At 44.5% G+C, this 117,137-nt stretch overlaps 1 protein-coding gene across 8 annotated transcripts; it reads left to right on the top strand.

Annotated features, from left to right (window-relative positions):
* The first annotated feature begins 11,069 nt into the window (after positions 1-11,069).
* LOC105287547 (four and a half LIM domains protein 2) lies at positions 11,070-71,473 on the top strand. Of its 8 annotated transcripts, XM_011353144.3 has the most exons (10): positions 15,099-15,269; positions 18,076-18,482; positions 33,703-33,877; positions 35,112-35,345; positions 35,880-36,089; positions 55,156-55,356; positions 56,284-56,458; positions 68,174-68,343; positions 68,592-68,778; positions 69,064-71,473. In XM_011353144.3, exons 2-10 carry the CDS (start codon positions 18,244-18,246, stop codon positions 69,219-69,221), a joined length of 1,749 nt encoding a protein of 582 aa, XP_011351446.1. In that variant the 5' UTR covers positions 15,099-15,269; positions 18,076-18,243; the 3' UTR covers positions 69,222-71,473. The 8 variants fall into 8 exon arrangements, with proteins under 8 accessions (XP_011351449.1, XP_011351446.1, XP_011351450.1 ...); XM_011353147.3 differs by lacking the exons at positions 15,099-15,269; positions 18,076-18,482 and adding an exon at positions 11,070-11,643; XM_011353148.2 differs by lacking the exons at positions 15,099-15,269; positions 18,076-18,482 and adding an exon at positions 28,545-29,207.
* Positions 71,474-117,137: the final 45,664 nt, after the last annotated feature.

The following is a 117,137-nucleotide window of genomic DNA, read 5'->3' as shown; positions in this document are numbered from 1 at the left end:
ATGTTTCATGAATTTGCTACGTCAAAAAGGATAGTACGTTACTCGCAGTGATCTATAATTAGAAACAATGACTAGAGAAGTTTTGAGTAGAACCACGCTCCTTTCGTATTCCTCACTACGGACTTTCTACGTTTTGCATTGCTAATACATACTTTGTACCCCCGGATGCATATTAAAATCGCGTCTCCGTAGCGACGATATAACCGATAGACATTTTGCATGTTACGAAGAGTTCGGGGCTAGCACGCGAACGATGACTCTCGATCTGTTCTTGGAGCAACAAAATCTTCGCGTCATAGTTCTATTTTTTATCTCGATATTTCAGTGACAAGGTAAATCGACGCTTCTCCCGTCTTCCTGATGTTTCTTTTCTTCTTCAGGACAGATCAAGTGTGCACGTGCTTTGAACGTGTCTCTCGCTTATCTCTTTTCGCAATTTAGAGACGCGGGGATACAAGCTGGAAAATCTCCACTCTCCCAGTTTATTTCGAACTTTCTGCGATTGTCGGACGCGACAAACGACTGACAGCGAGATGCGGGGCGAACAGCGATGACGTGAGCCTTTGCAAAGCCGCGAGTAACTGTTTCTCAAAGTGATACGCGCATTACGGCTTTATTTACAACGCGCACCTAAATTTATCCGCGATTCGCCCGGCACCGCGCGGCGAACTGTGATCCATGGAATTACCTCATATCGTTAACAAAAGACAGCTGATGACTCGAAACGAGTAATCAGCTCTCTCATGTGCTGAGTGCATTTTCCTTATTTACGAACCGCAACGTATCGCTCACGCGCCGGCTCATTTATTGACACGCGTGCGTCTTGCTCGGTCATTTTGATACGCGCTTTTCTCTGAGTACGCAATAGCGGAGTCGGATAACAATCCATGCGGTTTAACCAATTATGTATGCACCAAGATGAACGCAATCATCAGGTAATACATCAGACTTGACAAATTAACAGCATTCAAATGACATCTCGCAAAACTTAGAAACATTTTGCCTCGATAGATATTTACACAAGATGACACTTTTACAATGAAACTATATATATGTGTGTGTGTGTTGGATGACTCAATATGCCGCATAAAGAGTTACAAACGACATGAGTGGCGCTCACGACGCTTCTGGAGTAAAGAACTCGGCTATCGCGGGATCTCGCGGTTCCGCGCGTTTTACGTAATAACTCCACCACCCCGTGACCGCGCACGTGTATATTACGACGTGTCTCGCACGCACACTAATACATAGGGCAATCCGTGCGTGTGCGAAACGTGAGGCCTCTGTGAGTCACTCTCTCGCGCGGGGTCGCGCGGCACGCTCGTCGCCCGCTGCATCTCGCAGCTTCCTCTCGGCGATCTCGGCGGGCGCGCACGTGCTCCGACGGCGATATATGCGGTGGCGGCCAGTGCAGGGCCGGTTGGCGACCGCGTCGGCACACGCGACCGCGTCCTGGATTCGCGCACGCTCGACGGTCGCGACGACACGTCTCCTCAACACCTGTCGCCGTCGCGACGCCGACGTTCCGGTCACACTCGCTCCAAATTCCCGGCCGATCCAGTCTGCTCAAGTCGAATCGCCGGCGAAACGTGCGATCGCCGTGAGCGCGAAAGACGCCGTCTACGATAATTCTTGTCTTTGCGTTGGAAGCTAGGCGGTTTTTTAAAGTGAATAATGGGAACTTTTTAAACGGTGCTTTTTTGCCGGATTTAGGTGATCTCGGAGCGAAGGAAGGCTGATACGAAGTCGGTTATCGCGTCTGATAACGTGTGTAATGAGTGTAATGTGCGTGAGTGAGTGAGTGAGTATATTACTACGGTGTGAGTGTGAGACGGATTTATTTAGTTATTTTGGATGGAAGATAAAGAAGAAATGTGAGGAAATATAAAGTGATTAGTTAGAGAGTCTGTGGGAAGAAAAGTAGAGATTTATTATTGGGATGTTTTATTTATTTAAGTGGTGTTTTACAGTAACGGTCTCTAACCTGATTTAATTGTTTTTACTGTCGCAAACAAATTGTATAAAAGTATTCTTTTAGTTTTGGAAAGAAGGCGTGCTTCAAATCTAGGCACTTCGATTTGCTTCATTTTATTATACTTGGAAGTTTTAATTGATCTACGTATCTTTTGGAAAATCGCTCTGCTTTGTTCGTTAATTCCGATTTCCCGAAGCGTGTTGGGCCAATCTCTATTTTATTCAGACGAAAGCGAACACTTGCAATTCGTTCATCTCTCCTCGAAGGTCGCTATAAATATAGTATAATATTATAATATAGTATAATATTATAATATTTGTTTTGTCGCAAGAATATATATTTCTGCAAGTGTTTAAAATGAATCATTAATGCATTTATTTAATTAAGCATAATAATGCGAATAAAAGCAACTTTTGAAGAGACGGAACGAAAGGCACCGCATGAGAACATTGCCGCGTGCGCGGATTCAATTGTGTTGCGCGCAGAGCGCAACAGGTGAGATCAGCTGACGACGCGATTGCCGCTATCGTCTTACATTCGGTGAGCTCCTAATCTGCCAGACGGCAAAAGTTACGCATGTGCGTATGCGTGCGGCTTAGCAGGTGCGTGAGAATGTTCAATTCGTCGTCTGAAATATAATAACATGCTCGCGTCGCACGTATTTTAACGTATTAAAAACAGACGCCAAAAATTTTTGCGGAAATGAAAAGCGATCTGATAAAGTAACGTTCACCGATCAAACAATTAGTAGATATCTTTCAAAAGCAAGATGCAAAAATTGCAAAGGTGTCCACATGCTCTTCTAGCATCAGACTTTGTACAATCAAAATTACACATCAGATGTGTAACTTTGTATAAACTACATGATGCAATTAGAAAGATCTGCTTTACTTATTTATTCACGAGCGATCACTTCGCAGGTCATTATATAACAATTTGATTTACGAGACATTAATTGACTCGTACGATTCGCAAAAATAAATGGATTAAAGATTCAAAAGATAATGTCGTCTTTACTATGAAATTACCACGAAAAGACCGAGCTATCATTCTTTTTGTCTCGGATCCTTTTTGTATGCATCGCTGCGCTCGTGTGTCACTGTAACACGCCTCGCGAGCGATCCCTGAATCCACTATTATCCACGTTAACTCAACCGCGTACCGTTAAGATCCATTTGCCTGCGCGCCGTCCGCTCCGCGTCCGGGAAAAAGTACGGGTTTCAATGCGCTTTTATACCGGCCCGGAGCTTTCATGCCCTCGCGGATTCAAACGAGTTGAATAGAGCTTAACGGCTGTTTTAGCTGACCTTTATTAAGATTTCCTTCTAGAATCTAAATATATGAGTCATCATTAATTCTTGTATCTGTGAACTTGCGTCCTACGAGATACATTCCTTCGCTGCATGCAGAGAAAAAATATTATAAAGTTTTTATTCGTGTATAAAATGTGAGATAGTTTGATACAATCGGGCGAGGCTTCTTTTCTCCCAATATTATAATATAATGTTATAATTTTATCTGAGATTGTAACGTATCGTGATTACCGCTATATTATTCAATATCACTTTGATCGCGATAGTGCAATTATTTGTCTTGCGTTGATCCTATCGATCCGCATCGTCACTAATTGAACGGATCTAGCTACCTCGGGCCTTCGAACGCAACCGCGGTAAGATCGCATCCCATGATATCCAGTAGAGACTGCGAGAGCGCAGGAACTAATTAAACGGTTCTTTCTGCGGCGATCTTTTCTCGCACGAGGCGGAAATGATACCTATCTAACGGGGACTGGATACGGATCGATGGTCGGTCGAGACTCCCGACATCTCAGCGTGATTTGTAACGCACGGTTTTACTCTGCGACACGTCGCTATTCCCATTGCGATAAGAGAGGGACCAGGAAATCTTTTTACATATAATCATGCACATAATTATAATTCTAAGATTCATACTGCGGGTTTTAGCTGTTGTTAGCCTGTTTTGTTAAAAATTATTGACAATGTCAAGAGATTCTAAGTATCACTCATTATTGAGCAAAGACCTCGCTGTTTCGTGCCGCGACCATGAAATGCGAAACCTTGATTGTTATTTTATCTTTGTTGATATGAGAGTATAGTTGAAGGATGGAGCGATAATTTCGATTCTCACATAACATACCACGGTCGCTTCCTCGGTGCGTTTCGCGCGATTTAAGACAGAAGTGCATCTCGCACGGCGCGCATATGTGCGCTCTGCGCGGCTACTCTCTCGTGTATCTTGTGCTATTCTTAAATCCGACCACCTATCGCGTTTTTAAACGCACTAAACGCTGATTTACGATACCCTACCTCCTACCGAAGTCACGATAAAAGACTATTCTCGGTCTCGAAGCAATAACGACGTCTTTGCGCTCTTCGCTGGTGGAACTCGCGGCTAAGTGCCACGAAGGACGCAATTCGCCTTCCCCTGGCGATTCATCTTGCATGCATCTAACGAGTGCGATTTGCGGCTGCAGCGCAATGCAACCGTAACGCAAGGCGCTCAGGAAGTACGTCAATTTGAGTACCGGAAGCGTCTCGAACTTCGAAATAGAACATCTTCGTGACAAGCTATAGCATTATCTCTATTTTACTATAAAGACCGATCATATAAAGACCATTGCAAACCACATGAAAAAGAACACAAAAGACTGCCTTGATAATAATGCAAAAAACCTCATACAATTTATTTGAATTGTGTTTAGGAAAACATTTGTTACATACATAACTCAGTCCGAGTATTTTAATGCACGCAGATAATCGCAAATAATCGTGGATGTAGTACACAATATTTCTCTAGCAGAAAAGTGATTAATACTTCTTTGTTTTTTATAAAAAGATCAAGTCACGTATTTTCTGCTACAACCGATTCAATCATCCTATGACAATCGTATTCCCACGATGTTATCTAACTCTCCGCAAACCGTCACGCGATATGTTAGACGTACGTACACCACCGCGAAATCGTTAGAGCGAGCGCGTGACGCTAACGATGCTTTTCCGATGTAATTAATAGCCTCTATTTCTCTTAATACACGCATCTAAATCAGTATCTGTTTTATTCTGCAAACGCATCCGTAACCATTGTACTTATAATCGAGCGAAAGATTCGCATCACGCCGCGCGTTCATGCCGCAAGTGATCATCATCATCGTTCGCTGGCTTCCCGGTTTCTTCCGCGCGGATCCGCTGAACTTCTCGTTCCGAGGAACGGCGAGCAACGGTGCTCGTGCGTGCAATAATTGCACAGTGGCATTATTACGCACGCAGGTGTGCCGTGTGGGCCTCGGATACCGCTCACCCACGCGACGCACGCAGTGAGATCACCTTTATACTTTAACTCTTTAGTCATGGTCGTGTGCGCGCGAAAAATGTGTAATGCTTTTGCGAAATGGACCCGCAGGACTCACCTGAAAATCTTTCCCGTACACCACACATGTCCTGATGTCACGCTCGTGTCATCATGCGGGTGGTGTCCTCGAGAGCGTCGCCTATCGCGCGCATTATATGACACGCGGCGCTTTTCAGTTTGTGATTTTTTAGTAAAATCGATTTATTGATATTTTAGTAACATGTGCTTTTCATATTTCTGAAATTGAGTCTACTTTATTAATTGGAAAAATGCTTTTGTTCATCGAGGCAGAGTCCAAAGGGGTTAAAGCGCGCCATGCGCGAACATGTCGAGTTGACAAATTACTCCTCGCCTCGGCGTAGTTGGACGTTTTAAATTTGTTAGTCGTTTACGCACGCCGTCATCGCGCGGGATGTTTTAATTTGCGATTCACCGATTCACGCGAGGACAACGGCCCGAGTGGACGTTCTGGACGATCCGGCCACGTGCTGAACGGATCTCTTTGAGAAAGACAAGATCACATTAGCATACATTGATTCGATATTTAGTTATTATTTATTTATTCTATATTTAGTCATTTTCTGTGCGAAATAAATGACAGTTAAATTTCAGCTAAGGCCGTTGCCAATTGAGTTGTTGAAATTTCAAGGAAATTGCGGAGAAATGAAATAATTGCAATGTTAATTCCGTTTATGAGCACCGTGATGATCGTTCACCCGTGTGAAGTTAGCCCCCCAACATGAAAAAAAATTAACTATCTATAGCTTATTCGATTGCTCATCGTTTGCACATGTATGCACATTTCGAATTTTCGTTTGCACATTTCTAGTAAAACAGTTATTAACAAAACAATTTTGGGGGGCCAACTTCACGCTAGCCCCCCACCCACGAGCAAATTAATTAAAAAAACACTTAATTGACAGATTTTCGTTTGCACATTCCGAATCAGGTCGATTTTTCGTTTGCACACTCTTAGTTAAAAAGTTATTAACAATCAAAGTTTCGGGATCGGTCGAATTTGGCAAATAAGCTCGGAACACGGATTCTGCATTCAAAGTGGCATTAATCGACTGAGTTTCGTTTGCACATTCCGAATCAGGTCAATTTTTCGTTTGCACACCCTTAGTTAAAAAGTTATTAACTATCAAAGGTTCGAGATCGGTCGAAAAATTGACCTCATTCGGAATGTGCAAACGAAACTTTGTCGATTAATGCCACTTTGAATGCAGAATCCGTGTTCCGAGCTTATCTGCCAAATTCAACCTATCCTGAAACTTTGATTGTTAATAACTTTTTATTTAAGGGTGTGCAAACGAAAAATCGACCTGATTCGGAATGTGCAAACGAAAATCTGTCAATTAAGTGTTTTTTTAATTAATTTGCTCGTGGGTGGGGGGCTAGCGTGAAGTTGGCCCCCCCAAAATTGTTTTGTTAATAACTGGTTTACTAGAAATGTGCAAACGAAAATTCGAAATGTGCATACATGTGCAAACGATGAGCAATCGAATAAGCTATAGATAGTTAATTTTTTTTAATGTTGGGGGGCTAACTTCACACGGGTTGATCGTTCGCATTAGTCGATGACTTGGATAGGGCGGAATAAGGGCGCAATAAGGGCGACGATAAAAAGCCGTCTTCGTCGTCGGATTTATGAGCGATTTGGGCGCAACCGGTAGTAATCCCACAGGCTCGGTTCTTGGCCCGTGTAATTTGAGAGCTTCAGGGAAAGGGTAGACAGCGACATTTCTGGTAAATATCGCCGCATTACCGGCCGCCATCGCCGCCAAGGACAAGGGGGTGTTAAGTCGTTTAACGGTGAAACCATAAGGCATTGGCCAAACAAACCGAAATCCGAGAGACTTTTCCAAGGATCGTGCGGTATTTTCGCGTCGAGAAATATTTTCTTTCGTCTTTCCTTTTTCTCTCTCTCTTCCCCTCGATGGTTTACGCGCGCGCGCGCGCGCATATGAACAGGGATGTTGAAAGGTTTCTCTCGCTCCTCCCGCTCGCGTTTATAGAAATAAATATCGCGTATCTGAACGTGTGGGTGCCCGCGTCTGAAGAATAGTACGAAGGAAAATATCCGCGCCCGAAACTCGAAGCCCGAAATTCGTTGAATTCGAAATACTTCTGCTAATTCAATTTCCTAATTTAGACGAAACTTTGATACACTACAGATCAATGTACTCGTATTCGAACAAGGACGTAGCCTGACGAATTTAGAATTGATCTTTCTAAGAATGTCGAAACGTCAATGGAGATTTTTGCGAGTTGGACTTCGAGAAAATACTCAATATGCTTTTCATTACCCGATAATCTAATACCAATTTTATTATTAACGCAGCGTCAATCAACGCAAATCACACGTCGCAACGAGGAACGTGCTTTCAAAGAGCCGCGATCGAGGAAAATCATAATTGATGACATGTGTGGCACGATTAACAACAGGAATATAGTCACTTAGTGGAAAAGTCGCCGTTATACCGTTACGGAATCGCACGAGCTGAGCTCGCGAAGTGCGAGCGAGATCACCGTACGTTTATCAACCGCTTGACGATATAATCGGCTGATCTTGCTCGCGCTCCAATACGAGAGAGGACTGTTTCTCCTAAGATCACGACGCGTCGTCCATTTATTGCATCTAAATGCCCCGGCGTTAATAGCTCCGTCACGAATCCCGACTGCGCCGCGAGTAATAGAGACATAATCGACACTACGCTCGAGCTCGCTCGCCTCTTGATATCACGCTTCGAAATAATCGATGCGGATCTTTGATCTCCGCGCGCGCGTTTACAATTTTCCTCACGACCCGTTTCCGCAGGCAAAATTGCATCGCGTATCGAATTTAGATCGACCGCGTAGTGCGCGCGAAATAGTCTCACCGGATGGTCAACTCAACATGTGAAATAAACAGGATAATTCTTAACTTTCAAGCGGTGCGACCGCGACGGATGAATGGATGTTGGACGCATTTTCAGGCACGACAATTTGGCAACGACCTCGCTCTGTTCGGAACATTATCGAAGCTAAAACAAGCTCGAAGGTAGTCCGTGGACGCTCTTTCTATAATAGAAATGAGAAATGCCGAGAAATTAAACACGTGGGATTACCAAAGTGAAAATGAAAATGAAGCTAAATTGAATCATAGAAACGCGAAAAAAATGGGACAACTAAATAAATGAAATTTCTGCGTCGATTATAGACTATAATCAATACAAAAGCAAGAGAATCAATATATTTGTAAAAAGAAAAAAAGAAATTTTAACCAACTTGTTTCAATTTTCCAAGTCGGATAACGTCTCGGCAAAAGATTTCAAGAAATCTCGCGGGATCGATTACTGTGAAGATACGTTGAACTCGTGATTATTTCGAGGCCTCGCCATTATACCCAGCTCGATACAAAGCGCGCACTTTCGCCGTGCCGCGTGTATCTCAACGTGTATAGCATCCGACGCGTAGACACGCGACACGCGTTGCGTAGGTATGCGTGTCTGCCCGGCGAAGTGCACCACGCATAATCACGTCGTCGTTCGTCCCTCGCCAGCCACGTACGTACGCCATCGGTTACGGGAATGCGACGTGTGGGTGTGTAAAGCTGCGAAGGAGTTTAGAATTCCCCGCGAAAAGCGTGTCGTCCTCGGTTTACACGAGCCCGTGCGTGTTCCTCGCGCTCGAGCAGAAGAATGTCGCGAACATCTCTCGCGAACATCATCGTACGACTTCTCTTTTCCTCCTCGCGTGTTTGAGCCGATTATTCACGCGACACATCGTTCCGTCATCTCGATTTCCGAAATGGCGAACGCGGAATCAAAGGAGGCCTTTATGTGAATCGAGCCGAGATATTTCTCTCATCGACATCATGTTCTTGATCGTCATCGAGACATTTACGGTAACATTTGCGGAGCATTCCCGCGCTCGCAAGCGGTTCGTTGTAACGTGAATGCGTCGGAAGCACTGAAATGAACGCTGCACCGCGTTAAATTTCACGGATGTCACATCGCTGCGAGGGGAGGAGCGAAAATTAAGAGTGACGGAAGAAAATGATTGAATCAACCTTGGCGATGCCCAGTGGACCGACGATGACACGGCGTGATCAAATAAGCTTTGTATGTGTGTGTGTGGACATCGCCATTAAAATGAACGCTTTCTGCTGCATTTCAGATTGCAATCTGTAATCTCCTAACGTTACTTGAGTATATTTTGATCTCGGAAGGCCCTGAGCATTCCTTGACTTATTCTGGGATATTCAGCTTGCATGTTCATCGTTTTGATCTCGTTAAGAATTTTAATGAATTTTTCTAATGTAAACGAATCTCTTATAGCGCATTGATCATAATTAATGATAACTCAATTAAATAAAATAGGTACTTTGTCACATAAGCGATTAGTTTGCTACTTTAACATTTCAGTTGTCGAGAGAATTCATATTACTTTTTATTTAAATAAAATATTTGTTTTTATCGAACGCTCGTGATACCTACATGCATTCTTTGCACTTAGTATTTTGTTTTTGTTAAATGAGAAATCATTGAATTGATTGATAAGTTTTTGATTGGAATGTATACTGTTTGCGCTAGTCTCGGCGCGCATATTTTTCTATGTCTAGCTATCAATTGCAATGCCCATCGTAATTCCCTGTCAGTCATATAATTTTAAAGTCCATCGCGAGTAAAATATGATCGGTTTACGAGAATCGCGCAGGAGGCAGAAGTAGAAGCGTCGCGAATATTTAACGGCGCGCTGACGTTAGCGCGCGCGCGTATTCGACAAGTCGGAAATTATCGGGTAACTGATGTTAAGCAATATCCATGACAGACGTCGATAAATCCCTCTTATTATATAAATTGAATGGCAGATATAGACGCGCGCGCGCGTGGGCGCCCATTCATTTGCGACAGGCATCGGGCCGCCGCGGAAATTTGTAATGCGCAATCTATGCTCGAGCCGCGGCAAGAAACACGTTTCGCCTCGTCTCGCGGCCGGTATTTCATCCGACGAGTATTATATTTTCTTTTTACATAATGACGTATCGCGCGACGTGCATCTCAGCTGAGGTTTACATTTTAATCCTCGAATTCCAGCGTGTCCGGCTTCCCGTGACTGGAAACGCGTACGCTTTGCTTCACGTATAACTTAAAATTTACCTTTTCCTTTATACAAACCGTATAAAAACTATTAAATATTTTCTGTTCTTGACAGAAATCATTTCTATAGAAAAACGCCAACATATGTGCAATACGTAACATTATATTGTATAAATAACATCCTTAAAATGAATAATACGATTAGTTTATTATAAGTCATTTATGACGCAAATTACACTTATTCATAGAAGAATTCTGAATCCACTCGACGATAAGACAGCCGGGCACGCGTGATTACCGTTCTCGCATTCGGCTACCTCTCCCCCGCCGATTCCTCGCATGATAATAAATAATCCGGTGCAAACAAGCGTCAAATCAGTGCGCTGGAATTCGCGGAGTGACTAAAGGCGCGATTCGATCGGCCGATCGGTCGGCCGGCAGACGTACATGCTTACGTGTCGGGGTAACAAGGCTATTACCCAGCAAATCGATAAATCATCGGCGCGGAGAGCCCGGCTGTCGGCCCGATCAGCTGACACTGACAGCGCATGGCGAGCATGGCGGCGAATCGTTGCCGCGCGTTCCGAGTCTCCTCTCAGTGCGTGCAATCGCGTCTTCTCTTCCGGACGTATGCGTGCGTTGCGTGCGTGCGTGTATTATTCTTTCTTCTTCGTATCATCATTCCTCGATCCCTCTCCTTCGTCTCTCTCTCTCTCTCTTTCTCTCTCTGTTTCGCGTTCGCGCGCTAAATTTAGAGTATGATCGACCGGTCGTCCGCGCTATCGGGACAAATAGCTCGGCGATAAAGTCATTCGACGAGCGTTCGACGAGAGCCGGTTGCGAGTCGACGAGACTCACGAGAAGAATCGTGCGGGATTGTCGCGATCCTCACGGAGTCTGCCAGAGCGGCGCGTCCTGTCTCCTTCGTGTTTTTAGATCGCTCTCGAATCGCGATCTCGCATCTATTTGTGTTCTTTGATTCAATGATCCTGATTGTTAATCTGGTTGGATTGAGCAGTCGATTCGGTTGTTGCGGCGTGGTCGGTGAACTCTCGTGATTCTCGTCACGACCCTTCCACGTGGTCGCCACGTGTTAGAGCGCTCGATCGCTGCACCCGAGATGGGAGCTAAATGGGAGAACTCGCGGCACGCGTGCGACGTCCTCGAAGACGAGGTGCATCGGGAGGACGAGAACGAAACGTGCCGTGACTCACGGTGAGTGTTGCACGAAAATAAAAACGAACACGTCGCGGGATCTCTTGTGCAGCCACGGTTTTACGGGTTGCGGTTAATAAGGGAACCAGGTTTCCCAAAGAATCGTCCTAAAATGTCCTTCTTTTCATCTCAGAGCACATTTATTTAAATAGAATCTTTTTATCTGAAAGATTTTCAGGCATATTTGAAATTCTTCAAAGCAATCGGATAGCTTTTCCGGACTACATATACTTCAGTTCGAAATCAAAAGAAATCGAGGAAAAGTCTGTTTTGATATTTTTTACAATTTACACACAATATTAATTAAAGTTTAGATGATCTGTGAATTCTGATTCGAAACCATAAATTTCGATGCTTCTCTCTTTTGCATAATCTCAGTATTTTGATTTAGTCGAGATTCGGGATACAGCTGCGAGAAAGCTGAGGGCGGAAAGATGAAACAGATTAAATTACGGCCTTTCGTCAAATTCACGAATTCGAAGAATTTATTATAGCTGCGCGGATATATCTGCTGGATCTGGGACACCCCGGGTGTATAGATAACTCGCACGTGAACTATTCGCTGATCCGCTTATGTATTTTCGTCATACATTTCGTGATACATTTCGCGAATATCGCCCGGCAGTAATTCGTAAGGCGATTTCGCAGCGGTTATTCTCGGACGCTCGATTTCTACACGTGTCATTACAGTCACATTCGGGTGCAAGAGGATTTACGCGTGCATCTGTCAGCGCGTCGCCTTAAGGTACCTTCGCAAACACATAAACGCAGTTATATCGCGACATTATACTCAACGCAGCAGCAACGCAGTAGCAGCTCTGTGTAGCAACAAGTATCTTCTCCTCCAGTAACTTACATGAGAATTTCCTCTTGAACGTGCTGAACACGTTCGATCAAAATATCCGCCTGGACACCGCGATGTCTATAAATAATTTATAAAGAACGCGAAGGCTGCGTATAAAAGGAGACGCGAATAATTCCGGCAACATAAATCTCAAAACGCCACTTACCTAAATAATATTTATCTTATCTCGAGAGAGCAGATAACCGAGCAATTTCTCGCGGTTCCATCTCGACTTCGCGCGAGTCTTCTGGGCTGGGAACGTTTACCTCTGTTGATCGTTTCAGTGAGCCGAAAATTAATTTCCTCGGTCACGCGTTACGCGTTACGCATCACGTTCGAACTCGCGCGGCTCTTGGCAGCGCGCCACGCTCGTGATTTCCTCGCGCGAAGTAGCGCGCTCGCGCCTTTGCGAGCGGGTTAAACAAATGCATCGTTGCTTGTTGTGACAAGCGCACGTCATTGTCTGAAAAAACTGCACTTCGCGCAAAACTCTTCCAAATCCGAAGGCCACGAATATTTTCCATTGCTGCGCAGCAAGCGAAGAGACGTTCGACGCGACGACATGTTTACGCTGTTCCACACGCGATAGATCCTCGATAGATAGCATCTTACGCATAATTATGCACATAATAATTATACTCGCGGCTTAAGTAAGCAGAAGAAGAGAAATGTGACGCAGCTGGATCTTTTTTTTGCGACTTAATTTTTTTACGGCACATCTAAGTCTTTCGAGTCAAGAACATGTTACCTGTGTTGTTGAGTCAACCTTTTTGCGATACCAAAGGTGCCATCTCTTGCACGTGAGAGTCTAGAATTGAGATAGCTTTATCGCATTCCGCAAATAAAATATTTGTACAAATTATCGTACGTTGACTAAAGAAACTACTAAAGTTTATTCAGTACGGATGTAGTAACGAGTTCGGTGCAATGTCTGCACGTACACGACGAAAATGTTCAATGACTCACTGCGGTGGCTCGCGCAATGTGATGAAAGCCACGAAGTAATGACTCTTCGTAGTGACAGATCAGAATGTACTAACTTTATACATAGCTTTGTACATAAATAATCCACGTTAAAAAACATCCGGCTAATTGGCATAACATTGTAATATTGCATTAATATTGATTTTATCAATATTTTATTCTATGTAATTTTCTTAATGTCGATTCTATTAACATCTGCTAACATTATTAATTACATTAATTTATAATTTTTATAAATTATGTTGTAATTACACATGACATCATTTCACTATATTCATATGACGTTTACAAATTAAAAATAATAAATATGACTTAATTTTAATAAATTCATGACACGAACATTGAATGTTTTTCTCGTCGATTTCAACATCGAGATGTCTTTTCTCGAGTTTCGAACGTCGCTGGTTTTTACTCCAGGAAGTTTGTAGGCTGCGGACTCTATAACGTCCAGCGAATGAAACGACAGAGCGCCGAGTTAAGAAATGCTGGCGAGTTCCCTACCTTGCGTAAATCGTCTTAAGTTATTACTCCGAGAGACGGGAAGAGGTCCGCACTAAACGTCTCCCCGTACAGTAAAACGTGATAAGTCAGTTAGCAGACTCGCTGCTAAGGATTCTCAGTCTAGGAAGCCTGCTTGGCGTAGCTTGTCGTCTTGTATGGTAGTTCGAAATGTATTTCGTGCGCAAAGTGGCTGCGACGATATAACGCCCATTATACATGAGATGATCGAAAGATAAGATCTCCGGATCGATCCCGCGGGAAGAATCTTGAAACACGTGACTCTTCGAGCTGCTAAGTATTTTACATATTATACAGAATGGCTTGAATAAATAAGCAATAAGTTTTGATCATCCAGAAGTAAATGCATAAGAAAAAAAAGGAAGTAATTGAACAATTTCAAATTAACATGTGAGAGATGTTGCATAAAATAAACATATTAAATCACGATAAAGAATCTATCTATATATTCCGAGACTAAACAAATTCGGAACCACTTTTAACAACATCATAACTCAACTAGTAATTGAACGCACTGAAAATATCAGGAATATATAGTCCCAAGGCAAAGTATGAAAGAGAAATAATAATCCATCATTTACAAGGATATTCCAAAATATCAAACCGTTCATTACATAATAAAACTGTAAATGAATCTTTCGCGCGAGGAATAAAGTTCTGTCATGGAAATCTCACGGAGCACGCGGCGCGGAAGAAAAAGTCGCAATATTTTCACTGCGAATGACAAGCATCTCTCGCAGCATCAGCAGCAGCAGCAGCAGCTGCATCTCATTGAGAGACACTTCACGGCAATTCACTCTCGTAGATCCAAGTAAACGCGCGCGCAGTCCCGCGCGAGGCAGGAAGGCAGCGTGATGATAAAGGGGGGCCGATAAAACCGCGCGGCAGACAGCTCGCGTTTGCCGGGCTGATTCGTGCGACGTGCGTATCCCGCTTTACAACGTAACGCAGTCGAGCGTCTCGATTGCAGCCGGTGGGGCTCACCCGGCGACGGGTCCGCCCGAGATAACGAGGTCATTCCTTCATGATAATCCTTATCGACTGGGATGCCACTGACTGGAACCACGACAGTCGCGCGCTCAGCGCCGGACCGAGCGCTGAAGTGATCGTCGTCCGCGAGTTCCGGCGCGACCGAGAGAATGCGCGTTGAATTACCGCTCGCTCGCGAATAAACCGCCGGAGCGTGTCACCAAACCGATCTGCGAAACCGAGATTGCGGCCGATTCCAGTTAGGTCCTAATCAGAGTGATTAGTGACGGGGAAACTTCCGGGAAAGTCGGTGCGTCTTGTTTTGTTTCCGGCTGCTTTTTATTGAGACGAATAAAAGGAGCGTATTGCTCGTCTCAATTTTCTTATTTTTGATTCTTGATCTTGATTATTATCGTGCGATTCGCTCTTCAGGAAATCGGAAATCGAAAATGGGACGAATGAAGACATTGTTAGCTTCCGTAACTAATTTTGTTAGATTAGTGGGATCATCATCCCTCTCCGGGAAAAAGAGGAATGATCGAGGCACTGCGGAAATAGAAGGATGACTCCCGTGAGAGACATGTAATTTTCGTTAACCGGAATTGGCCGAGAATTCTCATCGCCATTAAGCCCACGTAAACGCGGGGATAGCGTGCGTAACATTGTAGCTCGATCATCATCGGAGGTAACGACGGTGGGTGTCACGATGAGCTATCACGCGATTTAGGCGGTTCGTGTCATCAGCTTGCTCTTGGTTGGCGATTGTGCTTCTTCGAAATGTGTCCGGCAAGAAACTTCCGCAGGAAGAGTACACACACACACACACACACATCGAAAAAATTAAAAATATTTTCAGCAAATAAAAGTCGAGAATTTTTCACTGGACTTTTGGATGTGAGCGGTTAATAACGAATACGATTCTTCTTTCGGTGCGCGAAATGTCACTCTTGCAAGCTCAATGAGTAGCAATATCGTCGTCTTTGAGTTGCCATCGGTCGTACGGTGTCAAAGTCCGACTCAATGTCGGTTAACAAGGTTTCCCCTTCGCAGTTGCCTAATGGAAAGCCGCCCGGCTTTTGCCCGGAGTGCTATAATCGGTGCACGCACAACAGCTTCGTTCGAAACCGCGATTCATGGAAGGTCACTCACGCAAGCGCCGAGGAAACGCGCGAACAAAGATAAACGCAGACGAGGCTAAGCGGCCATGTAATGCGAAACAGTCGCGAGCGAATGGGGATCCCCGCAAACGATCCGCCGGAGATGGCCCATGAACGACGTGATGAAGACGCGAGAATCGTTCGGCAAATTTCCGTCGAGTTTTCATATTTTCTTGTTGCTTCATGCTCTATCTTCATTCATTTCTTCGGCGCACGGAGCAAATCACAATGGTGTCAAAGTGTTTTAAACGATCGAACTATCATATTTGTCAGAGGTAATTCTTCAAATTGTGCCAAGCACTCGCACGAGAACCAATACCGGGTATAATAGCGTCATACGTAATTTAGTCTCGATATATATTTATTTGCATTTTATATATTTTTTGTACGTGGTTTTTGTATCGGTCTTATACAATCGAGAGATGCAAAGTTCAACGTGACACGTAAACGCGTTTACAGTGAATCGAGGATGGCCGGCGATGTCTGCTCGTCACCGCGCTCGAGAGGCAGCGGACGCTATTGCGCGAAGACGGTGACATAAAACGGACGAGCGCGATCCAGGACAATGGTTCGTAATGCAAACCATCGTCCGAAGGCCGTCGTCGTTGCGCCTTCTGCGAGCAGAACGCCTCGCCTCGCAGAGGACGACGAGTCAGTCGAAACTCGCGCGCGGATCGGCGTGGAAGGCGATTTAGCATAATCGGTTGGAGCTCGCAGGCGGCGATCTGAAAGAGAGGTCCTAACGTCGAGGTCGGGAACGTGTTCATGCGCGATTAAGCGATTACGTCGGCCAGCCGAGATTGCGCGCCGCGATCAGAACTAAATTTGAAAAAAAAATCGATTTATTGGACGAAAATTAGCATTAAGGTAACGAAAACATCTAAGAGAATTGAAAATATGTTATAATACTATTATGAAATCATCAATAAATTCCGCTCAAACAATGATGAAGTTTAAAAAAGAAATATTGGATAACGCAGGATTGAAATACGTATGATTATATTCATGGCAGATATTCGCAAATATTTTACGTCATTTTATACAGAGTGCCAAGCGTCACTTTCTTAATTTGCTGCCTCCTTAATTAAATGCATAATTGAATTGAATGGCAGGTTTTCTCGATATCTAAGAAATTCGCGATGCCACGCAGAAACAGTAAAAATACACATCGGCCATTCTCGTGTGCGTCATGCGATTCGTTTAACAGCCGTGTATGTGTAATGTGTGCGATAATGACCGGTTTTACGGTAAGAGGCGGAAAAATGTCTCGCGAAATTTATTGCGCGGGGTAGTTCTGCATCGCGCAGGATCAAATGTAAGAAGTAAGATTATCGCGCTATGGTTTCTCAAAGTTCACCAGGTGTGAGCGATTAATAACGCAATTATCCTTTCTAACAAATCCCTTATTTGCTGATGCTGACGGTTTATTAGTTGGCGCGGGATCGTAGAAGCGAAAGCGCACTCAACGAGCCGATAATTTATGAGCAAGAGTGACATTTCGTCGACGTTTCCACACTAGCGCGGCTTCATCGATTCATGTTTTATTGCAACTCACGCTTGAGAAATACGTGATTCGCATCGATCGAATTGGCGCGGTAATACATATATCGGACGCGCAGTTGCTTGAATAATCGACGTTATTGACCAACGTGAAAGTCCACCATGCTCCACAATTCGCGCGAAGGTCGATTGCTGCGGTATTTAATGCGTTGAAAGCAGCAAAATTACGAGTGAGACAGCCAATCAAAATTTCCGTCGAGAAGAGATCCGATTAATCTACAGTGCACCCCATTCAACCAATAATTCCCGCGATCGGGCAAATCTGAGCGCTATGACAAACTCAATCGGACGATTCGTAATCGTGTTAGCTTAACTCGATTTATCGAGTCACGTGTGTTTTGACCAAGCACGCGGAATCCGCAGTCTCAAGCAAATACGCTTCGTTTCGTGTGGTTTCAGTTTTATCCGATCGAAGGTCGAGTGATTGCGCATTTCCTCAACCGTCGTCGTTGACTCACTGCGACACGATGAGACGTTGAAAAGTCTCGTCCATCTCGGGATTCGCGCGGGAGAAAGACACGAGAAGAGAAAAAGACACGAGGATCCCTTCCGACCAGATCGCGGAAGATGGTTTGGGACGACAGGCTCTCGGTGAAGGAGGTGACGGAAATGAAGAAGAAAACGCCGCGGTTCCCGTCGCGCGAGCGGAACTTCGCGATGAGGAGACGCGGCCCCCGTAGATCCTCGTCCTTGATCCTTGGCGGAGCATCGCCGATCGGCGCTCCTCCGATCGAGCCGCGGAGCCGGGACGTCGTGCAGCCGGATCGCCACACGTATGAGGATCCATGCAACAGCGATTGCAACGTGTAAGAATTTCTTCTTACTTCTATCGCCCACGCACCGCCACGCGCCTTTGTCTCGTTCATCGCTCGAAATCTCGTATCTGTCGCGGCGTAAAGTGCTAATGAAAACACTGAATCTCGTTGCCAAAACGGAAGAAGTTACAAAGTTGGCAAAGAGAAGCTACTGAAGATTTTCGTGATCGTGTGCATGATCGACATGGCAGTTTCAGATCTGACGAAAGAATTGATTTCCATAGAGCTATTTAATAAAGATAAAAATTTAATATTGATTATAGCAAGCGAGCTTATGAAAAATATCTTCAAATCAATAAGTACTGATTAAATAAAATTAAACTAGTCAGAAGTGTCGAAGATATCAATGCGAGGATAATCTTGCATAAAAATTAATTAACGTAATGATTTCATAAGCTCATTTATAAGAAAAATTTCACAAGGAAATACGTAAAATGAAACACACAAAATGAACGCACAAAATAGACACTACAATTGGAACAGACGGATCGAACTGTTTTCCAGGTTCCTGGTATCCAGATAAGTCGCCGTTGTCAATGAAAAAAATCGAAAAAATGCCGATTTTTCATCCAGATTATTATGGTCAATACAAGGGGGAATGCGGGACGAATCGTATCATATGTGGCGTAACAATTTGCCATTGACAACGGCGACTTATCTGGATGAGTTATCGTCGTTGGAAAACGAAATATCACACGCGCGCGCATAAAGGTCGACAGCCGTCCTTTCGTTGATTTAATGAGGTTATTAACGAAACATCCTCGTTATCCCGGGCGTCGGCAGAAACCCGGAGAATGGTACCCCTCTTTTCATGGTTCATAAGCTCCGCGCGATGATTTATCGACGAGTGGCGACAGCAATGGCAGAAGACAAGCTTCTTCTTCATCTACCGCTTCTTCTTCTTCGTTGCTCATCGGATTTATGCGATCAACCGAGCGACTAATCTCCACGCGGACTCGTGACCGCGAACTCGTGCACGAAACGGCCGTAAATCCGCGCGTGGAATCGTCGCGCGTGTCCTCGTTAAGAAGACGTCGTGAAGGATCGTCTCTTTGATCAGTTGGCCATTGCGCTCGTCGGCACGCGCGGTACTCGAGGTGAATCGCGAACTAGCGAGATCTCAATTAGGAGAGACCACTACGATGAAATGTCTATCTCTTAAACTGTCCAATGTCAAACACAATAAGATGAACAATAAATTTCATGAATATCAGTGCTAAGATATTTATCGCTAAGAATTGCAGAACCATGCGTAACAGCTTTCTACCATATTTCTGTCAGAAGGCTTTTCAAATCAAGAATATTGAAAACATTATTGACACTATTCTTGCAATTATCGTAATGTTTTTCGGAGATGATTTCAGAAAAGTTCAGTCTAAAGGTTGAAAAGAGTGTGCATCGATACTACTGAAAAATATCATGCGTTCGAGTTAACGTTCTGGCGATTTTGAGGACAGCCTCCCTCCGCATTTTTCAGGTTCATCATTCAAGAAACGCTTCGGTCTCTCGAAATCTGATTAACGTATTCACTGTGGGCCTTCTTATGTTCCCATAATTATTTACATGTTAATGAGCTGGCGTTCAGCTTCTTAAATTTTCTTTCACGATGGACCTCGAGAGATATCTTAAACCGGGTCCGCGCCTCGGCGTATATAATCTTCATCTTGGAGCATTCAAGCCTCTCGGGCACATCGCGTATTTACGTAATACGAGTCGGCCGTACGGAGTTTGTGGCCTTATTGGTAGGCACGTTTCGAAGGCGTACAAAATTCGTAAGCGAGCTTCCATGATGTGTGCGCCACGCTATGCCACCGGAATCGATTTATTCGTGGTCGATAACGAGATTGATTGGTGGCCGAAGCCTCCACGGCTCCTATGTACCACGTCGCTTTAAATCGATGAACGCCCATAATTTTCGTTTGTAGTTGCGCAACGTTGCGTGCGTACAGTATTTTACAGTATTTCTACGAGACGCGCGCGCGTCACTCGACGGTCAAAATAAATCAAACAGTGAGGATAAATGTGATGCAATCAGAGGAACTTCAAGATTCAACGTGTGATTGAATGAGAAATTGTGCTCTATGCACAGAAAATATTTATATATTTTTCAGACTTCTTTAATTTGATCCTATTTCTTTTTATCGTAAACTATTAAATTTTGCAAATTCGTATTCATGATAAATAAAACATTAAAACTTGCCGTATATTCGCGCGCGTTTAAATGATACAACACGCACGTCGCACATAAAATTGTAAATACGTTTCCGTTGAGTCACCGGCAAGAATAAGCGAGGACTACAAGTACCGCGGTTACAACGTGGTTCCGCTAAATAGACCGGTTAATTAGTAATTAAGTCGCTATTTGACGGGGGGCCAGCTATAACAAAGTTGCACGCGTGCCGCGTGTTCCAAGTTTTACCAGAGGTAGTCGTTCGTCCACCACGTCGCAGAGCACGACGTCAGAGTCTCGGAAGATAAATCTTACCGCGTTCGCGAACCAGAATAATTTACGGATCCATTGCCAAGGTGATCCGTAAAGTCCTCCCCGTAGATCGAGGACGTGTAGATCACTCGTAGATTCACGATTCTGTCGAACTGCTCGTCATTCCCTCCGCTGTATCCGCGGTACCCTAATCAAGAAAGATAATAAACAGCGGAAAATTTTGAAGGCAGTCTGAACTTCGGATCCTGCGAAACGGAGAAGCTTTCGCGGAATGACTGTGGCGTCAATCAAGCGAAAGTTGGTTATGCGGGTATAACTCAAGTATGCAGTCAGTGCAAATAAATTGTTAAATGACGAGGCATTTTAGGAGATGCATTTTTAAAGAAAACGGAGAACACGTGCATCTCCTTGAGAAACACGTTATCAGAAAGCGAACGTGGCTCTTAAATTTGTAATTTTAACGCATGCTTGCAGCTACATGCAGCTTCCAAAATGCATACCGTCTATACATTTCTATCCTTTTTATTTCGGATCCTAATTAACTATGAGCATTTTATAATCAGAATAATATGCGAGAATAAATGATTGATATAAATAAAATAATAAATACATTTCCACTTATATTTATCAATTATACTTTTTAATTAAATTATTATAATTTATTTGTTAATATTATATTGCTAATACTGCTTGGATTATCAACGCGCTGTGCGTCGTGTAGCTCGTAAATCTCGTGCGTCGCTCGATGGCGTCCAAGTCCAAAAGGAGACGCTGCTCGTGGCCCACCTCGTGAACACACAGGAAGCCTTCGCACCGCCGCACAGGCGGGCCTGCCAAAATCTTGTCAAGTTATGTCACGAGTTCGTGTGCGGAACTACGCAGCTACGTTGAGCACAGTGGAGGCGGCTAATGTGCTCGCATTGCTTTCCTCATCAGAGTTCCCTTACGTAAACTCACACGAATTAAATGCTCGAACGTCCTCCCGGCGAGCGTGACGCAAATTTTTGGTTCGTACCACCGCAATTCGTCACGGAAACCGTGGTCGATGTAGCATATCGTCGTAAAACCGCCGCTTATATGACTCGCTCGATTGGCACCGCGAAATCCGGCGACTTCTGATCGACACGACGGGGAAATGTCAAGTATCGTCTCACTTTGTAGAAAAATATGGATATATTTATCCAGCGTTATGAAAACATTTTTTTGAGGTTTTGAGAAAATTTATCCTTTGCGATAATTATGATCGCGATCATCAGTCTGAGGAATCGAGGACTCGAGAAACTGATTGCCAGGATGCCAAGACTTGAAGCGCGACTCAAGATGCCGATTCTCGCCTCGCTGCGACCGATTATAATCTTAATAATCGCGTCACGGTTTAATTTTGAAATGGGTAATAAGGCGATTCCGATGCTCAAAGTCTCGCGAACGTTTATTTAGCCCACGGACTCTCGGCGCGTATAATTATGCGCGTATAATTACACCTGCCGATTAAGGTGTGTCTCCTGGCTGTCCCTCGCGATCACGCTAGCGTGATCGTTAATCTCCTCGCGCATTTCCTCGTGATTGCGACCCGCGTTCCGGGCAATCCGAGATCACCATCTCCATTCACGTAATTCCATGGAGATCAAGGGAGGTTACGGTGAAAACCCTGCTGAGGATCATGGGGAAAAAAGAAGAGCTATTATATTAAATCACGAAAACTGTTGCCTCAAAAAAGAAAAAGCTGAATAAAGAAGACACGGCATGTAGATGAAGTATGTTAGGAGATTTTTATATTTTACGTCAGTCCTGAAATGATATCCTCAAATTTAGGATCATGTTGAACGCGATATTCAGTGTCACGTCGATTTTAGAAGATGAAGATATTATTTGACATTAAATTTATATCCGCGTTTTTGTTTTTGTAATAACAATAACTTCAAATAAAATCCATCCAATAGTTTTCCTTTTCTTTTTCTTTGAGCTTCGCTCTTGTTTCGTGGAAAGCATGCTCACGCGCAAGAAGAAGCACGTACAAATTTTCTGTAATTATTTCTTGACTGGCCAAGCGTGTCGGTGCGTTCCGTTTCGACGTCAAATGTGCCGGGACTCTTTACACGCTGTTTAAAGACAGTAAAATCCTTTACGATTAAAGTAGAGGCGAGAGCCGTATCATGCGCGCGTGCGTGTGCTTGGCGGTCTTTCTTTTCCCGACACGCGAAGCGTATTCCGCGGCAAGTTAGCGAAACGACGGTAATTAAAGCTACCGCGGACGTTAAGGAGTGATCGACTGCTCGCGCGGAATCGCGCGACTAACGGCAAACACGAGCTGCCGCAATTACGGGCTACGGCCTCCTCGTTCTTGCCGCTTTCTACCATACAGAAAGCAATCGCCACATTTTTCTATGAATGCGAAATTGTAATCGCAAAATACATCCCTCGCGTCCCGCGATTTGCAGTTAAACACCGAGCGCGAAACGCAATTTGCATAGGCGGACGACGCGCAAATTACACATTTCGCGCGCGAGTCGGGTGAGGTAACTTTTCGTTAAATAACGTCTCGTAGACAGGCAGCAGCAAGTACTCGCGCATACTCGCTTGAGAGCATCTTGATGCGCGACGATAACGACGAAGCGCGCAACTAGGACGACAGCGGAGAGCGATTTTTTCGCTAAGAGCCGCAGCGACGTGAAATAAAAAAGGAATAACGCGGAAATGCTCCGTTGACAGTGCTGACTGGTCACGGTAGCCCACTCTCGCGAGCACTCGCAAATCGAACCCGTCCCTAACGAGCAAAGCGAAATGCCACGGTGTCATTTTACGCGGCGGCTTACACGCTATTACGTTACGTTGGTCGAAATCGATGCTAAACGCTCGGCCTTGCAATGCGATCCTTGTGGAGCATAAGTCCCCCGTGCCACCGCGTTCTCTACCTGCTAGATCCCGAAATCGCGATCGACGAAATGTGCAAATTGAGTCATCTAATTAATAATGCACAATCAATTCCCCGATCAATTATTTATAATCAGTTTTTGTCCGAGAAAGAAAAGAACTGAATACGTGACAAACATTCCTTGGAAAGGAAAGATTGATTGAAAGCGTAAGAGAAATTGTTCTTAAGATAAGTTAAGAACAATAATTAGTTCAGTATTGATGATTAATTATTAGTAACTATATTTCCTATCGACATTTATTTGAGTAATTTACAAGTCAGATATTTCCATACAAATAATTATCTCCTGGCGATAATAAAAAGGAGCAGACCGGAATGCTTTTCTTCGTATTGTTCGTCGACAGCTCGTTGAATTATCGGAGCTGAATCGACAAAGAATCTGGACGCCTTCGAATTACAGGAGGAAGAATACAACAATGCAACAAGCGGAGTTGCGTCGTCATCTCGCGAGATTCCCTTTGGTCCTCGTCATTGTCGTTGCACAAGCGAAAGTCCCATTTACGCCGAGTGTCCCGCGAGCGGACACTTGGAGCGGACTCAGGAAGACGCGAGATCGACGAGACTTGCGGGCTACCTTCCTCGACTCGTGCGAGTGCAAGGTGGGAGCTTTGGCCGAGCTTCAGCCACGAGCGGACAGATGCGAGCGGACTCGCGCTTGCGCTATCACGGCCGCACGCTGTTTCTTGCGCGGCCACCCGGTATTAAACCGTACGTACACACCTACCGACGTCCCGTCGTCGTCGTCGAACCGCATGGCGCCAGTTTGAAGCACGCTCCTTGTGCGGATGCACTCTTACGTGGCGCGTGTCGTCGTAATCCCGTTTCGCCTTTTTCGCGCCGAGCTCGCGCGGAGAAATGCGCTTCCCTCGGGAAGAAATTGCACCCTGAGAGCTCGCCGATTTTCGAGGAGCAGTGACAGTGACGTCAAAGAAGAAGGCGTTGTTGATCACCGAAGTTTTACAGTGACAGATAATCGAGAAACCAAAATTGCGAAAAATGTATTATTATCCATTATAGTCGCGCCCTGGAAAATGTCTCAGAGAATATGTGTGAGTGCGTGTACACGTCGATACATTCGGTTATCTTGTATTGTTATTGAAACGTACTGATGTTGATCAAACTTAAATAATTAGACATTCTTAAAGCATGTATATTTTGTTTTCGTAATCTGAAAAGGTGGCGATTCACTTCGAGAAATGTGCTGGAAGAAATCTAACTTTGTTTAGTTCCATTAAAGCAAGAAAAGAATAGATGCAAAATACATTTCTTCTTTTATAATCATTACGCCAAAATTCTCTGTCTATTAATTAAAAACATTCACATGTATGTAAGAAAAGGGAATATGTCACAGTGAGATCATTTATGTTATTTATGGCCAACGATCTGTTTGCAAAATCCAACCGGAAAAACGGATCAAAATATTTGTAATCTCTGGATAGATATAGAACTATAATATTTCATGATGATACGAAGGAACCTTCTCCGCGACTCCAAAAATTATTAGAAATTAGCGCCGCAATTTTTGGCTCGTCCATTCCTCGTATTTGTAGCGCGCATTGTACGATCGGAGTGAAAAAAGACGCGCTTGGTCAGACGCTGGTCACCGGGTCGGCGTTTCCCATCGCTGTTTCGTCTTACGGGAAACATCCGAGAGGTTTGGTGCGAGTGGCTGCGTTGTATCGCGCGTTATTGCGTCTATTTCCGACGGCGACTATTACCGGCGCTCAATATAGCGCATGCATTTATCTAATTAATAGCTATTAGTGGCCGGCGCGCGGCCTCGGCGATTCCCGGCTGGTCGGCTTGTCGGCGGGATGTTGTGGCAAGCCGAAAGCTTCCGGGCGTCCGCTTTCTTCCACGTGACACCTGTCAGCGGTCCAGCCGCTTGGCGATTTACTCGCCGCGCGATCCATACGTCCGTGATTCATCCACGAGTCTGTGATCTATGGGGATCTATCGTGCCGCTCGCGAGGGAGAGCGGTTTTCGTTCCTTCCTATATTTATTTTACTTAATCCCGCGTTCTTTTTCAGACTCGTCTCTCCGCGCGCGGCTAAATGTACTTTGCGCATAACTCTCATCCGCGGAAGGTGAACGATACGAACCCTCATCAAGCGGGTAAGAGAGAGAAAGAGGGGAGGGGAGGGGAGGGGAGGGGAGGGAAAAGCAAATGTGCTGCTTTCGGCACGCTGCATCTTCCCGGCCACGACGAGCACAATGACGATTAATCGCGTCCGCGCGTACGTCAAGATTCACGGTAGCAGAGTCCTAGTTTTAGATTTTGCTCTTGGCAGACCGAATCTGTGACTGAGTAACGGGCGACCGTCCGTTCCTCTTCTCCGCCACGATGATTCACCTGCGGGCGAAATAGCTGCTTTCCAGGTAATGCTGTTTCCGAGATGGAAAGGACGCGCGAACGTCACCGCGCTCGCGATTATAGTAATCCGTTAATTTAATCGCCGCGCGCGTCCCTGCGAAGCTGCCACCGCCACCGCCTTCTCTTACTTACGTCAATTCCCGTTTATACGGCTGTCGACATGGCGTCTCGCGCGTGCGGCGGAGAAATTGCGCAAAAATAGCGATTCGTGTTAATGCATTTCCGTGAATCACGCAGAATGTCAGCGTCGAGGAATCGGCATTCTTTCGGCTGCGTTTCCGCGCGTTCGAGTCGTCCGCGCGATCGTCGATGCACTCATCTTTCTTCTCTCTTGAAAATTGGATTGACTTCTCTCATGACTCGAATTAATTTTGATGAGTGCACGAGCGTTGGGATATTAATACATCATGAACGACTACATGAGAAATTGATTTCAATGTAAAACCGCGGAGCATGAACGACATGCAACGAAAAGATTCCGCTATTGAGATCTAAAACTGTCCCACGTTACTTTCTCGAACGAATCAACGGCGATATGAAACCGACCGCTTTTTTCGTTTCGTTATCTTCCACGTCGTATTTATCGGGATAATCTGTTGGACAGCGAACGGCACTCTGATATTATTCGCTCAACGCATACGTGAAAAAAGATTCGCGCTATCAGAACCGTGTCCACTAAAACTCGCCTTGGCAGGAGACGGAGTTGATCGCGCGTATCGATCGAAAGATTAGCTCCGTAAGCTGACGATATGCACGTTCTTGAGAGATTCGCTTCAAGTCATCTGACGTCAGTGTTCGACACAGTGTTGCATGATAGTACGCATTTTCTGCTGCAGTTTGACATATTGTTTAAATTTCTTAAAGAAAAAAGATATCGTAAATCACTAAGCATATAGAGATGAAGATTGACTAGATTAATCCCCATCTGTCGGTGCATCTGTCGATCGCCTTTTTATCAAATGACAACTGACAAATGATGAATGATGAAATAATGAAATCTAAAAAATTAATTATAAATAAGCATTACAATAGAATTTAAATAATAGATCCGAAAAATTTAAATTAGTCAGGAATTGCGTAACAATATTAGATGCAAAAATGTAGAATATATGTGAAAAAGATAAAAATTCAGGTTTAAATGTACAGATTTTACTCTCTATTTTATATCTTTTGCGCATGATGTGATTCGATGTACTCTGTCGATCGGAAGCGCGCGTTTCAGTGACACGCAAAAAGAGAGGAAAGCAGAGAAAGAGAAAGATAGCGGGAAGATGAAACCGATCAAACGAAGCTACCCTCGAAACGTCAAATAAACGGCTGGTTATTAACTTGGCCAGCAGTCAGCCTCGTGACTGACGATACTCGTCTTTGATGTCGGTCGATTCGATCTCTGCTGCTTCGAATCGTTTTTCGCCGGGCGTGTCCGGGCGGGATGAGGGGCCGACGATCTCTCCGCGTTATAAATAACCGGACGTCTGTGAATCGCCGTGATTTCCGCAATGAAAATAAATTCTACGATATGTACGCGCGCGGGAACGCGTTCCGCTCGTCGCGCACCCTCATCGCGCGACGCGCATTCGCGCGCGCGTTGCAACGATTTTCGCGAAGAAGACGGCTCGGCACCTACTCGCCGACGATCGTAAAATAAACCGCGCGAATATCGATTTGCCGAAATTATAAACTATGCTCGCGATGTACGACGCCGACGCGCGATGTTTGCCGCGATGGTGCTCGCGCGTCTCATTCAGGAGATAAACCAGATTATCCGCGCGAAACATGGTCTGATAGGTACGCCCGACTTGCTCGAACATTGCCACTTCAAGGTGTGCTTCGTATCGAGAGATAACGCGAATACGCTCCGCAATCCCTATCTCGTCTTCGGTTTCCTTCGTATCTATTTGATACCGCTGAATAAATCTTGCAGCATAAAAATGTATCTTATAGGACGCATCGCGTCAAGAGAGGGAGAGAGAGAGAATGTGTGTGTATGTGTGTGTGCAGAGTTCGAGGTGACGGATAGACTCAACTCTTCTCCAACCGCTAGTTTCTCTTCGAATAGGCGATTATTACCGTACTTTTGACAACCGACAAACACTCGTTCAGTGTTATCTCAAGTCATTTATATTCAATTAAGACTTGCATCTTGCAGAGATAACTCCGCGTTAATTTTTTCCTGAAGTTCGATTCGATACTACGAGCGAGCACGATTTTTCGTGCCATCGTGAACCATCTTGCTATTACTCAGTGCGGATCGATTGCTGAATTAAGAACGGACTAATCCATCATTTCGACGGTGCCTGAAGATCCTCAAGAGCGACAACGATAACGGCAACGACGAAGCGCGATGCGAAGCGGAAGCGCGATGCCGGGCACCGAGTCGGCACCCTGAACGAGCGGCTGCGGCGGCGTCACACGACGCCGACCCTGCTGTCGGGTCCGGGCCCGTCGAGGATGAGCCCGAAGGGTCCTGGCAACCAGGAGGGCCCGAAGATGGAGGTGCGGGTGTCTTGCGTGCCGACGCCCGGCGCCGAGCCGCAGGGCGTCCGCGTGCGCATTCCTGAACCGAAGAAGCGGCCGATGAGTCCGCCGATTCACGAGTCCAGCACAATGCGCGTCCGCTGCCCTTCCGTCCCCGAGAAGGATTTCTACCGGAAGACTGCATCTCTGGACCGGCGGGACCGTTATCCGACTCTGTCCGGTGCGGAGATCAAGCGGGGTCTGATCCCCAGTACCACGGAACCGTCGGGCATCCGTCGCCGGAACCCGATGCTCGATCGCAGGAACCGATTCCCGACCATCACCGGCGCGGAGCTGCGACGTAGCATGGCGATCGGCAAGTGTCCTCTCGAGGATGGCCTGGACCTCAGCCTGGCCCCATGGCCCGGCATGAAGTGGGCCTGCGTACGGGTGCTGCACCTCTACTGCAAGGTGTTCGACCAATTCGAGTTGTTCGAGCTGATTGTTAGGTAATTTCACGTGGTCCTGGCGTGGTGTAAGGAGCAAGGGAATAATGTTCATTTTTTGTGAAGCTGAGTTATTTTTTTATGTTCCCGAGACGATCGGTATCTTATGATTTCTCATGATGAATGTTGAATTTTATATTTGTTATACTGGAAACGCGATCTACAGAAGAGACGTTGTGAAATTGAATTTCTCAGAGAGCTCTTGAGCTCTTCCTGTTCTATCTAAGATTGATTACTTTAAGGTGAAGTTATTGATATAAACTAATTCCACTACCTAGCGAAGCGTAATCTAAATTAAATCTAAATTAAAGTATGATATTCACAATCATCAATCTTGCAATATAAAATTAAGACGAAATGTGTATCGTTTGATTGAAAATATTCCAAAGCATTCTACAAATTTATACTTTCTCTTATATCAATATTCATAGAAGGAGAGAAATAGAAATCTTTTTTTGAAAACACTCCAATCAAATTAAGGAATACTTTGATTTCGTTGATTCGGACGATCATTTATGAAATTTGTTTACTGTGATTTCACGTGATTCGATCGACTCTCGGGTTTTCAGAAGCTCACGAACATCCTGACGGCCAGTGAACGTGGCGCGAACGCAATTAGCGACCGTTAGTATCTATTAGGCGAGAAACCTCTAATAGGGTCTCAGTGGTTGCTTTACGATGGAAAAACGGCGAGAAAGCAGAGCCAAGCCAAACCTGACCGAATGATTTACGTCGAGTCGCGTTTGTAGGTTAACGAAGTTGATTCTTCGCGTTGCTCGCGTCTGTTGCTCACCCGTCCGATTTGATCGAACACGCGGTTTCCCTCGTGTTCCCCCCTTATTCTTCGTTACATCGCTCTTCTCTCTGTTACGTAAGATGCATCCGGAATCGCGTCAGCAGGTCTACGTGCGACCGGCCGATATCTCAGAGAGATAATTTTTTTATTTTTTTAAACACAGGTATTAACTTGTCATGACTGTCAGACGGATCTTTTTACGACACGAGAGGCGTTTCTCTCATGTCTCTCCTTTCCTTGCGCTTAGCTGCATTAATGTAGAGATGGCAGTCTCTAGTGGTGTCTCATGTTGCTCTGTTCGTTTTTGCATCGCGAAACGGATCGACTTTCGCGCATTTTCTCCCCCTCGCACCTTTGCGGATCTCAGGGGTCTTGCGTGAAACTTATCATACATCACTTCCTTCTCGTTTATGAAATTCATTTACCATATTGATATCAGACATATGCGATATGCGACTTGGAAGTCAAACCGTGTTTCTTGATATCATTGAATCATAACATAAATTGAATAGACAATACCTATAAGATAGATATTATTATATTACTGGTAAATGATAAATGTTTCTTAGAAGCGCCATCTAACGTAGATTCTTACGATGAACGTTACTACAAAATGATATAATATCTCATATGAAGATTCAAGTTCATTATCAAACTTATAATAAGAATTTTTAAGAATACACAACGTGACAACAGGCAAATGAATTCAATAATAGATTCTCTCATCATTTTAAATTAATTTTTTTTAATTATACATATTTATTTACTCAGCGGTTTTCTCTCCATAATTAGCTGGGATCTGAATCGACAAAAAAGAATTTTGACACTACGTACGCGATGACGATAAGCAGACAGCGATTGTTGACGCAGATTCAAGCGAATTACGATCCAAGCGCGGATATGCATGACGTTACACACGTTCGTCGAATTAACAAGGCGTCAACATTAATTTGCACGCACCATTGCGTAAAACGCCGAAATCTGTCCGACAAGCCGTAAGATTTGTTCAGGCTGTAATGTGGATAGGGAAGAGACGAGGAAGCGACGAGCATGTCCGCCTTGCTGGATCTACGAAGACGTTTTATAACGCAGGACTGTTCCTCGTGAGACCCGAGTTACGGTTCGCTGGCAAACAGAATAATTACGCGACTGACATTATGAACATGACATTAAGGAAATCGCCGATAATACTCCCCCGGGAACGCTTTTCAAAAGAAAAAAGAAGATGCGCCAAGGGAGAATGTAATTATTCTCGGTTTCCTGAATTATGCACCAGAAATCTCATGCCTCATCGATTCGAAATTTTAGATAAGGCATGAGATTTCTGGTGCATAATGTATATCGGATAAGTTTATTACCGTTGCATGTTCATGTATTTTTAAGAATAGTATTTTTAAGAAAATTAAGAATCTATTCCGTTTCCTTTTATCCTCCCTCCTTCTTCTCCTGCATTTCGTCCTTACCTTCGACGAAAGCTTACATTTCGCGTCGAAAAGGATGACCAAATTACCATAAAACCTTAAGTGCTGACTTACAGGGGACCTCGTTTGATTTTCGCGCAAATGGTGATCCTGAAGATAAGGAGGAAGTGCAGGGAGAGAAGGAGGAAGGATAAAAGGAAATAGAATAGATTCTTACTGTCGTGCGACAATCCGAGTCTCCTTATCCGGCCACTATCGCGCCAGCAGAGAAAGCACATGAATATGGCATAGTAGAAGCAAGGGAAAGGGAGATATCCCCTTGTCCGCATTAGCGACTGAGGATCCTCTCTCTCTTTCTCTTTCCCTCTTTCTCGGTATGGCCTTGGGTCCTTCCGCTATCCGGAAGGGTGCGGTAGAGCCGCAATAAATGTCCGCGGCAAATACATCCCCTTGATTATACGATCACCATTCGATACGGTAGCGGCGGCCGGTATCGATCCGGGTGGCCCACCCCCACGGACTAAAGTTTCCTGTCGCACCCACACACATCAAACGTATCGATATCTTTCGCATTTCGTGCCGCAAATATCACGTATGTTACACTCGTGTGCTTAATCGGTCCCGTTCGATGTTTGCATTGATTCACGATTCGACTATTGCGAAAAAACCTACGGCACCGTTAATAAGATGCAAACCGTTACGGAACATAATAAATGTAGGTTTTGTATCTGAAAGAATCTCTTTGTTTCGTATAATGTCACATTGTTATATACAGGCTGAGACACCTAAAACAGGCCACCTGAATATCTCGGCTGTTATTGGTGATAGAAAAAAATGTGTCAGACCAAACTTGCATGGTTTCGAGGGACACATAATTTGTTCCAAATAATTTTTTATTAGGTGGACGCGTAGAGGTCATATGAGGTCAACTTCGTTTTTTTAAATAGTATGATATGTTTTTTTACGTACCATCTAGTAGAGCGTTTGAAGATGCGCACATTGATCTACGGGTCAAACTCATTCAAGGTCACTGAAGGCTAAAATTTCTAAGTACTAGAACTTTTTCATTTCTGAGTTTACGGTATTTTCAATAGCAGAGAACTCTAGGCAATATACAAAATAATGATATCATCAACTCAGAACTTCTCGGAAAAGAAAAAAATTTCTAAGGGCTAGAACTTTTCATTTCTGAATTTACGGTATTTTCAATAACAGAGAACTCTAGGCAATATAAATAATAATGATATCATCAACTCAGAACTTCTCGGAAAAGAAAAAATTTCTAAGGGCTAGAACTTTTTTTAATAGCAGAGAACTCTAGGCAATATAAAGTAAATTATTTTCCCTTGCAGTTGGCCTTCAATAACCTTGAATGATTTTGACCCGTAGATCAATGTGCGCATCTTCAAACGCTCTACTAGATGGTACGTAAAAAAACATCATACCATTTAAAAAAACGAAGTTGACCTTCATATGACCTCTACGCGTCCACCTAATAAAAAATTATTTAGAATAAATTATGTGTCCCTCGAAACCATGCAAGTTTGGTCTGACACATTTTTTTCTATCACCAATAACAGCCGAGATATTCAGGTGGCCTGTTTTAGGTGCCTCACCCTGTACATATAAATATAACATAAGTTCTTCTAGTTTTCGTATTATAATATAACGATTGATCCTTTTCACAGTTTAGTTGATTCTATCTTGTTATTTTCAATCCTCAAACAGTTTCCCTTTCTTGTAATATTCAAAGTTTCTTTGCACCCTTCAATGTTATTATCGTTAACAATCCGCGTAGTCGATGCTCGCCTTAATTAGTTAACGCGACAGCGATATTTTTAACGCAGCTGTGCTACAGGACATTAATTAGCAAATTGCGGTAACCATCGAAGAGTCAAGTTTGAAGTTTGAGGCTGACGGCAGTTATACTGCAAATAAGTTATTATAGGAGCAAGGGAAAAGCGTAACGCGAAAGTGACGAAAAAAAAGACATTAGGCGATTATCGACGCACGAGCGTGACGTATGTATAAAGGTAATAAAAGTTTATTGGGCGCTTCATCACGGCGCGTTGTGTGTCCCGAGTTGATGAACGACGTAAGCAACGTAGCAAATATTTATCGGAGAGCCCCTTTCTTTTCAAACGAGAGAAATTTAATTGAGAAACTCTAATTGAACCGCGATATGCTAACAATCCGCTTTTTCTCTTAATAATAAAATCATGTCGATTATCATGAATGAGGAGACCTTTCCACGCAAACTGACGGTTTGTTTTTCTTTCAGAAAGAACTGTACAAGCTGCAAGTGTCCGCGGGAGGCCCACGATGTCTGTCACGAAGAGTGGGTGTCCGTCAGGTCTCGTTTGGGACTTAAGGGCGACGAATCGAGCGGGCCCATCGGTGTGGATCCCAGAGAACGGGGCCTCGCTTGGGCACCACCTGGACTTCCGTCGCATAAAGTGAGCATTTTCTTGTTCTTTATATTTTTCAAGAGGCAGGTACAAATAAAATATATTTTGCAAAATTACGAACGTCAGAATTATATTAAAAAGATACTAATAAGTTTTTCGTGTCTAATTTGCTTGAGTGTCTAATTGCGAAAAGAGAAGTAAATCTATCATCGATTAATTACGTAATATATTAAAAGAAAAATAATGTGTTAGCAAAAAGTGAATCGAACGCTGTACGAGATAAGGAATTCAGTCTGATTAAAATGTTAGTATTCAACCGCGATTAAAATAATTCGTCTCCGATGTAGATTACTGATGCATGACATGTCGTTTAAGAGAGAATTCTCTGCAATATTATTTCAATCAAACGTCAATCTCATTTCAATTGTGAACTTGATCCCGATATCAAAATAAACTCATCTTTAGCAAAAGTATCCTGAATTCTCCTCGCCTGCGACGTACGATTCTACGATGGACCTATCGCGCTCTGATCTTGCAGCGTCATAAAACGTTTGCGCGCGTGTCGCCGCTCTCGCACGAAGCGCGGCGGGTAGGGTGGTTCCCCTAAACGATCATTCGCGGTTTATATCGCGAAGCGAATAGGATAATAACGGGTGGTCGTAGGCGGTGGGAAGGCAAGGAGCGCGGATAGCGTGCATAGCGAAATAGACGTTTGACGGCCGACGGGAATCTTGGCGCGCCGCCAGCCTTCAATATTTTTCGCGTGGTCCTGCCACGCAAAGCTTTACAGCCTGGAGCTGGTCTTTCTCACCTCGCCGGTGTGCTTTATTATGGACGCTCCTCGCCGCTTTTTACGAGTTCGGGCCACTCGCTGCCGATCAGCACCGTGATGCATTTATGATGTTTTCGATGCCCGCACGGGGCATATTGAAACCGCACCGTGGATGAAGATCGTTTCCACGTCCTTCGAGCCGGCAGGCAAGAGAAAATCGCGTCTTTCATATAAGAGAGAAGTTCTACGTGCAGATAAGACGCGAACGCAGTAAAAAATGAAACGGAGATTTTATTAATTCTAAATTAGCGTAAGATCTTACGTGTTTTACACTCAAATATTAAAATTGCTAAAAGCAAACGAGATATTTTTTAAAAATTTGTTGAAGAAGTATCTCGAGTTCTAGTAGTACCTCCTACGAAAAAACAAGTTGCCGGCATTTGTATTGTGAATAAATATATATGCAAATTGTTATCGGAACAAGGTATGCTAATTGTGTGCTTTTTTCAGGTGGAAGAATATTTCTCGATGCTACCAGAGATCGCCGTACCGAGACTCGGCACGCCCGGCGAACGACACAGAGATCGTCAGTTGGCGATCCAATTACCCAAGCAGGACCTAGCAAGGGCCTACTGCCGTCACTTGGACCCGAAACATGCTAGCAGCGCCGATGATTTCATGGCCGCCAGGAATGAGATCGCTTTGGACATCGGCAGTGTACAGGAAGTCCTCGAGCGAGACCTCGTAAGTATCCGCTCCGGATCCGGCTCCATCCGCTTCCGACGATCAGTACAAAAATTTTTTGGATATTAATATCTCATATTTTTTTAAGAATATTCGATATAATCTCATACAATTTTTAAGAACTAGCTGCGCGTAAAACTCCTCTCTTATACGAGAGACGCGATTTTCAATATAAAATTGATGTACTCAAAATAAAATAAAAGTTAATTCGAAATAAGAATGTGACGCGAAAATTACATCGACTCCAAACAAAAACTTTTTTCGATTCGATTTATTTATTTAACATCAAAATTTTTTATCGATTCAAGTAACTTATTTATTAAGAACTATTGACATTGCACGACGGTTCTGATTAAAACATATTAAAATCATAGGATGCTGGGGAACATTAATTACGCATTCGTCAAATCTGAAAATTACGAATATAGATCAAACTGCGACGTCAAGGCTGACAGGAAGAGATTGGTTCAGAGTAGAAAATGAATCTGTGCTGTAGTGTGTCGAGAGTTTCTAATATCCGCTTTTGTCTTGTAGGAGTGCGGCGTATGCGGATTGTCCCTCAAGTACGGTAGCCTCGCTGTGTCAGCCAGCAAACTGGGTCTCCTGTATCATCCGGCATGTTTCAGATGCGCGGACTGCAAAGAGCTTCTGGTCGATCTCGCTTATTGCGTGCACGACGAGACGCTTTTCTGCGAGAGGCATTACGCGGAACAGCTCAAGCCGAGATGCGCTGCGTGCGATGAGGTGAGTACACAGAACTGCTTTCTGTTACATATGGAGCAGCGGCACAATCGACACATAACACGATAGCCGTGTAGTCGCAGCGAGGCTTCATGTTCCCGCGATTTATTATCGCATAGAAAGTTTACGGAACTTTGGTTATAATGACTGTGCAACAAAAACTTTTATCGGTGAGGTCTTCATGGGAAGATCTAACGGGAGAAAGTCTTTCAAGATAGGATAAAACATGAAATTTTAATTTAGATTTTATTTGTAATTTATGTATCGTTCTACTTAACGTAAATATTTAACAGACTAAATGAAACTGAAAGCCTTGAAATAAAATCTGGAGAAGAATATATCGTCAAAATTTTAAACGAATGAGAAAATTATGAAAAATTTTTATTAAAACATATTAAAGTTATAGCATGCTGGGGAATCTAGGAAAAAGTATATTAATTACGCATTCGTCAAATCTGAAAACTTGATCATATATTTCATACAAAGATCAAGTTAAAATTATTCAACAATAATCTCTCTGAAGCTTGTCCAAAAAAGAAATCGCAGAAGCTCGCACGATGAACAAAATATTTATTAAAAACAATATCTGCTACCAAAACCAGTAACAAATATCTGCTAAGAAGAAACTTATCGTTCAGCGTTAACGAAGGAAAGCCGGCTCGAAAGCTAGAGTAATCGTAGTGGGTAATCGTTGCAGACCAAAGTAGACTGTGAGCTTATCCTCCGACTGCTTATCCTCAGACCTCTGTTTTATCGGCGACAGTACATGTCTGCTTCATCAACCCGACAGCCTGTGAAACTGGCGATTCCTGCATGAAACACGCAAGTTCGATCAAAGCGCGCGACTGACACAAAAAATAAAAAGAAAAAGAAACAAAATGTGGACAGGTGTAATTTATTTAAATTACAAAGTTGTAATTGAGTGATCGCATCGATCGATAGAGGCTTGATTACGAGCGATCCGTCCACGTCCGAGTACACGTTTTCTCAGCACATTTCTTGCAGGCATGTCGTTCTGGCCATTTAAGGCATTGTCGCGATACTGTAAGGCCGCATCTCGCGCGAGGGTGCCCTACATCATCTCGTCCGAGCGTTTTATTACACCGACACCGGGCATCGCTTTTGCATTAAGTAAACCTGAAATCTCGCTGACCCAAATAATGAGCGTCGCCGTTGTCAAGGTGGACGCTCAGTCAAGCGAGCTGGCAATTTGCTTTTCAATGAACGGAGTTCTTTAAGTCTCATGACCAGCTCTTCATCGATTCTTTACGCGCATCTTTCTTTGCATTTCATGAGAGTACACAGCGTGCAAGGTAAACTGGCCGACCGGCGCGTGTGTAAATTTTCTGGTATTGTCACGCAAAAAGATGAAAGATATAAAGCAAGAGAATCTGTTTTGAAAAAATCTGTGGAAAAATCATATTTTGTAATAAGATTTTTAATTGCCAACGATTAGAGATTGCGAACCTGAGAAACATTATGCGTTCCTTTTTTATGCAATTAACATTATAATTTATTAACATTAAGTGACATATGTATTCATGAATGAAAATGCGATGTTATTAGTGCTATTAGCGCATCAATTTTTTCTGAATGGAAAATTTAAATGTGAAAATGAATGAAAAACGTAGATTTAAAAATACAGCAATAGTGATTCTTTTAACATAAGATGTTTACACTATCTGTGTTAATTTACGTGCAAACTGCGATTTGTTTGGACGTATCATGTATTACGAAACACCGCGCGGAATGTCGCAACGCGTGAGAAATAAGAAAGACGTTAGCCTCCCTCTCGAAATATGTGAAATAATAGTAAATGTCGCACGATATCGCGCGCTTGTTGTCTCGCTTGTTGCGCAGAAACTGGGCCACTTTCGGCTTTATTTAGATGAACCAAAATAGAGATCGAGTAGGATAGCGGTAGAGCATCAGTCGGTCGTTCGTCACTCGCGGAACTGCGCAATGCGAATTATGTCGCGACAACGCGAACCGCCAATTTCTTCATCAAGTTCTCCTCAGTTTTTTATTGTTCAACAATCCGAAATCACTGAGTTGGAATCTATATAAAATTGTCACACGCACAACAAAATATCACGAACAAGTCTTTATCTAGTTATTTTGATCACTCATAATTCTCCATTCATCGCTTTAGAATATTATTATTGAATAAAATCTCAATATTTTAATTTCGTAACAAGAGTTGTGTTATTTTGAGTTGGAAAAAGAGTTGGAAAAAGAGTTGGAAAACCTCTCGTTAACAAACTTTCCTGGAATTAAGATTCGCTAGGATAAAATCGGTAATAACGCATAAACTTTTTCCAAATATTTATTAAATAATCAAGTAATCAAATAATGAGATTTTTTCCCGTGTTCGGGAAGATAATTTCTCATCTTCGGAAAATTAAATGGAAAATTATTATTGCGGCATCATTGCAATTCGTAAATAACGTGGGTCTCGCGCATCTCGAACAAGTTTACGTAACCCGCTTGGATGACTCGTGAAAACGTCGCATCTTCTTTGGAGGTCGCAGATCTTAGGTGCGTCGGCGAAATATGAAGCATCAGTTGTTTCACCGAGTGCTTTCAAGTTGGTTTTAATCCAACCGGAAAACTCGCGCTTTAATCCCTCGGCCGGTCGGTAATCTATTTTGACTCCTTGTCGAAGCTCCCACCACGATGGGAGCCTCTATCCAGAGGCTGACCCGTTCGGGTCTTTTATTAGAGCCAGTCAGAGAGTTTCAGGAAGGGAACGAAAGACGACGAAAGCGCGAGGACACAAATCAACGTAACACACCCCTATCGCGGCTGATAGGGCTCGGTATCTTCTGATCCCGCAGGGCGAACCGAACACGATCGATCTCGCTCTTCAAATCCCCGTTGTAATCTCGACCGACGAAAATAAAGAGGGAAAAGTGACCGCGTCCTACCCCCGAATACGAAATCCTTCGTGGCGATCCACAGCCTGCGGTCACTCGGGAAAGGTGGTTTCGGATTTCGGTAAGTGAAGTGCGCCAGCGCGTAGTCAGACAACATGGTTGCGCGATGTAATCGCGCAAGGAAAAGTGTTTACGTCGGGTCAGCTGCCAAGACGCTTGCAACCGCGAGCAATCGAGAAAAGTCGTCATCGCGCGTAAAGTCGCGCGCGCGAACGCACGGGCCGCGATGGGGTAAGGACTTTCGGCGGGATCTGTCATGATCGCCTATAATCGAATTTTATGCCTGTATATTTGACAAAATAAAGTACGCAACAACACACCCCCAGAACAACACACACGCACATCCCCCATCTCCCATTCGAAATTACGCGAGATAGACGAAGCCAGTGTAAGGATACAGACAACTTACACGAAGACAATTTACGACATTCACGACGCGTTGCATTATTTATGATACAAAAATATATTGCTGTAATTAAATGTGCAGCGACAATCAATTCGAATTGTTATAAAAAATTAACGTGTTCTACGTGCGGTTTTATCTGAAAAAAGATCCTGCGGCGTAAAAGCAACTTTATAAAAATCGACACGATTTGTACGGAGCTTTCGCGATACAAAATGGTAATGGAACACGAATTGGCCGATTTGTACGGAGCTTTCGCGATACAAAATGGTAATGGAACATAAATTGGCCGAGTGAAGTTCTGTTGATCTTCGCGCAGAGGCTCAAGATATTTTTTTGTCGCGGCTGCTGAAGCCTCCTGCTGTGCCTTTGCGAATGTTCTGAGCTTCGGACAAGCAAGTAGCGGGCTTTATACGCAAGCATGGCGTAACAGTGACGCAACATGCCATAATAGCGTCGCCGTAAAATTCTAGCGCATTGTCTATTTTGGTCGGGCGGCCGGCATTTTTGCGACGTATAACTGCTGCACGAAAATCGATACACGCAGTGACTATGTACTGTAATTCTCAGTATCAGCATGCAAATATATTTTATATATAGCATTTTTTTCATGCGACTATTGATATGTCATAAATTGGTTAAATAATTTAATATTTACAATACATAAATTTTTAGAGTAACTATATCTAAAAGTATCTAAAAGATATTTAAGATTCAATTTTCTGCAAATAAGATTATGTCATGATATTTTGATTATAACGTTTCGATCAGGTATAAACTACGCGAATTATTTTCGTGCGCCTAGTATTGAGTAGAAATTTGAATTCATCGAAATTATTGTTATAATATATCCTGGATCCTCCCAAATCGTGATTAAATTCCTCGCCGTTCCAGAAATAAGTGGAGGTAAGGTAACGCAACATGCGATATCTCGTTCAAATTGTTTGCATGTTTCATAAATTGGACGCGACATTGCTACAGAATCATGAAATTGCAGAGATTACTCGCGTCTCAAGAACCCTCCGAGTGATTTATCCAACAATCACTTCTCGAGTTCGCCTAATTTATTGCTAGTAAAACGCATAAACGGGACATGTAACAGAAACAACGCAAGCGCGTAAATATGCGTGGATTTTCGCAGTTTCGTCTGCACGCCAATTTTGCAAGATCGCGCTTTTAGATGTGATTCATTATGACTTACTCTTTTTATAGCAAAAAATCATTATTCCTTGTCAGTGGAAGCTCGATGCCAACCGAAGCGATTACAAATGTGTCCGTGCACGCACGTTCGTCCGTGTTAAATATAACTCGTTCGCTGCATTGTAATTTAATTCTTTGAAAATTATACATCGGTGTACCAAATATATATTCAAGATTTAATTTTTATTCCAAGTGTATGTAACCAAAAAATTGTCAAACGAACGATTTATTTAGAGATTGTATAGAGAGAAAGTATTTTATTTTTTGATTTTCAATTGTACTATATTTCTCTTCCGAATGCTTCTCTAAATATCGTTTGAAAATATATTCTGAAGTTAATAAGTTTTACATTTAATTCAGTTGTAATATAACGTTTATTATTAGTTTCAGACAGGTCTGCTTCTATTGATAAACGCTTTACACGGAAGTAGACGATAAGCTATTACTGACCGCGTTGATATAAATAGCACTACCGTTTCGTTAACGTAATGGCGGCAAACGTTTTGCAATCTGCGGATGAATGAGATGTTTAACGAAAATAATTAGAGAGCCGGCGACACCCCTACTAGTGCAGAACGCCACGCTGTATAGCGAAGGGTTGCGCGTTTCGAACGCCAGACATTCTAGCTAGGTCTTTGCACTTGACCACTTCCTGGTTGCCAGTGCTGCGTTCCCGTCTCCATCGGCCAGGTCGAGACTCAGCGTTAATTATCGCCGATACTTTAACTGATCGAAATGAATAATAATCTCAAGCTCGAGAATTATTTTTAGTGAATGAAATAATATTTTAATTAGTAATATTTTTCAATTCTTTTTCATGTAAAGAATGTTTATTCTAAATCATTCATACGCATCATTATAAAACTTTAATATAATTGGGAAATACATGTTTCTATGCTATTTCTAGTCGCTGCGAATAATAAATTTGCCTCGTCATAAAAAACTTAAATAAGAAGAAATTTTGTAATAAAACTAATGGTTCTGTTGCTTTACGTAAAAGTTCCAAAGACCTGTATAAATCTGATAAAACGCAATGAATTGCACAATCCAATTATAAATATCTCGGCAGAGGCGAGAGACACAGGCAATCTTCTCGCGCGCGGATGAACGGATCCGCGAGAATACCGACGCAATTTGGGTCGCGCGCTACCGGCGCGCGTTACTAAAGTTAAGATAAAAGAAACGGAGCTGCGAGCAGACAGAAAACGGAGGAGCACGACGAAGCGTAGTATTAACGATTCCACAAGTCACGAAACGAGATCACGGCCGATTCGACACACTCCGACATCGAAAGACGGAGCAGCTGGAGGAGGAAAGGGTACGAAGACTCGATCGCTCTCGATTCTCGAGGAAGCGATCTCGGTCTCCCGCGGGATCCTCTTCCTTCTTTCTCTCTTTTACAAACGGAGTTTCGTCGGTCTAATTCGGTCGACTCGCGCGGACGAATTTTGCGGGGGCTCGCGCGCGCGAATGGTGGCACGCTTTTCTCCGACCGTGGCCACGCTGCTCGCCGTTCGATCACCGACCGAAATAGCATTGGCATTGTTCCGTTTCCCTCCAGAGGAACCGGCTCTCGCAGCGCGGGCAAGGAGGTCGACTAATTTCGACCCCTTCGCCTCCGCCGCCGCGGCCATCGCCGATACGATACGATACGATACGTCGTCGGAAGGAATCCGTGCTCCTTCTACATCGGGATTACACACGATCGATCGATTTTTCATGCTGTCTCTCTCTCTCGCTCTGCCTCATCATCTTTCTCACTTGCGTCTCCGGAGAGAAGGTCCAAGTATCTGATGTTGTTTTTACGACTCATCGATTAGCCATTACCTGCGAACAGTGGATTGTATCCACATGTAGGAAAGACCTGGCGCGTCCGAGCTTGCTCCTCTGCTTTTACGGGCGGAGTCAAGGTCCTCCGGGCGAGCCCCGGCCTGATGACACACGGCCTACCCGAATTCCGTCGAGATCGACTTGCGCTACGGTTCATCACGCGAATATGGATCGTTCGTCGAGGGTTCGATAAGCCCGCGCCGGCATTCGCTCGATAGCTTCTCGTTGGAGGCGCGCCAGAGCGATGTACCGCGCGCAAAATACGGACCGTGGACGAGGGTTCGCGTCCTGATGTTGATTCCGATGAGGTAACAGAAATAAAATCTATCGGGTGACGCCAGAGACCCGCACCTCTCGCTAGCCGGATTGCTGGGATTGCGCGCTCGCGTAAACATCACGACGCGCCTTTAAGCGCCGCGCGAATCGCATATGTGGAGCAGAGCGTTTGGCGGATCAAACGCCAGCAGCCGATTTAGAATCGCGACCGAATTATTCTCGATGTCGCTGGTGGTCGTGTGAGTGACACTTGGCCACCGTGTCTCATTCGAGCGTACAGAAATCTCCATTGCCTAACATTCTTTGGTCTCTAAGATTTATAATCGACTCTGATGGTTCATCTGATGGTTCTGCTTGGCTGACAGAATTATACATGAGATATGTTTCCCTCTGACCTATAAGTGTTCTTTTATTAATCTTTGTATTCCTTTGAGCAACTATTTTAAATCAGTTTTGCACAGAAAAAATCGAAAGTGAAGAATTTTATGTATCATTATATGATTACCGTAGAATTAATGATTAATTTTTTTAATGGACTAATAATTTGTATCATATACTATATATCACATGACAAAATTTTTATGTTTTATAGTCTAGTGAAAGATACACTTGTAAGATTACAGTTAATTAGTTAATTTTCGAATCAAACAATCGATCAAAGCTCAGATCAGTTTACGTCACGATCCAAAGGTCTTTCTAACCGCTGAATCAGTGCATCGCATATACGTAACGTATCATTAGCGAAACCTAAAAATTTTGTTTACCCCTCAAACCCGCCCGATCTACGATTCTGGCAGTCGTACGAGATCATCACGCGTCATCACGCAGTTGAAGCATTCGGATCGTTCTGACGAACAAGAGTCGCGGTCGGGCATCAAGCGTGCATCGGGCAGACAAGCGTGCTTCTTCCGCTATTGACCGGTCACGATCACGGTCGATCGATCGCCGATGACCGAAGAGACCGAAGATATTGGCAACTGGCGCGGCACGGCGTGGCGCGGTGCGGCGTGACACGACGACGACGACGATGATGATGGCGGCGACGATCGCCGCGGCAGATCAGCACAATGGCTAATTACTGCCCGCGCTGATCGATCGTGCCGTCGTCCATTAAGGACAGGGACTCGCGTCCAGGGACATTCGGGCTAACTTTAGCCTTCAGCCGTTCGGCGGGACCGACGCGCACCGACGTCGACGTCGAGACATAACGAGCCGACGGCCGCGAGCCTGGTCAGCCGCTTTTGCCCGCGTAAAATAAAACAGTATCGCGGCCGCCATCCGGCTGCATGGATAAGCCGATAATCTCGTGATCGGCGGTGATCTGCCCGCGTTCCGATAACCGTTGTCGACACGATGTTACTGAGGAAACTGAAAGAGAAAGAGAGGAAAGAGAGAGCGACGTCCCAAGACGCCTTCGTCGACGCGTGAAGAACGTTTACTACCACATCATACTACGCCGGTGGACCAGAGTGTCGCGTGGGTGGTTCGACCCCCCTCTCAGGATCACACAATCGTCGCCTGTCTTCCCGGTGACGTCACTGACACCCAAGAATTATCACTGTGCTTGTGAAAGACCCCCAATGCCCACGCCGGTGTCACGAGAGGGTTGCCTCGAGTGCGAGTGGTCGGAGTGACCCCGGATCCGGACAATGCTTTCAGGAAAGGACACCGGAACGATGTCGATGGCAGCTCGAAAGGATGCGGGGACATATCCTGAAGAGCGTTGCCCAAAGTGGAATTGTCGACAAATCGTATTTCTCCCTACTCGAACGCGGCTGTGAACGAGATCACGAATTCCTCTCACGTCGAGCATCGTTTCGAATATCCCTGCGACAGGAAAGATATCGAAAAGGAACATCGATCGTAAAAACTCCTGGGACTCCTTCGGCGAAACTCTCAAAGAACAAGACAAGTGGAAGACAAGTGTCTTGATCGGGTTTACACGACGCCCACCGACGAATTGTCCCTTGTCGCTCGAAATGCGGATCTAATTTTGTGCGTCATAAAAATAGCACCTCTTCTCGAGAAAAAGAGAGACAAGGGAACCGCGATGTTCTCGTAGGAATAATAAATGATCGGGAAACATTGCACGGTGTAGAAATCACGACGAATTTGGAAGAAGGTAGGCGTGCGTAGCTTCAATGACTCGCATAATCCCTGCCACGAATGTTTTAGGATCGGCTCTTTCTCTCTCCACGTGACGTAATCACGTATAATGATCCTCGCCGATCAGCAGGAAAAGATCCTTCAATTGTACTTCTAAAAGTTTCACCTTACAAAGAGTTGTTTCTTCCTTGAAATTCCTCTGATTTTGAATTTCACGATGACGATCAAACTAATATTAGCGACGAAGAGATTTTCTCTGATGAGTGGTGACGAATTGGATCATCATTTGAAACGCTGCCAGAATGTAATTATTAATAGCTAATTGAAGGCACAAGAGAGAACTCGTTTAGATTATGCAACGGCGACAAATATAACCGGTAATCCCGATATAACAAATAAATAAAACCACGTATCGGTAACGCATATTCTCCAAAAAATCTGGTTTATGCATATCTGAACTTTCACTCATAAAAAGATCACAAGTCTTCTTACGACAATTCCACAATAAATTCCTCAAAGAAATGAAGATAAATTCATAAACGAGCAACTCGCAGGATAACTAAGATCCTCATTTGATCAGCTTGACCGCCAAGATGGGTTTACTGCTTTCAGTACTAGTTGGCTGTGTTGGCGTTCTGGAATTACTAGCATGCCTGAGACATGCGTCCGATGGCGTGGTGATTAGCATCAATCCACCGACACCATGTCTCTCGTATCATGAACCGGCAGACAACGATGTGCAAAGCATCCACGATTCCCTATGCAGCTTCAGCCATTCGACCGCCATTAGGCTTCCTCGTGGCGCCAAACACAAGCTCGAAAACTTACATGAATACAGTCTGCGAGTGCGAAGCGAGCTTCGATCGCTCGACCGGAACTTCGACGGTCACAGCACATTATCGGAGTGCAGCACCAGATACCTGCTTGGCGGTTCGAGGCCGGACTCGAGGCTCAGTCCGGATTCAAGGCTGAGTCCGGATTTTAGCGTCCTCGTGCGAGAGGACGATGGAACGTGGTGCGTTCGCGACGCAGATCGACACGGTCATGAAGACAAGTACGACGAGTACGACACGAAGCGAGCGCTGGAGGAGCTCAATGCGGAGCTGCGGGAGAGCCTCCGGCAGGTCGCGGAATCGCTGGCTCCACCGAAGCCGGACAGATATGTCAGGGTACCGACACCGATCCCGTTTGCTCACGAAGAGAAATCTGCAGCAACCTCTGGTTCTTCGAGCGAGGTGGACACGTCCTTCGATAAGGATTCAGGCAACGAAGCGCTCACCATGAGATCCTTTGATGGCTTGTCGGGTATCAAACACTACAAGCATTCGCGATCCGCCTCGTCAGTTGATGAGTCTGAACATGAAGAAAGAAGAATCGCGCGAAGGCCACCGAGAAAGTCTCCATCGAGATCACCAGGACCTTCGAAGAAGCCGAAGAGTGTTCAGAGTATTGTTCTCAAAAAAGTCTCTCTGGAAAAGCTACCTGATAAGTCTCAAAAAGCCGATTCAGTCTCCACTCCAGCTGATAACGAAACCGGAAGGACCTTCGTCAGCCAGAGGAAACCAAAGTCTGGCAAATCCACCACGACAATCCTGCGAAAGCCCACTAGACTAAAGTCGAGGAACGCGGAGATCAGCAGATCGGCGGAAAACCTGAGCGCCCAGAAGAGATCAAAGAGAGATCGCGATCCCGAGCGTCGCAAGTCTGACATATCCGTGCAGACGGTGTGCGACCTGTTGCATGACATGTCGACGAATACATCACCGACTAGCAGCCCGCCGTTGTCCAGGTCGGACAGCAAGAAGAGCGTCTCGGTGGAGGTGCAGACCACTATAGAGGATATGCTACTAGATGACGAAGTCTTGGAGGAGCTGGAGAACAGGGTCGTCGGGCTCTCCGAGAGCCGGAGGGACGTCCTCTCGCGTGGCAGCTCTGCCAGGAAATCGTTCAAGAGTCGGAGGTTCCGGTCCAGCTCGGGAGAAAAATCGGACGATCAGGATGGATGTACCTACATGGCGAGCGACGTCGTCACTTCCGTGCAAAGATCGCGAAGGGACAAGAGGTCGTTGAAGGTGTCCAGCTTCGAAGATGCCAGCGAGGAGGACTACGAGAGAATCAGGAGCATTATTTCCGAGTCGACGAAGGAGTCGAACGGTTGGCAACGGCGGAGCAGGAGGGAGGACTCGTGGTCGAAATCATCGAACGACGATGACGAGTTCGTGGACGCGGAGGATGTGAGTCCCAGAAGGCCGCCTATACAGTACACGACACCCGACACCGATCAGAACAAAGCATTCTGGGTAATACAGCTTGACAGTCAAAGCCGTGCGCTCCATAACTGCACAAATCCGCAGTTCGACGTCGTGTCCGTCAGCCATGAATAATCATTTGTATCTGGACTTAACAATTTCAATCTGGATCCGATAAAGTTCAAAGACGAATATCTCTGATATATTCCAACAAATCATCGATTTTCCAATTCCTATAAAATAAGTGAATTTTAGGATAATGGAACCTTACGAAATATCCTTTTCAAACGAAAAAGATACAAATAAACAATTTACAAAATTATAACTAATTGATAGTATATCGATATTCAGGACATCAATACCGTTAAGTATCAATATATTGTTTTATTGTAACTAACTCGCCTGCAATTTCTGTATAGTTATTTCTCAAAAATTCTTTCTCAAAAGTAACATAATCGGACTCGTGCAATTATGAAATTTGCGGCTTCCACACGCTACAATACAGAATGGTCGTTCTCCATCCAACACCTCCATGAATCAATTTAGAAACGCGCTGAAATTACGACGTACCGCGACGATTGAACGTCTTTTTTTAGCACTCTAGCGAGCTACATGAATGCTGCAAAGAATCGCTTGCATTGTTGCTCTCCATGCTCTTCTAGATGCTCGATCGGATATAAGGAATGTGGAAAATTCACGCGCGCTTAGATTGCCTTCTGAGGTATATGTGTGTGTATGTGTCGCCCAGTCATGTGATATATATTTCACATGATAATCGTAACTTTATCTCGCACGACTTTGAATCATCCTGCCGTTTTATTTGCGTTTCAAGAATCTTCGCTGACTCAAAGTCTTTGAAAAGACTTTCCGCAATCAATCCGATTTTTCACGATTCGATTTTTCTGGCTTTTCTCTGGATTTTAATTTATCTTATCTCTTTATTCCTTTACTAGCTTTTACAATTTTTCAAATCTTGTCATACTTTCAGAATCAGGTACGTTACAACGCAAGAGAAAATTCGCACAAACTGTTAACTATAATCTGTATAATCATAGTTGAATCAACGGGCGTTTACGCACAGATGGAGTTTATGATTCGTGGCATCTAGCAGCCGCGAATTTATAGATACGTCTTCATGACGAACAGAATCTTTTAATACCGTGCGCGTACTTGAAACTTTGGCAGCTAAAAATAATCAATGTTGATCGTTGTTTCTTTCGCGTAGTCCAATGTGTCAATAAACGTTATTCGACCACAGACTTGGTCGAGTGAACCGAAGTCAATTTTCTAACTTTATTTTTTACGTCTACTTTGAAGAAAGAAGTTTCGCGCGCGCGTTTGCGGACACATTCAGAGTCGCGTGGTACCTCAAGCACAACCCGCTTCCGATCTTGCGCAATTTACTTGTTCCCAAAATATTTCGAATATTTGGCTACACGAATGAGCATTCGTTCCTGAAGAATCCCACGCTCGCAGCGCTTCTGCAATATCAAAGATATTCGCGCGCTTTCGCGGAAATCGATAGCTCGATGTTAGCAGCAAAATGTAAATTACTCGAGATATAAATATATAAATATTTTGAAGGGAATGTAACTGAAAGCATGCTAATAAAATGGCCACTTATACAATTGTAGATACAAATATTTCAATTATCTGAAATCGCTTAATTACGCAATCTTTCGCAATATATCCAATGCTTAAACATGCGCATTCTTATTTCCACGCAGAATCAAGATTTCCTCAATTGATTCAACCGAATACGTCCAAATATATTTCGACAATAGTGTCACGTCAATTTTCAGATTTCTAATGACGCGATCAACGTCAGGAACGCGTGTGTATGCGCCTGGAATGTGGCCGTTGAAATTAAATACTCGTACTTGCGGAAAGCTCTCATGAATGAAGTTCACGTCGTCTCCTCGGGTCCAGTCATCCCCGAGGAACGATGTGCGTAACCCTATCGTGACATCAAGCGAGAGCATGCGGAGGGTGCGATTTCGCAATTCGGTCGCTTTCACGGGAACGCAACGCGAATGCCACAGAACGCACTTGATATTTGCGGGAGGCTCTCGACGCGGTGCCGTGGCGTTTATTGGTGCCGTGTGCCTCTCGCGTGGGGTCTCCCAAAATATCAATCTCATACCCGTCTGCAAATAATATACGTATACATCGCGCGGATGCGTGCGCGCGTGCAAGCATCCAGCACGACATTACACGACGACGACGACGGCGACGAGACTTGTCGTCGACGTTACGTTGGAATCCTATTCGTCGGAGACGTCTGCTTCTTTTTCGCATGAAATACCGTCCGGATGTATTTTTGATCCACCCTCTCTTCCGGCCACGCAGCAATATTATATTACCGCGCGCGACTTTTCCGCGTCTTAGCGATGCGCTCTCTAGTATCTTAATTATTTACGACCGCCGGTACCACAAAGCCATTCGTGATAACGATAACTCCTTGTAATCGGTATTACCCGGATATTGTACTTCTTGATTACTCGCATTATATGTTAGGTATAAAATCGCGTTGACTCACTGCAGTGTCACAGGCGCTGCCTTTGATCGTTAGAAATATCAATAAAAATTATATTGCTAACGCAGCACACAAGAGATATTATTGTTTCGGATTTTTAAATAACGGAACGAGAGAATAAGAACGATATTGTTACCGTTAAGACATTAAATCTTGATCGCACTCCGTTAATGATTTTTTTTTATGCGTTGCATTAAATAAATCGCTCAATGATTTTGATTGATATTACGAATCGAAATAGTACACGCAGTTTTTAAAAACCGATCTAAATGGAAACGGAATTTTCCCTGCGAATCGGCACCGATTAGATCGCACACCGCGTCGCGCGGATTAACGTCCGCGCGAGTTTTCCCCGCATGGCGCACGTGGGCGCCCCGGGGGATATTGGTGATGTGTGAAACATTCCGACCCAATTACTTCGCCGATCGTTCCTTCTCTCTTTCCACTTTTCGTTCGAGTTCTATTTTTTACGTGCGCGCCCACACGCGCCGCCCGGAACCACCTGTTTGGCAGGAGATCAAGGCGCCGCAATGACGCTTTTCTTTTTTTTCGTAGCAGACGTGAAGAGGGAACAGAAGAGGAGAAAAAATCGACAGGGGGATTTACGGGAGGGGTGGCAACTGATCGCGCGCTCCCGTTTTTATCGCCGTGTCGTGTAACCGGCAATCCGATACTTTTCCCGAAAGCGACATGCCGAGTCGACGCGCCAATGAGGGATGATTCCTTCTATTTCGGTGCTGGATACGTAAAATAACTAAACGGATGTAAAGATGAAATGCCAAACACATGTATACACGTACACACGCCCGTATAACGTCACGACGTTACGACACGGCGCGATGTGAAGCCGTCGAAAGTCGAGTGGAAACGCTCAACCGGTTGATCATAAACGACCCATTTTACGGTCGCTTCCTGTCAATCTTAAAAAATATATATTTGTACGACGCGTTTACGATCTATCAGAGATTTGTTGACGCCTGGTGGCGTGCCCGTTACTTTTATTGTAATAATTCCACGCAATCGGAGCAGTCAATCATTCTTCGTGGTTCATAAATGAAGCGGTATGCGAAACACGAAACACTCAGGAGATTTATATTTCCTCGTGCTTCAGCCTTTACGAATGAGGTCCAACACTTGCTTCTTGAACGCGAGATTGAGGTCTCAGAAATGAGAGACAATAGTTTTTAGATAAATTATTTATGGTAAAAAAAATTATTTATTTTTGATAGATGACTTAAGTAATAAGAGTGCTGTATATAGTTTCGCACGAGACACTCTGAAAGATATAAGCGAGAAATTATGTTCAACCGATGTGGATTATGATCTTGCAAATTTTATCTAGGGAAGTTTTTTGTGCTTTCGATGAATTATACATTAGTAACATGACAGTTGAATTTAAACATATTCTCCTCTAATTTTAAACGTAAAAAACGTTCGCCGACATTTCTACGTTCTATCATTCGTCCTTTTCTTAGATCTTAATGGAAGCAATCTTGACTCAGTCCTTGAGAAGCAGCCGTTTCGATCGAGGTCGATAGCGACTCGCAGCGTTAAATTGCTAATGTGATTATTGAAAGATGCACAACGCGCTGCTCGTTTTCCATGAAAAATAAATTCGCGCCGAGTATTTTCGCGACTGTCGCTCATGATAACAATGGCGACGGCGGCGGCGGCGACGACGACGACGCGACCTCAATGATTTAGCACGGAAGATAAAGCTAGAGAGATGAATTTAACGAAGCGTCCGTCCGTGTCGGAATTCCCCGACCATCCCCTACATTCCCCCGCGATCGAAAAATCCCGGCGCACCGCGAACGGCAAAGTCGAAACTCGCGGTCTCTGGCGTCGACCCTGCGTCGCTCCTCCCGCGCGAATCGGAGTGCTACAGGATGTTCCAGAAATACTTGTAAAAGGAAGACGGCGAAGAAGAAGAAGAAGAGGAAAATGTCGGGAGATGTCAAAAAGATTGGCGACTGGCGGTGAAAATCGCGCGCCGGGAACGACGAGAAGAGAGCAGGACGAGGAAGCTCATAGAAGCTCGCAGAAACTCGGAGAGGAAGAGCGAGAGAGTGAGAAAGACAGAGAAAGAGAGGGAAAAGGAGACGAGGAGAAAGAGCAGACGGGCGTATCGTAGAAAAGTTGCACCCGGCACACTGCATCGAGATTCGGGAGAAGGAGAGGCCACAGCGAAAGAGAAACGAAGGAATTGAAGAAGATGGAAGAGGGAAAAGGAGGGGAGACGGGGTGACAGAGAGAAGAAGGAGGAAGAGAAGGAGGGTGTGGAAGGACCACGACGACGACGATGGGGAAGAAGGGTGGCGAAGGGAGGATGGACGGCGGACGAGCGGGCGCGCGGGCGGACGCGCGGCGCGTTTCTGGAGTCGTCGGGACGCCGAAAATAGCGTCCCGATATGATGACGCCCGGAGCGGCCGATCCTAGATTTCAGTTCAGTTTGCAAGCTCGAAAGCCGCCGAGCACAGCAGTAGTCCCGCTGATCTCGCCGCTCCAATTTCTTTTTCCAAACCGTCGAAAAACTCGCGGACTCCCTTCAGTCTCTCTCTTTCTCTCTTCCCCTCTCTTTTTCTTTTTATATCCTCTCTCGGTGTCTTTCTCCCGTTCGAGAGAGCCACCCGGGCCGTACACACGACAGTCCTCAGTTGATTCCGTCGTCCAGGGGAGATCACATCGCGACAGAAGACGGAAGAAGGGTAGAGCGCAACGATGGCGGACGTAGACAGTGTAGTGTACACGACCACCGAGCGCAAGGTGCGCAAAGTGAAGAAGACGACCAAGCGCCGGGAGAGCCATGACCAGAACGCGTCGGAGGTCACGATCACCGAGGTCGACAGCACGCAGAACAACCACCACGCCATCGAAGAGTATGTGCTGGCTGACCGATACACAGCCGTCCGGCAGACCCGCCACTTCTTCTTACCGCTTCTTCTTTCTTGCTCCTCTTAACGGCCCGTGGTCGCGTTGTCATTAATACGATTCGCACTCTCCAGTTCCATGCACGTCTCGAGTTCCCGAAAACCGTTGTCCGTGCGAGAGATTGGAAACCGCGCGCGAAACCGCTATGACAGGAACAGCGGAAATTGGCCGGGTAACACGAAGTATATAATTACGCCAAGCTCGACGCAGACACTTTGGTTAAGTGAATTTCCTCCTTTCGTCCGTGTCATAATTAAGATTACAGTTCCCACGGGATGAACGGAATGATGAATTGCTAACGAGGAGATCATTAAGAAACAGCAAGCTGAGTTCACGTAACGAGGACTGTTAATATAATTAGCTCAAATCGAGATATTCGAAAGACTGTAATATTTCTAGTATTAAATGCCCTTTTGGATGTTTTTTGAGGAAATGCATTTAAAATTCGGTGTAATTTCGATTCGACGTTCGTTGCTGCAAACGCATGCGAAAATGCGCTATTAAAAACGTCAGAAAAAACGTGAAGACCATTTTGTCTCTCGCGAGCGTTTCTAAAGCATCTGACAAAAATTATGTTGGACTTAATTATCGTCTTGTATGTCGCGCTCTTCAGGCTTAATTTGCGCGAGTTAATAACCGTATCGCGCGTGGAAATTGGAACGGGCGGCATGTCTCTGCGTGTTTGAATTTCGTTCGCGGCCCGTTTCGTGCCTGGAATACGGCGGCACTTTTAATCTCAGGTGCACTCTCCTGCACCCGCTCGTTCGCGGAGTTCGAATCTGATTTACGAGCAGCCGAAAATACATGAAGAAGAAAGATTTACGGGCATCGCGCCTTTCCATTTCATCACGCGAGAATCGAGCTTTCTCCGTATCTTTCGTATCTTAAACGATATCGCTGGTCGCAAATGATGTCCTCTGACATTTCGTGACTGCGGCCACTATTCCGGGGGTGGTACCTACGCTGTACTCTGACGAAGACTAAAATGGCACTCCGGGAACTCGAGCTTTCCGGGATTACTCGAGAGAGGAGACATTCTTCTCTCCTTTTCAGGAGATCGCGATCATCTTATCAGCCTTTAAAAAACCGCTGCTAATTTTTGAGGTGAGACTGCTGCGTTGCAAGGAACAGCTGAGTAAAGCGCATCTTATTTCTATTGCTTAATTAGTCGAACGTTGGAGAGGATGTTTTAAAGCAATTATCTATTTTAAACGTATTCTTTTAATATCAAATTAGATATAATTTTCCTAGTATTTTTCGCAAAAAGAACGATTTTTCAAAGGCTGAAGCACGTGAGTGTCCTTAAGAAAGCAAGGAAGAACACACGTTCGACTTTCGTGATGAAAATCGCTCAGACAAGATTTGTCATACAATCATACGCGCGTGTCATACGATAGATATGTCTTTGTACAAAAATACTCAGCCAGCACATACAACAGCACTCATCCAAGGTACATATTACCAGTACGAACCAGCGAATTCCGTTCGCTATAATCGCGCACAGTGCATCGATCGAGAGATGCGATCGAGGAACTCTCGACGGGGCGGTAAAACACGATGGAAAACACGATACTGTGAGAGGAACGTGCAATTCCTTATTGTGTTACCCCCGAAATTTCCGGACGTTTTACGTTTCCCATGAAGCACCCATGAAAAACGTCTCGAGATGACTATCGTGTGTGATTCAGCAAAAATCAGCGTGAGGACATGATTAGTCAGACACGTGTGTCGAAAATCTAACTTGAAGACTTGATTCACGATTAGAATTCGAATCTTGCGAGTGAATTAATTTACAGCGAACATTTATAGGTTTCGAACCGTGATTGAAATTTACGAGTTCGAAGAACAATTCAATTCGCTTTAATTCGTTGTTTGTACATGGGGGATAAAAGACGTTCACGCAATACACGAGTGAACAAACATGTCATTAATACGTTAATGTTGAGAATTAATCAATATTCAACGACCATTACATGGTAAACATAGAACCACCGATACGTTACAATTGTCAACGTTGCACATTATGTCACAGCTACGTTAACAACCCAATCAAAGTACCACTACGCAAACATTGTACAATATTCTTTCTATGATGAAAACAAAAGTGAAAATCATATACATATAAAAATATATAAGGCAACACAAACATTGAAATATTGCCTTACTTACCAATCGTACTTTTCATTTACTTACATGCAACATTGTAGAGTAGAAGTTTATATATAAGGAGCTATATATTTTTATATTAATATTCCAAACAAACTTTTTGAATTTTTGGATTTTGTTATTATTAAATCATGTTTCAACTGTCTTACTATTTTAAATTTAGTTTTTATAATTACAGATATGTTCCATATTTTTACTCGATAAGACGAGATATGTTTCATAAAATTAGATATTTGTTTCTTCAAAAATATATCAAAAATATTTCGATTCCGCGCGATATGTAGCTCCTTGTGTATCTTAAAAATCATTGTACAAGGTTTGACTTAGACTTACAATTAGATTTGATTGAATAAGAATGGTCAGAAATGCATAGATTCCGAGACGGCTTTCCACGAGTGTGCCGCGAATTCTAAACGCATGGCATTCGCGTTGCAGTTAATTTTCAGTGGCGAATACACAAAGGCGATGAACAAGGACTGGCACAGCGGCCACTTCTGCTGCTGGCAGTGCGACGAATCCCTGACAGGACAGCGCTACGTTCTCAGGGACGAGCATCCTTACTGCATTAAGTGCTACGAGAGCGTCTTCGCCAATGGCTGCGAGGAGTGCAACAAAATTATCGGCATCGACTCCAAGGTACTTTCATCTTTCACGATGTATTTTTACATAGAATTCGCGAGTTTTGTTTATTACAAAATTACTCCAAGTGCAGACAATTTTCAAAATCTTGCATTCTTTAAATAAGTAGGAAAAGATATGTTTGCTTTCAGGTTTGAAGATCGAGTTTAGGGTTCTTACAAAATTGTCCTAACGTTTTTCCTCTTCGTACGTACGTACGGAACAATAAATTACCGCGCTTCATTCGCTGTTCAGCCTAAAGGCGCAATTAACCGCCATCGAATGATTACGAGACTAGGTGTCAATAGATGGCGAGGCATGGGCGTTGACTTACTCATTTCTAGAAATAGAAGCGATGATGCTGGCTACCCGTGTATCGGCTTTGAACATCGATTTCCGCTCTCTTGCGCATCGTTATTGTGATATTTCGCTCGTTCCTACGCGCGAAAAAAAATCATCGATCCGCTAACAAACGGGTGATCTTTCCCGAGTTGTCATCACTGCATGCGAGTTATGTAATTCGCGTGATTAATAGTTCCCACGAGAGGACGCACTGTATCCGTGACGGTTTCCAGAAAGCGTTAATTTTACTATTCAGAAATGATTAATTTTATGCAGATGCAAAGCATGCGGAGCTGCTCAAGGAAGCTCGAGTATCTTTTCACAGTACACATAATTCCATAACACCATTATTCGCTGTCTTGCGATCGTGTCACGCGAGTCCTGATTTATTAACATCAGAATCATCTAAGTTATTTTTTCATTACTGCGAATAAATCAGTAATCCTAGAAAGATTAGAATAAAAATTGACGAAGCAATTGCGTGACAAGACATAAGGCGAAAAAATGCGCGTAGAAAAATAGAATTATATGGAAAGATAGCACATCGGTATAATTATTAGTAGAATTCTAATTGGATCTAACGTGATCGATCATTATTTTCAGGATCTGTCGTACAAGGATAAGCACTGGCACGAGGCCTGCTTCCTCTGCAACAGGTGCAGGGTGTCCCTGGTGGACAAACAATTCGGTAGCAAGGTGGACAAGATTTACTGCGGCAACTGCTATGACGCCCAGTTCGCCAGCCGTTGTGATGGATGCGGCGAGATCTTCCGTGCAGGTACGTAATTCTCAACGAAAGAGATCCCTCTGTCAATCAATCGTTTTGATGGGTCAAGTAAGAGTGACTACCATGACCGTTTACAAACGTCGTATTTGTAACGAACGAGAACGAGAAGGAATGTCTTACCTGACTCTCTTCGTCTCTCTGCTTTCATACCTTGAAAAGAAAAACAGGGGAAGTAAAAAAGTTGATTTAAGATGGAGTAGAAAGATGAAAATGGATTTTACGACGCGCTACTAGTCTTGCGCAGAACTTTCCTGCATCGTAATGTCTCCGAAGAATTTACGATGCGTCGTGAAACCCTGACGATGAGATGCAATGAACAGCAGTGAACGAGGGGAAGACGAGGGTGCGATCGTAAGAATACAAATCCGTGACTTGTGCAGCGGTCGAGCTGATCGATATCCATCACGTGAAGGATAAGCATCACGTGAGACGAGCGCTTCAATCTGTCTTCTTACTGTCGACAATCGCGTCGACAATCACACCATGAAACTCAGATGAATGGGAGAAGGAAATAACTCGCGCGGTGAGACGAATACGGAGTAACGATCGCGGTAAATGATGAAAGATCGAGTAGGGCGAATCTTGTCTAATAATTTCCATTTCATGTTGATGCTTGTTCTCAATCGATCACTTCGTACTGCGACAGTGATTCATGGTGTCGGGTACGCGTGAGCGTACGGGCGAGGGAGAACGAGAGAGAGAAATGCGATAGATCTTGTATTCGGCGTTTCTTATTAAGGTAACTGAGTCAAGGCTCCGACTGCAGACACGGGCCAATTATTGTGAGCCATTTTGAGTGTGCGAGCACGTCGCTTCGACGTCTAATTCGTCGGCTCTCTAATGGCATCAAATCGTTCTGCATGAAGTCTTAATTGAACCATGTCTGTCTTTCTCTCGGAGATCTTGTCCGAGTTCGCAGTCTGTATTCTTCAATGTGAACATCTTCTTTAATACAAACTTGTCTTGCGACGAGATGGCTACGTTACGACACGAATGCAAAATCAGTAATCAGATCCCGTTAATTCTGGGAAAATAAAATAGCGAATCAACGTGATATCATCGCAAATTAATAGAACATAAATTCTATATAATGATTCCTTTTATATAATGAATTCTTTATAATGAGCATCTAGTTCATATTCATGATCTCCGAGAATTTAAGCATAAAACTGTAAACGTAAAATAAAAGAAGTTTGCAAGAATTGGACAAAAATTGGACAGTAGAAAATCTTTGTTGTATCATTCAAATGCACTTTTTGTTGTATTTAAGAAAGCTCTTTTTCTCCATTCGCTTATTATTTATTAACGACAGTAAGTAGCGAACAAACGGGCCGTTGCAGAAATTTGGTTTTACGAGAATTTTATAGTACGCGCGCGATTAACATTGAACATTTAAAATATTACGTTCCGTACTTCGTGTTCTTTGGCGATCAAATTTGAGTGCGGAATCGAGGTGCGCGCGTAAACGGATCCGAAAGGTTACCGGGTAACTGTGGCGGTCGGCCTTTTTCGAGACGGTGAGAAACCGGTGATTACACTGAGACGATTATCGCCGTATCCACCTCGTTGCTTAAAGTTCGCGCCGCAGCCTTCGGACCCCGCGGGGACCGTACAAGGGACCGATGGCCTACATAATAATACAACGCGCAGTATTTTGCAGTGCGATGCATTCGAGCGATTGCCGGACGCTTAAAAATCGACGATCGCGCGTTTGTCCGCGAGTTCACTGAGTAACGCGATGCATGTCTTCACCCGAGATAGATCTGACGTAATTTCAATATCTAATGTTCATGGGAGAGCTCGCGTGTGTAAACTTACGGGCTTCGATACCAATGAGATAAAACAGGCGAGAGAAATTCAATCTAAATAGATATGACGTAACTTGTGTCTAAGCGCTCGGGAAGATATTGTAGACTCGTAGGCCTTGATGCGAGTAAAACAAAGAGTGCAAGAAGAATCCTGAATTTAAGAAGCGGGTCTAAGAACGAACCTAGGTGGAAAAAAGTCGCCCTCGATGCCGGTAGATGCCGCAAAGTATCATCGCGCAATCAACCATCTTTTCCCAATATTCAAATCATTGGATTCCATTTGATGTTCACTTGATGTCTAACATTGTATGCAGAAATCACAAAAAATTACATTAAAATCACATAATTACATTAATTAATCGCAAGAGTCGAAAAGATAAACTCATCACTAGACTTAGCTATCGTCGCGACGCAGCTCGTTAGGCTGCAATTTGCGTGATACTTCCTCGGCGAGGAAGATCAGACAACGTGGGAGTCGGGGCGAGTCGCAATTTCGCTTTTGACAAATGAGAAGGATCTGGCTGACGTGAGTGAATCGTGGAGGATCGTCGTCGAGTGATTCGCCGTCCGTGCCAGCGTGTGTCCGTATACGGGGCTCGACATTTAGCGAGCTATCACGTATCAATCCTCGGGATCGCTAATAAAATCCAAATTGGACTAGCGATACCACAAACATGCGATTTATGTTGGAGTTCGATTTTCCGTGTCCTTGTTCTGCCGGAAAACCGATCGAAGAGTCACTCTACATTGAAATAAAGTTTCAATCAATTTCTGAAAGTTTTAGATATGCAAATTGCGATCTGAACGGTGTAATTATAATAAATTTTTGAGAATCGCTTTTGTATTCGCTTGTTACATTAGCACTATTAAAACTGCGTTAGTGCGCTGATTGCGGAAAAAATCGATTCCAAATTGAGCAGAAATGCGCCGTTAAAATCGAGGTCGGGGTTCGCGTGGTTCCTGTATATAGGTGTGCGCCGCGTTAAGTGAACATAATTTCGATTCGATCGATGATCGAAGCTCGCAATATGCGGAATCCTTGAGGAACTACCTGCAACGTGTAACGCAACGGCGATAGAAATACCCTAATTGAGAACGAAATGCGCGAACGATGTGACGTTGGTCAACGATGCGTTTGAAACGTATGAATTGGTGCACTTCATTGCCGCGATAGATCTCATTATACCTAAGAAATCAATATTACTTGATTGGCAAGAAATTTAATCAAAAAAAGCAAATAACATTATCGATAATTTAATGACACGCATTAATTCAGTTTTAATGATTACATTATTCAATAATATAACAAAGTAATTATAATTATTCTCTCCGCGGCACAATGTTTTATTTGACATTTAGTACCACGTCCACGCAGATTGCAAGAGCGATGTATCGCGTTTAAATTTTCTTGATCGGAGAAGACGAAGGATCAAAATCGAGAATTTAGAACCTAACTCGAGTACCTGCATCGTGTTTCCAAGATCAGCGCGGGGTTCTGCGGGAGGCCGAAACGTGGAGGCGCATTTCCAGATATAATCAGGCATAGCTTACTCGCGTTGCCTGTATAGCGGCCGCAAGTTATCACACGGTAACACACGTTGCGCCTGCTCGCAACGGTGACTCTCCAGCGTGAGCTGAAGAGCCGTCCGCCTTCAGTGGCTCGCAAGACCTCGGCTCAATCGCACGCTCGATTCTCCACGTTCGATTATTCGGGCACCGGGCACCGGCCTTTCTCTTCCATATTTGCAGTTTATCTCGCTCCCTTACAGCACGAGAAACTCGCAAGCTCCAGATTCGAAATAACGAATTCCTGAACGAAATCTTCGCGATCGGTACGCTTTTGATTTCAATTCGTCACGCGATCGAGACTGAAATAATTGTAATTGAATTGTAATAATTAGAATTGAAATAATTATAATTCATTCGCGAGCATTTCGCGCGGATCTACATCTCTCGGAGGCATCGAGATCATGATATCATCGAATCGATCGCGTTCGACGCAGAGCGCCAAGTAAGAGAGGCGCGACGAGATTTCCGCTTCAGAGTTCGCGTTTCGCGCAGACCTCGCAGCGACTGGTGAACGCGAGCGCGTGTTTCTTGGTGGTGCGATCATTTCGCGGCAGCGTGAGAGAGAAAGAAAGGAAGAGATTCAGTCGCGAGAGAGGAAGGAAGCATGGCCACCGACGCGTTGAGCGAACGGCTGTCAAGCAAGCTGCACCTGCAGACGAAGACAGTGGGCGAGGAGAGGATCAGACGGGCAAAGGAGAAGGACGAGGACGTCGCGATCTTCAGTATGGTCCCCATGAACGGCGATCCTAAATTCCGATGCTGTTTGGGCAAGGACTGCTTGGTCGGGGACCCGAAGAAAGCGGATCCAGGTGACGATTGCGACGATCGTTCGTCTCGAATGCGAATTATAGGGATCGCAATATTAATGAATCGATATTTGTTATAACGAACATTTTTGAAAGATTAATATTGTAACACTTGAAATATTATGATAAGTATATAAACATCGCGAAATAATATTTACCATGCATATCTGGTGTTTTCGCAATAACGCGAAAGAATCGCGAAAGCATTTTAGAACGGTTTGTTTAGTGAGACGATAATTCTCTTGTATCGATCGACGTGAGGAACACGCGGCACATTAATTTGTTTCGTTCGTTGTTTTCTAGAGCAGACGTTTCAGTGCGCTGCAAAAAGTTTCCTAAGAGTTTTGTGAAATAAGAACGGTTTTGTATTATGGATACTATCAAGCGCTGCAGTATTCGCGTACTGTCATGATGCGATGGCTAATGAACACGCAAGTGTTATCGAATATTTTTAAGAATAGAATTTTAAAGCCTATCACTTGGGATCATTGAACGTTTTAGATTCGCGAAACTTGCAAATTTAATTCAATTAATGACTTTTATTTAATTAACAAAATTGAGATTGATGATAATATTCATCTCCAGAATTGATGTTTTACGTTAATGTAATGTGAATTGTACAGTCACATCCTACATTCTACACTCTACGTGCACAATTAGACACGCCGATTAAGCGGTAGAATTAAAAAAGATCTAACGGGATATCACACATGTACGTGTTCCATCAAGATTTCCACATTCGATGCATCTATTAGTATCTATCATGTTTTTCATCTATGCTCGCTCTTCGAAGTTTTCGAAGCTCTCGCGGCGCCGAAAGAACCAGCTGATGCTGAATCAGAAACGGTCAAGCGTAATGATAGCGTAGCAGAGAAAGGCTAAGGAAGAAAAGAGAAAAAAGAAAAAGACAGAAAGAACGAGGGAGCGAGAGAGAACGGATAGAAAACCTCGAGCGTGACCTTATCAGGAAATACAAGCGCGCGCGTGCGCGTAATCATTCAATGTGTGCAATGCTCTTGGCCGACTCGCTAATTGCCACCTGATGCGAAGCCTCGATTCCCAAGCGGATCGGTATCGAATCGATGAGTTCGATACGAGGCGTCGTGGTGTCTCGCCCTTCGCGCCGTGGAATTTGTAGTTTACCGCGACGCTAATGCGTTTGTTCTGCAATTATCGGTTTACCCGCCATTCGCGTTATCGTCGCTGATGATAGCGGCGTCGCGGAAGATTACCTTTTCGCATCCATATGTGCATATGTGTGTTCATTCCCGACAAATATTTGCACAGAATCGCGGTGGGCAGAAGACATCGCGAGGAAATCACGGTCGCGCGATGCAGGCAGCATTTGCGTCGTGCGAGTGCACGCGCGCGTCTTCGTTCTGTCATCTTAATCGCACGTGCGATATACACGTAGATGTGACGGTCAAATATGGTTATGCAAATCAGCCACTCAATAATATCGGCGGCGATAGAAGCGCGCGAGGATCATCATCCGTAAAAATAGCCGCGCTTTTGCGGGACGCACGAGGCCCGAGACGCAAATCCGTCTCGAGTTAATCTCGATGAACAGTTAGAAGGGGATAATTCAATTCAATACGATAATATGTTTGTTATGTTTTGCGAAAGGAGAAAACTCCTCCACTAAGCTTATTGCACTGCATGCACTTATTATTCTTACATTTCTCTTCGCGAAAAAATTAACGCAATTTAATATTATTAATTTGCGGATTTATCTGCGCACGTAAATACACAGACGTAAAATTAAAATAACGGTATTGGTTTACCGTGCACGCAGCGTGGTAATACACGCAAACAAAACGGCAGACTTTATATTAAGGATGTTACACCGTTAATATCCAACGCAGACAGGTCTGATTTTTGAATGACTGGAATTAGGTAAAATTCCCGACACGCAGGTGAACATTAAAATCGCATCAGATGTTAATATTGGGCCTTGGACACTCTGCATGAACGGACAGCTTCACGCGAAGTCTGTACAGTTGCGTATCTATGATTGATGTTATTGCAAACGTGACTCACGACATCGTAAACGTCGAAGCAACCGGCACGTACGCGCTTAGATTGAAAATATTCAACTGCACGCGTATTGATTTCATCGAATTAATTGAATGAGGCAATCTTCAGGCAACAAGCTTGTGATTAATTTCTAATCGATAGAGGAGAAGTCGATTAGCGAAGAGCAATTATCTTGCCACGTGGCGAAATAAATTGGGAAGGAGGAGGAGGATGTTCCCTAACATTTTATCTGACGACGTTATCTGACATTTCTTTAATTACGCGAAAATTTCACGCGCACTTGTTTGGACCATAATTTATTCGCGCGGACACGTAATCAGGTATCGTCGCGATCGTGCACGCTGATTGACACAAATCATTTTTGCGAAACACTTTGGAATTTGCTTTTGTGCGACAAGAACGACATTACGTCGGAGACGCGCTCGGGCTATTGTGACAACAAAAGTTTATGCAATTCACCTCGTCGGAATTTTCAATGCGCATTATTTGGCTCTAGGAGAGGCGGATGATTGTGCAATTTGCAATGAATGGGCTTGTACAGTACCGTTTTATCGCTAAAACGGTAAAAAAGGAGGGAGATAAGAAAGACAAAACGACAGATCAATGCATGGATCGATAAATTGCGATGAACAGAAACGTTGCGATCGACGCGGTAGTACGCGCGGGATTATCAAATTGCGCATCGAAATTGAAAACGTGGTTCCATGCGCGGATAAGGCGCTTGATATCGATGTATTAATATGTATGATATCATTAGCAACGCTACAAGTAACGGCTACAGCATGTCGATACATTGTACATGCTTCAACGTCACCCGGTCCGGCGTGTCCGAAACGAAACGTATCGTTATCCCCGGTCGTGATCTTTAACTTTGGCCTTCATTTCAATAAGAACGCGAACATTCGACGTTGAACCACGTGTACGTTAACACGATTGTAAATCAATTCGTAAATTATCAATCAATTAATCACGTGAATTAATCGAGAGGAGACAATCATCAACTTGTTAAAAAAATACGAGCATATTTATAAATGAATGCACGTTTTGAGCCATTAAAAAGTGGAATTTTGAGACTAAGAAAAAAGCTTAAAATTTAATTCTCTTACGCTGTAATTGAAATAAAAACGAATTTTCAGATGGATGCAAATGGATTTACACGCGTTGAATAATCGCGACGTGCAAGTCGACTGCGTTGATTCTCGCGCGTTTTAGTGAACGCTCGTATTTGCATGGGTCAGGAAATTTTCGGACTGGCATAGCTTCTGCTTCTCGTTAAATTATATTTAGACCTGACGGAGGAAAGGCAGCTTCTGCGCCACGGTACAGTCGGCCTGCGAGGGCGCGTTACCAATTTGACGAGTGATAATTGTAAAATCCGGTGGAACAGCCGCGTTAACGATCGGCGAGCGCCGCGGAGAGAAAGAGTGACGATAATTAACGGCAGCATTCGCGGATGCGAAAATAGAATAGACGGTGTCTGTTGGCTTCGCTGTTCATCCAATTAAGGAAGGTAGCACAGAATAAGTCGTCAGAATGCCATATCCCTAAAATCAACCTAAAGGACTAAGGAAACATCCAGCAATCCCGGAGTACTTTAAAAATCGCGACGCTGCGTCGCCCAAGAGGATATTAACGGTATGATCCTCGAACGGTATTTGCGACTGTCTGCGAAGGAAATTGAAAAATCTCCTTCGTCACGTCACTGGGAAAAGACATTTCATTACCGTAACAAACGGGACGAGTCATTTAAGCGCGTGAATGACACTTCCTAAGTAGGTTTTAAAGACGCGCTCCCCTCTCGTTTATCAGCGACATGCAATCTCGAAGGATGGCACCGCGCGTTGCCTTCATCCGAGATATAAGTGGCAACTGCTGCATCAAACATCTGTATCTGTAATTATGCATTTACATACCGGACTGTTCAAGTTTCAACACACCCTCGTTACACCTGTAGAGACACCGTGATCCAATGGATTTTCATTTGATTAATTATGGGAGAATGCGGAGAAAATTATTCGCTGATTTTTCGATACGTCACACGTCCTAGAAAATTGAAATAACGAGACAAGCTTATTATATAAGACGATATTCCATACAGTGACCGTATACAAATGACTTATATTGACAAGTACGGATTCTTACGCGGACATTCGATTTTTTAACAGAAGCTCACTGCTCATAGCGTGAACGGCTCACGGATCAACGCGAGCGTAAGATTACCACATCGGCCTTGGGCCATTAGCTTTATACATATACGGAGGTATTGCCTGGCCCCAACGTGACGTCACGGGTCTCCTGATTTGAGTCATAGTGGTCCACGAGGCGGTTTACGTCGTGTACGAAAGATACGAAACGTCAGTGTCCATCTTTAGCATGCTCCTCGCAGTGCATTGTATCGTATCGAAATGAGATATACATGTGAAATAAGGATAAAATAAATATATAATAAATATAATATAATATGAATAATTTCAAGAAATTTCACTCAAAAAGAAAAAAGAGAATACAGAAAGATGGACAATAAAATTCAAAATAGAATTTATTGCGTTTTCTTGTTGAACACGTCACAGATATTGCAATAAATTCCAATTACAACCCCTTAGAGAAGATTACTTCCGTAATAAAGCTCTGTTTCAATTAATAACTAATTTCAAAGATGCAAATAACGTTTACAGCATCTTTTCCGTTCATCACGAAGCGATACCAAAAGTGTGCCTCGAATCAGCCTTCACGTTAACTTCTCTAAATTTGCATTATGACGACGTTAAATTGATCATCAGCGACGTAATTGTAACGTTAACGGGCGAAACGATCAAGACATGGGATCGGGATAATTAGCCACTTAATAACGTAACGGTGCAACGGTGCTCTGAATTGGCCGCTTATGTCCGCTGGCTGCGCGGTGTGTAGTCTACAACTGGAAAAGCCAATTTATTAAATGCTCGTCCGCGGGTGTTCGCTGACGAATGAGTAATTTAACGAGTTTCTCTCGATTCGCGGTGATTGATGAGCCCGGTAAGTGTCGGGCAGATATTGCGCGCTGTTCATTAATCCTCGTCGACTGTGATGGGGGCGATTATCGACGCTTATACGGTAATACCAGACACGATTTCCGCATACGGTAACGGGAGAGTTCTTTGAATGTATCGAGACATTCGGGATGGATTTAAGATTAATTTTGACAAAGTCGCATTTCGATGCGTGAAATATTATTCTTGGAAACACGTCTTCTCGTTTCTTAAAAAAAAGAGAAAAGGATTTGAGCATCTGCTTTTTTTTAATGAAACAAAATCTTTTGATCCGAGCTGTCATCTTGTAGACGTGATCCTTCGTCATCGTGAAATCGAGCTGATGATTCACGAGACGCGTTATCATCCTTAATGTCACATTAAAGTGTGTCATTTCCCGCGCCTTAGCTCACCTTCCGAAATAGAGGGAGAGGCACATTATTAATTCGTCTTGTCTCACGGAGGGCAAACTAAGAAACGTGAACACAAGGGACAAGGCGAACGCCCACGTTATCACGAGGTCCGCATGAATAAATTTAATCCATTAATCGATTGCGTAAGCGAAGAATATAAAGAGGAATAAAAGTATCGTGGAGAGAGGACTTCTATGTTAAAAGTGATGTTGAGATTTATTAACCTACTTTGCTATTCAAAGAGGCAACATTAAAAATTTAAATAATTACAGGGAGCTCTGTGAGGAATGTAGTTTGCATCTCATCGTTATTTCGATAAAACAGCGTACATTTTGATACAATAATTATATCATTACGGCAGTTGGTATTATTATAATTAGTATTATACTAAGCTAACGTACAAGTTGCAGTTTGAAGTACGCAATTCGCGTGTAACGTTAACGGCAGACGATATACGTCCGCGTTTCCTAATCGGCGGATCTGCGACGTTATCTTGCCATTTCTCAGATCACAGGCCAGAACGTGACCACGATAACGAGCTGACAATGCTCGTCCGCCAGCGTTACATCACGTCACGTTCCTCGCATAATGCTCCTGGATCCTCACGAAAACACGCGGAAACGAGAGACACCGTTTTCTTCCCGATTCCAAATTACAGTGATTTCACTACGATGAACACGCGAACGAAACAGCCTGACAAAAATCACCGTTTCGATCTCGGATGTTTGTAAAGCAGTAAAGCTTTCATTTCCGCGTATGACACATCGAACGTCTATTTTCTATTGTAATCGTATCACTTGAGCTTTAGGGTGATTATTGTATTAGCGGAAGAGATATCAGTCTTTTCACACAGCCTAGTCGTTTTTCGAGAACATTGATAAGGTTGCTATGCCAAGATAATAACAACATTATATAATAATAGAACACTTCGTAATCCTAGTAACTAATGATTTCCTAGATAAAGCTCTAATAAACAAAGGCAGTTTTATCGATGGATGATTTATTGAATTCTTCTTGTCTCGGTTAAAAATATATAATAAAGAATTTCTCCAATGGAACAAAATAAAACAAATAAATGCCGCGAAAAGCTTTACGCATAAAATCGATAAAATAATCGAATATCTAATAAATTGCTACAAAACCGCTCCGTAAAACCATCTCTCTATTAACATTTCGAGGTGATCTTGACCGCATCGCAGTCGACAGTTGCTAGATGAAGGTCGCATTTGTCTGCAATCTGTCTGTGCAATCCGAGTTTCCTGACTCATCGCTGCTGCGGCTCGCCGAAATCGCAATCGCGAAACCGCACTGCGGTTAATTTCGCGCGGGTGTTCGCGTTCCCGTGTGATCGTCCGCATCTGTGTGTACTAATTACAGATCGCGATGAAGACAAAGGCTGACGATGTTTAATGCGCAGTTCAAACGCGAATCGAACAGAAATACCGCATCCGCTCAAGAACGAAAAGACTCCGCAAATCGATTGAATTCGCGTATGCAAGGCACGGAGGTGCCTTACGCGTGATGGGGGTGATGGGGAAACTCGTAAAGAATTCATTTTACTAGGGGGTTCGCCCAGACGATGACGATGCACGCGAACGAAATCGCGGTGGTGCAGCTGGCCAGTCGTCGCACGCAACCCGCCGCTCGTCTAGACGCTAAAACAGGGATGCTAAAAAAATTTTGCTACCATCGTCCGTTCGAGACTTCGATTTGCATTTTTCATTATGATTTCGCTATTGGTTTCTTAGACGAATTAAATTATAAACGTAATAAACGAGCGCGAAAATAATTTTAACTGTGTGAAATCGGTTACAAATACAGAGGTTGAAAGGAAAATTAATTTTTATTTAATTAAATGAAATTGAAGAGAGGTTTGAAATTAAGGAAGAAATATCTTTTTTCCTGTTTTAAATATAAATAATGATGCGAAGATTCTTCTCCTTTTCGTTCAAGTAAACTTATGCGATCCAAGTTAGATCGTTTGATTTCAAAAGATGCGTTATTCCAAGGGTGAATTCTAAAGGTGCATCGAGTTTTACACCATCTTGTTGCTTGCGCGTTTCAGGTACCAAGAAGATGGAATACAAGACCAGACAGTGGCACGAGAAGTGCTTCTGCTGCGTGGTCTGCAAGAACCCAATTGGCACGAAGAGCTTCATCCCGCGTGAGCAGGAGATCTACTGTGCCGGATGCTACGAAGACAAGTTCGCCACCCGGTGTGTTAAGTGCAACAAGGTGAGCCGCACCTTTTGCCGCATCGGATGACTATCGTCTCGCATCCGCGTTATATTGCGTGTCGCGCAAAAAGCTCATCGAGCGTGACGGACGAATTAAAAACGAGGTCTCCTTCGTCACGAGAGACCGCAAATTTCGAAAAATTTGGAAAATTTGGATTCCGAAGAATGAAACCTGTCACAACTAACAAATAACATTTGTATCGTTGAGGCAACTTGTAAAATTCGTGAACTCTTTCTGTATCGCAGATCATCACCAGCGGCGGCGTGACATACAAGAACGAGCCGTGGCACAGAGACTGCTTCACCTGCAGCAACTGCAACAACTCTCTGGCGGGACAGCGATTCACGTCGCGTGACGACAAGCCGTACTGCGCTGAGTGCTTCGGCGAGCTTTTTGCCAAGAGGTGCACCGCTTGTTCCAAGCCGATCACCGGTACGATATCGAGTGTATTATACAGTATACAACATGTCCTCGCAACTTGCAACTTTTCATTTTTTAACAATTAAGTAACTTTAAGATCTCAAAATTTAATCAATTTTAAAGTAAAACACTCTTTTATTGATGGCTCGCAAATATAATTAAAACTCTTTGGCGTTTTAATATTTTCGCTGAGATTTTCCGCGCATTTTTAGAAAACGCGACCATAAGCACACATCAAGTGCGGAAGTAAAAATTAAACTGAAATGACCTAATCCGAGCGCGACGTTTGATTTCCAGGCATTGGCGGCACTCGCTTCATCTCGTTCGAGGACAGGCACTGGCATAACGATTGCTTCATCTGCGCGGGCTGCAAGACCTCGCTGGTCGGACGTGGCTTCATCACCGACGGCGACGACATCATCTGCCCCGAGTGCGCCAAGATGAAGCTGATGTAAAAGCGTGCGCGGACTTCACGAGAACGACGGCGGGATCGACGGAGAAGAGCAAAGGGATAGAAGGGACAAAGGGAGAGCAGGACAAACTTCCGACGCGAGGGGGAGAGAATTCAATCGAGCGGACTCCGCCGCGCGCCGTAACGATACCGTCGCCGCGATTTCACTCAGCGACTTCGAGATTGTAGAAATCGCGTAAGAAAACGCGAGATAAAAATATAACAAAAGTTATACATAAAAAAAGAGGAAAAGAGAGAGCTCGAGTCGACGCGAAAAGTTCTGCCACACGCGATCGAGATGCGTCTTGACGAAATTTTCCGCGCCGGCTTTCTCCCTCAAAAGGGAAAGCTCGAGAATCCTCCGGCCAAGCTCTCGTCTTGGTCAGCGCAGTGATTTCGCGGTCGCCGATGAGAGGATCGTTCGCAGGGAGGACGGACGGCGCGAGAGAGAGAGAGAGAGAGAGGAAAGAAACGCGAGCATCGTTCCTAGCTTTTCGTAGTCGTAGTGACGTTAGTCTGTGTTCGTTGTATCGTTCCACGTGTGTTTAGGATCGCAACGGAGGGAAAAGCACGCGCGCGTTCGCGTGATTACCCGTTCGATCGTCGCGTCGCGATCGGGATATCGAAGAGCGAAAGAAACGAGGATATCGGAAGAGAAAAAAAAAAGAAAGAAACGATCGGCGAGCTGAGGAAATCGATGTGAGGGAAAAGAAATCAAATCGCCTTACTGTTATTAAAAAAAAAAGAAATGATCGTCGATACGAAACGAGCGTTTTCGATTGGAGATACACGAGTATGAGTAAGCCTTAACGCACTCTCCACGTGCTCTCTCATGTTGTTACTAATATTAATATCGTTTTCGCTTTGTACAATGGTAGAGAGATATACGCGCGCGCGCAGAGAGAGTTCTATATGTTATATATTATACATAGATATATTCTTATGGAGAACTAAATTTGATATACGTATAGCGACGTTATTTCTATTCGACTCCCACTCGCGAACACACGACGGTCCAACACGTACACGCACGCCACTGACACCGACATGAGTTCATTCTGCTGACACACCACAATTTTTTCTCTATCTTTTCTCTCTCTCTTTCTCTCTTTTCTTCTTCGTACGAGATGCTGTACACCTCTCGTGTGTCTAACGTCCAAATGTAATACTACAATACCCACAATTAATTTCTCGAACATTAGCGGAGAAATAAACTTCCGAGGGAAAACCGCTAAGTGACTTAGCGATTTTTTATATGATAAATAATCTGGACTTCAATTATCATTTTATTAATTATTCGCGAAAATAAATCGATCCGCAACGTGGGTTATTTCTCGAGGAGGCCGCTGATTTTATGAAAATGTTGATAAAGTGATAATAATTAATATCTATAATGATATCTATGAATTCTTTCGATTCATCTTAATCCTCCTCTCGTTCGACGATGTCCTGCGGCTTTTTTCTCTCGTTTCAGTCTTTCTCTCCCTTTCTCTCGTCCGTCGAGAGAAATAGGCGCGCATCGTCGTTAAAGATCCGTCATCCCGTGTGAATCGCGCGCGCACACACATACACACATGTCACACACGGAACAACACGGATACACAACACAGACACACGTCAAGCATTTTTTGCACTAACATTAATTAAAGAGAATTTTATTGAAAAACGAAAAAAAAAAGGGAAGACGACAGAGCGAAAAAAAAAGTAGGAAGAACACACACGTACTCACACGTACACACGCACATACAGAGCGGTCGTACTCGCAATACACAACACAGACACACGTATGCGTACGAATGTGTGCGGCGGACGCACGCGGAAACACTGTACTATCGTGGCCTTATCCGCACCGAGTACCGTAGGAGCTAAAAAGAAAAAGATAAAAAAAAAGAGGAACACTAACGTCTTACAGTAATTTTACGAGATACTTAATATCAAATCTATATTGTTATACAACGTGAAACGAAAGTAAGTGCGGCGCGCGCGCGCCGAGCCTACGAGAACACGGGAACCTACTAGGTTCGGACCACCGCGAACGTTCGGACCTTCGAGTCGCGACCAAAATGCAAGTCACACACATGTGCTATAATACATATACATATAATGTATGTATGTTCCCGACGGAGTCACTTACACACTAATCGCCTTAATTAGTAAACGATAAAAAAGAAAGAGATTATTCTATTATTCAGCGTACCCTATACACACTGTTACACATTGTAAAATTGATAAATAAATAAATGTAATTATTTACGCGCGAGAGTCTCGCCAAGTTCCCCGTCCCTAACTCACGATAATTGCCGAAGTAGATTAACAAAAGAGAGAAGAAAGGCAGACGTGCACATTTGCAAATAATTTGTTCGTTAAATCAATATTCAATATTTAGACTCGTGATGCGATCAAATATCGATTTACGTAAATTATTCGTTTATACGAATTTGATGCGCGCAGAACGAGTTAACATTAATTAATTGGTACAAAAGCGTAATTAATTATCCGGTTAATGACGTATTCCGCTGCCATCTGGTAGACCGCTGAACAAAATCATCGTACGTCGATGATCCGCTCGCAGACAGAAGGTGGAATCAAGTTCCACCTTTCATCTCCAGATGTCTATACCATTCCCTCTTGCAAGATAAAACAATCATTCGTGGGAAAATTCGATTATTAATTAGCGTAATGCTTCTGTCGAATGCTTCTTCATCAAATCATACCAATTTTCGATATTTTATCCAATTCTTTCGAAGCGTTAACAATTTAACTTAATGGGTAATCGCAATTTCAAAGTTGAGTAAACGTCTGTCGAGTTCAATTCAATTATCTGCTTTTACATAAAACGAAGAACGAGAAGATTATAGGTAATGCATGATGCTGCGCGATTGTATTCTCATCAAGATTAATGAGCCCATAACTCTTCCTCCCTTTCTCTTTCTTTCTTTCTCGGTTCTACTAGTTATCTCATTTTTTGCTCGTTTGTTCAGTTTTACCTATTTGCGAGACTGGTTTTTCGGCCGAGAAAGGCATGTATCGCAAAAGTGCAAATTCATTTCGGCACATACACATACACACACGGTTGGATGCGCCCAGGGTCACCGTACGTGAAATACCCTCCGCCTCGAGTTCATCATCGACGCATCAAGGTCGTGTTGTCGGAGGTCACACGACAAGTCAATGCACGCTCGCCTCTTCTGTGTGCGACAGCGCGCGACAAGCCATTGGGTGACAATCTCCAAATTATAATTTATTTCACAAGCACCCGAGACATTCGAGTTTGACTAGCCAACCAGATTAATCTCATAATGGCTATTTTACGATCATATGAAATATCCAAGCGCCGTGGAATGCCGAGGTCTTCGGTGAAAATTCGAATTCCTGTTTTAAAAGTGAAATTCTTCAAAAACCAAGGGCACATATTCAAAGTTTCACAAAGCTTTAACAATAGTACTAGAAAGTTGAAAGAGAGAACTCTCTCCCTTTTTCTTTCTCTCTCTTTCTCTCTTGCTTGGGGAAACGAAGATCGGACAAAGAGTATTTCCTAAATTTTTCAGGTATATACCGTTTACATGTCTATCGATATGACTTTTAATTTCCTCTTTTTACAGCTAATAGCAAAATTCCATTATACTCCATTTCATAAAACAGTATAACTTTCTTTCAAAGGAAACGATGTTTCCACTTCCAATTACCCTCCGAAGTTTCGAATCTAATCGTACTCGAGGAACGACGTTGTTCCTGTTGCTCCTTTGGATTTCTTCGTAGACCGCTGCAGTTTCGCAGATGCTCCGTCAAACAATTCCGTCCGACAATTCGCACGCGACAGTTGCGGTCGCGATCATTATTAATAGTTACACGCGCGAGCGAGCGTGCGAACGGCCACCGCGCTCGGGGTAAGGGACGGCCGATGGAAAGTGGTATAATCGCGAATGTGGATCGTCTTAAGGAGAGCAGAGAGAAGAGGAGATCCTTTACCTTACTTATGTAACGAGCGACCGTGGTAGTGTCTCGTGTCTTCGACCGCGGCCTCTCGAAGAGGGACAGAGAGCGCGAGCGCAGCACGGCTCTCTCTTCCTCTGTTTCTCTCGCTCTCTCTTCCCGGAGAGGCTGCTGCCTGCTTACCGTTCACCGTCCCACGTACCCCTTGCCCATCGGCCTAACGTCATCGTTCGCCTTGACTCTGTCCCGTTCTCGCACTCCGCTCGACACTGTCCCTGAAAATCCCTCCGTCGGCCTCCGCTCGCGCCACGCAAGCGCGAAATTAACAAGCGTTCGCTCGTAATCGCGATTACGGTCACACGAGACGGAGCGACGGGGTGTTATGTCTCCCGGGGGGAGATGCACCCTCGCACGCGGGGGTACGAGTAATCGAGCGATCAATCGATCAACGAACGAACGGAGCGGAACGCTCGGGTTCGGCGAGAGTGCACTTGCGATTCGCTCGTTTCGCTTGCGTTTGCCGTTTGCTAATTGCGCTCTACAATTTTTTCTCGCTGCTATTTGGTCATGATGACAACTATCGTTGAAATCATGTCCGAATATAGAGATGTTCGTTAATGTATCGGGTTCTCTTGCCGACCATTTTTGTCGGGTCTAAATATTTGAGCAAGCCCACGCGCGAAAGATGATTCTGCCGCTTCAAATATTATCGCGAGGCGCGTCCGGACTTTTGAAAAGTAGAAGAAACTGCGGAAATACTGCGGTTTTCCTCGGGACAATAGTGCGGCCGCAATTCGGGAACAAGACAAATCGTCCACGCTTCTCGTGCACGTTTATATGCGGACGGGCTCTGTTAGATTCGTCTTCGTCCCAGGAACGACGCGAGGATTTCGGATGTCAGGATCTTTGTGGGCTTCGGCCATGATGTTCTTTATGATATGGTCCTCCGCCGAAATCCAGCAGACGTTACAGCCTCTTGGCAGGCCGGTTTAAGACGAGGGTCCGCTGGCTCATCCTCTTCTCTTGTCGCTTTTTTATCGGCATTTTCCTTGTCCCTCGTCCTCCTCTCATCTATCTGTTCGTTCGGACCCGTTTCACGCCAGAATCTCTTTTACAGAATGATTGTTAAATCCTCGATCCCTGTCCAAGTCAATGACTAGAATGGCCTTGCGCCAAGCGCGCGCGCGCTCTCGATTGGCTTCCTCAGTGAAAATAAAAATTGTTTTCAGTTTTCGATGATGAACTACCGACCATTCGAAAAGCCCGGGTCTCTGTCAGTCGAGCAAATTGATTTCTACGTGTCTCTCTCTTTCTCGTCGAGATTTCTCATCGACGTCGCCGGTGGCGATCCCGAAGAGAGCTTCGCATGTATCGCCTTCTTATTGTCGGATTCTCCATTAAAGAAACTCGTCGTGAATCAACGCGATCGATGTATCTCGGCCGCACAACCGTATCATCGACCTCTATCAATTATTCATCTGCACTGTATACCGTGTTTAATTATCGGCTTTATTGATATTCGGTACTCTAAATTAGAGATACGCTTTGTTCGAAAGTCGTGAACTTATTTTGCGGGATTGTGCATAAATTTCAGTTGCACCATGGAATACTAATCATCAAGGTAAAAACTGATAGGAAAAGACCAAGCAAAGCTTGGATTTATAAATTTTCTGGCTATTTATAGCATGGTTTAAGTGCGCAGTGTACTAATCGGTTCAATCGCGTTATGACGTCAAAAACGAGGAAATTTCTACGCTCTTATTACTACGCCCTTATAAAATTATGTATAATTATAGAAAAAATTCAAGTAAAATTAGAAGATCGAAAATATACACTTCGTGTTCTTCGACGTAACGTTACAATCTGCCTGCTCCAAGAGAAAGAGAGAGAGAAAGAAAGACGTCAAAGTAGCAGATTAGGAAATATCGTTGCTACAAATTTTATAACGTCGACGAAGGCATGACGCAAAAAGCACTGCTCTTAAACGAGATTGATTTTTATTTTTAATCGCTCTTTGTAGTAGTCACGCGTGATTTTACAGGGCGTGACTTGCCGTGAAAATTTCCACATTTATGTAAAACTTACGCTTTAGCTCTCTCGTTCATCAACATGTCACGGCTTAAATTTTTATAGATCATTCAAAACGAAGCGAAGGGAATCGCTGTTGGCGGACGACAAAGCGCGAAAAGCGACGGGACACCGGTTGTAGCGGTGTTATTCTAACGAGATGATTTCGACACCGAAAACGGGGGCCGTTGTTGTCGGAGGTCATTCGTCGGTTCAATGCTCGGGCCATTTACCTGTCCGCCAACTCGAATCCTTGGCCGCTGACATTGCGAAGAGGGACATTAGCATCCCGCTTGCGGGCGACTGTATCTCGACGCCTCGGAGACAGAAAGACCGATGTCATTCCGTGGGCGATAAAAGGGCGAAACATCGAGGCTGGCAAATCACGAGGAGCTACGCGTTTAATATTGGAGGCAATAAGGTGGAAAGCGTTTATTTCGATGAAACTTGTAAGTTAAGTCAGAAAATAAAAATTCGAAGTTTAGCCTTTCAAGACGGACCGGTAAAATAGTGAAAGTGTTAAAATAAAAAATTTTAGGAATTCATGTCCATCTTATAAATGTTTATCTTTATTATGTTTATTATATTAATTTATCTGTATTTGTATTTATTAAGACATTTTTTATTTGATTAAAAATTTGTATTTATTACTATTACTATTACTTGTATTTATTACTTGAAGTATTTATTCGAATGATTCGTTTCATGAGTACCTCACATGGCTATATTTTATAGCAATTTAGAATATAATTTCGCTTGTACAGTAATCTTTATTGTTTACACACAGAAAAACTGCATTAGCATACTCTGCACATTACGCGAGTGCCAATGATAGATAATTCCAACATAAATAACCCACCCTGAGCATGCGATAAACCTGACCGAGGCAATTAAGTTGCGTTGCATGTAACTTATTAAAAAGAAACGAACATTAAGCATTCCAGAAAACATCCGCATATCTCAGGGGCAAGCGATGCGAACGGTCGCGAGGCGTGTTACACGCTCGCGAAATGAAGACGAAGGAGTCAATGACTTGAATGAGCAACGGAGCGACCTACGCGAGCCGCGTTTCGTCGACGGGGTTGAACAATCCCCGTGAAATTGAAAGAGACACGACCCCTGCCTCCCCGGTACATCTCGCCCTCGTTTATCGGCGCTTCGACCGGCGCTGGAATGACGGAAGAGAGCGAGAGAAGGATTAAAGCAGGAACTCGGCTTCTCTTTTCGGCTTCGTGGATGAACGTCGGATGTTCGGGGCGGCAAGAAGAGGAGCGACGAGAAGGAGAAGCAGAAGGAGGAAGAGGAGGTAGCTGGCTGCCTCCGAGAGAGTGCCTTGACCCTGAGTTGAGCCGCGGCGGAGCCTCTTCGAGACGAAGAAGAAGAAAAGTGCGAAGGAACCGATGCCTCTCTTGAAGCGTAATCCGGGTCGTGCTACCTTGTCCGTTGACTTTCCGTGGCGTTCGTACAGAAGTCACGAGGGAGCCCATCACCCACCAGGGCTAATGGGCGGATGAAGCCAGTGATGTAATCCTCGAGAGCCAAGGATCTCTCGTGAGTGGTCCGTGACAATAAAAATCAATGGCCATCGAAGGACACCGCTTCAAGGATACTTTTGATGGATCTTGAGCAGCGATGCTCAACGCTCGCCATTATTCCTTCATCGCCACTCTTTCATCGAGCTGCGCTATGAATAAGAATGATTGCTGAGAAGGAAAGATTCAACAAATGATACCGATCAAAAGATTTTCAGAGTCTTCTTGAACTGTTGAACGAGATGATTCTTCGCTCCTCCCACTCCGTGAAATTCACGACGCTGTTTCGAGCGAGAATCTCGAGAAAGAGAAGCGAGAATGGAAAGACTTTGTGGAAGATCGGAGGCGGTGGAAAAGCGAAAGAGAGAGTGAGAGAAGGACGAAGGAATTTATGTAGACGTATCAAGACGCCGGGTGAGACTGCACTCTGCCTAAGATTCCGTCAGCGCGAATTGCAAAATGATTACGACAAATGTCGAGTGAATTGACAGAAATTTGAGAAACGCGCAGCGACGCCTTCCGCGTGAGATGAAGAGGAAGAGAAAAGATAGGCAGAAGGAGAGAGAGAGAGAGAGAGAGAGAGAGAGAGAGAGAGAGAGAGAGAACAAGCGAGAGAACGAGGCAAAACGTGACGCGGGAACCCGGGGACGCGGGGAAAGAGGACGATCACGGGTTGGGGGGAGGCAGGAAGGTGTTGCCAGTGGAGGTGGCAGGAAGAAGGACGAAGGAGACGAGGAAGGAGAAGCCGAAGGGAGACGACCGGCAAGTCGAACGAAGACGCAAGTTCATATCCAAGGAGATGTGGGACGATGCCCCGGAGTAACCTCCATCAAGGATGGACTTCCACTGACGGCAGCAGCGCCGGCTCCGGGACGTACTGTATACCTTCCTTCGACGGGCCATGTTACGCACGCCTGGACGATCATCTTGTAATAGCGAGCCTCTCGCGGATTTCTCAATTAGGCCTCGCGAAAGAGGATCGAACAAACCGCGAGAGAAATCTCGTCGTTGTCTCGAAATAGAAAATGCGCTCTCGAGAGTCATTTATTTCGCGATGCTTCTTGCAGAGGAAGTGAAGAGAACGAAATGCTAAATTAAGATCTGCACGAGAAGCTCGATTTGTACGAAAAAATATTTACTTTGTAATAAGTTTAGAAAACACTCCAATTGCATAAGATGTTTCGCAATAGTTTTATATTTCTTGTAATGTTTATGATTGAAATGAGAGTTTATTTCAGTTTGTAGACTTTTGCCACATTTATTATTATGGCCGATTTTGTCTAAGCACATATGTGCTACGTATAATAAGATGTTTAGAGCAACAATGTGAAATATTTTTCCAGAGGATTGATGGCTTCGCTAAACAAGTTTTCGCATTTTGGGCCCGGCTTTCGTTGAATCCGTCACTGTATAGCAGCGAACGGCCCCGATCCGCGAGAGGACGAAACCGCGACGCGGAAAAGCGAGTTCTCCTCGCGGAGAAAAGTGCTTTGCCCGCGGTGCTCGGTCACCTCGACGAATACTAGAAAGAACCAATCAAAACCTCGGTATACACTGCTTTGAAATTCTATTATGGGTGTCCTAGAATTCGCTCATTCTCTTTTGGCTGAAACTTTTTTTGCACAACTTTGTACAATCGCATACAATATTACACATCATGTGACATGTATCTGCTGTGTATCTTAAATATTCTATAATTTAATTAATTTCGTCATTTATTAATTTATATTATTAATTAATTTAATTAATTAACTAAATTATTAATTTTGACTAAAAAACCTACCTAATCATTTTTTAAATCTCACTAATATTTTATAAGAAAACTTATTCTTAAGAGGATTAATATTAAAATAACGCTGTAACGCGAAATTAAAATCCAAGCACCATAATTAGCGTGCATAAACGATGAGAAGGGAGAAAACACTGAGGAAACTTGAACGATAAATTTCGCTTATCCATTATACTAAATTAAAAGCCTGTTCTTCTCTATTCCTATTCCTCGTCGTAATTTTATTTCATCGCGCCAACATCCAGTTACGTGAATGAGGTAAAACAATTAACTCACGCTCGCGTATCTTATAACACCGCGCACAGACACAGGCGCGCGATGTAAATCGGTATTTCCGGCGTTTCCCTTCAGCACGAAACCAGAAGCGGGGTCAATGCTTGCTCGAAACGTTTCGTCGTTTCAAGTAAACAGTCGCGCGAATATGTGGAACGCGCTCATTATACGGCTGTCATTTAAACTCGATGATCGAAGGACCCACTCGAATTTTTATGAGTCTTGGAAATGTGATTCGTACGTGTAACCATACAAAAAAGCAAGATATATCTCATGTGTAACGTCTTATAATCGAACATTCCTTCAGATCATGAAACCATCAAAATTCTTCTCGCTTTCCGCGCAGGAACCGCTTACAGCGTCTTTTATTCATTTAACCAATTTCAAGATCTATTAATTGTTTATTATCGCGCCTTGATTGTTCACCCAAAAGTTGCTCCTTAATCAAAAATCTAAGTTTACGGGTTCTCGCTACGTAGCTACGTCATTTCCCATGAAATATGACAACGCTGGCTCCGAGGTCAGTGACTGCGAAAAACACGATTATCGAGCCTGTCGATTTCGAAAAACGATGATCAGTCAGCATCCTCGGAAGTGATTCCACGGAGCACGTCATCGATGATCAGCTTGCTGAGATTCACCGATAACGTTCCGCGCCGAGAGAATCACATATGCGTAACCACGAAATTCCCGCAACGGCGACAAGAACTCGACTGTCCGAAAGAAAGTGCTGCGGTAATAACCGGAGCACTAATGATTCACGGACGTCGTAATGATCGCGGTACGCGTGCCTCCGAAAATCTTGTCTTAGTCACAGACACACACACACCGTACTTTCGCTAACGGTAGATCGAAGATTGAGGAATATTCAATCGCCAACGTTATGCGTTTGTCATTATGTGAAACGCGATAAAATTCCAAATAAACTTTCTATTACCAAATTTTCAAGTGCAAGCATTTCTTTAGGATTGGTCAGTTTTGTGAGATTACATAATCGTGTTATCATTTTTTAAAAATTTTAGTAATATTGTAACATTAATAAAGTATCATTATTCACTAAAATCATTAAAAGAAATTTTCTCAACAGACAGAGAAAGAATTTTTTCGAAAAACGTGCATCCCGAGTTTGACTAAAGTAACAGTAACGGATCACTGTTCTTCTCGGTGTTATCAAGAAATTTACGATACCGTTATGTCATAATCACCATTCAACCACGTTCCATCACCTCCGGAACGTTCCATCCATGGAACTCCATCAGAGGAACAACCCTATTCCCAACGATGTCATCAAATAGAGCTCTCGCGCGCGCGTCCCCCGCGTGTGAAAGTAAATGCATGTGTACTCATGTGTAAGTGTGTGGATCGCGTGGTGCACGGCTTGACGTGGCTGCATCGCGTCACGTTGACTTCGCCTTAACCCAGTGTCAGTGGCAGTGGCCCATGGCTCGCGCTACGAGAGTGCGCTTTTTGGGTCTAGGTCTGTCGAGGGCGTTCACCCCGCGCGCGTTCACGTTGTTAACACACTTCCATAACGTACCGGGGCCGGGAGAGACGGCGAGCGTTAGTGTGCGTAAGCGTGTTCGTGAGCGTGTCATATGCGTATTTGTGCGCGTCGGTTCTTCCTCCACCTTCCACAGAGGGAGAGAGACGACGAGAATCTCTGCCTACGCCACTACGAATGGCGGACACGTGGTCAAGAGACTTCACTTTTAATCGCCTTCGATGCATCCTTCGCGCTGACTCCTCGAAATCCGAGGATAATCCGTGCGCACGATGATCGCAGGAGTCGTCTTCTGGATCGTCGAGAATTCGCGAGATGTCGGGTGACGCGCTTTAGATCGTGCGCCAGAGTCCCAGAAAGTCGTGACTAATCAACTAATGACTCAATCGACCTAATGATGTATTGGGCTATAACATTCATTATGAAAACACTAAACAAAATATATGTTGCAATCCAATATAATAATTTGATCTTAGAACGCAGCAACGCGCGAAACTATCGTTGATCGTTGACATCGTGCTTGATCGGAAGGATCTATTTTCATCGGGATGACTCAAGAATCATCCAATTATAATTCTCTCCATGTGGTCGGAAAATCGACGCAAGATCGATGATCTCGGGTCGAAATCGCGGACTACCGAGTACCGTTACACGCGCGGTGAATGTGAAGCAAATCGTCCGTTTATACCCGTTAAAACCTATCGTACTCCCACATAGACGATAAGTTTCTGGCACGAAAGGTCAATGCGATAAGGAACGTGCCGAGCGGAGCGGCCACCGACGCCGCCGCCGACGCCCGTTCGCTGTCCGACAGACTTCCGCTTCATCGTCATCATCAACGTCGTCGTCGTCGTGGTCATCATGGTCGTTGTCATCGCGAAGCGTCGTGACGAAATTCACTCTCGTCCCTATACAGTTACACGCCGGCTGCGTAACTTTCGTTGACGCCGAGCGGAAAAGTACCCTAAACGCGATCGGGACGAAGCGGACGCGCGCGCGTTTTATACCGTTAGCCCTCAAGGTAATCGCTGTGCTCGGACTCGAGCCTCGACGAGCGTCGAGAAATTGCCCGCTCGTCGGTGGAAGACGCGCACGGGCGCGAGAGAAGAGGAAGAAGAGGAGCGGAAGGCGAAGTAGGAAACGCGATGAGAACGTTCGACATGAATGGACCGGCGGACTCCCGACACCGTTATCGTTATCGCGGCGCATTGACGTAGGTAGAAATCGCGCGCGCGCGCGTGAACACGCGCCGATGAGTCCTGTTCCTGTCGACGTCCAACGGGACGACTCAATCCTTTAATCGCGGAAGAACGTTGAAGCATCTTCATCGCGCAGACTGCTGTGATGACTACATCGATACATGTATGTTCCAGAGTACTTTCGAATAAAGCACTACGTGAATCCTGAAGAAAGCGAAACGCCGGTCTCTAAATTTGAATCATAAAATATCAATCGAGAAATTTATTATTTATTCTACGGAACGATTTAAAATTTAATGACAATGTAAAAATAAGCAACAAGATCCTTTACCTTAATTAAATCTCGAGAGTGAACTTTGTCATAATAAGAATTTTATTTAGATATTGAACATTACAAGTCGCATGAGAAATTATGATAATCAATGACGTCCACAGAGGATGCAGCGTAGATCGATCGAGATATGGAGCACAGATTGTGCCACAGAATAAATATTAATATTAAAGGAAATTAAATTCGACACTAGTTTGAATCAATATATAAGCCTTCGTGCTGAACCGTCATGCATTTTACTAATTCGATGCTCGTACGCTTAGAGGAGTTTCCCAAGGTATCGGATATCCGTAACTGCAGAATCTCCCTAAATGTCCCCGAGTAGTGTATCAGTTTACGGATGCTACCGCGAGTATAACGGCAACGGGAGACACAACTGCAAAAGTCGCGTCGCGAGTGCCCGAGCGCAGAAGTGCCCTCCGTTGCGCAAGGTATCGAATCGATACTTCCTGCCGTACGGAACGCACCGCGGTTACATACACATATAACAATCGTCTCGGTCACGAGACACGCCTTTTATCACGGCATCGCTCGACATCGTTCTGTCTGTCTGCGTGCGCGCGACAGCCGCTCCTGAAACAGGATCATTGAACTGCAAGAATGACTCTCCGATCTGTGGAGGAGGAAACAAGATTCACCGTGCTTTTCCGGAAAAACACCTAACCGAAAACATCCCTCTTCCTTTCCCATTACTCTATCTTCTCCTACCGCATTCTTGAGCAGCGCCTAAAAATGTTTCACTCACGTGCAATTTGAAGTATCATTTTCATCATATACTCAATATCGATAGCACAGGACTCGATGATTTATATAAGTATATCCTGAATGAAGCTTTCTCTCAATTTAGACCATCGTATATCGCTCGGAAATTAGTACTTCTCCCTCGGCATTCTTCGCGTATGTTGAATCTACTTTTCGCTTTTGCATCTAGGGTCATCAAATCACTGCTCCAAGGGGAGGACCACGCAACACAGCGAAGCTTAGAAGACAATAGACAGGCCGAGGCAATACACGCTTCGGAACGCGAGGCCACGAGACACGCCTGTCGAGATATCGAAGGCGAGGGCCATCCTAGAGGATAGAGATGCTGGCGAAGCCGAGGAAGAGGAGAATCGCCTGCTCGTCGTGGCCATCGAGAGGTTCTCGCGTGTGCATGCTGCATGCACACCGCTGCACATGCACGCTCGGCCGCGCGCTCGCGCGCTCGCGCGCGATCTACACGGCCGGAGCCGTTCAGGAACTGCGATGCGTGACCTAGTGCCGTTGCGGTGGTGTTCTACCTTCGAACTAGGTCTTGCTCGTTCCCAACTAAGTCCGCCGCGCCGGCGAATGAGCGTAGAAGGCCAGCCGAGAATGGTGCACCATACGCCGGCGATCGCTCGCGGGTGCATCCACCGCTCGAGCGTTATGTGCGAGTCCGATGCACCGCGCGGGACAATGCTCGAACGCTCTCGGGGATCCGTGACCCCGACGCGGCTCTGTTTTACGTCTTAGAATGTCCTGAGAATCGCGCGGAACACGCGTCACAACCGCACACGCACGCGCGGTTCTAGGTCACGTTCGCGCGGACGTGAAATGCGACGATGATGAATTACGGTAGGACCCGGTTACGACGCTCGCGGGTGTAATAACGCAAAGTCACACGTGCACAAAATCGGGTAGCGTTTGCTGAAGAGCTCTAATGGAGATTGCTCAGACTGCGACGAAGAGGATCGTGAAAGGATTCACTGATCGAAAGGGTGAAAGGGCCAGAAGGATCAAAAACAAAATGAACGTAGATACTCGTGCGCGTGCAGAGCGTTTAAATTATTTGCTTGCGCGTATCAGCATCTTGCTACACTGATAGTCTGATCTTGATTTTTAGAGCTTCTTGCAATTTTCCTTATTTTTTTTAGCTTGATGCAACAGTACACGGAAAAAAGTAGCTGTCACAGCTAAAAACTGCGTGTGGTAACTAAATTCAGTGGTAATATATGGACAGCTAAATCTTAGCTGTGATACCTATTTTATTAGGTAAGATTCCTAATTCATTAACTGCAAGAGCAAACATTTTGCTGTAGTTTAAAAATTTATAGCTACGGCAGCAAACACAGTTTTAGCAAATCATGATTAGCTACGGTAGCAAAAAAATTTTTTTCCGTGTATTGAATTCTGCGCAGCCGGAATTATTTCGATATCGATCGATATGTCGATATGTCGAATACGGCGTTACTTTTAAATTTATCATATTCACACGGTTATCGGAGAAATAGAGATTTCTGGGGTGTACTCTCTCGCGTGCAGTCTTTTGATGGCGCGTACGATTTAATGCGCGGATTAATTCGCCTGCAACCCCGCAAAAGCCGCCCGTGCTTTCACGTTTAATTAACGAACCATGAGGAAAAACATCGACCGTATTTAGGCGGCGCTTTTCCGCGATTTTCAGCGTTTCCCGTATATGCAGGAAAACTGGAACGATTATCTACTCCGCACCTATCAAAGATAAGCAAGATTCAGGATCGATACACCCGTGGCGCTCACTGATGCGACTTCCCTCTTATTTCTCACCGATCGATGACCGATTTTGCTAAATTAACATTTTTCCTCGCGGTGTAAAGAGGCACGATCATGCGCGAGCATCGCGAAGGAACGAAATGTACTCGCGTCGGCCACGGATGGAATATTCAAACAGGCGATTACGCAAGAATTAGCCGATCTAACGTCAGTCGCTAAGGCCATCACAACACCGTTAGAATTTGCTTATACGCTCCTTCGTGGCATATTGTGTACTACGTATATGGCGACACGCGTGCGTCCACGTTGGGATATACGGTATTACCGCCGCGCGGCGTGCGACGAAACGGCAAGGGGGTCAATGCCTCCTATACGGAGCAGCATGCGACTCGCCGACTTTCCGTTTAGGTATGCCCGGGAACCTCAGCCGGGATTCACGCCCGATGGCGAGATGGCGATAAAAACGAATGTGTCACGAGAGAATTTCCTTTTCAAAGTGTAATCTCGGTAAGTGCCGGTACGCCGTCTCGCGACGAGCGTGAAGCGATCGGCGCTCATCTGCCTCAGCGATGATTGCTTAATATCGTTGGACGTAATCGCGCTTCCTCGTGATGATGAAAATGTTACTTGGCTATCGTGCATCCGTGCATCCACGCTCGCACGTAGTCACGTGGCGAAATTGGAAACATAATTTTTTGTTTGTGCGAGTCGACAGAATTGCATACAATTATCATGTATTATTAAAATTCTCCAAAATATCACAAGTATTAGTAGAAATTTCAAAAATTCCCCAGGTACTTGCTATTAACTTGCTATAACGAGTCCATAAGAATTTTCAGAAATAGCGTCTCGAGAAATCATGCAGTAGATGTCATTTCACGATGACGAGAAATTTTCGCCGGTGTGCTCGTGATCTAGATTTACTATTATTCACGAGGAGTATTCAGCGAAGGATTAAAGTTTTTGAAGCCACAAAACTTTTACCGATGATGAAGACTCGAAATTTACGAATCAAACGGATAACCGTTGTGTCCAATGCCGCTATTCGATAGTTAGCCCATTAGATGGTCGCTGTTGTATCGTCCGTTACGAAATGTTTCGGTGTCAACAACCCGTTTAGCAGCGCAAGGGCGTCTCCATTGGGACGAGAATGTGGATAAAAATCCAACGAAAAAAATTATACAGGTACAATCGAGTCTTCCGCGGCGAAGGCGTAACTTTTACCTCGAGCGTTGAACTCTTGGCGAAAAGCTCGCACGAGAATCGCGTAGTTCATCGAACGAGGTCGCGCGCGATGTCGTGCGACGTAAATTCGGCGGCGATCGTTGGCCGGCCTGTAAATAAAACGGTTTACGAGTCCATTATTTAAACGTTCGTAAAGAAGAAAAAAGAAATAATTAAATACGCGTGAGTCACGTGCCGTATATTTCGCGCATAATCGTGAAATGAGATGCCGTTCGACCAGCCTGCGCGCGCGCTCCTGATAAATATAACAAACCGGTTGCCAAAAAGGGCAGAAAAGGATCATTTTTAACTGTAATCTCTCCGCGATATCTTGATTTTACATCCTCGTTACGCGCGATCGTTCGTCTGTTCCTTTTTCTTTCTTGCGACTCGAGACTCCTCACGGCGTAAATCAATCGCGAAAGTTGAGGAGGGTACGATGTGGATTAACACGCGCGAAATATCAAGGCATTGCCGAATCGTGGAACAAGTATCGAGTTTCTTTGTCCCTTCCTTTCGGCAAGATTATATCCAAATTTGGTAAATTGGTAAAGCCAGAAAAAGGAGAGAAAATTTATTTCTTCACAGAAATTTCAGCAGACTTTGGCGCTTTTCCTCTCGCGCGTACGCCCACTCAAGGGCAAGCGTACGCAAGAAGGGAGGAAAGCGGAGATGCGCGAAGGTTACGATAAGGGACACGCGAGAAACAGGAAGGCGGCTGAAAGGGCGATCTCTTGCGACGCCGTTCATTGGTCGCATCTCTCGAACACGTGAGTGACTCGCCACCGATCGGTCCCGGTGACGCGATTACGGGGGGACGGATTGCCGAGCGAGAGGAGGTATGCGGAATCTGTATTACGGAGGGAGAAAGAGAAAGAAAGAGAAAGAGAAAGAAATGGGGGAGCACAGGGGACGGACGGTAGCAACCTCGAGGAAGCAGAGCGGTCATCGACCCCTGAAAATACTCTTACGCATTGTGTGCCACTTCACTTCTGAAGCGGTCTCGGAGCGGACGAACGGGCCCCGCTCGCTCGTCCTCGCTCGGCCGACGAGAACGGGCCTTACCGAGGATTCGTTCGGCGTCTCTCGTGGTGCAGCACCGCGGGGATTCCGTTTGCGGTGCCTCGTCTCCCCCGGTGCTCCCGAACCCCCATCTCTCAGGTCCATGGGACCCCGGGGCCCCGCGCGTCGATCGGGGCCTCCGAACTAACAGTACTCCGCCGGCTAGGCTAGTCGGACGTTGAGACCGTCAGGGACGTACCGCTCGAATTTCAGGGCCCACCTTGTCCGTTGCCCGTGCCCTTCACGAACCCAGGGAACGGGCCAACCGGGCCCGCACGGTGTCGGCTTTCGACGAACGGGACCCTTCGGCCCGTCGATACCCAACAAACGAACGATATAAACGAATGCACGTTGGATGTTCCCTATGCGGATGCAAAGGGATCGCATTCTCGTAGGATTAATGCGGAACTGAAAAGGGATGCATTCCAAGCACGCGTGTCTTATGAGGGATCGTGGAAGTACCGGATGTCCTTTATTGATCGTGAAGTACGGGTGGAGAGAAACGGCATTTCTTACGATCAATTGTTACGGCTCGCGGAACTAGTCGACGTTGAACCTGAAGGAGTTTCGGCGAATTAAACAATCGAGGACAAAACTGAATAAAGATGATGCCGCTGTAATTTGTATAATTGAGTTTAGTCAGCGGTTTTTATCCTGACAATAATCCGATCTAATCGTTAATCTGATCGATCTAATTACTGTTGGGATATTTAATTCCAAACGAAAGAATCGCAAAGATTTGACTTTTATGAAATCCTTATTGTTTTTTATGTGAGAAATAGTAAGTCAGAAATTGCTGTTTCTGAGTTTTATCATATTTATAAGCTGCTGACAGAGATATTCCGATCGCCAGACGTCATCGCGGGATGGCGCAAAATAGCATATACAGATTGAAATGACCGAAATCTCGATATAACTGGCTAGACATGGATATTTCGAAATTAGCACGTTCCTAAATCGTGTCCGAAACCGCGCAAAAACAGATTGGTTATTTTGTAGCGATTAACGATAATGTAAAAACACATATCTCGGTACTCGGGAATAATATAATCAATATCTGTAAAAAAAAAAGGAACAAATGTAATATACACTACCACAAGAGACATTGTGTTTTTCATAAAAGGAAATCGAAGAGTCAGCTTTTCAAACGATTAAATAACGATTAAGGGAAGCAGGAAATACACTTTACCTTTTCATGGAAAATTACTCCTTATTAAAGTGATAATTTTTCCCGGAATTCCACTTTGAAAGTATTATATTAAATGTGTTTGTTAATTTTGGCTACCGGGTTATTTGTAAAAACATAAAGTCTTCATGATGATTCATGGGGGGTACTTTCTCACACGTAATGAATGAATAATTATGTTAATGGACATGACCCACGTTAGGAAGCGTATTCCACTTTTGGCCAAAATATGATTTGTTTTCTTTTCCAATAGTTCAGTCAATTAGAGTCTCTCGTACGGGAAGCGACACGATCTCGAGAGGCGACTGGCTGATGTAGGTGAAGTGAGCCGAGTTTTCCATACAGCTTGCCACGGATAAGAGGAATACCTTTCTCTGCGATAGAAAGAACCTTCCTCTGCAAGAATTTACTTAAGGCCGCATCTACAGAAACACTAGTTAGAGTACATTACGGTTTAACGGATTCTTCGTTTCTCCTCCGGCTCGGTATCCGGAATAAGCTCAGTTTTTTCAGATCTCAAAAGAAATTAATGAGTTCGTTCTCTTCGCCAGCGAATTCTTGAAAAGTATGAATAGCGGGTAATACCTACGGTACATTGCCGTGCATCTATAACGAGAAAGTATTGCAAGATGCAAGATCCAATAAAACCAAAATTAAGTTACTTCTAAAGCTGATAAAAAGTCGGTTGTGCGCGAGCATCAGAAATAAAAGAAGCATTGGAGAAATAAAAGATTATCGATTAACGAATAACGTGGACAAAAAAATCACCCGACGAGGTATACTTACATTCAGGAACAAGAATTCCGATTGACTCGATTTAAATTTCAATGGACTCTGTCTAATGTTTACGGAAGCAGCTTCTATTGCGATTCTATTCTTGCGGCGTTTCTTTCTTTCTTGCACGGAGTTCCGGCGATACTCCCCGCGATCTCATTCGGCGTCCTTTCGAAGCTAGCGATCGGAGCCGAATTCGATAACGATCACGGGGCGAGAGTCTCGTATCGTGCGCGCTCCGTTACGTGCGCCGCCGTAAATATACAATGCAAGTCAGCGTCTCCGCCGAGGAGAGCAAGATCGCGCAACTCATCTCTTCGGCAACGGTAGCTGCAGCATCCATTCGAACCGTTCCGTCACGGCGAGAGCGGGACCTGATCTCTCGCAGGAGCCATCTCTTTGGATACGGGTAAGATAAACCCCGGCGCTTGTCATCGCGACGACGATACGATTTTATAAATATCGCACCACGACATTGCCGTGCTCACCGTTACCTCACCGAAAGCCACTTCTGAGATCGAGGGGAGCCACTTGAGCAAAAGGCTTCCTCAAGATAAATCTGCAGAGAGCCTGATTTCAGGGATGACACTTTCAGGTTGTCTTTCGCATGAACATTCGTCTTGTGAGTTTCTAAATTGCATACTCATCTTTATGTACAAATGAGAGTTATGATTATGCGGCGATTCGTGAAACTTGCCAGTAATCTCAATTTGCACCACGTATACTGCATTATTGATATGAATTAAGACATGGAAAATTCAGAAATCTTGGTTAGAAACAAGAACAATTCGCGCTTTAATGGACCAACGAAACGTCTTGGAACCGCGCGCAAGCTTTTCCATAGAGTCAGCAGATCCGCGTCTCAGGGGGTTAATGAATCGCGTCGGCTAATTAGCGCGACGAGGTGCGTGATCTCTCGCTCGGCTGAATATTCAACGCTGATCACCCCCGCGCACAATTCGCCGGGCGGACGATCATCCTCGAGGATCCTCCGCATCCGCGCGCGCGCACGGCGGCGACCGTAATCGCTCTTCCGCAGCGATCTAAAAGCGAGACGCGATCCCGTGAGAGAGCCATCCTCCTCTCTGTTTCTGATGTAGGTGAAGTGGCTTTTCTAATGATACGTGCACAGACGAGGCGCAGGTAGGGGTGAGAGGCGGGGGGCGAAATCGAAGGGGGGCCCGTCGAAGTATGTATCTCACGCGTTCTCCACGTGGTCGCGGAGGGAATCCGCGCGAGTAACCCACCTCCGCACGTTACGGCGATAGACGAGGACGAAGCGGAAGAAGACGGGATCATGGGGGAGGACGAGGGAGAAAAGGGTAAGGAGGAGGGGGAGGCGGCGATGCGCGAAGTAAACTAGTGCATCCCGTAGTGGCAGAACCGTGCGCGCGGCACGCATCGACGTGCTGTAAGGAGAGTATTTTCAAAGGGGGTTAACGAACTCGCGAGAGACGCGACGATGCGCCGCCACCCCCCGCCGCGGTCGTGTCTTACTTCTTACTTCTCGAGGAGCTGCTGCCGCAGCTCGTTCGGCTCTCCTCCGTGTCGACGCGAAGCGACGCGTCGAGGGGAAATTCGGCCGTTTTCCCCCCGATTCCGCGAGCGTGATTTCGACCCGAGTTCCACGTTCGAAAGTCGATCTCCGCGAGCGGAAACTAACGTTGCTCATGGGCCTCTGTGATGAGGAAACGCACTTTTTTGTAGGTGGAAAGAAAAACGGTTCCCCGAAAACTATTCGAAGAATTTAAGCTCGTAACAGACGAATTAGTTTATCTACATTGACTGAAGCTTTGGAGAAAATTGATAATTTATAAAGTGGCATTAGGTGGCAAAGGCATTAGAATCGATTTAGAAACTGCAGTTTGGAAATCACGGTCAGCAATATTAAACGTATAATACATTTCGGGGGTTCGTAGACTGTAATCCAGAATCTTCCAAAATCGTACTTGCAACTTGCAAGTACAAGGTGAAGGTACACCGCGCAAGGTACACCGCCGTGAAAAGTAGCGATTCAGCGTGCTCACCGCCGCGGACTGCTGGCGTACGGATGCCGTACGCAACGCGCACGGTAACGACAAGTTAGCTAAGTAGTGCAAGCGTAAGAGAGTGCTCAGCTCTAGAGGTCAGTAACCACTCGCGGAGCGATCGCTCCGTTCCGTTCCGGTTACCCGCTCCGGCACGGCACGGGCGATCGCTCGCCTCCACCTTCTCCCGATGGAGAACTCGCTTATTAGCGTTTTCGCGTTCGCGTTCGCGAACGAAGACGGGGAGTCGCGGGGATCTTCCGTCTATTCCGCGCGTCTCTGAACTCCTTCGCGTCACAGAGGACATACGTTGCGCCACGTATATCTTTGCGTTAGAGAGTTCTCCCGCGACACCGTTATTCCACGGATACGATCAGGTATTCGAGTCCCCGTTTACGCGCGGAAAACCTTCCCGGGGTCCCCGGGAACGCGAGATGCGATTTACGTAAGCGGATGCACTCAGTTTTGCTTCAGGTGATATACTAATAGATGTGAATTTACTGGCGGATCGCCGAGTTTCGAAATCGCGTAATTGGTATCCCTCAATTGCGAGTATCGCAATTTGTCTCTCGATTAAGGGGTAACACCTATGTAAAATTTTCAAAAAATCGTTTTTTTTTTTTTTAAATACACTTTAAGGTCTTAAAAATGAAGTGCAAGTGGTTTTATGGCGATAAAACTTTTTTTCCCAAAGTTATAGGCTCTCGCGCCAAGCGCCTCACCACAGTGCTTCTAGAGCGCGCGGTACTCCGAAACATTTGGGTTCGTAGGATACAAATATTTTTACCTGCAGGTATCTGTGACGATTCTAAGCTGTCGAATAAGCGTATTGATGTTGTAAGTACTCTATTTCTTTCAGATGTATTAGTATAACTCTCGCACTACAGCTGTTGACAAGACGCTAGTCGGACGCGCATTGAGCATCTCCTTGATTTTTACTGTATAATTTAAATACCGTTGTTTAATAATTATTTTGTAAAGTTTCGTGTAAAAAGTGACAATGAGTGACAAAAGAAAGAAAGTATATACTTCAAAAAGCATCAAGCTCTCCGATCGCTCACTCAGCGATGCAGCGAAAGAGGCTCGCTCGAGCTTAAAATCTGCGAGAAAAGACGAAGAGGATGAAAATCTTGCTGTTGAAGGGCAACTTTATGGTCCTGGAATCGCAGACTAAAGGTAAATTCACTACAAGTAAAACATTTCAATAGTTAATCTAAAAATATCAACATTCGAAATTTTAAACGCGTTTTTCTCAAAATAGCATTTTTAAAGTTGGCTAGCAGTAGAACTCAAACAATTTTTAACCAATTTACTTCAAATTTTAACAGTACCTAAAAAATACAATTTTCTACAGAAATACGTAGGATTATTTTAATAAGTTAAAAATTTTTTTAGTTACAGCTGATTTTACTTGACTTTTTTTGTGAAAAAATGGATTTTTTTTTAAAACTCCGCCATTTTATCAAAAATCAATATTTTCAAAAACGGCTACGTATTTCTCTAGGTTTTGGAGTAAAGAAAATGAAAAAAATTGTTTGTTCTAGACCAAATATTACGGCATTTATGCTGCTAGCCGCGGACCACCTTGCCAAATCGACTGTCTCCTTCATGCTGCTGCAGATCAACCATTTTGTAAAATTTAATTATGAAAAAATTATTTTTTGTACTTTTTGACATGCCTCATAAAGTTATCAAACCCATTTTTTAACAGCACGATTCAGTAAATCAAAAACAATTCCCAAAAATAGACCTCTTTTTCAGCCGGTTACATAGGTGTTACCCCTTAAAAGCTAAGTCTGCTTAATCGATCGATTTTGCTAATTGAGCGTTCTTCAGATCTCACTTAATCAGAATTTCTAAAAACTTTTTGCTCCTGGTGGCCGCGAGTTCCTTTTCCGTGAAGGTGCACTCAATGGAATTCTTAAGGTGCCAATTATCATCTGAGAGATAAGCCTATCTCCTCATTTTTTATAGAACGTAACGCTTCAGTCTTAATTCAATTCACCCTCAGATCCTACTTATCCGACGTAATAACATCGCACAACGGAAAGGTGTTTCAGCCTCGATACAAGTCGCGTTTATCCTCATAAGTAATCCGAAGTTTAATTAGCGATCGTGAGAGAGTTAATTAAAGACGAAGAAATGTCCGGAAATCACGCCTCGATGCAGCGGTATGTCATCCGCGAATCATACATTCAATGATATTCCGTTACTATAGCCGATTTCCTGTTCTGCTCGCATCTCACCCCTTCCCCTTCAGAATGTCCATTCCCACCGCCCTAAGTACTGGCGGATGGTGATTGATGTGAAATGTCGATGGCCGCAGATTACCTTTAGAGATTACATCTTGAGAAATAATAGTGCGCGGTCACTCCAAAAAACGATATATGTCACGCTAATATAAAGTCCCTCTTTAAAAGTTTTTACTTCGTATCAGATTTCCATTTATCTTAAATTCGCAAAATAGTGTTACTTTACTTTTCCATTTATAGTTTTGGAACGACATTCTGAAAAATTCAACATATTTCTTAGTAAAACGTTCTCGTTGCTAATATATGAACTAAACACTGTCATATTTATTTCGAGCACTCTTTGAAATTCATTTTGATATCAGTGTGATTAAATAATAAAAAAACCCGCGATTACGCAGGTAGGCCAGTGTCTTCAAAAAAACTGAAGTCCAGCTTCACACATCTCTCGAGCTCTCGTCTGAATCTGTCAGAGTCTAATTGAAATTCATTGCGTTATACGAGAAGCAGGATTTATATCGTTTTTTAAATAAATAAGCCGTCGTATGTCGTTACAGTACAATGATCTCACTCGCGCGCGCGCGCGCGAGCATTACGTAACGCGCGGGACAGCCGTGTAGATTTATAAATCGGAGACGGAGAGTCGGTTTCGTTGGCCGCGCGAGGGATTACGTAGGCGTCGACCGCTGGTGACTTCAATGCCAGACGCGAGACACCGCGAGCGCGAAGCCCTCGCCGAGATGCCGGCGAAACCCCATAGCGCCGTATCCCCATGCCCGTCTGCGCACGGCGAGATCGATGTTTTTGTGCTGTCGCAAAAAATGACAGTGCAAAATCGCACCGTTCTCCGATCCGTGCGTGAAGGCGGCCTCATCGCGATCATGACGACCGGCGCCGCCATTGTGGCTCCAGTTGATTGCTGATATTAAAAGAACGTTAGGAATGAGTTTCAACAGCGAAGGCTTTTACTTTGGGAAATTTGAGGGAAACTAACACAAACATTTCAATGACCCTTTAATTTTCCCATTATATTAATTATAGTATATAATGATATAGGTTCCACATGATCGTTGAACTGATAATTCATTGCATTTCTAATGCTGGAAATAACAGGAGTTTTCAAAATGACATTTCGATAATCTCTGAATTAAAATCGAAGGTCCTATGCACGAATGAGTCACTTATGTAGAAAAGAGAAAGGGCTTAAGTAGACGTAATAAATATAATAAAAAATCAATCATATTACTTCGTAATCATTAAATTATTCAAAGTCACATGATGTCAATCAAAATTTCCAGTTGCACCATTTTCAAGATAACGCTCTCAGATGTCACAAATTTTTACGAAGTTACCACGATAAGATTTAGGCGGGCAATTAAGCGGCCGAGCGATAAACGTTCTCTCAATGCGGCCACGGGAATTCATTACGATAAGGCTCGTCTCCTGTTCGGCGACAGAGATTACCGAAATGCGGATGAAATTTCGACGAGCGAGGCCAGCAGTTACCACGATGGAGAATGATTAAAAACGAAATCGTAAGCGTCGTAGATCGCCGTTATTATCGGTCATCTCTCGTCTCGTCGGCGGCCATCAGATTCCCCGTCTTTGCCCCTCATCGGCCATCAAGAGATTCGGGGGATTCGATGGCGTACACTCGGGGCGCCTGAGGGAACCTCCTCGCATCCATCGTCCGGCTCGTATTTTCGGAGGTCAGTAACCAGAGGAGATGGTAGGTTCGCACTCGCCCCACCATGAAGGGAGACGGAAGAAGAGACCTACGCGCATGTACTCTTGAGCAGTGCTCTGTCCAACGAGGACAGAGAAAAATACTGAAGTCGTCGAGGGGTCCGGGGAGCAGAGCAAGAGAGAAGGCCAGGAAGACAGAAGAAGAAAAAGAGGATACGAGGGACGAATTAACAGACGGAGAAAAGGACAGAGAAAGGGACAGAGCGGGGGACATCGAGGAGAGACAGAGACAGAGAACAAGATGCGAAGTAGGAGACAGGTAAAAAGAGACGAGCGAGAGCGGGGGAAAGGGCAGGAAGGCGAGACAGAGTAGGATGCACGTGTGCGGAAAAGAGGGACTGGAGCGAGACTCCTTTGGAGACTGAGAGCGAGAAAGACAGAGGAAGAAAGAGAAAGATAGAATGGAAGACGGTGGAAAAGAGACAAGAACGACGAACGGAATGGGAAAGACGGCATGAGGGAGGAAGAGCGACAGAGCAAGTAACGACAAAGTAAGGGACCAGGCAAAAGAGAGATGGAAACACGAGAGCTCCCACGAAAGGAGCGAAAGAGAGCGAGCACAGTGCTCGTGGAGGAAGAATGAAAGAGGTGGCGATAAGCGCACGGGAAGAAGGAGCGACGATCGCAGAGACACAGGGCACGGCAATAAGGAGGACGAGAGGGGTCCAACAGGCGAAAGGGAGACGAGCATGAGAAGAAGCAGAGGAGGAAGATCAGTCGAAGGTAGAAGAGGTGGAGATGGAAGAAGTGGGTAGTAGCGTGTACACGCGAGGAAGGGAAGTGCTCGATGCCGAGCACGATGCTGAGGAAACGGGGGTGGGGAAGAGTACCGTTGCTTCTGTCGATGGGGAATGCTGGCGAGTGCGCACGAATGAAACGAAGAGCCAGGCTTTGCGAGTATCAGCGCGCAGAGAACGAACGAGAGAAGGGAACGATTGAGGCATTGCAGAAGGAAAGGAGAGAACAGGCGGATGAGTAAACGTACGAGAACGAGCGAACGGAGGTACGAAGGAATGAAAGTACGAAGGAAGACACAAAGTAACGAAGCAAGCCGGACGAGCTGAGGTACAGCATGAGGTGCTCACTGCTGGCTTGTACAGAGAGAACAGCCTCGCCAACGTCGAGAGAGCCGAGGCAGTACTCGTCGTCATCGTGGCTCCTCTGCCTCTTCTTCCTTCCTTGTTCCCTTCACCGATCCCGGCGCACACACGCGTGTATACAGGGTGGGGCGTAATTCGCAGTGCAATCAAAAAGGGTCCTCTGAAAATGTATCAAAAATAAAATAAAATACAAGTCCTTTAACTCGTCGGGCGGGAGTCTTTGTGTGCGATGATGAAACGCGTTACATGTAACAATAAATAATGTACGAATACGTTATTTTTATATTACGGCACCGTTACAAGCATTATATTGGATTGTGTAGTATTTTTGACAACTCAATACTGACCCCAAACTGAAAACAAAAATAATAGAAGGTGACATTAGCCAAACCATATATTTTCAAAGAATTTTTAAAACTCTAGGAAACAAAAAACCATTTTGCATATTTTATTGTATCGTCATATGACGAATCGGCCATCTTTCGATTGTATCACGAATTACGCCCCACCTTGTACACGTACATCGTGTACAAGCGTATGCCACACATACGTATACATGCGTGTACGCACGCGCACACGCTCGTCCGCCCGCTCGCTCGCTCGTTCGCTCGCTCGCTCGCTCGTTCGCCTGCCTACATGGGTCACGCACACGTGCGAGGTACGGGCAAGGAGACACCTAGACTCACCTTACCCGCTTCGTACTCGTCAGTCGGAACCACGCGGCTCTCCACGGTGTACACGACCGTACGTCAAGGACGAGGCAGTCCTCCTCCGACTGCCGACACGGACCGGGATAGAAAGAGAGAGGAGACAGGTCCTGACGCGCGCGATTACGAGAGAGCCGCACTCCCAGTTCGACCACCTCGTCGTGATCAGCCGGCACGCGCGAAAGGGTGCGAAAGCGAGCTGCAGGGATAACAAACCCAGGAACGCGGCGCGACGTTCAACCGAGGAATCTCTTTCAGGTGGTGCATCGCGTGCTTTCGACGCTATCCTGTCAGTTTATCATTGTACGAACATTGTAGTGTGAAAACATTCGCGAGAACAACAGGAAGAGGGAAGAGAGACAGGGGGACATTCGCATGACGTGATCGTAGTGATCGACTGATTGTCACATCGATGGTGGATTGTCAGTCGGACTTGGGACACTTTGCCGGACTGGAGATATGTCAGTGACTTTGTCGCGTGTGAACTTTAACAGTTTCCCGTGAGAGTAACCCAGCTGCTTCCGGGCAAGGTGAGCCGCAACAAGGTGAGTCCGAGAACTCTGCTAAATGTCAGGAAGATGTATCGTGTACCAGCTCGCCTCCTGAACTGCCTCGTTCGGCGTGGTGCTAATGACACTGCGCGCAATCGTATCGCTCAATCCTGGAACGCGATCCGTTCCGATGCACGAATGCGAGTCTGCAATTGGAGAGAACGACTCGACAATTAAACCGACGTGAATCGATACTTGGATTTTGACGAATAAGTACAGTAATCGATAAATGTCATGATGAAATTTCTAAGAGAGAAATGCTAGTTTTCGTGGTATCAGCATGTGAGACATTTGATCTCTTCCTTATTTATTTTCGAATCGCGCTCGTGACGCAATGGTTGGAACAGAACCGGGATTTGAAGCATTAGAAATTGCGCCATCGGTCCCGTTAGGCATCACAGGGGGCACGGTAGTTGAGCTATTTGCCTATGAAAGGCGGAACCGTATGATCGGATCTTGAGGTAACACGACAATGGAGCGTTATTCAGCGATTCCGTAACTGCGGCGATCGTTAAACGCTCATATTACCATCACTGAAGTTTTCGCATCAAAAATCATTTCGCTACTCTCGTGAGACCGATCATAAATAGGCCATAGATATAGAGATCGTTAACGACAGGCATGATCGCAGTGACGAGCGATTGGTGCTTATCGCTTGTGGATCGCATACAAAATTGTGGGAAAGTTAATTGTTTAAGTTACGATAGAAGGATAATTTTACTAATTTTAAGTCAATTGTGAGAAATTTTAATTTTTTTCCTGGATGCGTCAAGGTACGTAGATATTATCAAACAGTTTTATTATACAGAATAATTATATTAAAATCGGGCTATGACGCTTTACAAATTTACACACCTGTATGCGGATCGAAGAAATATTTCACCATTAATCTGATTTCTAGGGAATTAAAGTGACATGATAGACAACGTAATAGACGATCGGGAATCGATACTCGCCGCGATCGTCGCCAAAAATTAACCGGGAGGTAAAATTAACCGGGAGGTAAACGCTTCTCTCTAACATGTTATCGAATTAATAAGCGCGCAGAATCTGTCCCAGCTCGTTATTAATACTCGCAATCGTATCGGCGAACCGACACGGCGGTTCAGATCGTCGTAAATAAATCAGCGACATAAATCAACGTACACCGATCTGATCAGTCCGCATTAGCTTAATCGCTTTTTAATTCTGCGCGCGATTACGCGCGCGCGCGCGAGGTCGGCGTGTCAACGGGCGAAAAATTGAATGAATAAATTAGCGACAATGCAGGCCGCCGATGGCCGACGCAATTATGCAATTATGCATAACGGTCCATCGAGACCGGGGAGGCAAGTCGAATATAAAACCGCCTCGCATAATCGCGCCGAACGAAAATGAATACATATATGTGCGCGCGGCCTCGAGTACTTTGAACCCTTCGGACATACGCTACGTTACGTCACGGAAGGTGCTTCTCGAATACAGAAAGTGTTTCTTCACGTTCGTTTCTTTGTGAGGGCCTCCGTGTCCCTAACGGGACCAGCCGAAAGTCTTGAAAAAAAAGACAACGGTAAAAGCAATAACGCAATCTTCTCGCAGTGGCCTCGCAGTAATGAAGTATCGCGACTTTGCTCATACGGCCCATCAATTTTTACATAATCGGTATCACTTCGCGCTTCTTCGATCAGAATCGCTACCGATCGCGATCGACGCGATGCTGCACGCTGCGACGCGATAATTTTAGCAATTGTAATAGATACGAGCATCACGTTAATTTGTGTGCTTAATTTGAGTTCACCAAATATTTGCCCGATAGCAAGATTGCAGTCGACACATGGTTTCCACCCTAGCACGATAATGATATCTTAAAATCGTTTATCGTTTTTCGAAAGAATGACGAAAAAACTACTTTCGTCGATTCTTCCGACTGATTAACGCCTAATTAACTTTTCAATTATCCTCCCTAGGGGATGAAAAGATCATTAGAAAAATTCTTTTATCGCAAGAGAGAAGTAAATACAGTCATCCACCGAGCATCCAGAACTTCTGGCGGCAATTTCGATGATTCGAAAGTATACATTGGAACTTCAACGCTGAGATTTTGTTTCTTTCTCTAACCCTCTTTTTTAAGATGAATAAACGATCGATTTTTACGATGCCGTTCGTCATTTTGTTCTGACACACAATTGTCGAAATGTAATGCGAACGTAACGTCGAACGATCAGATGATCGTCCATCGTAGGAATGAGGGGCTATGAAAATCACCGTTAAACGCATATATTTTCTAATATGACATAACGGTCCGCTCCGATGACCCATCAGTTGTTCCTCTTTTTCCTTGACTGAAGAAAATTTTTGTCAAGGTCACAACAAGAGAGCTTTAGAAAAAGCAAATTTTAAAAAGTGATGACTTTTTAAATCTTTTCTTGGAAAATTTCTTTTGACACTAGGAGAGAAAGCAGTAGGTGACAAGTGAAAATAGATACGGAAATGGAAAACAGTTACAGTGGTCAAAGGAACGCAATACAAAGAAAGTCCAAAATAAAAACGGAACCCTCTACACCGGCGACCCATTTTTCCTTCGAGTTCGCTTCAAGACACAGAAAAATTTATTGAGTGCAGTATTATTTTTAATATCGCTAAATAAAGGCGGCAAGTCCGATCTGTCTGTCAAGAATTTATAAAATAATTTATACATATTTTAAGAAAACAGGATTTAAAATAATTCATAATACGAATTATTTTAAATCCTGTTTTCTTAAAATATGTATAGTACGTATACATAAAATTAGTTAAATAAGATAAAGTTTGCAATCTTATTACCATATCATCATTATGCATATTCCTACGATATTTCTAAATATTTCTCATTTGACGTGGGTACTGAAACACGCGAGATTATTATAATAAGAAATCTATAGAGCGAGTAAATTTAGAAGACATTTCGAAACATCGTTTTCGGCTTCTGCACTACGATCACGTAGAAATAGACCTTACACGTGAGACTTATGGTGATTCGCGAAAGCTGCGCTGATTCTGTCGCTCGACGTAAATCAAGTAACCACGTCAAACTGGAACGAGGAGAATAATTCAATTGCGCGGGACTGATCTTTACGTGTTTACTCCGGGACGACGCAAATACGAACGTCCGTCCAGAAGCTATCTCTACATCTCGCGCGCGATTGCGCGCATCAATAATAAAAATCGACGTGCCATTTTCGATCGCCGCCAACTCGCTCGCGGTTTCTCGCATCGTCTGATATGTCGCGAACGTGACGTATGCGTGTTCGAGCACCGCTAGGATATTTTCAGGTGCGCCCGGCCAATACCGGGCCCGGTACCGTTTCCTCGCGTGTCACAGGATAAGTGCTTTTCGATTTTGAGAATGGCACGCCGTGGGAGAGGATAATGACGCCTGCAGGTGCCTACTAATGTGACATAACGGTATCCGCAGACCGGCGGTTCGTAGCCGCGGTCACTGCGAACTTGCGTATATGTAATCATTTTGGGGTGGGGGACGAGGGGCGGGAGGAAGAAGAGGTGGCGGTTCGGGAGAAAGAGAAGAGAGAGAAAGAGAGAGGACTGCAGAAAGAGGAAAAGAGGAAAAGAGAAGGAGAGAGAGAAAGACTGAAAGGGAGAGAAAGAACCACAGATAAGAGAGAGGAAGAGAAGGAGAAGAGAAGGGCGGGAGGGGACGGTCGATTTATTGGAACGGTCGTTGCACTTTTCGTACGGGGGGCACTGATCGAAAAGATCCGTACTTTCTTGAACGTCCGCGAAGCGACCGAAGATCGTAAGAGATATTCCCGATATCCGCGTATCGACGCGATCTAGTCCGATGTTTTATTTATTGACCCTTTTCTCTCCCTACCATTCCGAGAAAGGACAATTAAATGCTTGACCACCATGCACCGTTACGATAGTAAAGACAATTATCATCATTAACGGATATGATAATAAATATATTTCTACCGTTATAATTGCCATTGTTATCGAGGACAGTATCGACGAAGAGAGAATATCATCATTAAGAGTATCATTTGTGAGGAACGACATAAATGTGTGAATTTTATTTCGCGTCGCGATATAGTTAATGAAATTCAGACAAAATTGTGGATCGCCATTTTGCGGCAAAAAATGTGTGATTTTTGGAGGGTTTTTCGCCAAAAATTTGTAAACGGCTGGGTCCATGTGCGTCTTCGTTAACGAACATCGTGATTTCGTCAGTCCGACACCGGATTCTGCAACGGTGTCATAATCTAATCAACAGGAAATCGGAGTTCGCGCGCGTGTGCGATACGGCTTTCTCCGTCTTCGAAAGAGAAGAAAAAAAGGGGAAAGAAAGAAGTAAAAAAAAAGAAAGAGGATCAAGGGTGGTCGATGACCGTGTCGTTCCTAGGCCTAGCCTAGATTCGTCGTCCGCCGCGGGCGAGCGGTGAGGCTGAAAGTACCGTAGCGCCATTTTCCATGCAAAAATTGCGCTTGTCCTGCGCGATTCCGCGATAATACACACGCCGAACCGTAAAGTATTACGCGCTACCGTAACGATGACCGTCCGCCGCGCGCATATACAGGGTGTCCCGTTCGTCGCAACGTCGAAGCGCGTCGTCATATTCGACTAACGAATACACGACCTGTTGTAACGTAACTCTCGAAATTCTCATGCAGTAACGAGACAGGCGAGACCTCTTCAACCAATCTCTTCTTTGTTGCTGAGATTTTTTCATTCCGCCGAGCTGTCACAAATTTCCATAAATTTTAATTTGAATAATCATTTATTAATCCGTCATATAAATTTTCCGATTGCGAGGTCAATCCAAAAAAATTCTCTGAACTTTCTGAAATTCATTCTTGGAATTTCTTAAAATTCACTCGCTACATCCTTTTTATTATTTTAAATGCCGACGTATGAAGAACATTACTGTCATCGTGTCTATCCTTCGCGCGATAGCAAGAATTAATAAATAAATTTTGAAGAAGCAGGATTCATCGCTCTAAGGGAAAAAGGTCTTCCAGAACGTTCGTGTTCCGAGGGATCTAGCGGACCAAGACGCCGAATTAGTGCAAATTTTCTCTCGGCGACCAGAGTGCAATAAACTCGTCCTGCATTTTCTGCGGCTCAGGCTAGACTCTCCAAAGTATTACGCGGTACCATAACCCCGATTATATGTCTATAGGGTGACTCCGAAATGCGCTAAGCCTAGTCGGTCTATCCGTGGCGCGGCAATTTGTGCGGGACGACGTTCGCGTGGTCAACGCTCCCCTTCGTTTTTTCTATGCACCGAACTCGGAAGTGTTACACTCGTGTCTAGCGGGTGCCGCTAGATTACCCGCGGCCCTAATACGCGCGATCAGTGCGCCGAGATAAATTCCGCGAGACAATGGGAATTAAGTTGAATTCGTGTCAGCCGTACCGTACGCCATACATGACGCACACACTGCTCGCAGTAACAAATAAAACTCGCGCCAACGCGATATTCATGTCAATAATTATGTGGCACATCCGCGACAAAAAATCAGTATTCGTCAATCGAAAGAGAGGAAAAAGCTGATATTACTATTTTTTTTTCAAGCAAATTGAATTCTTTTTCAGCTGTATTTATTTTCGCCGCTCTATCTAGATGAATGTAAAGATACATGAACATATTTGATGAATGAACTGAGGTTTACAATAGCTAAACGCGGCTTGCAGTTTTTAAACAGTATTACGAATAAATGCACGAAACGCGATTGGCAATACGCAAAGTACCATTAAAATTGAAATAGATCTGTTGCATTTTAGACTTTTATTCACGTCGCGCCTGTCATCGTGTTATAATTTTGTTTTCATTTATCTGTTACATCTTTCGCGATGCAAATAAATCGAAGCATCGTCATTGCAAGCAACTTTTTCAGAATCCGTGATCAAAAATCGAAATTTGTCAGGAATTATTTAAACTGTCGAGTCCACTTTCTGTCGAGACTGGTATCATCGCGCGACGCGATTAATTTACAACTTGATCGAAATGTTCTTGCGAGAAATATCTCTCGGAAATGCTGTTACAATTTTTACTTCTTCTCCGAATCGATTTATCTCGCCGTTAAGCATCCGCGTTTACGATGACCGTGCCGGAAATACCGCACAGCAGGCGGAATGGGTTCCAGCGGGTTGATTAGGGTATCTAAAATGGCGTGGCGATCCATTTTCATCGAGATTCGAGGTGTCCATCACACGGCAACCCACCCGGTCGAAATCAGTCGCTCTATGGTGCATGGGCTCGTGTGCGCGCGGTCATTATGCGCGCTTCCTCATTCTCGCTTACCCCCGCGCGCGGTCCAGTGGAATTCATCGTGATAAAATTCCCATCGCGGCCCGTGCGAAGTGCCGCATCTCAGCATCTCCGGAATACGCGCGGACCGAGTTATACGCGCGTTTATCGCGCGGACATATCGCGAAATTCACGCTTGTTTTATGGCCGAAGACCTTTTTGAGTTCGCAAGCTCGGGTCGTTTACGAACCGTTTTCATCTTCGGTGGCAAAGTCGCCGCGAAATGTTTACGAACGCGACGGCGAGTGATTTTATTTCTAATTAAAAAATCGAGATTTCCTGTTATGTGTACATTAATTATCCACATATACATTGATTTACAACGCGCGCAACATTTAGTATCTCATAAATTCGCGATATCTCAGCGACACACGTACTCACGATTATGCAAGAATCGTAAACGCGAAGAATGTACCCGAAATAAAAACAAATTCTTCGTTCTCGGCAAGAATTCAAAGTATTTAATGAGATTTAAAAGACTTCGGTGTCGCTCACTGTGATAATTAAAAATCGAATTTCGAATATCTTCCAAGATAGAATTCGCCCGCGTATCTACGTGATCCTGCTGCGAGTGCACTTCTGCGGAAAATCGGAAGACCGGCAGAAAATCGCAGGCCGAGGTGCGCGACGACGTATCGCCACGCGTCGAAGTATCACGGAGCCGCGCTCACGTACCGGGTGTCCGTCGACGAGAGGATCACGTCCTCGGACGGGAAGGAAGGCTCGGTAGGAGGAGGCTCGCGCGCGAGGCGAGGAGTCAATGACCGTTCTACATTGACGCGTTGCGCCGGCCCGCGAGTGCCGGCTGAGTTGAGTAAAGTCACGGCCAGCCGTCAGCCGTGAGATTCCCTCCCTTCGCTTCACTTCGCTTCGTTTCAGCCTTGCGGGCTAGTGATGGCAACGAACCGCGCGCGAGTTTGCTAGCGAACGGACCCCGAACACTTTTCCCTCCGCAGAACCGGGATATAGACTCGGGTCGGCGAGATGAGAGAGAACAAACGTGAGAATGAACTTTAGCTGCAGATCGCAAGATGTGGTAATGATGATAACAGTAATGTGTAATAGTGTTACACACAGATCTACATAGTACGTAATAATGTAAATGTTTAGTTCTATTCTTATTATATTTTAATAAGAAGTGATAACTAACAAAATAACTTGGAAAGAACCTATTTTTTCAAAGTATTATTTTCCTTTTATACGTCCCTAGTATGAATTACTGGATATACATCCAATATCCATATGTGGAATAAGGGCTTGTCCTTGAGGTCTGCTTTAAATTTTTCTGCACCGTAAAATTTCTTTTTCATGACACCAGTTAAGGTCGACTTTCCTCTTATCATATTGTCAGTCCAGGTAACAATTTTCCAAGTTTTAGCTATGACATATAGCTATGGCAGTAAAAAGTCGTTAAGAAGTGCTGTTTTGAAGACTCAGTATACCAGAACATTGAGAACATATGTAAAATTTGATTTTTATTTATATAAATCATATAATACAAGAAGCTGTCTTCAGAAGAAATTGTCGTTCATTTTCGTATGAGGAAAGATTCTAGTTTACAACTGGTGAGTTTAAACGACTTTTTACTGTCATAGCTAAAACTTGGAAAATTGCTACTTGGACTAAATGATACTTTGAAAAAATAAGTTCTTTCCAAGTTATTTTGTTAGTTATCAAATTAGTTAGTTATCATCAATGCAATTGTCATTTTCATCTGTTTTCATCCATACAATCGTTCCGTGTGTTCCAAGGCGAGCCAAATGATCTCGTCTCGGTCGAATTGGAATTGCCATAAAATCTCGAAAATGTCATATATCTATAATCAAAATAAAACAAGAGAAACAGAACAACAGAAAGAGACCAAATTAGAAAGCAATTCTTCGATTTCTCGATATTTTAAATATTGTTTTTGTTTTGTAATTTTCCACATTTATATTTATACAGCTAAGTATTTCCGAAATATTTCGTCTTCGTTTCATACAGCATCGGAAGGTCAGTAGACCTTCTTTGGACCCGGCCAGAGTCCGTAGGCTAGGAAGGTCTGATCCGGTGACGACAAAATAATGTGCCGGAGCTGGTGCGCTCAGGTCCTCTTTCACGTAAAGATATCAATTAGCACGCATCGCTATCCTATATTCCGTGAGTACAATTAAATTGGCACTATCGATGTATCAGGGTCGCGGGCGCGACAATGCGAGGCGGCGACGGGTCGTTACCGGCAATGCGTTACCGTGGGATGAGAAATTCAGTGGCGCGCTCGCGAGCGGAATTCCTCGCGATTCAACGATGCGCTACCGGTGAGAAGACACGCTCTTCTTATGGGACTTTAGCCAGATTGTATAATCGTTTCTCCATTACGTTTCTATAGCTCTAGGCTCGGACGAGAGGCAAAAGCCGAACGCGTCGCGCGTATTCGACCGCCGTCGATTTAATCCACGTTTAATGCTAATGCGTCGTCGAATCTGTCATCGCTAAGAAGCGGAGTCCTCTCCGGAAGACGGAGGAACCGTGGGCGACTCTGTCTCATGGAAAAATGAGCGGTTTCTTTCACGCGGAATCGCACGTCGTCCGCTCGAAACTTCCGCGGCAGAACGCGCGAGAATGCGACGATAATTAAAGTCGACGTTACCCTCGCGGCGAGGCGGATGAAATACCTGCATGATCCCGCTGCGACCGGCGAGTACACAAAACCAGAAGACTGTAAAGCAGGAAGCAATCCGGTAAGAAGGTGCGCGAACGATGCTCGAGCGCGAGCAAGAACGAGTCGAGGCTCCGTTATTGCTAAACTAGCACGTTTTGCTCTAACACCATGGTAGTTAGACGTGATCTTTTTTTTAATAGTTTTAATAGTTTTATATGTTAGTCCAGAAGAGAGAAACTCGACATGAGAAACATTTGCAACTATTATTTCCTACAACACAATTTTTATTTTAAAATTATCCAAAAAGTACGCGAGTATCTAGAAATTGTTTACAGATGGAAGTATTATAAAATTATGAGAATTTCACAATTGTTTCTCAGATAGAAGGCTTAAACGTGAGCACACACGTGACAGGATTGGATGAGAGAATCAACTCAAATTCAGAATCAGATGACACGGAAATGGCTCGTCTCGTCTCGTCTTCGCGCAGAGGATCGCGAATCTTCGCGGAAATTTACCTACTTTTCTCGGCCGGCTGACGACTTTTTCCGCGCTGTCAATGTTGAAAAGTTAATCGTCCGTCTTTCAGCGCTAAATTTAGTTCGTCAGGCAATACGCGGCTCGCGCCGCGAACGTATCCTTTACTCTCACCACGGTCATAAACGCATTTTACTATCGGCCACACTACGCCGAAGGAGGTACACTTACCTAGAAAGATATCTAGTGGAATTTCCATTTTCTCAAGTACTCGCGAACGCCACTGGAATCGTATAAGCGGTCGCTCGAGGGGGTGGGGACGAGCCGAGCGATCGATTAGCAATTCAAAAACGCTGGGATTACTCGGCGGACGATTTCCAAAAAAAAGTACTCTTTCTCAATCTCGATACGAACGATGTCAAGATCTGAAAGCTTCGAGAAGTCATAAACGGCATTCCTTTAATCTTCCGGCTGAGTCGAAGGGTTCTTAAGGGTTCTTTTCGTAGAAAGAGGAGTTTCGATTGCGACAATCGGTACACCATTACTTGTGTGCGCCAGAGGGAATTTGGAATTCTTACTAAGAGTGGTCTCCTACGAGACAGAGAAACTTAAACACTTTTACCGCAATCGATAGATTTATCGTCGTTTGATAACCATCGTGATAATAACCGTACGATTGTGTAACAAACAAAATACTTATCTTACTGTGCGTGTAAGAATCTTGACGAGAGACGGAGAATATTTGTATTATTGTATTTCGAAAGAACAAAAATTGACTTGCCGCACGAAACAGTTTGTGAGAGAATTTATGCGAGAACCTGGCCAAAACTGTTAAAATTGGGCAGATTAAAAATATTCCTCTCTCCCTATTTTTCTCCCAGCTTCCGGAGTAAAAGGCAGATATGACCGTGACTCGCTTCGGTTAACTGTCGAGTAATGTTACACTTGCTAGACAATTAGCCGGGGCTGCCGACCGAAACAGGATACAGCTGAGAAGAACGAGAGGGAAAGAGAAGACAGAGAAAGAGGAAGGGAGGGAGAGAGAGAGAGAGAAGATAGAAGCGGGGAAAAGATTCCAGGATTAGGAAGGATTAGACGCGCGAGAGCGCGTAATTTTCGCATTTCCTGATTCTTCGGCGAGCGGCAAAACAGGCGGCGGCATTATTTCGCCGCGATATTTCACGGCGCGCATTCGAATCGCATTAAGCGGATAATATGCCCGAGCTCTTCTCTCTCTCTCTCTCTCTCTTTCTGTCTCTTTTGCTCGCTCGGCGCGGCGGCGAGCCGACGCGCTCGTTCGTTATATAAGGTGAAAGGGCGACTGACATTGACATTGAAGTTCCGAGCCGTTCAATGCGGAAACGCATAAACGCCGTTATTTAATCTCTTTCGCAACGATTACGAGGTGTATCGCTCTATCGGCGTAACGGAGCCGATTACGCATGCATTTCTCACTTTATCAGTAATTAAGGATGCATTGAATAACGAATCGTGCAAATAATAATTTCAATGCTAAGACACTTCCTACGACCAGATTCGCGACAACGAGTTTAGTGACGATTTCTCTGTGGTTTGCAAATGATTTTCAGAGAGATCATTGCGCTTGACTCACGATTTTCAAATATTTAATGTTAAATTTCATTATCGTACTTTGCACATTTATTTTTCCAAGAAACTAGATATATTTGCATTTAAGCGAGCAATGGAGAATGTTTTGTTTTGATCATGTTAATTCAATTCTTATTCTTCCATTTACCAATTTCCAGAGACATTTAACCGTTTCGGTCGTGGACCAAAACGACCTGTGGATCTCGTTGGAAAACCCTCTCTCGTTTGAAAATTCCCTACGGATCGCCAGAGAAAATCTGTTTCTGTTCGCGGAGGAGTGTCTCGCGAGATTTTCCCCGTTTGTCCATGATCTCCATGAGCGCGCTTCGTTACTCGCGAACGAAAGAGGAATTCGATCATCCGAGTCACCACGGATGTGCACCGATAAAAAGTCTGAATTTTCTCTGAGCGCGCGTTCGATAACCCCATCCTGAAAGCGAGAAACGTACGCGTGAGAGATATAGAAACACTTGACCTGCCTCACTCTCTCACGCCACGTCGAGCACAATACCCGAATAACCGACGCCCTTATCTATCCGCGACAATTTCGCCGTCACGACAGGCCCAACACGTGCCGTTAACGGCGTCGGTTATCGTCCGCAATTTTATAATCCACGTTATTAACCATTACATGAGCGCAAATGTGTGCGGCAAGGCTCGAACGTGTACGGCGTTTACACGTTTCCGTCTGATTTCGCGTGAATCTTTCCCTTTTTCGCAATCCCTCTCGCGTTATCTTATCTCCCGCAATCCCCCGGGCGAACTTTTTCCAGCAACGAATGCCGTGATAGAAAAAACGTCGTCGATAAATCCACTCGAGCGACCCGAAAGTCCATTGGCGTCCGTTTTCTTTGAAGCACGCTAAATGGCAAATATTGGATATATATTTTTTTCGGTTGCAAGAGAGAAGATTGTGACAGGTTTTTGTGTTTATTCGGATTGTGCGAAGGTTTAAACGAGGCGTTTCTTAAAATACGACTTCCTCCGTTCCCGACTTTTGTGCCACTTTGCTAACCGCGAAAGTCAAATATTCTACTTTAGCTAAAGCGGAAATGCATCGGCACCGGGCACGAGCATTCGACCTACTAACTTTATTCTAATCACAGTTACACTCGCGACCATGCGAATTCATTAAAGAGCCACGCGTGACGTTCGTGATTGTCGCAGGAAGATAAAGCTAACTTCATTTCTTATTTCTCATTTTAAATAAAAATCATAGAATAGACAAGATAAGCGCAACATGCAGTAAAAACATCGGAAAGTGAGTCATAAAAATCCCTATCGACTGTCACAGATTAAAATGCAGAATTCAACATCAATCGAAGTCGCGAAAAAATTCAAACGCACCATCGGACCAATTTGCAGGTCCATACGTTCGAAACGAGCGATTGCTGATTCCAGATTCTCTTGAATATTACGCTTTCATCCGTACAATCTGGAAAAACCTCCCAATTCGGAGGAAACGCGCGCGGAAAAGAAGACGCGGTGGAAAAAACGCAGAGCGGCCGGTACTGGCAGCACGCCAGCGACGAGCGCAGCGCGCGCTCGCTCGCTCGCTCGTTCGCGCAGGCATCCCATTTCGGAATGAGGATGCCGGTGCGCCGGTGTGCCGGTTAGCGCGGCACGAAGTGTGCTATTACAAAATGGGTTATGCAGCGCGCGAGAGAAGAGAGTCGGGTTCAACAACCGGCGAGAACGGTGAACCGTGAGCCGCGCGCCCGCGCGCGCGGAGCCCGGTAGCGAAAATGATATAGCGGTCGTCCGTGACTGTGCTCGCTCGCTCGCCGAGCGAGTGAAGAGAGCCCGAGATGGTCAGCCGCGAGTACGCGCGATATCACGTGTCCCCATTGAAAGCGGCTGGCTCGACATCGAGCCGCGCCACTCGTGCGGCCGCGCGGCCGACGTCCGTTTCCACTTGTACTTTTGCAAAACGTCGCGGCGGCGGCGGCGATTGTTAAGGGGTCGATGTACTCGCGACCGAAAGGGATTAGTTTCGGCGCGCGAGTTGTACTTTGCAGAACTTGGAGAGGAGAATGTGGCAAGGATTCAAGGGCAGGGCCCTTTATTGTGTCCTGATGAGAGATCAGGTGGTCTTGATTCTACCTTGTAGACGATGGAATCGATAGTTCGATTTTAGTTGAAAGACTAAAAAAGTATTACTAGTTTTATGTGAATGATAATAATTTTGAAAAATAAAGTTAAACGTAAATGTTTTGAGAGATTTATAATAATTTAATATTGGTCTTTGTTAGTAAATAAAATTAAAATTAGAAATAATGAAATAATAAAGAGAATATCAAATGGTACAATATTCTCTGCAGCTTTCAAATAGCTTTTTCAGAATTCTTGTGTGATTCTTACCTCTCTATGAGGCGTAATTATTTTTTAGTACTTAAAAGATTATTCGTAGTACTTGATGCTGCACGAAATTTGTTAGAAAGCGAACAGACAATTATTTTACGACTGTAATGCTCTCAATGAGGACATCGCAATTAGCGAACTACATCTTGCCTCATTTCCATCATCCGTTGATCAAACGACGCTCGTCTTTTGTCAGTGCCATTGTGCGAAAACCTCTGCCAAAGTAAAGTGCACATAAAAACGACGTAGATGTAAATTACAGATACATCTTGCTCTGAAGCATCATCAGCTGAAATGAGATTTTCTATTTTATTGTAACTTAAAAACTTGAAGTAGTTCAGTATTAAAAAGATCTAACTTTAAAGATCAGACTCTACGTATCAAGTCCGACTGCTTTCTATATATTTAATAAACAATTCCCTTCTTACTTAATATATGTAAACGTATAATTATACAACTCTATCTACATAAAACATAAATCAAACCATATCAATGTACAATCTTTGATTTATAGAAAGCATCATCATGTTTAATGCAGATTTAAGAAAATTACAGCGTTGCAATTAAAATTGTTTCTACAAAACCGGCTTTTTTCGAGTACCACTTTTCCCACCTTACCATCAAAGATCGAGGACACGAGTTTCGCACGTTTGTTCTGAGAGGGAGACCGAAGGGATGCAGTCGCTGCTGGGAATAACGCCGGAGGGCCGCATACACGCGCTCGCTTACGTAACACACATATAAAGAGAGAAAACACGTACGTCGCCGGAAGATCCGGAAGAGGCCCCTAATAAGCCCCTGATAAGGAGCCGCAGATAAGACCGGAGAGATGCGGCTGGCCGCCTCGAGCCTTACCGAAAACGAATTCGGTTTTACTTTTGGCCGTGCCACCTCTTCCTCTTCTTCCTCCTCATCCTCCTACTCTTCCTCCTTCCGCCTTCTCTTGCTTACGCCGCGTGCAACGGTGCTTTTACGCACCTGTAAACGCATAGAAGAACGCGGCGCGTGCATAGCGTGCGGGCCCACGTGTGTGGACCCACCGTCCTCGCGTATTCACGCATTTTACGACCGTTTGGCCGCGTGTACGGTACCTACACAGTAGGCACCCGGGTATGTACAGTTAGACGAGTGACGTCCCGTTCCTGTCGTTGACGATTCGCTTTGGTTTCGATGCCGAGACGGTATCACGCAGGCAAATGGATCGAAACGATGGAAGCGAGCAGGAGAGAACGCCTCCTGGAGGACCTGCCCACATCGTCCTGTGAGTTTGCATCGTATGCAAACTCACGTATTCCATGTGAGCACGTTCCTCGTGCACGATCTCGTCATCAGTCCATCGTTGACTCACGAGCAAATACAGCGGTACCGCGCGCCAGAGTTTTCCTTGACCGATTCTCCTCGTTCTAAGGAACGATGCGGGATTTTTGAACGTTGAATCTGAAAGCAATCTGCGTGATCTTTGATGATATGATCATCTGATTAGTAGATTTGCAATGATGCTTGGAGGAAACTGCCGCGATTCAGCAAAGATGTTACTTGATCACAATTTTAGTTATTAAATGAGCATTTTCCGATATTGCTCATTGTTAATTTAAGAAACTAATTTCAGAGATCGGAGAGAGGAAAGTAAGGAAACTCAGATATCCTAGAACAGCATGAACCGTTATTCGTCTATATAGTCTGCTATATACTATGTCGCGCGAATAAAAGCGACATGCGATTACGGTCACTCTTCGCTGCCGCGGAATCGTTTTGCGGGAAATCCGTCGCGGTACGCTGAAAATACCGCGAAAGGACGTTGCTCGACGCACGATCCTGCCAGTGGGAATTACGCAAATTTGCACGCGTTAAAGTTCGTTCACCGGCGCGCGACGCTGCATCCTCGTCCGCCCCCCTGTGGCCGCGTATGTACAGGATGTCCCGAAAACACCTTGCGGTCATCGCTCCCGTTAAATCTGCGTGCCGATCGAATCTGCATCCTTCTCATCCTCCATACTAGATCTTTGAACATCTATCGTGGCAAAGTTTCGGTTCACCGAACGTTTCTCTCATGACTCGGTGATCGAGACACATAGTTGTCGCGAAGAAAAGAGAAACGTGCATCGAGTAACTCGCATAGACGAAAATAGCGGCGACAGTTCCGGGACACCCCGTATAAGCTATGCAGGCAGGCGTAGAAGAGGGGGATCGTCCCCCCATGGGGGTATCGAAACCTCGTTACTCAGCGCACCATGCCTATGGTGTGGTCCAAGTCCAAGTCCAAGTAGACCTCCAAGTGGGACAACGACCGGCAGAGACCTTCTTTCAGATCCGTGGCGAAGAGAGAATGGAGAAGGTGCCACGGCGAATGAGGAGAAAGAAGGACGAAGCTCGCTCACTCGCTCCGCATCACAGGGTGGGGGAGGTGTGGGGAGAGTGAAGTTGCCTGAGCAAACGAGGGGGAGAGACGGGGAGGCGATCGCGAACTCACTTCGCTAATTCACTTGCTCGTTGCTTTTCCGGTTTACATTTTGCTACCAGCCGAGTACGACGGCCTTTGGAGTCGCGCTCGGCCGACTGGAAAACGAGATTTTCAATGTTACGCGCGATGAATGAGGGGGAGAGGCGGGAAGAATCCGACCCCGTCCTCTCCCTCCCCCCAGAAATCGAAGCCATGGCTTTTCCAGCAATGTCCCGAAAGGCCGCGAAGAATACAGAAAGAGATACTGCGAGGACACACCATCGAGAAATTCCTGATACAATTTCTTCCTGTCTATTGGAATCCACGGAAACTGCAACTTTTACTTCGTTTCCCGAAAATGCAAACCATACGCGTGCAACTTGATCCTTCGTGTTTCAAGTTTAAAGTAGAGCTCTCTCGATTAAAGACTTCGAGACGCCGACAGTTTTCCGAGCGCGATTGAAAATTTTGGGATGTCCGCGAATTCAAATTTATAGCCAAGGGAATTAAATAAGAAAATTAGTTAGAATATCCTGGTTTTTCGCGACGACTCTTTAGACACATCCGTGCAATCGCACGGATGTGTCACGGGCACTACGGCACTTTCAGATGAAGGAACTTTTAAACGACAGGAAGCACCGCGGCGGTAACATGCCGGTAGTTCTTCGACTCAGGATGCTAAATATTTCAGCGAGTTTCCTGCCTGATGCACCGTTATCGATAGGCGAGAGTGCACGAAGCGTCCAAGCGAACAGAAACCAGATTCGGCGTTAAGTCGGCCTTGCGATAACGGTCTTTCCTCGTCGATATCCGCGCCGCGATTTTTCAATTTTGCATAATCAAGACGTCGAATTTCGCGTATGTAAAATCGTCAAGCGTAAAAATAGAAATTCCTCACATAATCAATTTTCGTACGTAATTCTAAGATAACATCAAATCGAGAAGCTTCTCAATTTTCACGGAAGCCCCCAAAAACCGTGAAGATTTTCCAGTTCGCGCGCAAGACAGATATATTTTCATCAACTTTCCCTCCGTTTCTGCAAAAGGAGAAAATTATTTGTATCGCCTGCTCCGGCGTTTCGATTAGCGTCTCAATTAAGCAGTCAAAGCAGCCCGACATTTTGCAGCATCCGCGAAATCGGAGACTCGAAAGATCACAGTCAGGTCTGGTTAAACATGGGCGCATCAGATATTCGTTTCGTGTCCTCCGCGGTTAAGAAAGGTCTGGACGTCTGTAAGAAGGTCGATGCTTCGCCGACTGCGCGAGAGGTCGACGACCCATAAGGCTTTGAACCGGGACATGTTGCGTTCAAGCTTTTTGTAGAAAGTGCTGTTACTCCGCGTTACTTTTGTGTTAAAGTGAATCCTTGCCGGGGCCGGGGACGGCCGCGGAATAATTTACCGTTTTTCGTGCAACTCGCGTGCCGCATGCCGCGATTTTGATTATTCCGTCCTTCGACTTGCGACGTGCGCTTACGTTAATGGATACGCCGATCAGCTTGGTCGATCAGCCCTTCAGCAGGCGGAATAACGGTTCTAGACTAATCGCCTATTTAAAGTGCATCGAGATATTGAACTCGAGACAGTAATAATTAAAGAGACTTAAAAGAAGGACGCAATTTTTAATGAGATGGAAAAGTAGGTGATCGCGATGTATGCCCTCAAATGTATCATTTTGCATCTTTAAAACTCAAGATTATCAAATATACGTATTGCAAGCTATATATTTTTAGAGTGTTCTAGAACATGTAACAAAAATACGATATGCAGGTTTTAAAAGAATTTTATCGTTCTTTTTGAAAACTGAAAATCGCGCCTAATTGACAGGACCATTAACTAATCAGAATGATTCTAAAACGAAGGATAACGTGTAGGTATTGCGAAAAATACGTTGTCTCGTTCATGCCGGTTGCGATTTTGCCAATTACGCAAGCGTGGTCGCAGCGCACATATTTCGGTAACGTAATTCCGCTCCGTGGCGAATCGCGAGTCGCCGTCGATACGGATTCCGATGATTCGGGCCGGGAACGTCTCGCAAACAAATTTCTTCCCGTTATTCGCCGCAATCTTTACGCACACGCAATCCACTTGATAAATACGCGCGTACATACGCACGCCGGACGGTCCGTTATATACTCCTAAAGTAACAGTTACGAGTGCGCGATGCGGTGCGGGTAACGGGAGGGGAAACGGCGAAGCACCTTGCTTCGATCCGAATGGACTCCATGGAAACGACGTTTCCGGTTCACATTCGGTTTTCTATCCGCGGTGGCCGCTATTGCGCGTCCGATTAGAAACTTTACGGGTGACGTCGTCGTCCTCGTCATCGTCGTTGCTGATTTTCCGGCTCTTTCCGCGCCAGGGTCTCGCCTTTTTCACGCGCAGCAGCCCGATTTGCTCCCTTTTGATCGAAAATCGATACTATATACGTACATTTTCGGCACATATACAATTTATCCGAGCAAAATAACGGAGACAGTGAATTACTGTTGACGTCAGCAGTTGACTGAAACACTCTTCTTTTATCGCATGGAAATAAATTAGGAACTCGGAGATTGAGAAAAATTAATTCTCATTCTGTATATTTCTTTTCTTGTGAAATTTTATGTATCTAAAGAGTTTAATTTTAACTGGATGACGTTGCAGCATGGTTTTCAGTTTTCAAACTGATTTTAATACGATTTAAAGGATTATTTTACTCTATATGAATTTATCAGTGAGCATTTATTTATTCCCAATGAATTTTTAATTTAATTTTACAGTCACAAAGGATTTAAATATGAATATGAATTTATCGGGAAGATTTATCAGATTTTTCTAAAAAAATTTTAATTTAATCAGTAGCATATTAAACCAAAAACGCAACATTACGCCGAACATTAATTTGCCAGTGAATTTCATCTAAATGAACTTTTTCAACAAATTTCCCTCACAAGTGGGACGCCGGAGTGAAATCGCAGTAACAACAATGAGTACAACGACCGCAAGAAATTTTGGATTCGATTACGGCATCGTCACGACGCCGTTGCCGGCGTCGGATCGCGCTCTCTTGCTGATTCCGGAAGATCCGAGAGTACTGACCTACAGAAAACGAACTATTCCGAAAGTTCGCAAGTGCCAGTCGCGGCGTGCAAGAAGCGCGCTCGTGTACCGTAGGAAATTAATATATCTGGTACACACAGTCGTTCTCTCTCTCCCGAGGAGGGAAAAGATCGACGACCCCGAGGAACGTATCTGGGTTAGTAGTCGTCGGCGATTCACGCGGAAACTTCTTTCGCTAGGCGGGACCGCCGCTGACGTCGCGGCCACCGACTTGGCTCGGTTCGGCTCGGCTCGGCATGACTTGACTTGCCTTGCCTTGCCTTGGCTTGACTTGGCTCGCCGATCGTGGAAATCGCGCGCGGGGCGCTCAATTGCACGTGTTCCACCATCGAAAAGTGAAATTTCGGCGTGAGTTGTCGTATCGCGTATGCCCACGCCGAAATTTCGTCACACTGTGCCCGCGGCGGAGGTCAATGGCTTCACGTAGCTTCGGCCGCGAGCGTAGCGTTGTAGTACGAGAATCCGCTCGGTGAAGAATGAATCGCGCGCGTGAACGATGCGTTTCACATGCAACGAGATAGATAAAGTGATGATATGCTGTTACATGATATGTATTGTTTCGTGCATTATTTTGCTCGATTCGGGGGACTCGGTCTCGTGCGTGAAATAATTAATTTTCTTGGGCGACCGCGAACAATGAATTTTATCGGGTGGTCGTTCGCTGCGATTTAACGCGATCGGTCAAATGTAAATTTTGTAATGAGAGGTCGGGGAGGTGGTGAAATCGCGCGGACAAAGCGCCGATTGAAAGGCAAGGAAGAGAGAAAAAAAGCCCGTAAATGAAATTCTACAATGCGCGTGATTTCGATGAAATTACGAATAAATCACGCGCAACCCGATATTCTATTAATGTCGGGTGCAGCGTCGAGTGAATTATAGCGAGTCAATATATCGCGGTGGTAAATCGTCCTGCGGTAAATATGTATTTCGCTCCGTCCGAATATTGCTCGCCGTTGAAAACTACCCTATTCTTTCTCGGTATAAATTTATTTCGTGACATATGTGAGACAATCGCTGAATAATGTCAAACGACCATTACCATGCATGTAATATTATGTCACATATTTCTGAAATCCGTCATATCGTAAACAGACTTTGAAACGAGATCTTGGAAATCTACGAGTTTTCTAACATATTCAATATATTGAAGATTTTAATATTAAATTTTATATATTCTCTCGATCTTGATGATTTTGGATCATTTGCAAACCTGAGAGCTTTCGCCGTTAATGTCGCACGTTTATGCGCGATAAAACGGAA

This window comes from Ooceraea biroi, chromosome 5, assembly GCF_003672135.1.
Source record: "Ooceraea biroi isolate clonal line C1 chromosome 5, Obir_v5.4, whole genome shotgun sequence".
Classification (NCBI taxonomy): Eukaryota; Metazoa; Arthropoda; class Insecta; order Hymenoptera; family Formicidae; genus Ooceraea; species Ooceraea biroi.
Note: the sequence above shows the minus strand (reverse complement) of the source record. Positions and strands in the feature narration are given on the sequence as shown.

Coding starts and splice junctions, on each gene's coding strand:
- LOC105287547 (XM_026969464.1), top strand. CDS start 45,431: ATGGGTTTACTGCTTTCAGTACTAGTTGGCTGTGTTGGCGTTCTGGAA. Junction 55,357..56,283: donor TTATCGGCATCGACTCCAAG/GTACTTTCATCT, acceptor CATTATTTTCAG/GATCTGTCGTACAAGGATAA. Junction 56,459..68,173: donor CGGCGAGATCTTCCGTGCAG/GTACGTAATTCT, acceptor TGCGCGTTTCAG/GTACCAAGAAGATGGAATAC.